The sequence below is a fragment of the Anomaloglossus baeobatrachus genome, chromosome 5, assembly GCF_048569485.1.
Source record: "Anomaloglossus baeobatrachus isolate aAnoBae1 chromosome 5, aAnoBae1.hap1, whole genome shotgun sequence".
NCBI lineage: Eukaryota > Metazoa > Chordata > Amphibia > Anura > Aromobatidae > Anomaloglossus > Anomaloglossus baeobatrachus.
Genome location: NC_134357.1, coordinates 556,423,064 through 556,544,959, shown reverse-complemented (window position 1 = coordinate 556,544,959; position 121,896 = coordinate 556,423,064). Strand labels below are relative to the sequence as shown.

The window sequence follows — 121,896 nt, the reverse complement described above, 5'->3', positions numbered from 1 at the left end:
GAAACACGGTGAAACAGGACTGGGGCCTAATAAATGGGGGGCGTGAGAGAGGATCAGGGGTCTGCTAAAGACAGAAAATAAATTGTCAGCGAGATCTGATCAGTTTACTGTGGGTCTACATGTGAGGACAGATGTTTTGGAAACTACCTACAACACTGTGACCGCAGCCCGACCGGCAGTGACTGCTCACTAATGTCACACCGAGCTTTATCATTATAGAAATGAACATTCAGCCCAAACTTCTAGAACAGTTTTATTAAAATAAGTATATCAATTTAAAAAACAAAAAAAAAAAGGAGAAATATATTTATACAGTTTTATTTTTATAGAGAACATTTATTCCATGCTGTACATGGGAACGGGTAACACACAAAATACAGATATAAATTACAGTGAATAAACCAATCCTCACAGACGGGTACAGAGGGGAGCGGACCCTGCCCTCAGGGGCTCACAGTCTACAGGGTAATGAGGAGGAGACAGAAGGTCGGGGATACAAATATATAACACTGATAGACTGGTACAGAGGGGAGCGGACCCTGCCCTCAGGGGCTCACAGTCTACCAGGTAATGGGGAGGAGACAGAAGGTCGGGGATACAAATATATAACACTGATAGACTGGTACAGAGGGGAGCGGACCCTGCTCTCGGGGGGGTTACAGTCTACAGGGTAATTAGAGAGGGGGAGACAGTAGGTCGGGGGATACAAATATACACTGTAACAATCAACTTTACAAATCAATACGTAGAATAAAGCCATATTGGACATTGGCAACAATGAAAGAAAAAAAATCTTTTGTATCGGAGTCCCGTGCGTTTTAGGTGTAAAATTGTATTTCTCCATTTACCATAAAAATGCTCTTGTTGAATACATTGGAGGACATAGGAGGTGTGATGTGCATTAGACCACACTGTTCTCTCAGTCTTTAAGGTGGGACGACGGGGGGCAATTACACCCAGATGCCAGTAGTCACAAACTGTGTTAGAAAAACAAAGGGAGAAGATTAATAGCACACCTCCCACAAAGTGCAACACGGCCCCCTGCCCAGCACGAGCCCCCCCACGTGCAGCCTCCCTCCCCCTGCAAGCTCGGCCCCCACGTGCAGCCTCTTTCCCCCTGCAAGCTCCCCCCCCCCAACGTGCAGCCTCTTTCCCCCTGCAAGCTCCCCCCAACGTGCAGCCTCTTTCCCCCTGAGAGCTCCCCCCAACGTGCAGCCTCTTCCCCCCTGAGAGCTCCCCCCCCCCCCAACGTGCAGCCTCTTCCCCCCTGAGAGCTCCCCCCCCCCCCAACGTGCAGCCTCTTTCCCCCTGCAAGCTCCCCCCCCCCAACGTGCAGCCTCTTTCCCCCTGCAAGCTCCCCCCCCCCCAACGTGCAGCCTCTTTCCCCCTGCAAGCTCCCCCCCCCAACGTGCAGCCTCTTCCCCCCTCCCCAACGTGCAGCCTCTTTCCCCCCTGCATCCTCCCCCCCCCCCCCAACGTGCAGCCTCTCTCCCCCTGCAAGCTCCCCCCCACCCAACGTGCAGCCTCTCTCCCTGCGAGCCCCACCCAACACACACACACACACACACACACACACACACGGCCCCCACACACACACACACACACACACACACACACACACACACGGCCCCCACACACACACACACACACACGGCCCCCCCACACACGGCCCCCCCACACCCACACACGGCCCCCACACACACACACGGCCCCCACACACACACACGGCCCCCACACACACACACGGCCCCCACACACACACACACGGCCCCCACACACACGGCCCCCACACACACGGCCCCCACACACACACACACACACGGCCCCCACACACACACACACACACGGCCCCCACACACACACACACACACGGCCCCCACACACACACACACACACACGGCCCCCACACACACACACACACACGGCCCCCACACACACACACACACACGGCCCCCACACACACACACACACACACGGCCCCACACACACACACACACACACACACGGCCCCCACACACACACACACACACACACACGGCCCCCACACACACACACACACACGGCCCCCACACACACACACACACGGCCCCCACACACACACACACACACGGCCCCCACACACACGGCCCCCACACACACACGGCCCCCACACACACACACGGCCCCCACACACACACACGGCCCCCACACACACACACACACACACGGCCCCCACACACACACACACGGCCCCACACACACACACACGGCCCACACACACACACACACGGCCCCACACACACACACACGGCCCCACACACACACACACGGCCCCCACACACACACACACACGGCCCCCACACACACACACACGGCCCACACACACACACACACGGCCCCACACACACACACACGGCCCCCACACACACACACACGGCCCCCACACACACACACACACACGGCCCCACACACACACACACACGGCCCCCACACACACACACACACGGCCCCCACACACACACGGCCCCCACACACACACACGGCCCCACACACACACGGCCCCACACACACACGGCCCCCACACACACACACACACGGCCCCCACACACACACACACACACGGCCCCCACACACACACGGCCCCCACACACACACACACGGCCCCCACACACACACACACACACACGGCCCCCCACACACACACACACACACACACGGCCCCCCCACACACACACACACACACGGCCCCCACACACACACACACACACACACGGCCCCACACACACACACACACACACACACACGGCCCCCACACACACACACACACACACGGCCCCCACACACACACACACACACGGCCCCCACACACACACACACACACACGGCCCCCACACACACACACACACACACACGGCCCCCACACACACACACACACACGGCCCCCACACACACACACACACACGGCCCCACACACACACACACGGCCCCCACACACACACGGCCCACACACACACACGGCCCCCACACACACACACACACGGCCCCACACACACACACACACACGGCCCCCACACACACACGGCCCACACACACACGGCCCCCACACACACACACACACGGCCCCCACACACACACACACACACGGCCCCCACACACACACGGCCCCCACACACACACGGCCCCCACACACACGGCCCCCACACACACACGGCCCCCACACACACACACACACACACGGCCCCCACACACACACACACGGCCCCCACACACACACACACACGGCCCCCACACACACACACGGCCCCACACACACACACACGGCCCCCACACACACACACACACACACACGGCCCCCACACACACACACACACACACACACACGGCCCCCACACACACACACACACACGGCCCCCACACACACACACACACACACGGCCCCCACACACACACACACACACGGCCCCCACACACACACACACACACACACACGGCCCCACACACACACACACACACACGGCCCCCACACACACACACACACACACGGCCCCCACACACACACACACACACGGCCCCCACACACACACACACACACACACGGCCCCCCCACACACACACACACACACACACACGGCCCACACACACACACACACACGGCCCCCACACACACACACACACACACACACACACGGCCCCCACACACACACACACACACGGCCCCACACACACACACACACACGGCCCCACACACACACACACACACACGGCCCCCACACACACACACACACACGGCCCCCACACACACACACACACGGCCCCCACACACACACACACACACGGCCCCCACACACACACACACACACACACACGGCCCCCACACACACACACACACACACACACACGGCCCCACACACACACACACACACGGCCCCCACACACACACACACACGGCCCCACACACACACACACACACGGCCCCCACACACACACGGCCCCCACACACACACACACACACGGCCCCCACACACACACGCCCCCACACACACACGGCCCCACACACACACACGGCCCCCACACACACACGGCCCCACACACACACGGCCCCCACACACACACACACACACACGGCCCCCACACACACACACACACACACGGCCCCCACACACACACACACACACACACGGCCCCCACACACACACACACACGGCCCCCCCACACACACACACACACGGCCCCCACACACACACACGGCCCCCACACACACACACGGCCCCACACACACACACACGGCCCCCACACACACACACACACACACACGGCCCCCACACACACACACACACACACACGGCCCCCACACACACACACACACACACACGGCCCCACACACACACACACACACACGGCCCCCACACACACACACACACGGCCCCCACACACACACACACACACGGCCCCCACACACACACACACACACGGCCCCACACACACACACACACACGGCCCCCACACACACACACACACACGGCCCCCACACACACACACACACACGGCCCCCACACACACACACACACGGCCCACACACACACACACACACACACACGGCCCACACACACACACACACACACACGGCCCACACACACACACACACGGCCCCCACACACACACACACACACACGGCCCCCACACACACACACACACACACGGCCCCCACACACACACACACACACACGGCCCCCACACACACACACACGGCCCCCACACACACACACACACGGCCCCCACACACACACACACGGCCCCCACACACACACACACGGCCCCCCCACACACACACACACGGCCCCCACACACACACACACACGGCCCCCCACACACACACACACGGCCCCCACACACACACACACGGCCCCCACACACACACACACGGCCCCCACACACACACACACGGCCCCCACACACACACACACGGCCCCCACACACACACACACGGCCCCACACACACACGGCCCCCACACACACACGGCCCCCACACACACACACACACGGCCCCCACACACACACACACACGGCCCCCCACACACACACACACACGGCCCCCACACACACACACACACACACGGCCCCCACACACACACACACACACACACGGCCCCCACACACACACACACACACACGGCCCCCACACACACACACGGCCCCACACACACACACGGCCCCCACACACACACACACACACACGGCCCCCACACACACACACGGCCCCCACACACACACACGGCCCCCACACACACACACGGCCCCCACACACACACACACACACACACACGGCCCCCACACACACACACACACACACACGGCCCCCACACACACACACACACACGGCCCCCACACACACACACACACACACGGCCCCCACACACACACACACACACACACGGCCCCCACACACACACGGCCCCCACACACACACACACGGCCCCCACACACACACACACACACACACACACGGCCCCCACACACACACACACGGCCCCCACACACACACACGGCCCCACACACACACACACACACGGCCCCCACACACACACACACACACGGCCCCCACACACACGGGCCCACACACACACACACACACGGCCCCCACACACACACACACGGCCCCCACACACACACACACGGCCCCCACACACACACACACGGCCCCACACACACACACACGGCCCCCACACACACACACGGCCCCCACACACACACACACGGCCCCCACACACACACACACGCCCCCACACACACACACACGGCCCCCACACACACACACACGGCCCCCACACACACACACACGGCCCCACACACACACACACGGCCCCCACACACACACACACGGCCCCCACACACACACACACGGCCCCCACACACACACACACACGGCCCCCACACACACGGCCCCCACACACACACGGCCCCCACACACACACAGGGCCCCCACACACACACAGGGCCCCCACACACACACAGGGCCCCCACACACACACACAGGGCCCCCCTTCGCCCCCTGCCCAGTGCGAGCCCCCACCAAACGTGCAGCGTCACCCCCTGCCCAGTGCCGGCCCCCCATCACAACGTGCAGCGTCACCCCCTGCCCAGTGCCGGCCCCCCATCACAACGTGCAGCGTCACCCCCTGCCCAGTGCCGGCCCCCCATCACAACGTGCAGCGTCACCCCCTGCCCAGTGCCGGCCCCCATCACAACGTGCAGCGTCACCCCCTGCCCAGTGCCAGCCCCACCCCAACGCGCCGCGCCCCGCTGCCCAGCGAGCCCCCGCAGCGTCGAGTCGGGGCTCGCAAGAGAGAGAGGCTGCACGTCGGGGGGGCTCGCAGGGAGAGAGAGGCTGCACGTCGGGGGGGCTCGCAGGAGAGAGAGGCTGCACGTCGGGGGGGCTCGCAGGGAGAGAGAGGCTGCACGTCGGGGGGGCTCGCAGGGAGAGAGAGGCTGCACGTCGGGGGGGCTCGCAGGGAGAGAGAGGCTGCACGTCGGGGGGGCTCGCAGGGAGAGAGAGGCTGCACGTCGGGGGGGCTCGCAGGGAGAGAGAGGCTGCACGTCGGGGGGGCTCGCAGGGAGAGAGAGGCTGCACGTCGGGGGGGCTCGCAGGGAGAGAGAGGCTGCACGTCGGGGGGGCTCGCAGGGAGAGAGAGGCTGCACGTCGGGGGGGCTCGCAGGGAGAGAGAGGCTGCACGTCGGGGGGGCTCGCAGGGAGAGAGAGGCTGCACGTCGGGGGGGCTCGCAGGGAGAGAGAGGCTGCACGTCGGGGGGGGCTCGCAGGGAGAGAGAGGCTGCACGTCGGGGGGGTCGCAGGGAGAGAGAGGCTGCACGTCGGGGGGGCTCGCAGGGAGAGGAGAGGCTGCACGTCGGGGGGGCTCGCAGGGAGAGAGAGGCTGCACGTCGGGGGGGCTCGCAGGGAGAGAGAGGCTGCACGTCGGGGGGGCTCGCAGGGAGAGAGAGGCTGCACGTCGGGGGGGCTCGCAGGGAGAGAGAGGCTGCACGTCGGGGGGGCTCGCAGGGAGAGCGAGGGCTGCACGTCGGGGGGGCTCGCAGGGAGAGACGAGGCTGCACGTCGGGGGGCTCGCAGGGAGAGAGAGGCTGCACGTCGGGGGGGCTCGCAGGAGAGAGAGCTGCACGTCGGGGGGGCTCGCAGGGAGAGAGAGGCTGCACGTCGGGGGGCTCGCAGGGAGAGAGAGGCTGCACGTCGGGGGGGCTCGCAGGAGAGAGAGGCTGCACGTCGGGGGGGCTCGCAGGGAGAGAGAGGCTGCACGTCGGGGGGGCTCGCAGGGAGAGAGAGGCTGCACGTCGGGGGGGCTCGCAGGAGACGAGAGGCTGCACGTCGGGGGGGCTCGCAGGGAGAGAGAGGCTGCACGTCGGGGGGGGCTCGCAGGGAGAGAGAGGCTGCACGTCGGGGGGGCTCGCAGGAGAGAGAGGCTGCACGTCGGGGGGCTCGCAGGGAGAGAGAGGCTGCACGTCGGGGGGGCTCGCAGGGAGAGAGAGGCCTGCACGTCGGGGGGGCTCGCAGGGAGAGAGAGGCTGCACGTCGGGGGGGCTCGCAGGGAGAGAGAGGCTGCACGTCGGGGGGGCTCGCAGGGAGAGAGAGGCTGCACGTCGGGGGGGGCTCGCAGGGAGAGAGAGGCTGCACGTCGGGGGGCTCGCAGGGAGAGAGAGGCTGCACGTCGGGGGGGGCTCGCAGGAGAGAGAGGCTGCACGTCGGGGGGGCTCGCAGGGAGAGAGAGGCTGCACGTCGGGGGGGCTCGCAGGGAGAGAGAGGCTGCACGTCGGGGGGGCTCGCAGGGAGAGAGAGGCTGCACGTCGGGGGGCTCGCAGGGAGAGAGAGGCTGCACGTCGGGGGGGCTCGCAGGGAGAGAGAGGCTGCACGTCGGGGGGGCTCGCAGGGAGAGAGAGGCTGCACGTCGGGGGGGCTCGCAGGGAGAGAGAGGCTGCACGTCGGGGGGGCTCGCAGGGAGAGAGAGGCTGCACGTCGGGGGGGGCTCGCAGGGAGAGAGAGGCTGCACGTCGGGGGGGCTCGCAGGGAGAGAGAGGCTGCACGTCGGGGGGGGCTCGCAGGGAGAGAGAGGCTGCACGTCGGGGGGGCTCGCAGGGAGAGAGAGGCTGCACGTCGGGGGGGCTCGCAGGGAGAGAGAGGCTGCACGTCGGGGGGGCTCGCAGGGAGAGAGAGGCTGCACGTCGGGGGGGCTCGCAGGGAGAGAGAGGCTGCACGTCGGGGGGGCTCGCAGGGAGAGAGAGGCTGCACGTCGGGGGGGGCTCGCAGGGAGAGAGAGGCTGCACGTCGGGGGGGCTCGCAGGGAGAGAGAGGCTGCACGTCGGGGGGGCTCGCAGGGAGAGAGAGGCTGCACGTCGGGGGGGCTCGCAGGGAGAGAGAGGCTGCACGTCGGGGGGGGCTCGCAGGGAGAGAGAGGCTGCACGTCGGGGGGGCTCGCAGGGAGAGAGAGGCTGCACGTCGGGGGGGCTCGCAGGGAGAGAGAGGCTGCACGTCGGGAGGGGGCTCGCAGGGAGAGAGAGGCTGCACGTCGGGGGGGCTCGCAGGGAGAGAGAGGCTGCACGTCGGGGGGCTCGCAGGGAGAGAGAGGCTGCACGTCGGGGGGCTCGCAGGGAGAGAGAGGCTGCACGTCGGGGGGGCTCGCAGGGAGAGAGAGGCTGCACGTCGGGGGGGCTCGCAGGGAGAGAGAGGCTGCACGTCGGGGGGGCTCGCAGGGAGAGAGAGGCTGCACGTCGGGGGGGGCTCGCAGGGAGAGAGAGGCTGCACGTCGGGGGGGCTCGCAGGGAGAGAGAGGCTGCACGTCGGGGGGGGCTCGCAGGGAGAGAGAGGCTGCACGTCGGGGGGGCTCGCAGGGAGAGAGAGAGGCTGCACGTCGGGGGGCTCGCAGGGAGAGAGAGGCTGCACGTCGGGGGGGCTCGCAGGGAGAGAGAGGCTGCACGTCGGGGGGGCTCGCAGGGAGAGAGAGGCTGCACGTCGGGGGGGGCTCGCAGGGAGAGAGAGGCTGCACGTCGGGGGGGGCTCGCAGGGAGAGAGAGGCTGCACGTCGGGGGGGCTCGCAGGGAGAGAGAGGCTGCACGTCGGGGGGGGGCTCGCAGGGAGAGAGAGGCTGCACGTCGGGGGGGCTCGCAGGGAGAGAGAGGCTGCACGTCGGGGGGGCTCGCAGGGAGAGAGAGGCTGCACGTCGGGGGGGCTCGCAGGGAGAGAGAGGCTGCACGTCGGGGGGGCTCGCAGGGAGAGAGAGGCTGCACGTCGGGGGGCTCGCAGGGAGAGAGAGGCTGCACGTCGGGGGGGGCTCGCAGGGGAGAGAGAGGCTGCACGTCGGGGGGGGCTCGCACCACTGCCCCGCGAGAGCCCCCACAACACGCACCACTGCCCCGCGAGCCCCCACAACAAGCACCACTGCCCCGCGAGAGCCCACAACAAGCACCACTGCCCCGCGAGAGCCACAACAAGCACCACTGCCCAGCGAGAGCCCCCACAACACGCACCCACTGCCCAGCGAGAACCCCCAAACGTGCAGCGTCGCCCCCCGCAAGCCCCCCCCAAAACGTGCAGCGTCGCCCCCTGCAAGCCCCCCCAAAACGTGCAGCGTCGCCCCCTGCAAGCCCCCCCCAAAACGTGCAGCGTCGCCCCCTGCAAGCCCCCCCAAAACGTGCAGCGTCGCCCACTGCCCAGTGCCAGCCCCCCCAAACGTGCAGCGTCGCCCACTGCCAGCCCCCCCCAAACGTGCAGCGTCGCCCACTGCCCAGTGCAGCCCCCCAAACGGCAGCGTCGCCCACTGCCCAGTGCCAGCCCCCCCAAACGTGCAGCGTCGCCCAGTGCCAGCCCCCCCAAACGTGCAGCGTCGCCCACTGCCAGTGCCAGCCCCCCAACGTGCAGCGTCGCCACTGCCCGTGCCCAGTCCCCCCCAAACGTGCAGCGTCCGCCCCCCACTGCCCAGTGCCAGCCCCCAAACGTGCAGCGTCGCCCACTGCCCAGTGCCAGCCCCCCCCAAACGTGCAGCGTCGCCCACTGCCAGTGCCAGCCCCCCCAAACGTGCAGCGTCGCCACTGCCCAGTGCCAGCCCCCCCAAACGTGCAGCGTCGCCCACTGCCAGTGCCAGCCCCCCCAAACGTGCAGCGTCGCCCACTGCCCAGTGCCAGCCCCCCCAAACGTGCAGCGTCGCCCACTGCCCAGTGCCAGCCCCCCCAAACGTGCAGCGTCGCCCACTGCCAGTGGCCAGCCCCACACCACAAACGTGCAAGCGTCGCCCCCTGCCCAGTGCCAGCCCCAACGTGCAGCGTCGCCCACTGCCCAGTGCCAGCCCCCCCCAAACGTGCAGCGTCGCCCACTGCCCAGTGCCAGCCCCCCCCAAACGTGCAGCGTCGCCCACTGCCCAGTGCCAGCCCCCCCCAAACGTGCAGCGTCGCCCACTGCCCAGTGCCAGCCCCCCCCAAACGTGCAGCGTCGCCCACTGCCCAGTGCCAGCCCCCCCCAAACGTGCAGCGTCGCCCACTGCCCAGTGCCAGCCCCCCCCAAACGTGCAGCGTCGCCCACTGCCCAGTGCCAGCCCCCCCCAAACGTGCAGCGTCGCCCACTGCCCAGTGCCAGCCCCCCCCAAACGTGCAGCGTCGCCCACTGCCAGCCCCCCCAAAGTGCAGCGTCGCCCACTGCCAGCCCCCCCAAACGTGCAGCGTCGCCCACTGCCAGCCCCCCCAAACGTGCAGCGTCGCCCACTGCCAGCCCCCCCAAACGTGCAGCGTCGCCCACTGCCAGCCCCCCCAAACGTGCAGCGTCGCCCACTGCCAGCCCCCCCAAACGTGCAGCGTCGCCCACTGCCAGCCCCCCCAAACGTGCAGCGTCGCCCACTGCCAGCCCCCCCAAACGTGCAGCGTCGCCCACTGCCAGCCCCCCCAAACGTGCAGCGTCGCCCACTGCCAGCCCCCCCAAACGTGCAGCGTCGCCCACTGCCAGCCCCCCCAAACGTGCAGCGTCGCCCACTGCCAGCCCCCCCAAACGTGCAGCGTCGCCCACTGCCAGCCCCCCCAAACGTGCAGCGTCGCCCACTGCCAGCCCCCCCAAACGTGCAGCGTCGCCCACTGCCAGCCCCCCCAAACGTGCAGCGTCGCCCACTGCCAGCCCCCCCAAACGTGCAGCGTCGCCCACTGCCAGCCCCCCCAAACGTGCAGCGTCGCTCACTGCCCAGTGCCAGCCCCCCCAAACGTGCAGCGTCGCTCACTGCCCAGTGCCAGCCCCCCCAAACGTGCAGCGTCGCTCACTGCCCAGTGCCAGCACCCCCAAACGTGCAGCGTCGCTCACTGCCCAGTGCCAGCCCCCCCAAACGTGCAGCGTCGCTCACTTCCCAGTGCCAGCCCCCCCAAACGTGGAGCGTCGCTCACTGCCCAGTGCCAGCCCCCCCAAACGTGCAGCGTCGCTCACTGCCCAGTGCCAGCACCCCCAAACGTGCAGCGTCGCTCACTGCCCAGTGCCAGCCCCCCCAAACGTGCAGCTTCACCCCCTGTCCAGTGCGAGTCCACCCCAAACATGCAGTCGCTCCGTGGCAAGTGCGAGCCGCCCTAAACGTTCCACATTGCCTCCTGCAAGCCCCCCAAACATGCAGCGTCGCCTCCTGCCTAGAATAACCCCCACATTCCTTATGAAACCTCCACAGCATCGCCCCCTGCTCCGTGTAACCCCCCCTTCATAAGCCACTTACCTTATGGAAGCCTCCACAGAACGGTGCTGCAGCTTCAGTACATGCCCTGAGATATACACGAGCTGCAGCCCCCAGTGGTGACAGGAGACACTGCTCTGTGCCCCCAACATCCAGCCTGAGACCCCAGAGCTATAACTAATGAGGGAAAGCTGAATATTCCCCCACCTCAGGGTCAGGATCCGTCCGCTCTGCACTGAGGAGCCCAAGCACTGCCGCTTCCCGCCCACAGATCTGCACGGCACTGAGGAGGCCCCGCCCCTTCCGGTGACATCATGATTTCATGAAATCACTCCTCCCCCTCAAAAAATCAACTCCGATCTAGCCTCTACCGTGTGGAGATTCCCCATTACTGGGCTCAGGCTCCATACACATTAGATGCTGGGGGAGAACAGTCGCTCTATAGAAGAGAATTCTCCTGATTGCCCCGTGAAGGATGGATATGGACAGGGACAAGATGGCGGAGAGGATATTACACCTCACCCTAGAGATCCTCTTCCGGCTTACTGGAGAGGTGAGAGATTCTGATGACGTCACATTACACCATTCTTATCTATGGGAATAACAGATGGACAGAACTGGAGAGGTGAGGACTCTGGAAATGTCTGGAGTGAGATTTCTTACTGTGTCTCTCCATAACCAGGATTACACAGTAGTGAAGAAGACCTCTAGTGAGCGCTGTCAGGCCCCTGTGTCTGAGGGATGGGGAAGACCCCTGAGCCCAATCACGGGGCCTCCACCTCACCCCCCGATACATGAGGACATCAATGACCAGAAGATCCTAGAACTCACCTACAAGATGATTGAGCTGCTGACTGGAGAGGTGACACTGCTGGGAATGCTGGGACATTATACAGTAACGCTATGAAGGGATCGGGGGTGACGGTATCATTGTATGTGTCAGGTTCCTATAAGGTGTCAGGACGTCACCGTCTATTTCTCCATGGAGGAGTGGGAGTATTTAGAAGGACACAGAGATCTGTACAAGGTCGTCATGATGGAGGTTCCCCAGCCCCTCACATCACCAGGTAATAGACAGGACTAAATACACACGGCCTATAATTATCTGTATGTGAGGAATGAATTCAGTCCCTGTATGTGTCTCCTCCAGGTCTATCCAGTAAGAGGACAACACCAGAGAGATGTCCCCGTCCTCTTCTCCCACAGGACTGTAAACAAGAAGACCCCGATGTTCCTCAGGATCATCAGGTAGATGGAGAGAAGGTGCCATGAAATCCCCCTATGATGTGTAGACGGCTGTGAAGGTCTTGTGCTCAGTCTTGTTTTATCCTCCAGTATTATATGTGTTATACTTGTGTAATGAGAGCGGTGGAGATGGCAGGATTAGAGCTGATCATAGATGGGACTTCTCCATCTGTCTGTGACTTTTACAATATTTGTTTCAGGGTGAAGATCTGCCCCATATTAATACTACAGAGACATATGTGAGGGGTGATGAGCGGAGTAAAGAGGAGATTCCTACAGATAACCGCCCAGGTGAGTAGTGACCACTAAAGGCCTCGTTACACGCAAACGACGGATCTAACGATATATTGCCAGGGTCACGGATTCCGTGACGCACATCCGGCATCGTTAGTGACGTCGTTACGTGTGACAGCAAGGAACGACCATTAACGATGGAAAATACTCACCTTATCGTCCATCGTTGACACGTCGTTCATTTTTTAAAAATCGTTGATTGTTGAGCACGCAGGTTGTTTGTGTGTTGTCCGACCCTTTCAAATAGTCACCATTCTGCTGCTAGACCACCACATGCTCCTCCACCCAAAACTGCCCCCATTATTGTTGGCATTGGACGCCCTTCTGTTGGAGTGATATTTATATCAGCCAAATTTTACAGGTAGGATCCACTCTATCCCTTTAAATTAGAAGATGTTAACCCTTAGTTGCCCAGATCTCTAATCTGCAAAGCCAAATGACAGTGTACGTAGAATGTGCAAACAACTTAGAAAATCATGGAAAGAAAAATCTAATCTGTATGGTGGACCCCTAAGAGAAAGCGGAGGGTAATGATGCTGGTGATGTCCTAGATTCTTAGTTTGGTGCCGTGTTCGCCAGTTGGATAAAGATTGATTGCTCTCAGTGGGAGAAACAAATAATAATCTTGTAGTTGATGAAGAGACCTCAGTAGTCTGGAAAGCTTGCTTTGTAACATCAATTATTTTATTTTTATTCTCCATTAATAAGTATCATAACTACAAGATTCTTATTGTTTTTCCCACTGACAGCAATGACTCCATCTTCCTAGAATCTCGCCATCTTACTGATGGATCTTCTTTCTCTCCCTTCTGCTGAATGTGCTGATAGGGGCATTTTTATCCAAAGTTCCAAAGGCCGGGCAGCCCACCCACATGATTTCCAAAATTTAATTACAAAAAAAAGGAAAGTAATTAACACATAAACTTCTAATATTTTTACCAAGAATAGTCATATTACTATAAGAAGGGGAACAGTATGGGCACATTACTAAAAGATGAGGACCAGGATGGGAACAGTACTACAAGATGTTGGCCAAAATCACTTTATGGTGCTAATTGTAAAACTGTACTACTTACAAAAAGGGGATAAAATGTAAAGAAAAGAAATCAAAAGAAAGAATGAAAACATTTTTTACCATCAAAAATGTTTTTTTTATAATTAAAAAAGTGCACACTTATAATAAAAAACAATGTTAAAAAACAGTGGTCCAAAGGTGTATAGAACAAAAAATGGTACCAATTAAAATGGCACTATGTCCTAAAAAGCATGTGGGCCCCCAAATTTATTTTTTTCTATGTGCGATCCCTATACCCAGCCGAGTTTGAGACTCCTGTTGTACAGTGAAAATTGACGATATGTCATTTTACTGTTCAACAAATGGTGTCCAGCTTGTGCTCTGAAAGACATACAAAATGTAAATGTTTGTGTGGGTTTTTCCCCGTGCCAATGCCAAACGTGGATAGTAACCGTGATTGGGCCACTGTAAGGCTGAGAAGTATCGAAGACATTTGGCTTTGTGATTTTGCTGTATTGGATAATGAAGCCATATCCAAAGTCTTTCGTCTACAACCATTATGGAAACTCTCCATTTCTCCTCTGACAAAGTATCCCTTTTGTATTATTTTGTCCTACAAAAGACTATTTGATGGCTTATTATTCCAATAAACCTGAGATAAAATGAACAAAGAGGGTTAAACATCATGTTCTACTGGTAGATGCAGTAGGTTCAGCAGGTATAGATAGATGCAGGAGGTATTGCTGGCACAGTGGATATTAGCTTACAGAAACATGTTAATACACACAGCATAAGACTCAGCTAGTAGAATGGGATCTGACAACTAGCCATATGTCTCAAAGGATAGATCACATTGCCCTTCCCATAGGGGAAGGATGCCTTAAATATCTAGTGCCTCTCAGTCATAGACTGAAATGCTTTTCCAGGTTACGGCACTCTGGTCCTTTAAGAATACATGCTTGCGCACTCCCAGGAGACCTGCGTGGTGTACACAGGCCCTGTGAGATGGCGACAGGCACCCAGGACATAGAAGCCACTGATGGGCGGCCAGGACAGTAAGTGTGTCGGTGTCCCTACCTGGGAAAGGGGGCAGGACAGTAAGGGGATGCTGGTTTATAGAGTTACAAGCTATTTTATAAATTATGTCCCTAAATTTGTATATATTATTAAAAATAATTTTTATTTTTGGCAGATGAATGTACCAGGAAATTAGAGGCACAACTGACATCTTCAAGTTTTAAATCAGATGACCTTGATATCCCACAAGATATAACTGAAGTTATTGTCATTACTCCAGATGTACCATCATCCCTTGACAGCATAGATCTATCATCTGATTTTATTAAACGAGTTCTACCTTCTGATTCCTCACAGACTATTAAGAAAAATATATGTCACAAAAGATGCATTAAAAATCAGAGTGCTCATATAGCAAAGAAGGTATTTTCAGCTTCAGAATATCGAAAAATCCATAAAAAAATTTGCACAATAGAGGAAAAATTTTCTTCAGAATCTGTTAGTTACCAGAGACCTCACACAGTGGAGAAGCCATATTCATTTTCAAAATGTGGGAAATGTTTTACAAAAAAAACAAGTCTCTTTACGTTCCAAAGAACTCACACTGGAGAGAAGCCTTTTTCATGTTCAGAATGTGAGAGATGTTTTAATAAAAAATCACATCTTGTTAGACACCAGAGAACTCACACAGGGGAGAAGCCTTTTTTATGTACAGAATGTGGGAAATGTTTTATCCAAAAATCAGATCTTGTTACACACCAGAGGATTCACACAGGTGAGAAGCCATATTCATGTTCAAAATGTGGGGTATGTTTTGCACATAAATCACATTTTATTGCACATCAGAGAATTCACACGGGGGAGAAGCCTTTCTCATGTTCAGAATGTAGGAAATGTTTTAACAAAAAATCTCATCTTGTTACACACCAGAGAACACACACAGGGGAGAAACCTTTTTCATGCAAAGAATGTAGGAAATGTTTTAACAAAAAATCGTATCTTGTTACACACCAGAGGATTCACACAGGTGAGAAGCCATATTCATGTTCAGAATGTGGGAAATGTTTTAACGAAAAATCAAATCTTGTTAGACATCAGAGAACTCACACAGGGGAGAAGCCTTTTTCATGTTCAGAATGTGGTAAATGTTATGGAGATAAATCAAATCTTGCTAAACACCAAAGAATTCACACAGGGAAAAAACCCTTGCCATATTCAGAATGAGGGAAATATTTTACATACAAATGACTTCTTTTTAAATATCACAAAACTCACAAGGATAGAAGCAAATATCATATCGACAAGGTGAGAAATGTTTTACTGGAAAGTTATAATTTGTTGACCACTATGAAAAATTCACATGGGGAGAAATCCTCCCCCCACCACCTTTTCCCAATCTGGAATGCTGGGGTAAGATTATCTATGCAGTGATGTCATTTACATAAATATTAGGGCTACAGCAATATCACAATTTGTACAGAAGAATAGTTCTTTATACAATGATTTATAGATTAGACAAGCTCCTCATATTTAGGCAGTTTCTATTTTACTCAGATGCTTTTTATATGAATAAGGTCAGTGAGTCTCATTATACCGAGTAGAGAAGCTCCAGGGACAAAGACCCCGTCTCGTACTGACACGCTGGAAGCCCGAAGCCTCCAGCCCCGGGGCCCAGAGTCTCTCATTTTTGGCTCTAGCGTTTCTTTAGAATAAATCCCCTTCTCATACAGTCCTGTGGTAATGACTTTGTTAATCCCGTTTTGTCGTGATTGTCTGAATCATCTAAATGTTATCAATTTATGTGTAAGAAACAATAATCGTCCTACCACAGTTTTCCCACGTGTGTCCAGTGTCAGTTCTTCTATATTCTCTTATATAAAACTTTGGTGTCTCCAACCAAACCTGGTAATTATGATTTTACAATTGTAATTACTTTACTCGAAACAGTATTTATTATCCGCAGCCTGCGTATAAGATCAGCAGCTTCCGCTAAGCATTTCTGACTTTTGGCATCTGTACATATGCCAACCTTGTGGAGAAACACAGGGTCATATATCTCCCATGTATGATTTATACAGTGGCATGCAGAGTAGGGGAAAGTGGAAATGGGACTTAGACCCTATGACGGACAACCAATGGGCTGATGTCTTGTCCCTGACCCCTAGGCTGGCTTTCTCCAAGAATCAGTGGCTGTAGTAGCTCTGCTCCATGGAGTGTACAGGACGCCGAGTTTACTACATAAGGCTCTTTTCCACCTGCGATTTTCATGTGCGAGTGCAATACGATAAAAAATCGTATTGCACTTGCACCAGTGTTAATCAATGACCGAGTTTCCTCTGTCCTGTTTTTTTCTCCACACGAATCATGCTCTCGTGGCAATCGCCGCATGCTGCGTTTTGCACCGAGTCTCGGCTCACACGTGTGTAAAATCGCACTGCACTCGCATGTTATGCGACTGCAGTGCGGTGCACACAGAGAAAGACAGTAGAGGAGATGGGAGAAATTGCTCCCTCCATTTTCTGCGCTCCTGTGATAAGATCGCATCACAGTCGCATTACCCTCGGCTGACACCTGCAGCAGAAGGTCATTAGCATATCGCTTCCGATGCTCTCGCATCGGAAGCGGTATGCAAGTGGAAAAAAGCCCTAAGATGAGGATCTGGTCAGATGATCTCTGCCCTAGATGTGGTCGGGAAAATGCTAATCTGATGCACATGATGTGGTCATGCGAGAACATCAAGGACTACTGGAGGGCGGTACTAGCATTAATTGAACAGGTGTTTAGTATATGGCTGCAGCCCAGTCCATATACCTGTGTCTTGGGCCTTCAGGATGAGGGGTTTGATTTGGAATCACTGGTGGTTTGGGGTATTTCGCTCCTATGAAGCTAGGAAGCTGTTGGCCTATCACTGGTTGGATCCAGGTCTCCCAGTCATTGAGGAACTTAGGGATAGATTTAATGCTATACCTCGACTGGAAAGGGGAGTATACCTTACACAAAACGTCAAATAACATTTCACATGATCTGGGTGGCGAGGCTGGACACCCTTCGCTTTCCCTCACCTGTGTTACTTCAGGACAGCGTTGGGGAACAGGTGTTTCTCCTTATTACTGAGTAAGAAACTATTGGGGTGGGGTGGGAATAGGTATTATTATGGGTTAACATGGGACGATTAGGCAACTGCTGTATTAGGGTCGATCGCACTGAAATGAATGTTGTAATTGGTTATGAAATCCGTATTTTATAATTGTACTCTATGTATGGACATTAGGTGAACTGTACAAAGCTCAAGTTCAGTTGATATATGTGTATGTTTTCTGTGTGGTGTACATTTTAAAATCTTAACCTTGTTGGTTTAATAAAAATTAACCTGATTTAAAAAAAAAGAAGCAAAGTGGAATATATACAGCAGTAATAGGATGCAAGTTATACAGACATATATGTGTATAAGTATCCACTAAGTATTAGAGTACGTATAGAATATCCAGGAGAAATAGAGTGGAATATACAATATACTAATGTAAAGAGTCCATAGAAATAGATATACTGCACCAAAGAACATGGAAAGATCACTGAACTATATGGGGTCATAGTAGTAATCCCTATAGTAACACTCACATGTAAAGCAGAGTGATAGATGTGCAGCCCCGCACCCTAACGAGCGTTTCACCCGTTCTTTGTTAGGGGATGTGTTAAATAAAGGGAAAGGGTTTAGTATATATAGACCTGCCAGTGGCCGGGATCCGTTTATCAGTGGAGGCGTCATAAGGGTAAGTCACATGACCAGTCACATGCCCAGCAGCTAATTAACAATGAAAGTGTCATAAGTGTAAAATTTCAAAAAATGAGAAAAGTAAATAAACTTCATAAAAACTAAAACATTTCAAAGGATCTCAATGACTATGAAACTCATACGGTCTTCAGATGGCAACAAAAGAACCCACTGTAGACCAGTTATCTAGAAGTTCATCCATAGTGTCACTTTTTCTCTTGAAAGTGGATCATCTAAAATTGTTATACATCAGAATAAGGACAGAAGAACCGAAGTGATTACGACAAGATGAGTTGGGGAAAGTAAAGACCATGATTGAGCGACATGTTTTCAGAAGACTATACGGGAAGACTATCTCCAGGTAGTAAACTTTCAATGTATATATTACCTACACCTCAGATCAGCTTTTTCTCTAAAGGTCTGACATTCTCTCCTTCCAAACCCTTAAGACACATTCACCATAAAAGATGTCCATCCCTTACCTAGAAAATTGATTTTAAAGAGGAGCCATTACAAGTCTGAGAGTAATGAAATCATCAATAAAACTCAAGAAAAAGAACCATTACACATTTTGGAGTCTCTCCTTTTAGAACAATCGGACTCCAATCAGGTAAATATTTTTCCTAATCATTTATGTAAAAAATGTAAACGTTTTGCATCTCTTAAGCTCAATCCAGTTAATATTAATTATAGCACAATTTATTCCATGGTTCTTTACATATGAAAATTGGGTACATAATAAAAACAAGTACAATACTCCAGAACAGTGCAACATAAGAGACTGGTACAGGTGGACAGAGGTCCCTGTCTGTGAGGACTCACGGTCTACAAGGGATGAGTGAGGATTAGAAATTATTGGCTGTTTGGGTTGGAACGGACTTTAAAAAAAAACCCAGTTTGGTTTGGGAACCAAACTTGACCCAAACCTGACTCTGGACACTGAACCCCATACAAGTCAAAAGGAACCTGAACTTTTGTGCTTAAAAAATAGCTGTAAAATGCTCGTAGTAAGTGCTAGGGGGCTGCAAAAGGAAGCAAAATGGGGGTAAGAGCGGGAAATTGCCCTGCAAACAAATGTGGATAGGTAAATGAGTGAAAGGTGTTCTGTGACCATAGCAATTATGGCATAGCAACTACCAAGTAAATTAATAAACTAAAAATGTTAATAGTGACCCCAGAGTCGAATTCCAGAGATTCTCCACAGACCAAAAATTTAAAAAAAGGCCTTTACAGAGCCTGGTTACACAGTTGACCCACACAGCCAAGATTGCCAGAGTTCTCTCACAAAGCAACAAGTTTAGTAAATGGCCCCTACATAGCCTGTTTTTAGAGTTCACCCACACAGCTAAGTTTGGCAGAGTTCTCCCACAAATCATCAAGTTTAAGAAAAGGCCCCTACAGAGCCTGTTTTCAGAGTTTCCCCTACAGAGCCAAAGTTTAAACTCCAGTAAGGTACAGAACAGCTGCTGTGGTTAAAAAGCTTGTAGCTGGATTTGGGATCCAGCTGGAGGTCAACTAGCTTACCTTGCCACCGCCAGTCCCAGACACTTTGCCTTTAGGCGCCACCCCAATGCTGTTGACTGAGTGTTTCGGGGGCTCAAAGTGTTTATTTTGAAAAAATATTGTTCAAAACAGGCAGCCATGGTTGAATAATACAGGAAGGACTAATGGGACAAGACTGCAGTTCTATTTTGTTCATCGGTACTAAGGCCATGATTAAGAGGGGAGCTGATGAAAGCCAAAGCGAAGGAACGGGAGCAAAATGTGGAAGTCCCATCACTCAGTACATTCACTTATCTGTGGAGACATACTCTTCCACCATGTTGTTAAACGCTGCCTCCAGCTAATACGGTGGATATCTGATGGTGGTGCTGGATGTTGTGGCATACTAAGGAACGTCTTGTTCCATGCGTGCACCAGAGGAAGGTGTTTCATTTGGGCACATTGCAGACACTGACACCACGTCTTCTATCTGCAGCAGCTCTACCTGCACCACTAACACACTAACCACAGCCAGGTCCTCTATTTGATACTCTCTACGTTTTTTGCACCCCAAAAAGAACAGAGTATTACATGGCCTGTATACAGAGAGAGAGTGTGTTATGGTTCAGGGTTCCCTTGAGCCTCGAACTGCCCCTGTTCCATCCTCATCCCCTGCATTGGGGTCAGCCGACTCCTCAGCTCGACCTGTCCGCCGCTCTAGGAGCCTGACTGATAGGCATTAGGTGTCCAGGGTCTTGAGTCATCCTGAGGCCCCATTTCGCCCTTCCGAGCATTTGTGCAGGTTCCCGCTGCCTCTACAGGCTCTAAGTGAGGGATTTCCACTACTGCGTATGACGTCACCAATGACGCGGCAGCCCTGATTGTCCGTCGCGGACGTCACCGGTGACGTGGTGGACGTTGATTGGCCGTCAATGACGTCAGCGGTGATGTGGCGGCTGTTGATTCGCCGAAGCCATTGCCATCTGGCGTCTGGCTTAGGCTTTAAAGGCCCATCGGCGCGCAAGCGTCATTTTGTAATGGTGACAGACTGGGCAGTGTAGTCCAGCAGTCACAGCGTCATTAGTCCTGCATTGTTTGTGGAAGGGCTGCTAGAGCCATTAGGAGCGGTATGCAGGGATAGGTGCCTTCACACAAAGATTCGTGGGGAAGAACACACAGGCCCAGTTATCCCGCTCCTGTTCTACCGTTCCATCCCTACCCAGGCAGTCCAGTGACGTAACTGGCCTGCAGCCTCAGTCTGGCTATGCTCCCTATGCACGTGGCTGATCCTTCGTGATTTCCCTGTGCAGATAACAGGGGAGGTCCTATACCCAGTGGTGTGCAGTCAACACCACCGACTGTGTTTGTTTGTCTGTCTCTGTGTTTCTCTGTAGTGGTGCCGTCCGGCCGCCTGTCTCTCTGTGGCTTTGTCATCTGCCCGGAGTATCTCAGGAGACGATTGAGCTATTATTAGTTTTGCTCCAATCGTTCCCCCGCGTAACAGAGTGTCTATCAGATTAATACACTGACTTTTTCAGAGTTCATCCAGAGAATCAAAATTTCAGCTCCAGTACCTCACACTATAGCTGTAGCAGTTAAAAAGCTGGATAAATTTTGGATTGAGCTGGCGGTCCAGTGCAAGGCATGGAAGAGTTCCCCCATAAAGCAATAATTTTCAAAAAGGCAATTACAGAGCCTGTTTTCAGAGTTGACACAGACATACAACATTGACAGAGTTTTACCCACAGAACAACAATTTCAAATATAGAACATCTTTCCACAGTTGACCCCCACAGCCAAAATTTGAAAATTGCCCCCGCAGAGAAACCAAACTAAAAGGCCCCTACAGAGCCTGTTGTCAGAATTCATCCCCACAGCCAAAAATGTAAGATTTCCTTCACAGAGAAAGAAATTTAAAAATGCCCCCATAGAGCTTATTTTTCAGAGTTCTCCCCACAGCCAAAAGTGGAATACTTTCCCTACAGAGCAACAATTTTAAAAAAGTCCCTACGGCGTTTGTCCACAGCTGCGGTGCGGTGGGGAATTTTAACCCCAACAGCTGAGTCTCAGAATAACCTGCTGTTGTTTCCATCTGGCTGTGCTGCGGTTGGTCGTGCAGGTGTTACACTGCCTAGATGAGGAGGAGGTGTAGGACACGGAGTAGTAGGAAGAGTCAACACAGATAGAGAAACGTCCAGCAATCCTCAGTGGTGTTAGGGCATGCACCAAATCGGTTTCCACCTCAGGCTCAGACTACATTATATTAAACCTTACAGAGCCTGATTTCACGTTTGACCCTCAAAGACAGGATTGTACGAGATCCACCACAGCGCACCCAGTTTCTCAGTTTACTCCCACAGTCAAGACTGCCTGAGATCCACAGCCTCTCCAGCATATGCAAGGTGGAGATCCACCTTGTTGGTACGTTGCATATGAGGCTTTGATTGGGATGGCCAAACTGAGTCTGTAGTGCAGATAGGCAAGCAGCATCAGAGTGGAAGGCCATAAGTGCACACATACTGCCCGCACTTTCAGCAGAAGCTCTGGCTTGTGCGTAATTTTTAAGGAAAATGCAAGAGCAAATTCAGCAAATTTCAAAGAGTACCTTACACACACCCTTTTTTCTGAGTATCCACACAGTCTCGTGCAGTGCAGTAACAGAACGTTTTTGGAAATTAAGCCCACAGAAAGTGGTACACAGTGGCCATATAGAGCTTAAGATTTCCTACACAGAGCCTGCTGTGATGCACTATAAGATGTTCAGAGATTAAGCCCACAAAAACTGGTACACAGTCACAATACAGAGCCTTTTGTAACAGTACACCACACTGGAACCTAAAACCATCCCTGACTCCAACAGCGTCCTACTCCTGTGTTATTCATAACAAAATGGCTGTGCAGCCCATGATCCGGCCTTCGTACAGACTGTATCACCTGGTACGTCAGTCAGTCACAGTCATACCAATTCGTGGCATGGCTGCGATGACTTTGGATGTGTCCACAACCTAAAAACTTGATGACTGGTTGCGCTGCAGCCTTTCAACAACTTTTATTCAGATAGTGTCACACTCACCGGCTCCCCTGCCATGCTTCCCGGCCCCCCTGCCATGCTCACCGGCTCCCCTGCCACGCTTCCCCGCTCTCAGGTCACGCTCCGTCACTCCCGTGCCATGTTTCCCGGTCCCCCGCTCCACAGCCTCCATGCCCCATCACCTGCGGTCTCCAGGCAGCCCGGTCCCCGCTCCCGGCGCCCATCGGCAACGCTGAGCCAGCCCGGCACTCCTGCCTCCTGTGCACCGCTCCCTGCTCTGGCTTCTGGCACCCGGGCCTCGCGCATGCGCATTAGGGCGCGCGCGCGGTCATTGACCCTCTCTTAAAGGGCCAGTGTCCTCCAACAGGATATTGAGGAATCAGGTACAGGGTATATAGGGGGATCCTTTCCAAGTGGGCGGGGCCTGTTCTTCGTGTTTTCTAAGCTAGGAGTCAGGTCTCCTTGTGTCTTGTGCCATACTTACCTATCTCTCTTGTAGAGTCGCTCCTGTCTCGCCAACCGGTCCTGACGATTCCCGAACCCCGAACGGTGACTGTCTGCCATCCCGTCAGTCCCTACCATCTCCGATCCCTGGATCCGTGTGGTGACCCACCTCCTCGCTCCGTTGGTTCCGTTCCGGATTCTGCCTGACGTCATCTCGGCCTCCGAACCTGAGCTCCGTCACCCGGACTACCTCCAGAGACTCCGTGGTCCCAGGGACTTCTTCGCTCCACTCCTCTGAATGGACTGTCCTGCTACCCGTAGTGCTCCGGCTACCGGGCACCTTGCCCTCGGTGAGGTGTTCAGCCCAGTGGATCCACCTCCTGGGCCTGCCCGTCCACCTGGTCCTAACAGATAGCAAACCCGAATAGGAAGATGGAAGTAAATTAAAAGTCCATGTTCGGGTCCAAGAATCAGATAAGAGGCACTCCCAGATAAGGTGAAAAAATTAAATATTTTTATTTTAATTTTATATTCAGTATGATGCGTCAGATGTTTTGGCCCAGAACATGGCCTATGTCAATGACAAGCATATACAGTGGTTGTAGATAATCAGTTTCTGAATCACCTCCCATATTGGGATAATTTACAAAGCACGTACTAAGTTAATTAATAGGGATGATTGAATACTAAAATATGCGCTTCAACGAATATCCGACGAATAGGTCGCCGCTATTCGCGAATATTCGCCGCCCAATGTAAGTTTATGGGAAACCCGAATAATTTCACGTTGAACCTAACGACGAGCTGTGGTGACTGAGGAAAAGGCTGAAATGGATGGGAAAAGGCAGAAACAGTATGGGCACAATCACTCTCTCGCCGCCAGAGCATTGTGACAGCTGTGCAGCACCGCGCCAGTGATCGGTGAGTATAAAAGAGAGAGGGAGAGGCCGACTGACCAAAATACCCGCTGGCTTATATAGCTCCTATGACGCTGTGCAGCCAGGCCAATCACAGTAACACCACAACAAAGATGGCTGCGGCATTACTGTGAGGGCAAGCAACATCATGTGTTCATTGGCTGGAAACAGGCGCCAGGAAGTCATAAATTAAACTGAAAGTTTCGGAGCAGATACTGTTTTATTCTTCGGGCAGCTAATAGTACAAATACCCCATTTTCCGTCGGATACCGAATAGTGGCGAATACATTTGCTCATCCTTATTAATTATGTATATGCAGCCTGATTAAATTCCAATGTAAGCGGCATCCACTGCTGTGTTATGAGGAGCGGTAATAGACCGACGCTGTGTGCTAGTGTCCTGTCAGGCAGCCAACAGTATCCACCGCTGTGATTGGACACCTTGCAGATGGTGCCCTTGGTGGGATTTGAACCCAAGACCCCAGTGCTGCAAAGCTGCAGTGCTAACCACTGAGCCACCGTGCTCCCCTGAACACCTGGTGTTCCGTAAGAACCTCGAACTTTACAGTTCGGATTTGCTCATCCCTACTCATGACACTTATGTGTATATACATTATATCACCCTCACTGTCAGCACCTCTATAACAGAAAAAAGCAGAACAGCCACGGCCTCATTTACTTATTGTCTGTCAATTCAATAATTGTCCTGACAATATGGGGGCGCCAGAGGGCTGTTTCCCTGACAACATCTATTACTCTGCTTTACATGTGAGTGTTACTATAGGGAGTACTACTATGACCCCATATAGTTCAGTGATCTTTCCATTTTCTTTGGTACAATGTATGGTTATATCTACTTCTATGGACTCTTTACATTAGTATATTGTACGCTCCACTCTATTTCTTCTGGATACTTTATACATACTCAAATACATAGTGGATACTTAAGGGGGCTTTACACGCAACGATATCGCTAATGAGATGTCGTCGGGGTCACGGAATTTGTGACGCACATCCGGCGTCGTTAGCGACGTCGTTGCGTGTGACACCAATGAGCAAGTGTTAACAATCAAAAATACTCACCTAATCGTTGATCTTTGACACGTCATTCATTTCCCAAAAGTCGTTGCTGGTGCAGGACGCAGGTTGTTCGTTGTTCCTGAGGCAGCACACATCGCTATGTATGACACCGCGGGAACAACGAACAACAACGTACCTGTGTCCTGCCGGTAACAAGGTGGGCATGTCTTTAATGCGGCTGCTCTCCGCTCCTCCGCTTCTATTGGCGGGCCGCTGTGTGACGTCGCTGTGACGGCAAATGAACCTCCCCCTTAAAAAAGAGGTTGTTCGCCGCACACAGCGACGTCGCTAGGAAGGTAAGTATGTGTGACGGGTACTAGCGATTTTGTCCGCCACGGGCAGCAATTTGCCGTGACGCACAAACGACGGGGGCGGGTGCTTTCACGAGCGACACCGCTAGCGATGTCGCTGCGTGTAAAGCAGCCTTTATGCACATATGTCATCATAATTTGCATCCTATTACTGCTGTACACTGGAGATCAAGATTAGACAACAATGTATGATCACTTGCTTGTTTCAGAAATAATGTAATCTACATTGATGAACAGTTGAAGTTTTTTTTGTAAGGGGTGCATCATGCCAGTAGAACAGGGTTTTACAAAAGATCTAAAGTTTAGCAACCTAAAACCTTAATTTTGCCCAAAACGTGATGATCATAATTAGAGAACAGCAATGACTGTAGCACAAGAAAGATTATAACTAAATTTTCTGAAAGTAACAACAGTCACCAATCAGTAAGATGTGTACCGGCCGTCGCTGTGAATGACTTCAGCACATCTGTGGCCACAGCACATCACTAGTCTCTCACACTGCTCTGGTGTGATTTTGATCCACTCTTCTTCAAGTCTCTTCCACAGTTCTTTGACTGTTGCGGGTTTCACAGCCATAACTTTGTCACCAAAGATTTTCCAGAGGTTTTCAATTGGGTTTAGATCAGGACTCTGGGCAGCCATTTCATTGTTTCAATATTTTCTGGTTCAAGGAACTGCTTTACACGTTTTGCTGTGTAATAGGGGGCATTGTCCTGCATGAAAATTGCTGGCTGATGAACACAAGTAAGGAACCACATGTTGTTGAAGAAGGTTCTGATACATACTTGCATTTACTCTGCCATGTAGCTGTATGAGAGGTCCAGGTCCTGCTGCAGAAAAAATTCACCAAACCATGACACTTCCTCCACCACCATTCACGGAATTGTTAACACACTTTGGGTTCAGTCTTTTCCCAGTTTGTCTACAAACATAATGTTTCCCATCAGACCCCAATAAATGAAACTTGTTTTCATCGCTAAAATCAACTGTGGACACTTCTCCTCTGTCCACACAACATGCTCCTCACCAAAAGGGAGTCTACCTTTTGATTCTTTCTGCTAATGAGAGGTTTGGTCACTGCAGAGTGGGCTTTCAGTCTAAATGCTGTTAAATGTTGTGACACTGTATGACGAGACAGATCCTTACCCTGTTCAGTGCTGAACTGGTGAGCAATTCCAGCTGCAGCAGTGTTGGAATGATTACCCATGGAGATTCTCCACATTATCCTGTTCTCTCTTGCATTTGTCTTTCGAGGGTGACCAGCCTTCTTGGGGGACTTGAAAGAGTTTGTGATGTTGTAAAGATGCAATATTCTGGAAATCATAGACTTAGAAGAAGCAACTTCTCTTGCTATGGCTGATAAAGTCACCCCTTTGGCCTTCATCTGGGCAACCTGCTGCCGGAGGGTTTCAGTCACTTTGGAACGGCACACCATTTTTACAAGGTCGTTGCAAACTGGAAAGTTAGGAGCCAGTTACATAGGGTTTGTCAGATAATTAAGGAAATTAGCACCATGTGCCAGATTAACACCAATAACCTGCAGGTATCTGAAAGTGTTCTCTAATATTGATCTGTGTTCTTTTTCATTGATCTCATTTCCATTTTTATTTTGTGCTTTACAATAAATTCAGTTTATGAAATACGCGAAAAATCCTGCGAGTTTCCCCACATTATGATATAATCACAGAGGACGACACAATGACCGCAACATTTAGGAAACTGTGTGTTCTCTAATTTTACTCTCCACTTTATATAATAAGAGGCTCATACACTGCAAGCGACTCCCACTGGGCCGAGCACGGAGCACTGACACCAAGCACTGAGGACCAAGCACAGCGCTGCTCCCTCCAGTGGTCACATACGGACATAAACTTCCCCTCATCCAGCACCATGACACCCAGCACAGCAGAGCCCTGCATACACTGAGGAGCTGATCATGTGACCCCTGACTCCTCCCCTCCATGTGACATTGAAGTGACCAGCCAGGGAGGCCTCTGGCTGTGTAGTCGTGGCAGCACTGCATTCAAGGCACATCCCTGGCTTCATCACTTCTTTAATGTTGAGAGAGTGTGTGTCGGTTTCTTCATCGGCCGATGCACAAAGAGTCTGCAGTCCAAAGTCCAGATGCAATAAAAACGACATTTATTCACAAAAGAAAAAAAACACTCCGGTCAGCAGATTCCGGCGGTATTAGTGGAGCTGGGGACAACCTGCCCAAACGCACCCTCTGGTGGGGATATGCCCTGGATACTCCACTTCTCCGGGCTCCCACCCTACGGCCAAGCACACACTGGACCCACACCAGCGGAATAGGCCCTGAGGTTGCGTCCACCTCCTTTTCTCCGGTGTCCCTTGATGGTACGCTCACACACACACTTGCCGCCGCAGATGCTCACTGTCTGCTGTCCCGGATCCTCTCTCCCACACACAAAACAGACTCAGCCTAGCTATCCGGCCGACTCCTCCTCCCCGGTGGCAACAGCCGTCCCACCCGGCCACTAGGGGGTGCCCTAACACATCACATAAAAATATAAAATTCAACACTTTTAATAATCACAATGCCGGGTAACTATGCTAAACTAGTAGGGGGTAGGCCCACCCACTACATGCCTCCCCTCTTAAAATCCGAGCCTCCCGGCAAGGCTCTAAAACTTTAAACATATTAGCACATAAAAACCTTCTGGGTCAGTCCTCAACAGCGGCACCAGTTCAGCGGCGCTCCCGATCTTTAGGGACGCTTAATGGCGCAGCAGCGCTCCCGGTCTCTGGATAGCGCCCGGAGGCTCAACAGCGCTCCCGGTCTTAGATGTGCGCCCGGAGGCTTCAATAGCGCTCCCGGTCTTTGCTGAAGGTGCCCGGAGGCTTCAAGAGCGCTCCCGGTCTTTGCTGGAGGGCAACAGGCCCGTAAAACTTTTCAACAACAAGGGAACTTTCTGCCGGTCTGGAACAACACCGGCCTTTGAAGGTGTTGAAGTCAACAACTTACTCCGGGGGCCAGGCTCTCTTCCATTCCTCCGCCTGAGCCTGGATATAGGCCCCCAGAGTTTGTCCCGGCTGCCGGCGGATTCGCCTAAAAGACACAGGGGCGAAAGGCGGCTCCGCCGGTGTAGCTGCTGCAGCTCCTCTTGGGGGTGATGGTGTCTCTGCCCGAGGTGGTGGTGGTGTGTCCAGCATGATGACCGGCTTGTTTGTAACATTTTGCGTTACCGCTACCACGGTTGGAACCTTCTCCGGGTCAGGGGCCGATGCAGTCGCTGTTTCCGGGACAGCAGCCACGACACGCCGGGGTTGAGAGGACGCAGTCGGGAGCGGTCTGACATGGCCCCGGCGCCGCTCTTGCTGCTCCTCCCACTCAATCTCCTCCTGCCACTGCTCCGCTTCCCGGGTGGTTGGCATGCGGGAGACACAAACCGCAAACAGTCCACGGCTACCTGCGTCCGGCAAGAACTGGACTTTCTCGCCCGGCCATAAGGTATGGAGTCGCTTGGGCAGTCCTTCCACGTCGAGATGGACCCTGTTATAAAAGTAATCATCCCCGGTCTCGACTTCTCGGATGAATCCATATCCGTCCTGCTGGTTGAACTTAACAACCACCCCGGTCACAAACTGCTGTGCCAGCTCCTCGCCACCAGAACCGGACAGCATTTCCCGGACGATGGTCTCGGCCAGGAGACGTTCCTGGACGGGATCAGGCTTCGGGGTCGGGACACTGGGGCGCGACTCCACAGGCGGGGCGCTGACTGGATCCCAGAAGAAGCCCAGGTGATCTTTCTCCAAGTGCTCAGCGAACTCCTCAGCCGGCTCCGGCACAAATGGGGAAGCGGCGGCGTTAAGCTGCGGGGTCTCCCATGGGAAAACTGCAACCCCCGGACGATTTGGCATGGGTGGGGTGGCATAGGTCGCCTTCACCTCTGTGATGGTGCTCCCGGTTTGAGCATCCCATGAGGTCTTCCAGGAAACTTTGTCTGGCCTGGTGGAACCTCCCGGTCCAATGGGAAGGTCCGCCAACGCGGCCTCACTAGCAGGGGCGAACCGGGGTCGACCTCGACCGAGGCTGATTAGGGCCATGGTCGTTGCCAACTCCGCGGGTTGCCCAAAGGTCTCCATCTCGGTCTCCGACAGAATTGCTGGTAATGGCGGTGATGTCGACGCTGAGACTGGGAAGAGTGGAGGCGGGTCTTCGTTTCCCGCTCTTAAACGGACTCCACCCCCAGCCTCACGCATCATCTTGACTCCTCCGCTGAGGTACTTCTTTTTCTTCTTCTTCCATGCCCTGGAGCTGGCGCCTCCCCTCTTTGGGCGGAGTACTCCGTACTTTCTCTTCGGCACCGGCCAGCCCCAGGCTCTTCTTTTGGCGCCAATTCTTCGCGCCTTTTCTTCCTTACAGATAACGGCCTCCTTGCCGCCATCTTGTACCCGGTCCAACGCTACGGGTACTGTGTTTTCTTCCCACCAGGGGGCTGGAAACCTTGCATCATGGTCCGGGTCCTGTGTTCCAGGCACGACCTGATCTCCAGCTTCTTGGGTTCCTGGCAGGGGAATCGCATCCTGCCGACTACGCCACATGAAGTGACCAGCCAGGGAGGCCTCTGGCTGTGTAGTCGTGGCAGCACTGCATTCAAGGCACATCCCTGGCTTCATCACTTCTTTAATGTTGAGAGAGTGTGTGTCGGTTTCTTCATCGGCCGATGCACAAAGAGTCTGCAGTCCAAAGTCCAGATGCAATAAAAACGACATTTATTCACAAAAGAAAAAAAACACTCCGGTCAGCAGATTCCGGCGGTATTAGTGGAGCTGGGGACAACCTGCCCAAACGCACCCTCTGGTGGGGATATGCCCTGGATACTCCACTTCTCCGGGCTCCCACCCTACGGCCAAGCACACACTGGACCCACACCAGCGGAATAGGCCCTGAGGTTGCGTCCACCTCCTTTTCTCCGGTGTCCCTTGATGGTACGCTCACACACACACTTGCCGCCGCAGATGCTCACTGTCTGCTGTCCCGGATCCTCTCTCCCACACACAAAACAGACTCAGCCTAGCTATCCGGCCGACTCCTCCTCCCCGGTGGCAACAGCCGTCCCACCCGGCCACTAGGGGGTGCCCTAACACATCACATAAAAATATAAAATTCAACACTTTTAATAATCACAATGCCGGGTAACTATGCTAAACTAGTAGGGGGTAGGCCCACCCACTACAACATCATCACAGGTCCTGGAAGCACAGAGCAGCCATATATCTAGTGTGCGGCTCTGCAGGAGGAGGTGTGTGGAGATTCCCCATTACTGGGGCAGGGGCATTAACCCCTTCAGCTCTGAGACTTTCTTGGTGTTTTTCTCTCGCTGATTTCTATGAATTGTGAGGTTTTTGTTCCTTTTCCTCTGATAGATACAAACGCCCCAACTATGAGAGGCCGGAAGTGAGGAAACCCGTCTGCCCTCAGTCCTCGGCCCCTTTCTGCCCTCAGTCCTCGGCCCCTTTCTGCCCTCAGTCCCCGGCCCCTTTCTGCCCTCAGTCCTCGGCCCCTTTCTGCCCTCAGTCCTCAGCCCTTTTCTGCCCTCAGTCCTCGGCCCCTTTCTGCCCTCAGTCCTCGGCCCCTTTCTGCCCTCAGTCCTCGGCCCCTTTCTGCCCTCAGTCCTCGGCCCCTGTCTGCCCTCAGTCCTCAGCCCTTTTCTGCCCTCAGTCCTCGGCCCCTTTCTGCCCTCAGTCCTCGGCCCCTTTCTGCCCTCAGTCCTCGGCCCCTTTCTGCCCTCAGTCCTCGGCCCCTTTCTGCCCTCAGTCCTCGGCCCCTTTCTGCCCTCAGTCCTCGGCCCCTTTCTGCCCTCAGTCCTCGGCCCCTTTCTGCCCTCAGTCCTCGGCCCCTTTCTGCCCTCAGTCCTCGGCCCCTTTCTGCCCTCGCTCCTCGGCCCCTTTCTGCCCTTAGTCCTCGGCCCCTTTCTGCCCTCGGTCCTCGGCCCCTTTCTGCCCTCGGTCCTCGGCCCCTTTCTGCCGCCACAAAGTATAATGTTCCCCCAGAATGTTCTCATTATATGTTTCCCCTTATTCTCTCCAGTAATTGTATTATTACAGCAAATTCTCTATGATGTTACATCGTCATCTTCTCCCCATTCAGGTCCCTACAATATCGGATCCTCTCAGTGGAGATCTTCTATAGAAGAGAATTCTCCTGATTGCCCCGTGAAGGATGGATATGGACAGGGACAAGATGGCGGAGAGGATATTACACCTCACCCTAGAGATCCTCTTCCGGCTTACTGGAGAGGTGAGAGATTCTGATGACGTCACATTACACCATTCTTATCTATGGGAATAACAGATGGACAGAACTGGAGAGGTGAGGACTCTGGAAATGTCTGTAGTGAGATTTCTTACTGTGTCTCTCCATAACCAGGATTACACAGTGGTGAAGAAGACCTCTAGTGAGCGCTGTCAGGCCCCTGTGTCTGAGGGATGGGGAAGACCCCTGAGCCCATTCACGGGGCCTCCACCTCACCCCCCGATACATGAGGACATCAATGATCAGAAGATCCTAGAACTCACCTACAAGATGATTGAGCTGCTGACTGGAGAGGTGACACTGCTGGGAATGCTGGGACATTATACAGTAACGCTATGGAGGGATCGGGGGTGACGGTATCATTGTATGTGTCAGGTTCCTATAAGGTGTCAGGATGTCACCGTCTATTTCTCCATGGAGGAGTGGGAGTATTTAGAAGGACACAAAGATCTGTACAAGGACGTCATGATGGAGGTTCCCCAGCCCCTCACATCACCAGGTAATAGACAGGACTAAATACACACGGCCTATAATTATCTGTATGTAAGGAATGAATTCAGTCCCTGTATGTGTCTCCTCCAGTTCTATCCAGTAAGAGGACAACACCAGAGAGATGTCCCCGTCCTTTTCTCCCACAGAACTGTAAACAAGAAGACCCCGATGTTCCTCAGGATCATCAGGTAGATGGAGAGAAGGTGCCATGAAATCTCCCTATGATGTGTAGACGGCTGTGAAGGTCTTGTGCTCAGTCTTGTTTTATCCTCCAGTATTATATGGTTTATACTTGTGTAATGAGAGCGGTGGAGATGGCAGGATTAGAGCTGATCATAGATGTGACTTCTCCATCTGTCTGTGACTTTTAGAATATTTATTTCAGGGTGAAGATCTGCCCCATATTAATACTACAGAGACATATGTGAGGGGTGATGAGCGGAGTAAAGAGGAGATTCCTACAGATAACCGCCCAGGTGAGTAGTGACCACTAAATGCAGAGAAGTCACAGATTCTTCTCGGTCACCGGCTGTGGCTGCTTTATCAGGGTTGTAGGCCGACCCTTTCAAATGGTCACCATTCTGCTGCTAGACCACCACATGCTCCTCCACCCAAAACTGCCCCCATTATTTTGGGCATTGGACGCCCTTCTGTTGGAGTGAGATCTGTTTCAGACAGATATTACAGGTAGGATCCACCCTATCCCCTGAAATTAGAAGATGTTAACCCTTAGCTGCCCAGATCTCTAATCTGCAAAGTCAAATGACAGCATACGTAGAATGTGCAGACCACTTAGAAAATCATGGGAAGAAGAATCTAATCTGTATGGTGGACCCCTAAGAGAAAGCGGAGGGTAATGATGCTGGTGACGTCCTAGAGTCTTAGTTTGGTGCCGTGTTCGCCAGTTGGATAAAGATTGATTGCTCTCAGTGGGAGAAACAAATAATAATCTTGTAGTTGATGAAGAGACCTCAGTAGTCTGGAAAGCTTGCTTTGTAACATCATTTATTTTATTTTTGTTCACTGTTAAAAGGTATCATAACTACAAGAATCTTATTGTTTCTCCCACTGAGCGCAATGAATCCATCTTCCTAGAATCTCGGCATCTTATTGATGGATCTTCCTTCTCTCCCTTCTGCTGAATGTGCTGATAGGGGCGTTTATATCCAAAGTTCGGAACAGGGTAACTGTAGCCTGTGAGGGAGGTTAGAATTATCCCACAGTGGGTGCATGGGGGCCGGGCAGCCCACCCACATGATATCCAAGATTTATTTAGAATAAAAAAAGGAAAGTAATAACACATAAAGTTCTGTTATTTTTATTTTCAAGAGCCTGAAAGAAATGTTCTCTACAAATGTCCATTATATAAGAACTTGTACTGGAGCTGTCCATTGTTGAGTCCGAGAGGCAGAAAATAAATATCTAATATTTCGTCAGGAAACTCGTCTGACAGAAAATATTGGCCCCCTACAATAGTTTGGATTGCCGAGAGCCACCGAGCCGCATACTCTAATTACTCCCGATGTGTCACCTCTAGTTACTAAATCACTGACGGTGAGGACCGTCAGGATGGAGGGCGATCATTTACTAGATGTGTTATTGTCTATAATCACAGTTTTCTCTATAGTAGTTAGTACCAAAGCCGCTCTTATTTCATGGCTTTCCACTGCAGCCAGTTTTCTGCTCTCAGGCCCAATTTCTCCAATCTGACATCTGTCACTTTACATCAGGGGTGGGGAATCTTTTTTTCTGCTGGGGGCCATTTGGAAATTTCTACCAACCTTCAAGGGCTGAACAAAATGTTCAACTTTAAAATTACCCTAATATATATATAATTTGGTGAAACAATAATTTAGCTCCCCCCTACTGTAGTGGCTGGAGCAGCTTCTCTAGTGCAGCTGTGATGTTCTGTGATATTGATCATGTCGCTTCTCACAACTGCTTTTCCAGGTTTGTCTCGGTCTAGAGCGCAGTCAACTTTGTGAAATTAAGATTGGTAAATCATATACATCACATAGGAGACACTGTACATACACACACAGTCCTCACACACTGGCCATATACCGCACACAGCCATGACACAGTGGCCGTATACCGCACACAGCCATGACACAGTGGCCGTATACCGCACACAGCCATGACACAGTGGCCGTATACCGCACACAGCCATGACACAGTGGCCGTCTACCGCACACAGCCATGACACAGTGGCCGTATACCGCACACAGCCATGACACAGTGGCCGTATACCGCACACAGCCATGACACAGTGGTCGTATACCGCACACAGCCATGACACAGTGGCCGTATACCTCACACAGCCATGACACAGTGGCCGTATATCACACACAGCTCTGACACGCTGACTGTATACAGCACACAGCTCTGACACACTGGCCGTATACCGCACACAGCTCTGACACACTGGCCGTATACCGCACACAGCTCTGACACACTGGCCGTATACCGCACACAGCTCTGACACACTGGTCGTATACAGCACACAGCCCCGACACACTGGCAGTATGCAGCAGACAAAATTGACACACTGGCTGTAAACCGCACATTGTACCCACACACTGACCGTATACCACACACAGCCTTGACATACTGGTTATATTGTATTCCGCACACGACACACACTGGCCATATACAGTACACATGCACTGGACATACTGCATACTGTACACAGCACTCACAGATGCCGTACACAGCACTCACTCCCTGTACACAACACTCACACCCTGTATACAGCACTCACTCACTGGACATATACGGCACACATACACTGAACATTGAAGTCACTAATACATGAGATATATGGTGGTATATATTAGATATAAACACACTTAGCTCAGATATAAGTATCTGCTGTTTAGTTGCCATCTGTATCATCAGCTGTAGCACAAGTTCCTGACTGACACTCCCTCCTCATGTAAAATGGATACAGCAACTCAGATCAAGGGTTACAGTAGAAAACAGCCGGAGACTGAGTGGTTAATGTGTGGCCAATCAGCGCTGGCTTCATCGTTTCCTGTCTCCTTAGCGGTGTTAGAGTTGAACATCTCAGAGGCCTGAGTGCGCAGGACGGGAGGGTGAGAGGCTGAACACATGGCACTATGCAGCCTCCTCGGTGCCGTGCAGGCCCCTCCCCATCACTCTGCTTCTAACTACAATCCGATAGGACAGCGTGCAGGAGCCAGAGGGAAGGAAGGAAGTCCCCCCCCCCCCACTGCTGGCCGAAGCCCTGTGTCACTGCGCAGCGCGCAAATAGCTACCGCCGGCCGCTTGCAACGTATATGGCGATTTAAAGGGCCAGTAGCCGACAAGAGGAGCGTCTGCCTGAGCACTGCGGCCTCCGGGAATCTGCCCACTAGGCACCTTCCTTAAGGGGAGAATGCCTTAAATACCTAGTGCCTCTCAGCTGTAGGCTGAGAGGCACTTCCGGGTTATGGGACGGAATAGGTGTGCCAATGCCGTAAGCATGCTCCCAGGAGACCTGCATGTCATGTGCAGGCCCTGGGAGACGATGGCAGGGACTGAGGAAACTGAAGTCATTGCTGGGCAGCCAGGAGGGTAAGTGTGCCAGCGTCTCCGCTGGGGAAAGGGTCAGGACCGTGTAGGAATGCCAGTAACAGCCTTACAATGTTACATTAATGTTCTCCTTGGGCTCCCATGACCTCTGCTTGGGGCCAAACCCCATACAATCAACCAAAAAGAGAGTTTTACCTTTCACCTTTTTCATGGGAAGGAAGCCTTTTGCCTCAAAGATGTCTTCCACACTTACTGGTGAAAGCAAGGTACCGGGATTTCTGAAGTAGAGGCTCAGGATGACAGGCTTGAGGAAGGACACATGAAAGGAGTTGGGGTTTCGCAAGAAACCAAAAAGCTTCAGCTTATAGGACAAGTGTTGATCTTTTGAAGCACCTCGGAAGGACCAATAAAGCGGGAACCCAACTTGAAGGAAGGCATCTTGTAGCGGACATATCTAGAAGAGAGCTACAACTTGACTCTAGAACAAAATGAAGGAGGATACAGGCATCTTTTTTCTGCATGCCTTTTCATCCCGTTGGAGGAATGCTCCTGAAAGGCCTTGGTCTTCACCTATACTTGGAGAACCCCTTGACAAGAACATCGGAGGCAGGGTTGCCGGAGTTGATAACTACAGGGACAGTATTTTTGGGCTGCTGTCCATATACGATGAGGAATGGAGAGTTAATGGAGGACTCACATGATTATTATAGGAGAGCTGTGCGCATGGTAGAATCTTTACCCAATCACCCAATGGTGTTCATTGACAAAGTCCCACAGGAAATTTATCAGAACTGAGATGTGAATTAGACTCTTCTATCAGACATAATGTGGACAATAAGGCTGTGCAGGCAGAAGATGTGTTGGATGAAGTGCTCAGCGAGCACAGAAGCAAAAGGAAGACCGGACAACGGAGTGAAGTGGGCCCTTTTAGAGAACCTGTCTACTACTACCCAGGTGATGAAGCAACCAAAGGACACTGGCAGGTCATTGATATGTGTTGCAAAGAAGTAGAGGTAGTAGTCGCCCAGCTGGAAGCTTTTTAGGGGTCTTATTACGCGCACACAAGGGACAGGCTGAAACAAATTCTACGACATCTTTTACACAGCATTGTCCACCAGTAGTGCTGCGAGATAAGCAGTTATCTTCTAACTAGAGTGACCGGCCAGCTTAAAGGAGTGACCCCACTGCAAGACACGCTTCCTGTCTGCCTCCGTCACAAACGGTTTTCTGGATTGTACCCGAGACATGCTGACTGGACCTACTGTGAGCATCTTCAAGGGCTCAATAATGTGTTAAGGCTCTTCTTCCTGGTTGGCTGACATAAAAGACATGGATAGTGCATCCACCTTGACATTCTTTTTGACCAGCTGGCAATGTATAGTCAAAATGAGTGAAGAACAGCAAGCATCAGGCTCGACGCGGATTCAGCCTCTGAGCCAACTGTAGGTAGGTCAATTTTTTTGAAGTCAGATGCTGTTGCGTGTGACACCTATGAGCGATTTTGCATCGTCGCAAAAACGTGCAAAATCGCTCATCGATGACATGGGGGTCCATTCTCAAATATCGTTACTGCAGCAGTAAAGAAGTTGTTCCTCGTTCCTGCGGCAGCACACATCACTCTGTGTGACACCGCAGGAACGAGGAAGCTCTCCTTACCTGCCTCCCGGCCGCAATGCGGAGGGAAGGAGGTGGGCGGGATGTTAGGTCCCGCTCATCTCCGCCCCTCCGCTTCTATTTGGCTGCGGTTCAGTGACGCAGCTGTGACGCTGAACGAACCGCCCCCTTAGAAAGGAGGCGGTTCGCCGGTCACAGCAACGTTGCCGGGCAGGTAAGTACGTGTGACGTGTCTGGGCGATGTTGTGCGGCACGGGCAGCGATTTGCCCATGTCGCACAACAGATGGGGGCGGGTACCCACGGTAGCGATATCGGTACTGATATCGCAGCATGTAAAGCGGCCTTTACAGCCAATGAAAACTCAAAAGTGATTAGCTCAGAAAATTAGAATATTGTGTAAAACCAACTGAAAAAATGATTTTAAACTCAGAAATTTTGGCCTAATGAAAAGTATGTACAGTAAATGCACTCAATATTTGGCTGTGTCTTCTTTTGCATGAATTACTGAATCAATGTGATGTGGCATGGAGACGATCAGCCTGTGGCACTGCTAAGGTGTTATGGAAGCCCAAGTTGCTTTGATAGCAGCCTTCACTCGTCTGCATTGTTGGGTCTGGTGTCTCTTATCTTCCTCTTAATAATTCCCCATAGATTTTTTTATGGAGTTGAGGTCAGGCAAATTTGCTGGCCAATCAAACACAGTGATACTGTGTTTAGTAAAACAGGTATTGGTACTCTTGGCAGTGTAGTAGACAGGTGCCAAGTCCTAAAGGAAAATTAAATTTCCATCTCCAAATCTCCAAAAACTCCGACGGACCCTAGGCTTGGAAGTTTCAAGCTTCAAAGGACAGAAACGTATGTGACTGTTGCGATGTTTCACCAGACGAGGCTTTGCCAGGTTAACACGATCTACCTCCATGTACTTAGAGGAAGCAGTAGGAACCGCAGATCACAACATGATGGGTCTCTGGAAGTTAGGCCAGGGCGTCACAGAACCGTGATCGTTGGCCCTGGCTTCTATCAGGTTGTCACAGGGTATTGTGCAATCTGCCCTTCTGTGCAATATCCACCTCCTCCTTGGTTGTGGGTCCCCAACTGAATGGTGTTGCCAACAGCAGTCAATCAAGTCCTAGGTACACTCTGCACCACATCCACCAGACACACCAGTGGACGGCCTGAGTGGAATAGGGCCGCCCACTTGGAGGGTTGGTGAAGAGGAGGTCAGGAGTGTCAGGAGCAGGGCAGTGAGAGTTTGGAGTTTGAGAGAGGAGGACAGGAGCTGGGCTCCTTAGAGAAACTAGGTGACAGACGGTGGTCTGGGCCTAGTAGGAGCTGGACCCCCGGTCGCAGGTGATCGTGGCAAGGAAAACGGACCTGTGGAGGAGGACAGCTGGCGGCCTTGCACCATCACCGGGCTGGGACCAGGGTACGACGGGGTATGTGGACCCTAGGTTAGGGAGTAGCTTCAGGCAACCTGACAATTTACCCGACGAGAACGGAGCCTTCAAGATCCGCTCTCCACCCGCTCCAAAATCGGGGTACTAGCGCAACGGATAGGTGTTGTGAATGTTAGTTATGTTTTGGCTGCTGGGATGCTCCCTCTGGTGGCCAGGAATGGTTTGGACTTGGACCAGATGTGTTGTGCAATGGGCGTTTCCTTTGCAAACTCTCTGCTTATTTAAATCCTGGTCTAATAGCAGGCTGTGCCGGATGTCAGTTGTTCTTTGTATCACCAGCCTGCTTCATTCTGCTCCACACCACTTCTACCCCAGATAAGTGCTTGCTCTTTATTTATTGTTTGGTTCTTTTGCTCTTATCTGGGTTTGTCATTTGCTGTGGTTGTTTTCAGTTTATTTGCATGCAGGGATTTCCCCCCTCAGTTGCTTGGCTGGGGAACTTCCTGCAGTTCTGTTTGGAGTATAGCTCCTTTGGGTCCATGTGTTTGTGGCTTGTTGAATTTATATTTTTTGTTTTCTGTTCATTGGTATGACAAGAGCACCTGGTATAGGACGGAGTTCAGATCGTGCGATCTGAGGGCCTTTTTGTACTATCAGGAATTTGGATTTTTGTAGGGTTTTTCTCTGGCCACCATCAGCCCCTTTCCTGTCCTTTCCTACTTTAGTCAGTGGGGGCCTCACCTTTTGCTAATCCTGTCATCTATCTGTGTATTGTTTTTTTTCCTATATCACCGCAGTCTTTGAATGTGGGGGGCTTGCTATTCTTGTCAATTTTCTGAGGCAGAGAGTTATTCATCTTTCCTTCCTTTAGGATAGCTAGTTCTCCGGCTGGGTTCGTGGTGCACAGGATGTTAGTTCACCCCTTGGCTACTTCTAGTGTTGATGGTTAGTAAGGGGATAGCGGCCAGATTAGTTGCCAATGCTCTTGTCACCTTTTACCAATGATTTGTGGTGGGCTTCCATGGTTCCGGATCATAACAGTACATCCGGCCCCCCTCCCGGGATGTCCGTCGTTTTGTGCAGTCGTGTGGAGTTTGTTCTAGGTCCAAGCCCTGTTGTTCACGTTCTAGTGGGCTATTATTGCCTTTGCTGGTACCTAAGAAACCTTGGACGCACATCTCTATGGATTTTATTTCAGAGCTTCCCGTCTCTCAGAAAATGACTGTGATTTGGGTGATCTGTGACAGATTCTCCAAGATGACAGTATATGGAGAAAAAGAGCTACATATGGCAGGGAGCACACCTACAATAGTGTATATAAAAGGCAAACCTTTATTGTGACAGCAAGAATAAAAACACTAAAAACATGACACACAAGATGACACGGCCTGATACCCCTTGTGACCCCTGTCATATACAAAACATGAGCAATAATAATGTGCAAATGCAAAAGAGTCATACATGAAAAATATATGAACATGCAATGATAAAGGATGGCTAATAACAAATATCACACACAAGTGCACAATGCCAGCTGGCTCACTCTTATCCAAGGAATACCGCCTATGAAAAGTGTGTATCCATGTGGTGGCGCTGAAAAACGACCATGATAAGAAGTCACATCCCAGAAAATATCAGCAATGAACAATCCCAATATGTATCAGGGGAACAACGTCACCACCTAAAGTGCATAAGTCACAAGCAATTGTATAACCATAGGCAAAAAAAAACTCATAGAGGATGGCAGCCAATAGAGGCAAAGTGGCAACAACGTATAGATAGGCTAAGCCAGGGGAGGTACACAGGGGACAGGGAATACCGTGGAGAACTCACGCGTATCGCCGCACAGCGGCTTCCTCAGGGCAAGTGTGTACATCGTAGCCCACAACAAAGGAGGTATATAAGCCGATTGATAATGAATACATAAAAATCACCTGTGTGGAGGCTGGCAGTGGATCCAAACTATGGCCATGTGGGAGCGCGTATTACAGCGGCTGTAATGCAAGGAGATGCGCGCTGCCATCTTGGAAGTTCCGTGCATGCGCGGAAAGTCAAAGATCGATCGCACGTCATCCCAGGGAAACCGCGCATGCGCAGTATCGCTAATGCACGGAGAAGCAGTGGTAAGCACAGGAGATCCTGTACATGGTCACAATGGTCCGCAACACCTTCATTAATTGTGGTAATGGAACAAAAAGAAATTATACAAGAGGAACAACCAAGATTCTCCAAGATGGTCCACTTGGTTCCCCTATCTAAGTTGCCGTCTTCATCAGAGTTGGTGCCTTTGTTTTTCCAACATGTTCGTTTGCATGGTATTCCCGAAAACATTGTTTCTGACAGAGGGGTGCAGTTTGTATCCAGGTTTTGGAGGATTTTTTACTCTAAATTGGGTGTTCAGCTGTCTTTCTCCTCAGCGTTTCATCCTCAGACCAACGGTCAGACTGAAAGGGCTAACCAGACCCTGGAGACCTATTTACCGTGTTTTGTTTCTGCGGATCAGGATGACTGGGTTTCGTTTTTGCCTTTGGCTGAATTTGCCCTTAACAATAGAGCTAGCTCTACCAGATTGGTGTCCCCCTTTTTCTGCAATTTTGGGTATCACCCTAGGTTCCTCTCAGGGCAGCTTGAGGCGTCTGACTGTTCAGGGGTGGATTCGGTGGTCAACAGAATGCAGCAGATTTGGGGGCAGGTAGTGGATAAATTGTTTCAGTCCAAAGAAACTGCCCAAACGTTTGCCAACCGGCGTCGGACTGTTGGTCCCCGGTTTAAAGTAGGGGACATGGTGTGGTTGTCCTCTAAAAATATTCCTATGAGAGTTCCATCTCCTAAATTTAAGCCCAGATTTATCGGACCTTATAAGATTTCGGAGATTATCAACCCTGTATCTTTCCGTTTGATTCTGCCTGCGTCATTTAAGATTCACAATGTCTTCCATAAGTCCTTGTTGAAGAAACATGTGGAGCCAACAGTTCCTGCAGCAGCGCCTCCTGACCCTGTTTTGGTACAAGGGGATCTGGAGTATGAGTTGAAAAGATTCTGGATTCCCGTCGCAGTAGGCGTCAGCTTCAGTACCTTGTGAAATGGAAGGGTTATGGGCAGGAAGATAACTCTTGGGTTGTGGCTTCTGACATTCATGCGGACAGGTTGGTTCACGCCTTCCATCATGCTCATCCCGAGCGACCCGTTGGCGTTGGTGAGGGTTCGGTGACCCCTCCTCAAGGGGGGGGTACTGTTGTGAATGTTAGTTATGTTTTGGCTGCTGGGAGGCTCCCTCTGGTGGCCAGGAATGGTTTGGACTTGGACCAGGTGTGTTGTGCAATGGGCGTTTCCTTTGCTAACTCTCTGTTTATTTAAATCCTGGTCTGATAGCTCCTTTGGGTCCATGTGTTTGTGGCTTGTTGAATTTGTTATGATTCTTGTTTTCTGTTCATTGGTATGACAAGAGCACCTGAGGGCCTTTTTGTACTATCAGGAATTTGGATTTTTGTAGGGTTTTTCTCTGGCCACCATCAGCCCCTTTCCTGTCCTTTCCTACTTTAGTCAGTGGGGGCCTCACCTTTTGCTAATCATGTCATCTATCTGTGTATTGTGTTTTTCCTATATCACCGCAGTCTTTGAATGTGGGGGGCTTGCTATTCTTGTCTATTTTCTGAGGCAGAGAGTTATTCATCTTTCCTTCCTTTAGGATAGCTAGTTCTCCGGCTGGGTTCACGGTGCACAGGATGTTAGTTCACCCCTCGGCTACTTCTAGTGTTGATGGTTAGTAAGGGGATGGCGGCCAGATTAGTTGCCAATGCTCTTGTTACCTTTTACCAATGATTTGTGGCAGCGGCAGCGGTGTCCAGAACTTTGGTTTACCTCGTTGTCAGTGTCAGATTTGTGGACTGAGTGAGTACAAAAGTGGCCCCTGCGCTTCCCACGGCACCCCCCAACACCATCACCGAGTCCCGGGGCATCCCCCCTACCCGTGGAGTGTCCTAACACCTGGCTGCCCCACTCCATCGCCCCCGGATACTCCCAACTGCAGCGGTGGTACTCCGAAAATTACCACAAACCACGGGTGGCGTCACGAACTCTTAACACCCCCCCTGTAAATAACCCCCTTCGTTCGAGGAGCCGCACGACCCCTGGATCTGGAGACCCCTCGAGCCACGACAGATCCGGATCCGAGTAGCCCGGCTGCTGACGCGGGGGTGGCACACCCTCGAATTAACTTGGTGTCATGAACAGGATCCGAGCATGACCCAATTACCTGGGTGATGTGCGCCTTGTAGAACGAAACCGCGAGTCAAAAGCCCCGTTTTCTGCCATCTTCCGACATCTTTTGGTATCAAAATGCCGTCTTCTTCCCTGAAAGCGTGCAAAGCCGAAGCCCCGCCCTTCGTCTTGAGTCAGCCCGGAACCGGTAGTTCCCAGAAGGTCACACCAGAGAGAGAGTGCTAAGTGAAAACCGAGGGGGCGTGACTGCATGTAGCAGCAGTGGAAAAGAAGCAGGGATGCCATGACTCTGCCATAATGTTCCTAGACCCCGCAGAGGAAAGATGGCGGCTGCGCGAGACTGGTCACCGGAATGTGCTGTTCCCGGGACCGCGACCTGAATTGAGCAGGAGACGGAGCAGCTGTGCAGGAGGATGCGGATGCAGTTCCTGTTTATGTTAAACCACTAGAGGGAAGAGATGAGGAGCCTGGCGATGGCGGTGCGAGCCCGTGAGATTGAGATCCCACGTAAAGAGAGGGTAAGCAGTTACCCAGTCCCTACTGATTGCCCCAATCTGGCCATTGCGGCTCAGGAACCTGGACCGTCCCCGCTCCCGGTGAGAATTCCACCGCAACTAACACTGTCCTCGGCGGAGGCCGCGCTGCCTACCCCCACTATGGCAGCGGAACTTTCAGCCCCTGTATATGAAGCCACAACTGCAGAACCCCCGGTTCCGTCCCTCGACCCTGTCGCGACAGCGGTCATCTTGGCACCAGCCAGACCAGACCCGGCCGCATCACCGGGCCCGTCCTTAGAGGTGGAGTGCCCGGACCCTGCAACCCCGGCTGCAGAGCGATCGGTACATCTACCCGGAGGTGGAGCCTAAAGAGCTGCCGGTTCCACCACCGTGCGGCATCCCGACGGCTGTTGGGGCCGCAGAAGTACACCTAAAGCCAGAGCCAGCTAGGGAGCTGAGGCCGGACGCTAACACCCCCTACTGGGAACGACACCACCAGAAGTAACAGATGGAGATAACACGAGACCGGCGACGATGGGGCCTTTCCACCCCCAACCAAGAAGAAAAGGAGCAAGTGAGGAGCGCTGCTTCACGAATTAGAGGGCCACGGTGCCGTGGTCTAGTGGATCGATTTGACTCCGTGCAAGGGCGGGGGTTCATCCGAGAGGCAGGACTCACAGCTGGGGTGTTCGTGTCACAACGGGACGTTGCACAGCACCTTTCCAGGGGACACCCCGAACGAAATCTGCAGCCGGAAGACATGGTCACCTACACCCGGCATTGTGGAGAGCGGGGCTGGTATGCCCTGGAGGTGACCAAGCATGTAATGATGGAGGAAAAATTCATGCCGGCGTTGGTAGTACATAGTTGCAAAGAAGCATGGCTACGGGACCCGGTAGTTTAGAGTGTATTGAAGCATGCTGATGGTACCAGTAAAAATGTGATGTGTAGTACACGTATCTGTGTTATCGGTTATTGTTTTTCGCAGTTTATTATTTTTCACGTAGCATGTAAAAGGTAAAGTCTAATCAACAGGGTTGAATGAAAAGAGAAAGGATACCTGATTGTCGAGAAGATTTTTTATAATGTGTACCCCGGTGCATGGACATCGTTTAATTATGCACCAATATATATATAGTAAACATCGACCACGGTTACGGGACTGGTTGTAACCAACACAAACTTGTGTTCTTGTAAATAGTTGCACCTCCTGTGCCCACCAGAGTCGTCTTTTGCAACACCCGGGACCTTAACCTGGTCACGGACCCCAATAGGTATGCAGTGGGTCAAGTTGTTTGAGTGGCGGGTTAATGAGATCCGAGACAATGGAACTGGACTGTCGCAGGAAGAGGCTGCAACGGAGCAGGTTGAGTCTCCGTTACTACTGAATCCGGTAGCGTTTCATCGTTGACCTGATGAACTCATAAATTAAGTAACGTTTAAGTGTCCAGCCTCCCTAATGAGGGACATATGTTGTAAAAATAAAAATGTTTCTTTTTCTACCTTTCCAGTTTTAAAAAAAAAATAAAAAATAAACCTCTGATGTCCTGTAGCTCAAGGACAAGCTACATTTAACCAAGGGGGAATGTGATGCCCTGACCTATCAGGTTGTCACAGGGTATTGTGCAATCTGCCCTTATGTGCAATATCCTCCTCCTCCGTGGTTGTGGGTCCCCAACTGAATAGTGTTGCCAACAGCAGTCCATCAAGTCCTAGGTACACTCTGCACCAGACACACCAGTGGACGGCTTGAGTGGATAGGGCCGCCCACTTGGGGGATTGGTAAAGGGGAGGTCAGGAGCAGGGCAGTGAGAGTTTGGAGTTTGAGAGAGGAGGACAGGAGCTGGGCTCCTTGGAGAAACTAGGTGACAGACGGTGGTCTGGACCTAGTAGGAGCTGGACCCCAGGTCACAAGGGATCGTGGCAAGGGGCACGGACCTGTCGAGGAGGACAGCCGGCGGCCTTGCACTATCACCGGGCTGGGACCAGGGCACGACTGGGTACATGGACCCTAAGTCAGGGAGTAGCTTCAGGCAACCTGACAATTTACCCGACGAGAACGGAGCCTTCAAGATCCGCTCTTCACCCGCTCCAAAATCGGGGTACAAGTACAACGAGGGGGATAGGACTTTCCACCAAAATGGTCCAGAAAATCCCAAGCGTGAACCCTGAGAGCAAACTCCCACAGTTAGTGATACTGGGCAGCGGTACCCGGCTAGTTCCACACTACCGGGACCAACAGAGAAGTAACATAGTGCCAGGAGGCAGGTCACGGATCACTAGGCAACACCAACGGGGCCAGGACCCAAACTAGCTCCCCTCAGCGACAGCGGTGTCCAGAACTTTGGTTTGCCTGGTTGTCGGTGTCAGATTTGTCGACTGAGTGAGTACAAAAGTAGCTCCTGCCCTCCCCACGGCACCCCCCAACACCATCACCGAGTCCCAGGGCTATCCTCCTACCCATGGAGGGTCCTAACACCTGGCTGCCCCAATCCATCGCCTCTGGGTACTCCCAACTGCAGCGGTGGTACTCCCAAATTACCACGAACCACAGGTGGCGTCACAAACTCCAACACACCTGCCTGTAAATAACCCTCTTCGTTCGAGGAGCCGCACAACCCCTGGGTCCGGAGACCCCTCAAGCCACCCCGGATCAGAGCAGCCCGGTTGCTGATGCGGGGGCGGCACAGTTCACCTCTCTGAAGTATTCTTGGAACCTGAGATCAATGCAGATAGCCAGAGATACCAAGTCGTCCAGGAAAGAGGGTACATTACGGCCGGCCAGTTCGTCCTAGCTTCTGGTTGACAGAACCTCCCAGAATGAAGCCACCAACACCTCATTATTTCAACCTAGTTTGGTAGACAAGGTGTGAAAATGAATGGCATAGTGGCCTATGGTGAGAACTCCATGGCACTCTCTAAGGAGTGAAGATGCTGCTGAGGAAACTCGACCTGGTTCTTCGATTATCTTGCAGAATTCCCACTGGAAGGTTTTCAGATCCATGACGACAGTTTCAATTTTCTATTAAAATGGATTGATTTAAGCAAGGGACTCGTCGTTTATGTTGACACCATAAAGGCCACTTTGGACCAGTCCAAAATGAATACAAGTTCAAAGTACAGAGAGCACTGGTTTCTGAATCTCCCTTCATTGCTTGGGGTCGCCGTCAGACTGCAGAGGAGCAGACAGATGAGGACTGAAGTTTTAAGCTGGATTTGCTGCCGAGGTGGCGACTACAGCTGGGACAGGATCGGTGTGAAAGCTTGCAAGCAGGTGTCCACTGACCGCAAGTAGATCAGGATTAAGTCTTGTTGTTCCCATTGATGGGCAATCTCTTGCTGTGAGATGAGAAATTCTGGAGCCAGTGGGATCTGTGGCCTAGGCAAGCTGTTACACTTGCAGGTGGGAAGGGGCCCACTGTTCCACAGTTTTGTCTCAACCAGGGAGAACATAACTAAGCAGCTACCTTGGCTTCACCTAGAGCCTTTGATGATGAGGATAGGCTTATGCTGAAAGGTAGATGCCAAGCCAAGGGCTACTCCAGGGAGTCCTGGTACTGCAACAGCTCACCCCATGGGTCAGGGATTGGATAATGACAGTCGCTAATGTGGTCGGGTGCGTAAGCAGGTGCAACAGATACAGCTGATATGACAGGTGCAACAGATATGCCTGACATAACTGGTATAGATAGATATGTGCAGCAGGTATGGTAGGGACTGCTGGTATAGGTAGATGCATCAGGTTTCCCGAGCATAGCGGATACTAAGATACAGGCACATGTTCTCACACACAGCATAAGACTCAGCAAATGGAACTGGAACTGAACTAGCAATACTTCTCTAAGGATAGACCATGTTGCCTAGGCACCTCCCATAGGGGGAGGATGCATTAAATACCTAGTGCCATAATTTGAGAGGCACTTTCAGGTTAAGGTACGCTGGCCCTTTAAGATTAGGTGCATGTATGCCTTAAGCACACTCGAAGGAGACCTGCATAGCATGTGCAATTCATGGAAGACGGCAGCATAGACTGGGGACATGGAAGACATCGTTGGACGGCCGGGAAGGTAAGTATGCAGGGATGCCGGTAACAACATTAGAAGTGATCTTATATGTTATATCCTTAAATTTGTATATGTTATTAAAACTAATTGTTATTCTTGGCAGATAACTATACCAGGAGATTAGCGGCACAACTGACATCTTCAATTTTTAAATTAGATGACCTTGATATCACACAAGATATAACTGAAGTGAATGCCTCTATTCCAGAGATACCATCATCCCTTCACAGCAAAGATCTATCATCTGATTCTTTTAAACAAGTCCAATCTTCTGATTTATCACAGACTATTAAGAAAAATAAAAGTCAGAAAAAAGGCATTAAAAATCAAAGTGCTCTTACAGCAAAGAAGCCGATTTCAACATCAGAATATGGAAAGATTCCTAAAAAAATTCACACAGGGGAGAAAAGATTTTCTTCAGAGTCTGATATGTTCCAGAGAACTCACACAGGGGAGAAGCCATTTTCATGTTCAGAATGTGGTAAATGTTTTAACAAAAAATCACATCTTGTTATACATCAGAGAACTCACACAGGAGAGAAGCCGTTTTCATGTTCAGAATGTGCGATATGTTTTGCACATAAATCACATTTTGTTACACATCAGAGAATTCACACAGGGGAGAAGCCATATTCATGTTCTGAATGTGGGAAATGTTTTAAACAAAAATCACATCTTGTTAAACACCGGAGAACTCACACAGGAGAGAAGCCTTTTTCATGTTCAGAATGTGGGAGATGTTTTGTAGGTAAATCAAGTCTTGTTATACATCAGAGAATTCACACAGGGGAGAAGCCTTTTTCATGTTCAGAATGTGGGCAATGTTTTGCAGATCATTCAAGTCTTGCTAAACATGAAAGAATTCACACAGGGGAGAAACCCTTTTCATGTTCCGAATGCGGGAAATCTTCTTCAAGTAAATCATGTCTTGTTAAACATCAGAGAACTCACACAGGGGTGAAGCCATATTCATGTTCAGAATGTGGGAAATGTTTTGCAAATCAATCAGGTTTTGCTAAACACAAAAGAATTCACACAGGGGAGAAAATATTTTCTTCAGAGTCTGTTATGTTCCAGAGAACTCACACAGGGGAGAAGCCTTTTTCGTGTTCAGAATGTGAGAGATGTTTTGTATGTAAATCAAGTCTTGTTATACATCAGAGAATTCACACAGGGGAGAAGCCTTTTACATGTTCAGAATGTGGGCAATGTTTTGTAGATCATTCAAGTTTTGCTAAACACAAAATAATTCACACAGAGGAGAAACCCTTTTCATGTTCAGAATGCGGGAAATCTTTTTCAAAAAAATCACATTTTGTTAGACATCAGAAAACTCACACAGCGGAGAATCCTTTTTCATGTTCAGAATGTGGAAAATGTTTTGCAGCTCAATTAAATCTTGCTAAACACCAAAGAATTCAAACAGGGGAGAAACCCTTGACAAGTTTAGAATGACGGAAATATTTTACACACAAATGGCATATTTTTCAACTCACAAGGGTAGAAGGCATTATCATATCTAGAAGGTGAGAAATGTTTTACTTGAAAATTATAATTTGTTGATCAATAAGAAAAATTCACATCGGGAGAAACCATATATATACAGTCCTGCTCATCGTTATTGGCAGCCATGAAATTTAAGTACATAATGTGGAATATCTCCTGGAAAAAAATGAATCAATTGAAACTTTTTTGTATAGAGCACTTGTGTTAAGTACAAATGAGCAAATGATAAACAACAATTTAAAATAAAAACCAATAGGACTCAAAAATAAAAAAACCTAAAGCTGCTGTGACACTATTATCGGCACCCTTTACATTAAATTGGTATGGAAACACATTTTGACTCACCTGTGATAAATTGTTCGTGCCCATGTGACATGAATTAGCCAATAAATGATGACGTCAGAGTTTTAAAAAGCAACATGTTAGGCCCTGTTCCATTGTTACATTGGTGAAGACAAAGGAGCTGTCTGAGAACATCTGAACTACTATTATTAGCAAACGCGAGATTTCCAAAGGGTATAAGGCCATCTCTAAAGACCTTGGTATCCCAGTTTCAATAGTGCACAATGTTATTAAGAAGTTAGCCAAGCATGGGACCATCAAGAACCTCCTTAAATTTACAAGAGATGTCTTTGAAGGTTGGTACTAATGGTGGAAAAACCACCACATAAAACATTCAAAGACCTGAAGACCAACCTGGAACAATCTAGAGATAATGGTTTCAACAAGTACTATTCGCCACACAGTAAATCAAGCAGAGCTTTAAGGCCAAGGAAATAACCATTGCTTAAGAAATAAACATAAAAAGGAAAGACTGATCTTTGCCAAAGAGTATATTGACAAACTACACTGCTTCTGGGAAAATGTTCTGTGGACAGTTGATACAAAAATATACCTTTTTGGCATTGAAAAGCAACAGTTTTTTACAGATTGTGCAATGAAGGTTTTAAGGAAAATAACACCCTACCAATCGCTAAGCATGGTGGAGGATCCATAATGCTGCGGGGTTGCCTTTTTGCGTCTGGTACTTGAGGCCTTGACCATATCACAAAAATCATGAAATCAGAGAATTATCAAGAGATTTTAAAGCAAAATATCCTAGCCAGTGTAAGAAAACTTGGGCCTTCCAGCAAGAAATTGACCAAAAAGCACACATCCAAATGTACACAGGAATGGTTGAAAAAGAAAAAATAGACTGTTTTAAAATGGCCAGCAATGAGTCCTGACCTCAATCCCATTGAAAATCTTTGGGGTGAGCTGAAATCTGCTATTGGGAAAAAGAACCCGCAAACATTCAAAAGCTTGAACAAACTGCAAAGGAAAAGTGGGACAAAATACCAGTTGAGGCCCGTTTCACATATCCGACACTTTACCAGATCCAGCACATTCCAGCACAGTGCAATACAGTACAACGGCATCGCGGCAACCTCCAGTCACATGCTGTCATGTGACCGGAGCATGTGATTGGAGCTTGCCGCAATGCCATTGTACTGTATTTCACTGTACTGGAGTGTGCCGGATCCGGCAAAATGCCAGATATGTGAAACGGGCCTGAGAAGTACAAGAAGCTTATAGATTGCTACAAGAAACTTTTGGAGGCTCATCATTGCCAAAGGGTGTGCAACCAAGTATTAATTAGGGGTGCAACCAAGTATTAATTAGGGGCCTTTATTGTTGCACATGCTGTTTATTCTGTTTCTTTTTTGAAATTGCAACATGTAAGTGACAATACTGTATTTTATTGTATTACTTTGGACCAGTAATTAAATAAGTCATAGGATATAACTTTGATACATTTCCATTTATTTCTGAAGATACTATACAATCTTTGAAAAAAAAATATAAAAGTGCCAATAATAGTGAGCACCACTGTATATGACAAACTGAACGAGAGAACACAAAAGACAAAGTAAAGGCAAGAAAGTAAAGAAGAAAGTGAAAGCATGTTAGACGTTACATTAGAATTATAAAATATACAGTTACTAATAGACATCTGTGACGCCCTGGCCTAGCAGGTCGTCACAAGGAGGCCGTGCAATCTGCCCTTCTGCATGGTACCCGCTCCTCCTTGGTTATGGGTCCTGTCAATTTGGCGTTGCTACCAACAGGTGTACATAAATCCTGAGGAACACTCTGCACCACACCCACCACTCACCCATTGGGCAGCCTGAGGGAAATAGGGCCACCCAGATGGAGGATGGAAGAGGGAGCGCAGAGATGTTAGTAGTAGAGTTGAGCTGTGAGGCAGTGGTGACAGTGCAGGTCACGCTGTGGAGCTGGGCTCCTTTACCCGTCCCAGGTGCCAGACGTTGGCCTGGCCAGAAGCAGCTGGAACCCCGGTCGCATGGGGTAGTGACGGGGCACGGTTCAGAGAGCAGGCCGGCTGCCTTGTGCTACAACCGGGCAGGGGCCAGGACACGACAGGGTACGTGGACCCTAGGCTGGGAAGTAGCTTCACGCAGCCCAGTAATTCACCGATGGGAACGGAGTCTTCAGACACCGTTCCCCACCCACTCCAGAATTGAGGTACTAGCGCAACGAGGGGGATAGGACTTCCCAAAATTATCCAGAAAATCCCAAGTGTGAACCCTGAGAGCAGGCTCACCTTGCTAGCCACGCAGGTGAGCGGGACCCGAGTAGTCTTAGGCGAAAGGGATCCACCAAGTTACACACAGTGCCAAGGGACAAGGCTTCAGACCAACCAACAACACCAAAGGGGCACGAACCCAGCGTGCTCAACCGAGAGAAGCAGAGTACTCAAGAGTTTGGTTTACCTGGTGTCAGCGTCAGTGACTTTGGATTGTGTGAGTACCCCGACTTCCCTTCACCCCCCGACGGGTTCCTCACTCCATCCCATCACTGGTCCCCGGGACACCAAACTCCCTACCCACGGAGGGGTTAAACATCCTGCTGCTTCAACATCATCACCGGGCTCACAAACAGCAGCAGTGGTCTCTCCCATTACCACACACCGTGGGTGGTGTCACGAACATTATCCCATCCACTGCCCCAAACACAAAAATCCCCCTTTTTATTTCCGAGGTAGGTGCGTGTCCAGAGACCCCTCGAGCCACTGCGGATCTGGGTCCGAGCAGCCCGTCGGCTGTCGCGGGGCGGCACACATCTGTTTTCTAAAAATCAAATAAGCAATATTCCATGTGCATTGAACATTTCACATTGTTATATAGTTATATGTTCACTATATGGACAAGAGTATTGCAACCCTCCCCCTAAAATACCCAACATTCCTCCTCCCTCTTCTTCCTAACTCCCAATCTCAGCGATCTGCCATTCATTACAGTTACTTTCAGCGCACAATCTCCATGTCTGAGCAATGTCTGTAACTTCTCTATACTACAATAATAAACATTCTCATATTGCAAATTACTATGTCCATCTACGATCCATTCCTTCTTTGTGGGAACATCTGCTGTGATCGAGTTTATAAAATCACTTTCCGCTAAGTTTAGTAGTTTTCGCATCATCATTGGGAACTGACTCCCTTCTCTATTCCCAAATACACATATTATAGGTTCTAAGGGGACTTTGTAAATTCTTACTAAATTGTCCCAGTAACCTGACAGCCAAAACAATTTTTTTACAATAACGTCTGAGTATCTAAACTAATGTTCTTCATTTCGTCTTCCTCCATTCCCTTTTTGCTGGAGCAGAGGTCGCCCAACAAGTTCCCTCATTATGGCATTAAATATCTTGGATATAATACTCTTATTACTGCAATTTCTCACTAACAAAGCTTTATCTTTTTTATTTTTCCAGAAGTATATCCATTTTTCCTCTGTAAGGCCTGACATAGCAATTTAAGCCTATAATCTTGGCCTTTTTTTTTTAGACAGTATGACCTCTTCGTCCTTTTCCATCCTTTCCTCGGTTGTTTGCTTCTCCACATGATATTTTAAATACTTTTTAATATCCAAATGTAGATTTGAGTGCACATACAAAATGGTGGGAAAAAGAATCATTATTTTTTTTTTTTAATTAGATAATTATATTTTTTTTAAGAGAAAGGACAATAAAATCCCTCCCTCCTTTCCACTTTCACCTTTTCCCAATCCTGAATGCTGGGGTAAGATTATCTACGTCATGTACAGAAATATTAGGGCTACAGCAACATCACATATGTTATACAGAAGAATAGCGCTATGTCCATAGCTCTTTATACAATGACTTATAGGTCAGACAAGCTCCTCATATTTCGGCAGTTTCTATGTTACTCAGATGCTTTTTATATGAATAAGATCAGTGAGTCTCATTATACCGAGTAGAGAAGCTCCAGGGACAAAGACCTCGTCTCGTACTGACACATTGGAAGCCCGAAGTCTCCAGCCCCGGGGCCCAGATTCTCTCATTTTTGGCTCTACGTTTCTTTTAGAATAAATCCCCTTCTCATACTGTCCTGTCGTAATGGCTTTGGTAACATTTAGATGGATTCATACGACCCTCCGACAAAACGTGATTAACAATTTATGTGTAAGAAACAATAATCGCCCTACCGCAATTTTCCCACGTGTGTCCATTGTCCGTTCTTCTATAATCCCCTATGTAAAACCTTGGTGTCTCCGACCAAACCTGCGGATTATCATTTTATAATAACTTTACTCCAAAAAAGTATTTATAATCCGCAGCCTGTGTATAAGATCAGCAGCTTCCGCTAAGCACTTCCCACCTTTGGCCTCTGTACGTATGTCGACCTTGTGGAGGAACAGAGGGTCATATATCCCCTATGGATGATTTATAGTTCTGACAATCTACAATGTCCACTAGGGATATACACTGAAGATCAAAATTAGAGAACAACACACAATTTCCTAAATGTTACGGTCATTGTGTCGTCCTATGTGATTATATACTAACATGAGGAAACTCGCAGTATTTTAAGCTCATTTCATAATTTGAATTTATTCCAAAGCACAGAATAAAAATGTAAATAAGATACATGAAAAAGAACACTGTTCAAAATTAGAGAACACATTCAGATACCTGCAAGTTATTAAATATCAATTGAATGACATGATCCATATTTCATTAAGAAGCTGACAGAAGTTCCTCAAATTGCATATGAACCTAAAAATGACTTGAGTCTATCCATAATGCTGAATAAAGTCTAAATACACAATTGTATTAAAAAATTGTATACATTTTTATTGTAGACGCTAAAACACACAGAATAGCACACAGAGTGCTATAAAAACACAAAGGAAAAAACAGGGCAATGTGATCACAATGGGGTCAGAGAAACATGATATGGGTGCATCTCAACAAATTAGAATATCATCAAAAAGTTAATTTATTTCAGTAATTCAATACAAAAAGTGAAACGCATATATTATATCGAGTCATTACACACACAGGGATCTATTCCTATATATTATATAGAGTCATTACACACTGAGTGATCTATTTCAAACGTTTATTTCTGTTATTGTTGATGATTATGGCTTACAGCTAGAGCTGATCGAATGCCCAAAAATCCGGTACCGTAGGATCACTGCCAGATTTTAAAAAGAGTCCACTCCACTCCGGAATCTGGTGCCCATAGAAGTCAATGGGGACTGGAATCCGGAGGTTAAAAATGTTTGTGGAGGGGATAGGGGGTAGGAGCGAGCGCGGCATAGTCACCGAGGCGCTGTCATGGCGGCACACTCCTTATGGGTCACGCTATTCCCTTCCGGAGCCGACAATTCAATATTCATTGTTTTGCCCGCCCACTGGTGTGTAATTGGTTGCAGCTAGACGCGCCCCCACCCTGAGTGTCAGCTTGTCAGCTAACTGCAACCAATCACAGGCGCCAGGATGGCCAGTGGGTGGGGAAAGTAGTGCAAGTGTCTGCCGGTAAGCTTGGTGGTAAACAATAAACAATCGTCAGCACAGATATAGCTCGCGCTGCAGTCCCAGCTGTCGGGCTGTATCTTTGCTGTGTATCCAGTCACACGTCCGAGGTTTTGCCGGGTGATGCCATGGCAGACTCGCGCGAGTCCCTCGCATGTGTGATTCCGGTGAAACCACATGCTGCTTTTTTTATTTAAATAAATAATAATAAAAAAGCAACGTGTGGTTCCCCCTAATTTTCATCCCCAGCCAAGATAACGCCGCCCGGTATTGCCACATCTATTACATGTGACAATCCCTGTACGAAAGCGGCTCTTCCCGGTGGCTTGATGTGGTGCCAATCGGGGTAATAGCAGGGGTTAATAGCGGCGCACAGCTGCTACTAAACCCTAGGTTTGTGATGGCACAGGCGTCTATGTGATACCTGCATCACAACCTGTAAATGAATGTAAATAAACAAGACAGAGAAAAATCCTTTGTTTGAAATAAAGTACAAACACCCCCTCCTTCACCACTTTATTAAACCCCCAACACACCCCTCCAGGTCTGATGTAATACACAAGAGGTCCCACGCTGCATCAGCTCTGCTACATCTGAATATCACAGAGAGAGGCACGACCGACTGCTCTCTGTAAGCTCCAGAGAATGAATGAGCTGTGCATTGAGTGGTGACGTCACTCAGGTCATTTGCGGTCATAATTGGAGGTTCCCACGGTTCTTCATCTGTGATCGCAGGTAACCTGACCTCAGGTGGAGGTCACAGAGTTCACAGACCTGCATCTCCTAGCAGAAAAATCGCAGCTTTTTTGGCCAAGAGATGCAGATTTTGGCAAAAAAACGCAGTTTTGACGCATTTTTTTTGGCCCGGTAATTTTTTTTTTTCGATTTTTGCTGCATTTATTTGCTAGGAGGTGCACATTTGCAGCTGGAGTCATCTGCACCAGCTTTCAGCACCGAATTTCCACTTGCTGGCAGATTTTTTTTTATTATTATTATTTTTGGGCCAAGGGATGCAAATTTGGTGCTGAAACCATATTCCTGCATCCAATCTACACCTCCTGGCAAAAAAACGCGGTGTTTTGACACATTTTTTTGCTGCGGTTTTTGCCTTGGTAATTTTTCCGCGTTTTTTTGCCCGGAGGTGCACATTTGGTGCTGAAATCGTCTGCACCAGATTTCAGCACCAAATTTACACCTGCTGGCAGGAAATATTTTTCTTTTTACAGCCTGCCATTCTCTGAACATGAGCGTGCATGTACCTAGAAATACATGCACGCTCCTGTCAGAAGAGTGCTGCTGTGTCGGTGATGTCAGACTCGTGAGGGTCTGCCAAGCATGACATCACCCGACACAGCCTGACGTTCTCTGAGCATGAGCGTGCATGTACCTAGAAACACATGCACGCTCCTGTCAGAAGTGTACAGCTGTGCTGCGATGTCAGACTCATGGGAGTCCGTCGCATGCGGATTTTTTATTTCAATAAATAATTTTAAAAAAAAACGACGTGCGGTGCCCCCCATTTTTCATCCCCAGCCGTGATAATGCCGGCTGGGGGCTGGTATATTTTCAGCTCGCAGCCGCCCGGTATTGCCGCATCTATTAGATGTGACTATCCCAGTGCAATACCGGCTCTTCTTGATTGCCCTGGTGCGGTGGCAATCGGGGTAATATCAGGGGTTAATAGCGGCGCACAGCTGCTACTAAACCCTAGGTTTGTGATGGCGTCTATCGGATACCTACATCACACAAACCTGTAAATAACAGTAAATAAACAAGACACAGAGAAAAATCCTTTATTTGAAATAAAGTATGAAACGCACCCTCCTTCACCACTTTATTAACCCCCAACATAGCCCTCTAGGTCCAGCGGAATCCACAGGAGCTCCCACGACGACACATCCAGCACTGCTACATGTCAGAAGCAGGTTGAGGGTACGGTGCCACTTGCGTTTTGCACGGACGAGTGCAATCCTATAAAACATCTGATTGCTCTCATTCTAGTGAAAAATTTTGGGGCAGTGTCCATCTGCGATTGATTTCTCATGCCATAGCGGCATGCGGAATGAATCTGAGCATGATGCGTTTGGCAGCGAGTCTCGGATCATGCACCCCCCCATACAAGTCTATGGGTATGTGTGAAACATCACACTGCACTCGCATGTAATCCGAGTGTAGTGTGATATATGAAGAGACGGGCCGGGAAGGAGATGGGGAGAAAGTGTTCCTTCCCTCTTCTCCGCACCTGTGATGCGATCGCAAGATCACCTCACAGTCGCATGAGCCTTGGCTGACGCTTGCAGCAGGGGGTCATTAGCATATCGCTTCCGATGCTCTCGCATCAGAGGCTATATGCAAGTGGAACCGTACCGTGACAGTGATAGTCAAAGTTCAATCCCTGACGCCACCGAGAACACAGCCGAAAAAAGCCGAAGACTGCCGAGTGATGAGCAGTGCAGTGAATACCCCCAGAAGTTAATGATCGAACCCGGAAGCAAAAGCGTCAGGGAGATAGCGAGTCTGCAGGACGTGTCACAGGACCGGTAAGTATAATCATAATTTTTTTTAATAATGTGCTTTTTTTACAGCCACTGTACCCGAACTGGATCCGAACTTTAACACGGGTTTTTCAGGAAAACTCATGTACCGGACCTTGTGCACGAACACTATGTGTTTGGTATGGACCCTGAACTTTACAGTTTGGGTTCGCCCATCACTAATCACAATTTTTTTTACACAATTATTTTTCTTTAAACTTTTGTAACAATCGTTGCAGGTTCAAGTCCTCCAAAGGAAAAGGAGGCAGAAGAAATATCTCAGAAGGTATAAATATATGGAATACAAATATAAGATACAAATGTTAGCGTGTAAGACAAGGGCTGTATGAAGAAGAGATGGGGACAGGCAAACATCAGAGTAAATACAGTATGTCTACCATGAGACAAAACTATATAGACGTCATAATATGCACATATATACACCCACAATAAATGGAGTAAAGGTAAAATGACATAATAGAAGCAGAGTGGAATATATACAGCAGTAATAGGATGCAAGTTATGGCGACATATATGTGTATAAGTATCCACTAAGTATTAGAGTATGTATAGAGTATCCAGGAGGAATAGAGTGCAGTGTACAATATACTAATGTAAAGAGCACCTGATCAACAAAACTGGGATTGAAGCCAAAATAAATATTCTTTTTTTTTTCAAAATATATTCTGTATTGAAAGGATTAAAAATAGATTAAATATTTTACAACAAATAGTGGGGACATGCACAGAACATTCCCCCTCGTTGCATCATCCATATAAGCACAAATTGACATCAGACAAAATTTCAATGTGCAAGAAAATTATCAGAAAAGGTTTTTCAGGGTTTAAGGTGCATACAAAAATCAGGGGATACAAAACACTGGAAAAATAAACCAAATGCAGGTTGAAATAAATATGTCTATAACAACAGTGTGAATTGTTCTATATCCAGGAAAATAATTTTCACATATATCACCACTAGGGGTCACTGTTGTAAGAAAAAAAGTCTCAGCTGATGCAGATATAATATAAAAAATATGGTACAGTGGAACCTTGGTTAACGAGAACAATCCGTTCTGGGAGTGTACTTGTTAACCAAGTTACTCGTTCAGCAAAGCAAGATTTCCCATAGGAAATCATTGCAATGCAGACAATTTGTTCCACAACTTGTTAAATGTCCCATCCTGGTCCCCTATTGTGCCATTCCACACACGCACAAACACACACACACACACACACACACACACACACACATACACACATTATGCTCACCTTACCTTCCGTTCCATCGCCGGCCTCCTGGAACTTGCAGTTCGCCCGTACAGGATGTGTATCGGGTAACCATTGCGACCGATGCCGGACCTTCCGCTCCCTGCGCGCTGACATCAAAGGCAGGAGCTGCTTGCCTCTGATTGGCCAGCACGCTGCCTTTGAATAGCGGCTGACAGGGGAAGTTCCTCCCTCGTCGCGATGGTTACCGGATACACATCCTGTATCGGCGAACTACAAGAACCATGAGGCCGGTGATGGAACGGAAGGGAAGGTGAGCATAATATGTGTACCTTCCGTTCCATTGCCGGCCTCATGGTTCTTGTAGTTCGCCGCTACAGGATGTGTATCGGCAAGCATCGCAACAAGGGAGGAACTTCACCTGTCAGCCGCTACTCAAAGGCAGCGCGCTGGCCACTCAGAGGCAAGCGGCTCCTGCCTTTGACATCACCGCGCTGGGAGCGGAAGGTCCGGCATCGGTCGCGATGGTTACCCGATACAAAACCTGTACGGGCAAACTGCAAGTTCCAGGAGGCCGGCGAGGGAACAGAAGGTAAGGTGAGCATAATATGTGTGTGTGTGCATGCGTGCGAGTTTGTTTGTGTGTGTTTGTGCGTGCTTGTGTGTGTTTGTGCGGACTGCAAGAGCGAGTTAGAGCGCGGTGGATGTACGGAACCGGAAGTGTGTTCGGTGAGTATTTTGTTCGTACAGCAAAGCTTGCTCCTAAACCAAGTTACAAATTTACAGCAAGCTTTGCTCGTTAAGCAAAATACTCACTAACTGGGTTACTCGTTAAAGGGAACCTGTCATCAGAAATTTTTCTTTAAACCTAAATGTTTCCCCCTCTGCAGCTCCTGGGCCTAGCAAGGTTCCTGTACTTTTTGTGGCCCCTTTTAAACCAAATGAAATACTTTATAAACTTGTACCTTTTGCTATGTAAATTTTGTAAATCGTCCATGGGGGCGGGCTCTCTGGTGACCGTTGCTGTTCCTCCAGCAGATTTACGCCGTCCCCCCAACGCTGAATTTCATATCTCAGGACGCCACCCCTGGGCGCCCGTGGTCCCACGCATGCGCTGTGCGACTGTAGCGATACTGTGCACTGTGTGCTCGTGTGACCGCTGGTGATGTTTTGCGCAGGCACAAGGTTATGGGCGGCGCTGTGAGTGTCATCAGCAAGTGCCGCCCATAACCTCGTGACCGCACCTTCCCCTCTGCCTCCAGCGTTCTGCGCAAGCGCTTGCTGGCTAGATGACCCGACGTCACCTCTTTCTCATCTTGCCCTGCTGCAGGGTAAGATGGGAAGGAGGTGACGTCGGGTCATTTGGCCGGCGAGCGCTTGCGCAGAACGCTGGAGGCAGTGGGGGAAAGCGCGTCCACGAGATTATGGGCGGGCACTTGCGATGCAATCACAGCGCCGCCCATAATCTCGTGCTTGTGACACACGTCACCAGCGATCCTGGCGTGGGCGGCACCTCGGGCGCAGTGGGCGGCGTCCTGATGGATGAAATGGAGCGTGGGGGGACGGCGTCAATGTGCTGGAGGAACAGCAACGGACGCAAAAGAGCCCGCCCCCATGGACGATTTACAAAATTTACATAGCAAAAGGTACAAGTTTATAAAGTATTTAATTTGGTTTAAAAGGGGCCACAAAAAGTACAGGAACATTGCTAGAATACAGCCGAGGAGCTGCAGAGGGGGAAACTTTTAGGTTTCAAGCTAAATTTCTGATGACAGGTTCCCTTTAAGCGAGGTTCTACTGTATATGAAAAATCACTGATATTTATTGCACATCCCAGAAAACCATATTATTTCAAACCAATGTAAAAGTAGAAAACCAGATAAAGATAAACATATTGCACACACCCTTTATTGCACAAAAAAGCACGAATGAAAAAACTGCCAGTCATCTGGGATAAATAGAGTAGCAAAATATAGTGCACAGTCCACCACCCAAAGAAATCTATATGGTTAAAATATCCAGCTATAACCAGATATAATAAAGGATATAAATAAATTAACATAAAATTACAATTCATCATATATACAATGTGCCAATCCATAAATAACATATAATTCTAATAAATATAAAAAATAAATACGTGAATAGGTGAGTAATAGTTGTGATTGTATCCATATATCGACATATATAGGTGTGAATATATATACATATGTGTACACAATATACACATATGTGAATGTGATTATAAGCAAATATGTGAGTATGCATTGATATAATGGACATAAGTTTTATGTAAAAAAAGGTGAAAAATATATAGAAAGATGGTATTATTATCATATTTACATAGTTACTTAGGTTGAAAAAAGACCTAGGTCCATCTAGTTCAACCTTCCTCCATCAGTTCTACAGTCATTTATAACCAACAATGTTGTGTGTAATATGTTTGAATATATGCAAAAAATACTTTTTGTAATATATGTGATTGTTACAGTATATATTGTATGTAAGCATAAATGTAAAAAAAGTTATACAAAGAGAGAATGGATTATACATATGAAAAAATATAAAAGTGTAGTGAATTAAAATAAAACAAATAATTGAATAATAATAAATAATAATTAATGAGTGTGTGATATCCCAAGTGAAATGATGATATGTGCATGTAGTGTATGTATGAAGAATAGAAAAAATAGAAAAAATAAATGTATTTAAAAAAAACACCTATAAAAAGAAGAATTTTTTTTTTAGAAATATACATAAAATCATAAAATCACTATCTCATATATAAATGTCCGTGTATCCATCTTTTTTTTTTCTCCATCTCATGTTGCATAATCCGTAAGGTTCATAATAATAATAATGTAAAGAGTCCATAGAAGTAGATTTAACCATACATTGCACAAAAGAAAATGGAAAGATCACTGAACTATATGGGGTCATAGTAGTAATCCCTATAGAAACACTCACATGTAAAGCAAAGTGATACATGTGCATCCACGCACCCAATATTTTTCCCTTGCGCATTTGGTGCAGATTTGGTGCAGAAATAAAGAAATCTGCACCAAATACGCAAGGGAAAAATACTCAACGTGGGCACAGCACTTCTGAATTCTCATAGACTTTGCTGGCTTCACAATGGACATGCAGAGTTTGTGCAGATTTCAGAAAATCTGCGTCAAGATCCGCGTCAAAATACGCAGCATGGGCACAGGGCCTTAGGCTAAGTTCACACGGCATCTTTTGCTGCATTTTTGGTGCGTTTTTGAGGTCACAAAGATGCACCAAGATGCATGCATTTCCTTCTCCCAGCAAAGTCTATGAGATTTCTAATTTGCTATCCACACTGGACATCATTTGTTGGCTGCATCTTGACTACGTTTTTGTAGATGCACCCATAATCAAGCATGTCAATGCTTTTTTCATTTTCGCAGCGTTTTTGAGCCCTTCCAGTCAATAAATTTGACTTAAAAACGCATGCGTTTTTGCACGGTGCGTTTTTGGAATGTTTTTTGAGACAAAAAAAGCTACATCTTTGTGGTAAAAAAAAAAAAAAGATGCCACGTGTGAACATACCCTTAAACATTTTGGTGTCTCTCCTTCTAGAACAATTGGACTCCAATCGGATAGTTTTCCTAATTATTATGTAAAAAATCTCTTAACCTCCATCCAGCTATTATTATAGCTCAATTTATACCATGGCGATTTACATGTGAAAAGGGTTGTACATAATAAAAAACAAGTACAATACTCATGAATAGTGATGGGTGGACCTGGACTGTAAAAGTCCGGATCCAAGTGGGTTACCAAATACCCAAGCACCGATCCCAGACCCGGAGTTCTCAAGCAAGTGTGGGTAATTATCCAACCAGCCGGATAATAAAAAAAAAATAAAAAAGAAAGAAGATAAGGATAAAGCAGGTCCGTCATACTTACCAGTCTCCCGCGCAGCGGTGACACTACTTTCGGGGCCGCTCTTTATCCTTCATACATATGCACTACTTGTGCCGCCCAATGGCAGTCCTGTCATCTGTGATTGTTTGCAGTCCGACCCCGTCCCTACCCTGTCTAAAAGCGTGACTACAATCACAAACGCTGTCTGCATGTCTATATTGATCTAAAAATAAATGAATAAAATAAATTGGCATAGGGGACCCCCATATTATCATGAACTTGTGAGGAGACAGAACGTGTAGACGTTTTTCGCTCTTGTCTCGTATGGACTAGAACAGGTTTCCCCAACTCCAGTCCTCGAGGGCCGCCAACAGTGCATGTTTTCAGGATTTCCTTAGCATTGCATGGGTGTTGGAATCATCAACTGTGCATGTGATTAAATTATCACTTGTGCAATACTAAGGAAATCCTGAAAACATGCACTGTTGGTGGCCCTTGAGGTCTGGAATTGGGGACCCATGGACTAGAACATAAATTGAATTGCTGACTAAGACGTCTCCTCCGCTCCCAATCGCTGGTTATTTCGGTCAATGCTTCAGCCACTGATTGACTGCAGAGATCACGTTTGTTATCACTGACAGGAAATCCAGAGACTGGCGGGGACCCAAGCAGCAGGGGCGCAGGAGTAATGGGGGATTGTTGTGTGTTACTATTGTTAGTATTTTACAGTAGTCAGTTTTTTCTTTCTATCTACTAATAAATCCTATATATTTAGGCCACACACACAACAAGCAGTTTCCTCCTCGGAGTCGGCAGCTGATTACGTTTCTCATAGACTCATCTTCCATATCACTAATTCTCCTCTCATTTACAGACACTGGAATCAGCATCAGCAAAACTGTAGGATAAATTCATTACACGTGAGAGGAGAAATAACGACTCCATGATGAGGACGACATCTTCATCCTCTACTGCGTCTCTATAAACATATTTGGCCGGAGTCCATCACTGACTCCATCACCACCACTAAATGGAGAGGAAAATGTTTAAATGGACGGGGGTTTAGTTTTGGCATTTTTGTTTTTTAACCTCAAATGTTGTTTTTTTGTCATTTTTTCCCCTTAGGTTTCTGTATATTACATGGAAAAAGTCATTTCTTGGTTGTGAGGGCAGCTAGGTTGATACTAGAGGACTAATAATGGTTTTTGAGTATGAAATGTACAGAAATCTATAACCTCTGACAACACCCTTCTGACAAGGCCATTTTTTTACAATTCTGACCAGTGTCATTTTATGACGTTATACTGTAAAGGGTGCTTTACACGTTGCAATATCGCTAACAATTTATTGTCATGGTCACGGTGTTTGTGACGCACATCCGGTGTTGTTAGCGACATCGCAGCGTGTGACACGTACGAGCGACCTTCAACGATCACAAAAGTGGTAAAAATCGTTGGTGTTGGAGAGGTGGTCCAAAAACCAAATATCGTTGTTTGGTGAGTAGCGATGTTGTTCCTCGTTCCTGCGGCATCACACATCGGTATGTGTGACACCGCAGGAGCGACGAACATCTCCTTACCGCCGTCCACCGGCAATGCGGAAGGAAGGAGGTAGGCGGCATGTTACATCCCGCTCATCTCCGCCCCTCCGCTTCTATTGGCCGGCCGCTTAGTGACACCGCAGTGACGTCGCTATGACGCCGAACGCACCTCCCCTTTGAAGGAGGGATTGTTCGGCGGTCACGGCGACGTCGCTGCACTCTGTCCGGATTTTCTCCCCCTCCAACCTCCAAAGGCCAGCCACCACCTTTTTTGACCATTTAACCACCTGACTACTACATTTCCTATCAACTGACATCCCCACTATCATCATGGGCGATTTCAACATCCCCATTGAATCCTCCCACTCAGCTGTCTCTAAGCTTTTAACACTGGTCCTCTGCAGCTACTTACAATGATGGCCACATATTGGACCCCATCTTCACCCGCCTCTGTTCCCTATCTAACCTTTCAAACTCACCTCTCCCCCTTTCTGACCACAACCTACTGTATATATATATATATATATATATATATATATATATATATATATATCATAGTATCATAGTATCATAGTTTTTAAGGTTGAAGGGAGACTCTAAGTCCATCTAGTTCAACCCGTCGCCTAACATGTTGATCCAGAGGAAGGCAAAAAAACCCCAATGTGGCAAACAAGTTCCAATGGGGAAAAAATTTCCTTCCTGACTCCACATCCGGCAATCAGACTAGTTCCCTGGATCAATACCCTGTCATAAAATCTAATATACATAACTGGTAATATTAAATTTTTCAAGAAAGGCATCCAGGCTCTGCTTAAATGTTAGTAGTGAATCACTCATTACAACATCATGCGGCAGAGAGTTCCATAGTCTCACTGCTCGTACAGTAAAGAATCCTCGTCTGTGATTATGATTAAACCTTCTTTCCTCAAGACGTAGCGGATGCCCCTGTGTTCCAGTCGCAGGCCTAGGTGTAAAAAGATCTTTGGAAAGGTCTCTGTACTGTCCCCTCATATATTTATACATTGTGATTAGATCCCCCCTAAGCCTTCGTTTTTCCAAACTAAATAACCCCAAGTTTAATAACCTGTCTTGGTATTGCAGCCCACCCATTCCTCTAATAATCTTGGTGGCTCTTCTCTGCACCCTCTCCAGTTCAGCTATGTCCTTCTTATATATCGGTGACCAGAATTGTACACAGTATTCTAAGTGCGGTCGCACTAGTGACTTGTACAGAGGTAGAACTATATTTTTTTCATGAACACTTATACCTCTTTTAATACATCCCATTATTTTATTAGCCCTGGCAGCAGTTGCCTGACACTGTCCACTAAAGTGAAGTTTACCATCCACCCATACACCCAAGTCTTTTTCTGTGTCTGTTTTACCCAGTGTTCTACAATTAAGTACATAATCATAAATGTTATTTCCTCTACCCAAGTGCATGACCTTACATTTATCTACATTAAACTTCAATTGCCTTCAATATATTATAAAACTTCAATATATATATATTATATTATTTTCCCTCTCTTCTCCAAGTACATAACCCCCCTCCACAAACTTTTATTCTCTCGCAGAAATCTCAAACACCTTAATTTACACTCATTTTCTCAATCCCTTTTCCTTCTTGCTGACATAGCTTCCTTACTTGATGCTGATGCTACCAGTTTATATGATACCACAAGCTCTGCAGCTCTCAAATCGGCCGCCCCTCTCGCGCATACCAACACTTGCACGATCAACAAGCAACCTTGGCACATGAGCCAGACGAAAGAACTGAGACAGGCTTCCAGGATTGCTGAGCAGAGATGGAAGAGGTCTCATTACACTGAGCACTTCATTTAATACAAATAGTCCTTTACCAATTTAAAGGCCATACTCACTGCTGCAAAACAACCCTACTTCTCATCTCTCATAGCCCCCCTGTTTCAAAACCCTAAAGAGCTATTCAACACTTTCAATTCTCTCCACCATTCCTCAGCACCACCTCCCACTCCTCTCAGCTGAAGACTTTGACTTTCTTCAAGCAGAAGATTGACAATATCAGAGTAAGCTTTGTCTCACAGTCCCCACAGCCCCTCCTTATAATTACTCAGACCTCTTCATCCAAATCCAGCTTCTTCACCATGGCAGAAGATAATCTTTCCACTCTACTCTCAATTCACATCTCATCACCTGTGCTCTTGACTCGCTCCCATTCCACCTCATTCTCAACCTCACCGCAGTCTTCGTTCCGACGCTAACCCACATCTTCAACCAAAAACTAACAACTGGTGTCTTCCCCTCATGCTATAAACTTGTCTCAATCCCACCAATTCTCAAAAAGCCCTCCATTGACCCATCCTTTGTGTCTAGCTATCGTCCCATATCACTTCTCTCCTACGCCTCAAAACTACTGGAACAGCATGTCATCTTGAAATGTCCTCCCACCTCTCCTCCTGCTCACTCTTTGATCGGTTACAATCTTGCTTCTGACCACATCATTCCACTGAAACTGCCCTAACTAAAGTCACCAATGACCTACTAATCGCCAAAGCCAAGCAACACTAGTCTGTGTTCCTCCTCCTGGACCTGTCCTCTGCCTTCGACACAGTGGACCATTCTTTCCTATTAGATTGTCTCATCTCTGGGCATCACAGACTTGACCCTATCTTGGATCACAATATACCTAACAGACCGGACATTCAGCGTCTCCCACTCTCACACCACTTCCTTATCTCGCTCCCTATCTGTTGGTGTCCCCCAAGTTTCCGTTCTTGGACCCCTCCTCTTTTCCATCTACATCTTCGGCCTGGGACACCTCACAGGGTCCCAAGGCTCTACACTGATTATATGCAGATCACAACTCTGGACTTGATATCACCTTCTTTCTAACCAGAATCTCACCATGTCGATCTGTTATTTCATTTTTTTTCAGCTCCATGAACATTAAGTTAGGAAAAGCAAGTTCCTGGGGTTGGGAGACAGAAACCAGGGCTTTTAAGCCGAGACTCCCATAGGGAACCATAGAAAAGTAAGAATGGTTATAAAATGTAAAGGTTTATTATAATGCATTGATCCTACAGAGACTTTCCTGTATAAACTTTTTGGATCATTAAATTGATATTGATAAGCATGGACCACCAGCTACTGGACTGGTAGTAGCAAAAGCTTTCAGTGTAAATAGTTGCGCCAGTTGTACAAACTACCAGAATTAAGGGGGCTTTACACGCACCGATATCGCTAGCGAGCGTACCCGCCCCCATTGTTTGTGCGTCACGGGCAAATCGCTGCCCGTGGCGCACAATATCGTTAGGAGCCGTCACACGCACTTACCTGCCTAGCAACGTCGCTGTGGCCAGCAAACCGCCTTCTTTCTAAGGGGGCGGTTCATGCGGCGTCACAGCGGCGTCACTAAGTGACCGCCCAATAGAGGCGGGGGGCGGAGATGAGCGGCCGTAACATCCTGCCCACCTGCTTCCTACCTCATTGCTGGCGGCCGCAGGTAAGCAGTAGTTCGTCGTCCCCGGGGTGTCACACATAGCGATGTGTGCTGCCTCAGAAATGACGAACAAGCTGCGTCCTCAACAATTAACGATTTTTTGGAAATGAAGGACGTATCAACGATGGACGATTTGGTGAGTATTTTCCATTGTTAACGGCCGCTCGTTGGTGTCACATGCAACGACGTTGCTAACGATGCCAGATGTGCGTCACGGAATCCGTGACCCTGGTGATATATCGTTAGATACGTCGTTGCATGTAATGGGGCCATAACACTGCAGAAAATCTTTCGAAGAGAACCCGTATTCTGCAACATAGTCTTTTGAAGAGGACTCCGGGTTGTGGGTGGCAGGAGGGGTGCCTCACGTAAATAAATGTTTTATTGAAACCTTCTAGGAAAAAAATACCTCCCTTGCAAGGGAAGAAAGTTCTTAAGTTTTTCTGCATATTGAAAAAATGTGGAGTTCCTGTTCCTGCGCTGAGATGTGAGGAGGGAGAAGGAGCAGCTCCATACAGCCCCTGCAATATACAGCGACCTACAGAAGCAAACAGCACCCTAGACCAACATAGAGAGGCTGCACTGAATTACCAGCTGTCAGTGCAAGGATCGTTATCTCCTCAGAAGTGGAGGAACACCATTCAAGCCCAGAGCAGAACAGAGGGAGGAGGGGGTGAGTGGAGATAACATGGCGCCAACAGTGAGGAGGAAGGAGGGGGAGGAGGGAGAAAAACCACAAGGGCAGCTGCAGCAATGTGCAGGAGGCCAAGATAACAGAAGAATTCAGAGTATGCAGAGTGGTACAGAGACATTGGGCTTGGTGGAAAGATATGAGATTGATTACAAAAGGCTGGCAAAAGAAGTGGCAGACCATCTGACAGCAGACATCAGAGAGGCAACAGCAGCCTCAGTGAAGAAGGCTTTGGCTGCGCTGCAGGAGGATGTGGAGCACCATGATATGAGACTGACAGAGGTAGAGCAAAGAGTTTCTGATGCTGAAGAGAATCTGACAAGATTGGAGGGCACATTTAAGGAGCTAAACCCAAACCTAATGCTCAGCTCATGAAGGATAAAATAGAAGATCTTGAAAACAGATCTAGGAGGAATAACTTAAGGCTGGTGGGTCTGCCTGAGACAGTGACAACAAAATATTTGGACTCAATCTGTGAAAAAGAATTACCCCAGGCTTTAGGCTTACCACATAGCTGCCGTGTAGAAAGAGCGCACAGAGTGGGACCCATAAGGGAACAAAGAGATGGTCACAGTAACAATGATAATACCTCCAGGCAAGGTGAAATGTACAGAGCAAGACAGGTTAATATAAAATACCTGGAATACAAAGATAAAGAAGAAATTCTACAGGCCTTCAGGAATAGGAAACAGGCACTATGCATTCAGGGACACAAGATTCTATTATTTGGCGACTATTCGTCAGAAGTCACACGAAAAAGAAAAGCATTTAGCCAGATCTGCACTGCCCTCTATCACAAAAACATTAAATTCCAGCTTTTATACCCAGCAATACTAAGAGTAAGAGGAGCAGATGGGGTCACAAAGACTTTTCGGGATCCTTCAGAGGCGGAGCGAGAGATACTACAGGAGGGGAGAACACGGCGACAGGAGAGGAATGGAAAAGAAGGAACTTTCACTGATCCGAAACATGCAGATTCTGCAAACATAACATCTGCAGTTAAACCCGACAACGAGCCAGAGTGGAGTCAATCGAGATCCAGACCAGCCAGTCCGAAGGAAAAGCGACAGATGGCGACTTCAGCTGGGAAAAGAGGAAGAAGAGGCAGCAGCTCATGAACAAGCAGGCAAGACAAGGACTTAATTTGGGACTGCTGAATGGAGCCGTATGGTGACAAATGTGACTTAACTCTCTAAAGTCTCGCCTACCCCCTTTTCTCTTTCTTCTCTATCTCTTTCTCTTTCGCTCCCTTTTTCTCTCTCTCTTTTTCATGCTTATTACTTTTTCCCTTTTATCATCTACTAATGCTTTTTTTTCTCTCTCTTTTTCTTCTCTTAATGACGGTTTTAGGAGCTTGATAAATTTATAAAGGCTGTTTAGGGGCAAGGAGTTAATAGCCAGTAGAGGGGGAGAGGTGACTTAGTGGGGTGGCTTCATGGAGAGCTTGACTTGAAGCAGGGGTTTGAAAGGAGTCTCAATCATCTCAGAAAAAAATGGAAGACGTTAATTGTATTTGTAAAGTTGGGGATGGGAGGGGTTATATACAGTTGGGGGAGGGGAGGGGAAGAGAGTTGGGGAACCCATGCGACACGGCCTGAAAAAGGAACTGTTGATTTTGGGGATTATGGTTAAGCTCATTACGTGGAATGTTAAGGGACTCAGATCGCTGCACAAACGAAATATGATACTACGTCATCTCAAGAAGCTTAAGGTTGATATTGCTTTATTACAGGAGACGCACTTGCAAAAGGATGAGTTCTTCCGTATGAACAAGATGTGGGTGGGAAGGGTATATGGGTCGGCCTCAAAAGGTAGGAAAGCAGGGGTTCTTATTTTGATCAATAAAAACTTTGCACACGAGGTGGAAACACAAGATTCAGATGAAGAAGGAAGATACATACATATAAAGATTTCAGGTACTCAAAGCACTTTTAGAATCCACAATATATATGCACCCAATACGGAACAAAGGTTTTTTTTATAAAATATAGCTAATAAGATTTTGCTGGATGGGGATATATGTAAATTGGTGGGGGGAGACTTCAATACAGTGGTTTCTCAGGAAGAAGACAGGAGGAGTCAGAGGAAGCAGGGGGGGAACACGGAGGGGTCGCTGAGAGCATTGTTAAATACAACTACACTACAGGATTTCTGGAGATTATATCACCCGCAAGAGAGAGAATTTAAACACTATTCCCACCCACACGACTCTTGGTCAAGGATTGACCTTTGGCTGACAAGTGAGAATTTATTGCAGAGGATAGAAGAGATAGTTATAGAGACTATGGTAATATCGGATCATAGCCCAGTGGTAGTCAGTATAGCTGATAAAGTTCAGAGAGGACAGGATTATATATGGCGCTTCCCCTCATTCTTGACTTTGGACGAGAACTTCCATAGAATACTGAGAGAATGGTGGGTGGATTATACATTGACGAATTAGGAGCACAGTGGGGAAACACTATTGTATTGGGAGACGGCTAAGGCAGTTTTGAGAGGAAAAGTGATAGGATATACGACAAAGGCGAAACGACAGGCACAAGTAAAGTTTCAGGAGGCTAGCCGGGCAGTCAGGGAAGCCTATACTGACTTCTTAGAAAAACCATCAAGGGTGACAAAAGCAAAATGGGTGGAGGCGAAGGGCAATTTTGAGGACTGGGTAGAAAGGAAAGAAGGTATGTACAGGACACAACAAGAGGCAGAGTTGAATCGCTTCGGGAACAAGGCAGGGAAGTTATTGGCAAATCTGGCAAGGGGACGATGACCGATGACACATATTATGACACTGAGAAACGTTGTGGGGAGTAAAACGACAGATCCCAAAGAGATAAACGACATTCTTGGAGACTTCTATGCAGGTTTATATAAAGAGGAGGGGTTAGATGATAGGAGAGAAGGAAATGAGTGGTTAAAAGGAACAAAAATGCCTACACTCACGGAGGAAAATTTACAGGCTCTGAATAAAGAGGTGACGGAGGAGGAGGTGCTACAGGTTATAGGAGAGTTAAAAACGACAAAGGCCCTGGGACCAGATGGCTTTAGCGGCAGTTTTTTCAAAATTATGAAGGATCAAATCTCACCTATACTGACAGAGTTATTCAATAAGATAATGAACAGTCCCTGTTAGCAAATAGCGCAGGGACTGCATGTTGACACTGAACATGAGGGTTTATGGAGGATTGTTTATGTGTTTTTATAGTCAGGGGTTAATTTTCAAATCTGCCTAGTAACGTGAGTGTCCCCTAGTAACCAATGGGGTCGCTGCGTGCCTAATTTTAAAGTTATTGATTGGAAGTTTGTGGTTGCTGTGCAGGTTTTGTTTTATATAAGGGGCTGCTTCACCAGCTGTGAGTCAGTCACAGCTGATGAAGAGAAAGCTTCTGGTCATGGAGGGTCTTATCCAGCAGATACTTCAGAGAGCCGGAGAAGAAGACGGAGCAGCGTGGCTAAGAAGATGCCTGGAGACTTCGGCTTCGGGAGCGGAGATGCCCGGTCCAGCAGCGGCGACTCGGATGGAAGAACGGTCGGCGGTGTCGGAGCCAGCGGTGACTTCTGGGGAAAAAAGAAGTCGCAAGGAAAGAGCAAGATACTCACCGCCGGCATCAGCGAGGAAATCGTCGCGGGGACGGAAGAAGAGGTCGGCGGCTCGTGGTAGCGGAGGATCCGGTTCGGGTGCCGAGTTACCAGCGCGGATGGAGGCGGTCGCCGCAAGAGGACGGTCGAGGACCTCGCGTGATTCCGGTCTCATCGCGAGAGCTGCCGACGGTACGGGGTCCCCGGAAGTCGCGTCACCCGGAAGTGTGCAGCCCAATGTCCATCCGCCTGGTTCCCCCATGCGACCGCGAGCACGTTCCGGTAGCGGTGCCGTTGGTCAGCGGGGATTTGGTCCTGGGCTGCTATAGCCCGCTGCCGCCACCGCCGCCTCCTTTGCAAAAGAGCTCGCATGAGGCGGCGGTGGTTTCTCAGGCATGGGCGTCCGGATCATCATCTGGGGACAAAGCTGCGGCAGGCGCAGCGGAGACGGCGGCGCTGAGGCAGCGTTCCAGGAGCTGCTATCAAGATCGGGACACAGAGGACGTGTATGCAGGCTCACGGAAGACCGGTGAGAACCCACATGTGCTGTTTAGTGGTGGGCAGGATTTTAATGTAGGTATGTTAAAAAATATGATGTATAGTGTATGTAGGGAAATGTTAGGGAAGGAGGGCAGATCTGCGTCAGCTCAGAATGTCCAGGTTGAGGGGATTCCGGGCAATTTGTTTAAAGAAGCTATTACATGTCAGTCCTCCCCCCTGGGTTTTCACTTGAGCATGGGAGTGAAGGAAAGGATATGGAGAAAAGAGTATGTGGATATCTTTTCTTTGCTCCCATCCGCAAAAGAACAGTCACGTATAGTAGGGTCAGATGCTAAGAGTGAAGGTGACAGTGAAAAAAAGAGGCCGTATAAATCCTTTCATAATTGGCTACAAGCCTTTTTTATTTTTGCAGCTGTATTAGGTGAAAAAGAGTCTGAGCATTGCAGTGGGTTGTTTCAGCACATGGAATCGATTCTTGAAGCCTATAGGAATTTTGGTGGGACGGCTTGGCTCGTTTATGATGAGTCATTCCGCCAAAAAATGTCAGTACACCCCTCTATGCGGTGGGGTGAGAAGGATGTGGGCCTGTGGCTTAACTTAATGGCACCACAGCGGAGTTATGGGAATAGACAGCAGCAAAATGCACAGTCAAAAAGGGGCTTCTGTTTCTCGTTTAATGAAAGTATGTGCAAATGGCAAAATAATTGCAAATTCAGGCATGAATGCTCTTTTTGTGGGGGGGGACATCCATTATTCAAATGTTTTAAGAAGCAGTCGTCGCAGGGCCAGCAGCTTGTCAGCACAAGGGAGCACTTTCTCAAAGGCCCGGACACCAGTGAACCTGGCAAACATGCTCCCCTGGCTAGACAGGTACCCCGACAGACTGAAGGCTAATGTTGTTTTTAATGGTTTTAATTTTGGGTTTTTTGTTCCTAGGTTTAGAGGTCAAGGTTGCGTGTTAGTTAATAATTTAGCTTCCGTTAATCAGCATGAAGAGTTTGTTTTAGAGCATATTAGGAAAGAGTTGTATCAAGGGAGAATAGAAGGACCTTTTTCTAACCCCACTTTTCAGGATTTTCGAATTTCCCCTTTGGGTATAGTACCTAAGAAGGAACCTGGCACTTTCAGAGTGATTCATCACTTGTCCTATCCAAAAGACTTTTCATTGAACGATGAGGTGGACACTGATTTAGCATCGGTTCATTATGCATCGTTCGATATGGCGGTCGAGTTGTTAAGGACGTTTGGTAGCAAGGCGTTGTTGGCAAAAACCGATATTAAGTCCGCATTTCGGATCTTGCCAGTGGACCCGGATGGTTTCAATTCATTGGGTTTTTATTTTAATCAGGAATTTTATTTTGACAAATGTTTACCTATGGGTTTTTCGTTGTCTTGTTTATATTTTGAGTGTTTTTCGTCCTTTTTACAATGGGTTATTCAGGAGATGGTTCCCGGGGGTGGGGTTTTACACTATTTGGACGACTTTTTGTTTATCGGTGATGGGTCTTCGGGTTTGTGTTTGAGTTTGTTGGAAAAATATTTGGCCTTGATGCGGCACTTTGGCGTGCCTATTGCAGAGGAGAAGACGGTTTTACCTTGCAATAGGTTGGAGTTCTTGGGTATCACTTTGGACTCCATTTCTATGGAATGTAGTCTGCCTGTAGATAAAGTACTGGCATTGCAGGCAGCAATTGCTGATATGCTGTTGAGGAGTAAAGTGACGCTGCGTCAGATGCAATCCTTATTAGGGTCTTTGAATTTTTGCTTGCGAATTATCCCTATGGGTCGGGTTTTTTGTAGACGTCTGTATGACGGCATTAAGGGGTTGAAGTCACCAAATGCGCACTTGAGGTTATCAAAGGAAATGAAGGAGGACCTATCGGTCTGGCAGCAGTTTTTGCGGGATTTTAACGGGGTGTCTTGTATACAGCATGATTTTTGTTTTTCGGATGAATTATCGCTTTTTGTTTTTTCGGATCGGAGCTGGGGTTTTCAGGTGATTTTTAACTCTGAATGGTCCGGAGATGCGTGGCAGGATGTATGGCATTCTATGGGCGTTGTAAAGAAGGATGTGGTTTTGGAATTATTTGCCATCTTGGTGGTATTCTCAATTTGGGGTTCTGCACTGGCAAACAGACGTATTAAATTACGGTCTGGGAACAGTGGCGTAGTTTTTTGCATTAATACGTTGTCGTCTAAGTGCTTCTGGGGAAGTAGAATTTTGAAGCGATTGGTGTTGCAGTGTTTGTCATTTAATATATGGTTAAAATGTTCCTTGGTGGTGGAGACATGTGATCAGACAACACTGTCTTTTTTACAGCGGAACCGGACGGATTCTTGTCAGATGGTGCCTTGTCCAGAGGAACTGTGGCAGATAATTTAAATCTCATACCTGGTTTTATTCAAGGTTCTCTGGCTCCTAGTACATGGGCGGCGTATGCCGCAGCATGGAAGGAATGGAAAGTTTTTTGCAAGTCGAATCATATGTCTTATAATAATCCTAATGTGGAATGGGTTTTGCAGTATATTAATATGTATTTATACAATGGTAAGAGTTATGCATCGCTCCACAAAGACTTATCGGGTATATCGTTCTTTTTGAAACTTAAAGGAGGGGTGTCACTGTTTTCTTATTTTCCAGTAAAACAGGTATTAAAAGGGTTCAAAAAAGGGAATTGCCATCCTGATTCTAGGCGCCCTCTTTCTGTAGAACTGTTAGGACGACTATGGGAGGTCTTAGGTTCAGTTTGTTATGACTCAGTGGAGGCTTGTTTGTTTCGCTGTGCTTTTGTGATAGCGTTTTTTGCAGCTCTCAGGATTGGTGAACTGGTTGCTCCTAGCAAGCACAAGGTAGGTGGTTTATTGTTAACTGATGTGAGTTTATCCATGTCTTATTGTGTAATTTTCCTGGGTAGATCAAAAACGGACCAGTATGGAAAAGGGGTTAGTATTAAATTAAGAACAGTGGCTGACTCTCTAGTCTGTCCGGTTGCTAATTTGAGAATGTGGTTGAATATTTGCCCAAGGATACCTGGTAATTTGTTTATTCATGTTAATGGTGAACCTGCTACAAGGTTCCAGTTTTCTAAGCTAATGCAGCGCTCTTTATGCGAGCTGGGTTTGGGGGGCTTGAGGTTCTCAACACATTCCTTCCGAATTGGGGCAGCGACCGCAGCTGCCTGTCTGGGTATGCGGAAGAATAAAATTAAGAAGATTGGGAGATGGCGTTCTAATTGTTATAGGCGTTATGTGAGGCCTGATATGTTTTTTAATTAACTTTCTTTGTTTTAGGACCCTTAACTGTTTGGATTATCGGTCATTCTTTTGTATTTTGGGCACAGAAGAGGGCCTCTTTGCGGAATTATTCCGAAAATTTATCGTTTCCCGTTCAAGTCCTCAATATTTGTTGGTACAGTAGTAGGGGAATGAGGTGGAACCAGCTGCTTTCGGAGTTACAGAAGAACGCTTTGCATGCCCCACCTCCTGATTTAATAATTATTCATTTATCTGGTAATGACATTGGTTCAGTAAAAACGTTGGATTTGTTATATTTCATGCGTCGGGATTTAGTGTTAATTAAGAATTTATTTCCGAGTGTTTCGGTAGTTTTTTCTGAGGTTATTCCGCGGTTGGTTTGGCGTGACAATGGTTTTGAATTTTTGGAAAAAATTAGGAAACGAATCAACAGGCTGATTGAAAAATTTGTGATTTCAATAGGTGATTTTTCCTATCGGCATGTTGAATTGGAGGGTTTTATCCAGGGTTTATATAGACGGGATGGGGTGCACCTCTCAGAAGTAGGGCTGGACATTTTCAACCTTGGCCTACAGAATATTGTGGAAAGATGGCTGGGTTGTAGGGGGGGGGGGGCGCTGATGGTTATCAGCGTCCCCCTGGTGGAAGAATCGCCCAGCCATCTGGGTGGATTACGGAGTTATTACGGTGTTATTCAGTATGGATTGGTTCTAACGGTATTTTTATGGTATTCATGGTTTAATAAAAAGGTTTAATTTATGGAAAATAAACTCCTAATAAACAACACGGCCATTTTATTTCCACAATATTTGTCTCCGGTGTCATTTATTTATAAGAATTAAGAGGGTGAAAAAAAGAGTATGGGTCATGTGTCATCATGAACAGTCCCTGTTAGCAAATAGCGCAGGGACTGCATGTTGACACTGAACATGAGGGTTTATGCAGGATTGTTTATGTGTTTTTATAGTCAGGGGTTAATTTTCAAATCTGCCTAGTAACGTGAGTGTCCCCTAGTAACCAATGGGGTCGCTGCGCGCCTAATTTTACAGTTATTGATTGGAAGTTCGTGGTTGCTGTGCAGGTTTTGTTTTATATAAGGGGCTGCTTCACCAACTGTGAGTCAGTCACAGCTGATGAAGAGAAAGCTTCTCCCGCCCACCCGCCCCCTTTTTTTTTTTTGTTAATCTTTCATTATGTCGATTAATAACTTTATGTTTTTGTTTTTGTCGTGTTGTTTTCTTAGGGAGGAAGAATCGCCCAGCCATCTGGGTGGATTACGGAGTTATTACGGTGTTATTCAGTATGGATTGGTTATAACGGTATTTTTATGGTATTCATGGTTTAATAAAAAGGTTTAATTTATGGAAAATAAACTCCTAATAAACAACACGGCCATTTTATTTCCACAATATTTGTCTCCGGTGTCATTTATTTATAAGAATTAAGAGGGTGAAAAAAAGAGTATGGGTCATGTGTCATCATGGACGGGGAAAGAATATCGGGTACATTTAATACAGCCTATATAAAGCTCATTCCTAAAGGAGGAAAGAATTTAGAAGACCCATCTAGTTATAGGCCCATCTCGCTGATTAATCAAGACCTAAAAATTTTAGCGAAGTTGATGGCAAATAGGTTAGCGGCAGTATTGCCAGAGATTATAGATCTCGCCCAGGCTGGCTTTGTTAAAGGGCGTTCAGTGGTGACAAACATTAGGAAAGTAATGCTAGCAATTGATGTAGTAAAGCAGAGAAAGGAGGGAGGGGCATCCAGCCTTGATCACCTTGGACGCGGAGAAAGACTTTGACAATGTGAGGTGGTCATGGCTGGAATAGGTGTTAGATCACCTGGGCTTACACGGAGCTTTTAGGAATTTTGTGAGGGTCCTTTATGCAAATCCTCAGGCAAGAGTGAGTACCCCAGAATTTCTGTCAAAAACATTTCCTTTGATGAAGGGAACCAGGCAAGGATGCCCGATGTCACCACTATTGTTTAACTTGGCTATTGAACCACTGGATAGACGTTTGAATGAGGGGGGATGGTTTGAAGGGATCAAGGTAGGGAGGAAGTCATTGCACTCAGCCTTATTTGCTGACGATATAATCCTGTTCATGAGCAAACCTAAAACGCAATTGAGTAGAGTCATAGAACAAATTGAGGAGTTTGGGAGGTTAGCAGGGTTTAGACTTAACAAAAACAAATGTGAAATTCTCTTCTTGGACGGAAAGAGAGCGGAGGGGGAGAGGGGTGCATTATGTGACATTCCAATAGCTAGAAATACAATTAAATACTTGGGAGTACAGGTTAGGAGGGATACTAAGACCATATATTCATTAAATTATTCCCCTTTGATTGAGAAAATTGAACGTGAACTGCAAGGTTGGGCAAATTTGCCGTTGACTCTTCTGGGAAGAAATCATCTAATAAAAATGATGAGCTTTTCCAAGCTTCTCTATCCAATGCAGACAATCCCATTGCTTCTTAAACACTCGGATGTGAACAGATTGACAAAAGCGTTCTCACGTTTTTTGTGGAAGGGATATAGGCTGAGGATTAGTGCCAAAAAGCTAATGTTATCAACGGAAAATGGAGGGATCAGACTACCTAACATCAGGGGGTACAATTTGGCCTGTATCTTAAGACATGTAGTCGATTGGATTAGATGAACAAGTAGGTATTCTGACTGGGATATAGAGGCTGAATTTTGTAAACCTTGGGACCTGAGTTCAATCCTACATACCTCCATTCCAAATTTGCCGCCCAATATTGAACACTCACTGATTTGTAGAAACACAGTGATGACTTGGATGGCGGTTAGGAAAAAGTTCGGGTTAGCCTGGAACATCTCCAAATTCCTTAATATATGGGCTTGTCCTGACTTTCCACAGGGAAGGGAAAATTATCTCTTTAAAGAATGGAGGGAAAAAGGGATTGGAACTCTAAAAAACCTGATGCATGATACAGAACGGAGATGGATGACGTGTGAGGAGTTGAGAGCAAAGTATGACTTGTGCCCATTCCAGACTCTCCAGTTTGAACAGGTGAAACAAGGGATAATGAAGAAACTATACAACATAAATAACGAATATGAGGCAAATCAGATGGATGCAATCATATATAGGGACATCCATGCCACAAATATATCAAGTCTTTATGGAAATATGAGAGAAGTGTTAGTCCCTAACATATCAGGAAGAATGTTGGAAGGGTGGGCAAAGCAGTTGGGAGATCAAGAGGCGGAGGAGAAGATTTTGAATGGTTGGATGGTGATGAGAAAGAAGATTGTGAATGAGAACTTAAGAGATACCCAATTCAGGATCATACATAGAGCTATCTATGGATTTAATATACTGAATGCAAGACATCCAGATAAGATGATGAGTTGTCCAAATTGTGGTACGGAATAAACAGATCTATATCATGGGATATGGCAGTGCGAAAGGATTGAAAGATTTTGGAAACAAGTCCAAGGGGTAGTGAGGAAAATCTGGAATAGAAATGTAGAGTTGGATCCAATGGTCTGGTTATTTCACTATCAGCATTGGGAGGAGGGAGAGAAAGGAGGAGACAAGTTACCGAATCTTTTCCATGATATAGCAATGATAAGTAAAAGGGCTATTCTTCAGAAGTGGCTGTTGAAGGAAATACCAACAAAAGAAGAACTTGTTAATCAATTGAAAAAAAACGCTCATGTTGGAGAAGGTGATAGTGGAGAGGTGTAAAGAAAGGATGACAGCAAAATTTTTCAGTAAATGGAGAAAGTTCATAAGCGTTATATGTTCTAGAGAAGAAATAATACAAATAATGTCCACATTTGTGTCTACGGAATGGTACATGAAGGAAGACCTGTCAGGGTCCCTGTGCGAGCTGAAAGCATAGTTGGCCAAATTCTGGGTTGTGTCGCATGGAGAGGGGAGGGGGGATGGGAGGGATAGTGTTTATAAGTAATGTTTGTAACACGTTATCAAGGAATGCTGAAGGGGGGTAGCGGAGACTGAATAATGGAAATATACATTGACGAAGAAGGGGAAGGAGCAAATTTGATGACCGTGACAAATATTTGATCGATAAATTGTAGAGACTATGTTATTTGATATTTTGATTTGATGACCCTTATTTTCTTCATTCTGTACCCTATTTTACCATTACAAGAAAAGAAATAAAAATTTGGTTTAAAAAAAAAAAAATGTGATAATTTGTTGTTTATGTTTGCAGCCCGAGGACTTGCTGGGATTTACCAAGGGGGAATGTGGCGCCTCTGAGTGTCAGGTGCCACAGGGTACTACATCTAACCCTGGATTCCTGGAAGACCAGTGCCGGTAAGAACCACAACACACGCACACACAAATCCACGCCCTGTTCCCTACACTGGGTGACAAGCTAGAGACGGAACTGATGGATGGCCACCTATTGGTCGGGACGCATCCAATCCACTAGCCCCTCCACCTGGGAAGAGGAGGGGCTAGTCAGTGGAGTGAAGGGAGATGGACATCTTGTCAGACAGAAACCAGTTAGACGTTGAGTCAGCAAGACGTTAAGTCAGAAGTCAGTACACAGACGGAGAGTGTAAAGTGACTGATTGAGTAAAAAGAGTACGGTTGCCAGGGAGAGTACAGTGTGAGTACTCACTGGACCCAGTACTGGTGGGGTGCAGAGCCCTAGTTCAGGAGGACGCTACAAGCTCACCTGATAAAAATGGCCCGGTGAGGGGACCATCAAGGACCTCCGTGACGTTAGTGTCCAGGGCACAGCAGCAAAGAGGGAACTTGGGAACGGGGACAGAGGTCTGACCCAAGAGAGGTTCAATCTGCCTGCCATACTGGCCAAGACGGTGACAACAGGAAGGGACCCCAAGAACGCTTCAGGCCATGGGGACCCACCAACTACAGACGGGTGCATGGAAGTAAAGCTCACCAGGTCACTACACCGGCACTCGAACAAAGGGAATACCCGATTGGTAGAGACCAGCACCAGCCGGGTTGCAGCTACTCCAAACCAGTGAGTAAAGCAAAAGTTAAACCGCAGCTCCTGTGTTGTCAGAATTCTTCCTATAAGTTTGCATCACCGTACTACAACCACCATCATCTTCCCCTGGGGTCTAGCTCTACTTGCGGAGAGCCATAATATCCAAGCTGCCCAATACCACCAGCCCCAGCAGAGAAAGACTTTGCAGCGGCGGCTTTATACATATAGCCGTATACCACAAGTGGCGTCAAGAAAAACACTTTATTTTTATTTTTCCCTTTCTATCCCCTTCTAAGCGACCCCCAGGGTTACGGAACTGGGCTACGGCCACCCATGATACGCCCCAGTGAATACAAGGCCCAGGACCGAGTACCACAAAGCCCTGGGGTGCGTCAGATATGCCGGTGTTATCCTCCATCACGGTATATTACATTAGGTGTGAGGATATGCCGGTGTTATCCTCCATCACGGTATATTACATTAGGAGTAAGGATATGTCTGTGTTATCCACCATTATGGTATTTTCATTAGGTGTGAGGATATACATGTGTTATCCTCTATCACGGTATATTACATTAGGTGTAAGGATATGCCGGTGTTATCCTCCATCACGGTATATGATATTAGGTGTGAGGATATGCCGGTGTTATACTCCATTGATGTGGTTAGAAATTTAGGCTGATGCCATCACATGATACACATCTATCTCTTTGACACCTGCACTCCAAATTTGTAATTAAAGGGCTATATTGCATGCAATATATATATCTCTACACAAATCAAAGTCCGCCAGGCATGATCGATGCAGAATTCTGATTTATTGAGGAAGTACAAGGAATAATATAAGAAGCCCTCTCGCTGAGGATCAAAGGGGAAAGGAAAACACAGGGTGACAGAAAGAAATCAGTTCCTGTCCCATAATTGTCCTCTTGCCTATGTTCCACACTGGCATACAGTATCTGGGGAGAAGGAGGTAGTGGTGGCCCTCTCATCAGTTCATATTTATCAGGATTGGTTGCACTCAGAGCCTCATATTCCTCAGGCGGTGGTGAAACATCATCAAAAGCGGCATGCATGGTCATCGTCTCATCCATAGATTTAGATACCATCTTCTTGATGCATGGAGCTACACAGCACATGGTTAAGGCCAATACCATCAGAACACAGATAATAATAATTCCTTAATGAGGTCATTTTGCAACCTTCTCCACCAACCAAACCAAGTGTCCCATTGTTGTGTACCTGAGTTTGTGGCCAATTCGGACAAATCAGTGAGGCCTTTTAGGGCTTTAGTTATACTCCCATCGGTGCCAGTATTATTAGGTATGCAAGTACAGCAGTTAGATCCTATCATTTAACAGACCCCCCCTTTTTCTGCCAGTATCATGTCGAGGGCCATCCTATTTTGAAAGGCCATAACTGAGGTGGGTCCTAGTTGTTCAGCAATTCCTTTTAGGGCATCTCTGGTGTAATTTACGAAGCGTTGTTGGTTGTAGTACAGGTAGTTTATCCAGTCTACATTTTTGTTTACTGTTATTATGGGGATGATTGATTCAAAACCGGCTGCTGAAGAGGAACTGGGTGCGGCCTGACCTGAAATGGCGTCTGGAGAGGCTAGGGAGGGCAGGACATAGGGCATGCCATCTGCATTCAATACATGAAATAATGGGTTGGCCTTACGTGGACATGGAGCCCCACACACTGCACAAGTTTCATTCCAATCGGGATTTTGAGTTAGAGAAACTACACAAGTCCAACCCTCTGGGGACGACTTATAGGGTGGGGGGCGTTGCCTCCTAATCATGAGAGGATGCCTGGTCTGTGAATTAATACGGTTCTCTTCTGCACCAGCAACTATGCAGATCCACAGAATTACACAAATGTCTAGATTCTACCTCAGTTCACAACAACACAACACAACAGGTTCATCTACCGCTACTCCAGTGTAAATGTCTAGTCTGAAAACTCTTGCTTCCGGAAGAATCAGAGTACATGTCAAACCAGTATCACGTGGGTGATAAGAAATTACACTCACCATCACTATACGCCAGCTGTTGTTGATATTTAAAGTACTATCAAAATCTATTCACACTACATACACGGTCCATCCAAAACTCAGAAACAAAAAAATGCAGATGTTAAAGGAAAACACGATTAGGTTCAAGAGCTAGGACTTTAGGATGGTCATACAGTGTGTCCAAACTCTGGCAGCCGATACCTCACACTCCCACACAAAAAAAGAAGAAACACAAGAAGATAAGATAATTGATTTTCTTACCTTCTAGGAGTTGCAATTTCCAGGCCTCCTGTTGTTCGTGGTAGAGTGGAAGTGTGTCACGGCTCTCCTCGGTCCGGACATATTTCACCCTTGCCCCGCACTGGGACGCCAGCTGACGTGGTTGGAAATTTAGGTTGATGCCATTAACATGATGCACGTCTATCTCTTTGACACCTGCACTCCAAATTAGTAATTAAAGGGCTATATTGCATGCAATATATATATCTCTACTAGAGCTGATCGAACGGCCAAAAATCTGGTACTGGCGGATCACTGCCAGATTTTAAAGAGTCTGATCTGCTCCGGAATTCGGTGCCCATATAAGTCAATGGGGACCGGAATACGGAGGTTAAAAACATTTGTGGAGGGGATAGGGGGTAGGAGCGAGCGCAGCATATTCACCGAGGCGCTATCATGGTGACACACTCATTCCGAGTCACGCTATTCCCTTCCGGAGCCGACAATTCAATATTCATTGTTTTGCCCGCCCACCGGCGCGTGTAATTGTTTGCAACCAATCACAGGCGCCAGGATAGCTGGAGGGTGGGGAAAGCAGTGCAAGTGTCTGCCGGTCAGTATCGTGGTAAAAAATAAACAATCGGCAGTACAGATATAGCTCGCGGCTGCAGCCCCAGCTGTCATGCTGTATCTGTGCTGTGTATTCAGTCACACGTGCGAGGCTTTGCCGGGTGATGCCATGGCAGACTCGCGCAAGTCCCTCACATGTGTGATTCCGGTAATACCGTATGCGGCTTTTTTTTTAATTTAAATAAATAATTTTAAAAAAAACAACGTGCGATTCCCCCTAATTTTCATACCCAGCTAAGATAACGCCGGCTGGGAGCTGGTATTCCAGCCCGCAGCCACCCGGTTTTGCCGCATCTATTAGATGTGACAATCCCGGTGCGATACCGGTGGTGTGATGCGGTGCCAATCGGGGTAATAGCAGGGGTTAATAACAGCGCACAGCTGCTACTAAACCCTAGGTTTGTGATGGCACAGGCGTCTATCGGATACCTGCATCACAACCTGCAAATGAATGTAAATAAACACAGACACACAGAAAAATCCTTTATTTGAAATAAAATACAAACACCCCCTCCTCCACCACTTTATTAACCCCCCATCACCCTGCAGCTCCGACGTAATCCACACGAGGTCCCACGCCGCTTCAGCTCTTTAACTTCTGAATATCACAGAGAGAGGCACGACCGACCGCTCTCTGTGAGCTCCAGAGAGTGAATGAGCTGCGCAATGAGCGGTAACGTCACTCAGGTCATTTGCGGTCACAGCTGGAGGTTCCCATGGTCCTTCATCTGTGATCGCAGCTAACCTGACCTCAGGTGGAGGTCACTGAGTTCATAGACCTGCATCTCCTAGCAGAAAAATTGCAGTTTTTATGGCCAAGAAATGCAGATTTTGTGCTGAAATTTTTTACACCATATTCCTGCATCCAATCTACACCTCCTGGCAAAAAACGCGGTCTTTTGACGCATTTTTTTGCTGTGGTTTTTGCCGCAGTTATTTTTCTGCGATTTCTGCTGCGTTTTTTTTACCAGGAGATGCATATTTGGTGCTGAATTAATCTGCACCAGCTTTCAGCACCAAATTTCCACTTGCTGGCAGAATTTTTTTTTTTTTTTTTTTGGGCCAAGGGATGCAAATTTGGTGCTGACATTTTTACATCATAATCCTGCATCCAATTTACAACTCCTGGCAAAGACACGTGGTGTTTTGCCGCATTTTTTTGCCGCGGTTTTTGTCGCGGTTATTTTTCCGCAATTTTTGCCGTGTTTTTTTGCTAGGAGTTGCACATTTGGTGCTGGAGTCATCTGCACCAGCTTTCAGCACCAAATTTCCACTTGCAGGCAGAATTTTTTTTAATTTTTTTTTTGGGCCAAGTGATGCAAATTTGGTACTGACATTTACACCATATTCCTGCATCCAATCTACACCTCCTAGCAAAAAAAATGCGGTGTTTTGCAGCATTTTCTTGCCACAGTTATTTTTACGCGATTTTTGCCAGAAGGTGCACATTTGGTGCTGAAATCGTCTGCACCAGATTTCAGCACCAAATTTCCATGAGCTGGCAGGAAATTTTTTTCTTTTTACAGCCTGCCGTTCTCTGAACATGAGCGTGTATGTACCTAGAAACACATACACGCTCCTGTCAGAAGTGTGCGGCTGTGCTGCGATGTCAGACTCGCGGGAGTCCTTCGCATGCAGCCTTTTTTTAATTTAAATAAATAATTAAAAAAAAAATCCGACGTGCGGTCCCCCTTTTTCATCCCCAGCCATGATAACGCCGGCTGGGGGCTGGTATATTCTCAGCCCGCAGCCGCCCGGTATTGCTGCATCTATTAGATGTGACATTCCTGGTGCAATACTGGCTCTTCTCGATTGCCCTGGAGTGGTGGCAATCAGGGTAATAGCAGGGGTTAATAGCAGCACACAGCTGCTACTAAACCCTAGGTTTGTGATGGCAGAGGCGTCTATCAGATACCTGCATCATACAAACCTGTAAGTGAATGTAAAAAAAAAGACACAGAGAAAAATCCTTTATTTGAAATAAAGTACAAAACGCGCCCTTCTTCAGCACTTTATTACCCCCCAACACACCCCTCCAGGTCCGGCGTAATCCACACGACGTCCCACGACGACACATTGAGCGCTGCTACATCTCAGAGCGAGCAGCCATAGGGAAGACTGCCAGCTCTGAGTGTAGCTTATGACTGAGCCGCGATGAGCAATGACTGCAGCAGAGACTGTCACAGGCTGGGGGGCGCGTCAGCCTGCAACCAATCACAGATGAGAGGACGGTCGGTGGGCGGTGAAAACACGGAAAGCTGTGTGATTGCGTGCACAGTACAGGAAGTGAATGCACGACCCGGAAGCAGTGTGCCGCCATGACACCGAGTCTCGGTAAGTATGAAAATGACGCTTATTTGTTGTTTTATTTATTTTTAATTTATTTGCCGAATCCGGATCGTGCACCCGGAATCCCACGCCCGGGCCCGGCACCCAGATATCATTGAAACCGTGCGGATCCGGACTTTTACAGTCCGGATCCGCTCAGCTCTAATCTCTACACAAATCAAAGTCCGCCAGGCATGGTCGATGCAAAATTCTGATTTATTGAAAAAGTACAAGGAATAATATAAGAAGCCCTCTGGCTGAGGGCCAGGGGTGCCTCCTAAAATCCTATTGGTTAAGCAGCAGAAAGAGCTTACATTGAGTAATATATACAGTATATATGCATTTCATCATGTTATTAAGCTAACTCAGCATGTATTAATAAAAGTCTCATGATCAAGAAAACTCCCCTTGTCTGAGACGAACCAGACAATGGGTGTGTTATACAAATGCAAGCGCCATTTTAAATTAGTCCTGCATTTTTGGTTATATTCAATATGTATTAAATGCATCATCACCGTATATTACATTTCACACCTCGGAAGATTTTAATTACACAAAGTAAAAGTTACAGGTTAATTAAAGCTGGAAAAGTGACGGAGTCGGTGTAAGGCGAAAGTCACAGGAGCGGATGACCCGTACATGGATCGCACCGCACTGTCCGGACCGGCCGGTGACTCTCCTGACCCGAGAGTGTCAGCTGTGTAGAAATACACACACGGCTCCACTCTGCACACGTAATACACACACGGCTCTGCTCCGTACATGCACAACTCTGTTCTGCACACCTCGTACACACACGGCTCCGCTCCGTACACCTCGTACACACACGGCTCCGCTCCGTACACCTCGTACACACACGTCTCCGCTCCGTACACCTCTTGCACACACGGCTCTGCTCCGTACACCTCGTGCACACACGGCTCTGCTACATACACCTCGTACGCACACGGCTCTGCTACATACACGTGGTGCACACACAGCTCTGCTCCATACACCTCGTGCACACACGGCTCCGCTCCGTACACCTCGTACACACACGGCTCTGCTCCGTACACCTCGTACACACACGGCTCTGCTCCGTACACCTCGTGCACACACGGCTCTGCTACATAAACCTCGTACACACACGTCTCTGCTCCATACTCCTTGTACACACACGGCTCCGCTCCGTACACCGCGCACACGTCTCCGCTCCGTACACCTCGTACACACACTGCTCCGCTCCGTACACCTCGTACACACACGGCTCCGCTCTGTACACCTCGTACGCACACGGCTCCGCTCCGTACACCTCGTACGCACACTGCTCCGCTCCGTACACCTCGTACACACACGTCTCCGCTCCGTACACCGCGCACATGTCTCCGCTCCGTACACCTCGTGCGCACGCGGCTCCGCTCCGTACACCTCGTGCGCACGCGGCTCCGCTCCGTACACAACTTGTACGCACACGGCTCCGCTCCGTACACCTCGTAAGCACACGGCTCCGCTCCATACTCCTCGTACACACACGTCTCCACTCCGTACACCTTGTACACACACGACTCCGCTCCGTACACCTCGTACACACACGGCTCCGCTCCATACACCTCGTACACACACGGCTCCGCTCCGTACACCTCGTACACACACGGCTCCGCTCCGTACACCTCGTGCGCACACGGCTCCGCTCCGTACACCTTGTACGCACACGGCTCTGCTCCGTACACCTCGTACACACACGGCTCTGCTACATCCACTCTGTAAACCCCTCCTGACCCCACACATAAACTTCCCCTCATCCAGCACCATGACACCCAGCACAGCAGAGCCCTGCATACACTGAGGAGCTGATCATGTGACCCCTGACTCCTCCCCTCCATGTGACATCATCACAGGTCCTGGAAGCACAGAGCAGCCATATATCTAGTGTGCGGCTCTGCAGGAGGAGGTGTGTGGAGATTCCCCATTACTGGGCTCAGGCTCCATACACATTAGATGCTGGGGGAGAACAATCGCTCTATAGAAGAGAATTCTCCTGATTGCCCCGTGAAGGATGGATATGGACAGGGACAAGATGGCGGAGAGGATATTACACCTCACCCTAGAGATCCTCTTCCGGCTTACTGGAGAGGTGAGAGATTCTGATGACGTCACATTACACCATTCTTATCTATGGGAATAACAGATGGACAGAACTGGAGAGGTGAGGACTCTGGAAATGTCTGGAGTGAGATTTCTTACTGTGTCTCTCCATAACCAGGATTACACAGTAGTGAAGAAGACCTCTAGTGAGCGCTGTCAGGACCCTGTGTCTGAAGGATGGGGAAGACCCCTGAGCCCAATCACGGGGCCTCCACCTCACCCCCCGATACATGAGGACATCAATGACCAGAAGATCCTAGAACTCACCTACAAGATGATTGAGCTGCTGACTGGAGAGGTGACACTGCTGGGAATGCTGGGACATTATACAGTAACGCTATGAAGGGATCGGGGGTGACGGTATCATTGTATGTGTCAGGTTCCTATAAGGTGTCAGGACGTCACCGTCTATTTCTCCATGGAGGAGTGGGAGTATTTAGAAGGACACAAAGATCTGTACAAGGACGTCATGATGGAGGTTCCCCAGCCCCTCACATCACCAGGTAATAGACAGGACTAAATACACACGGCCTATAATTATCTGTATGTAAGGAATGAATTCAGTCCCTGTATGTGTCTCCTCCAGGTCTATCCAGTAAGAGGACAACACCAGAGAGATGTCCCCGTCCTCTTCTCCCACAGGACTGTAAACAAGAAGATCCCGATGTTCCTCAGGATCATCAGGTAGATGGAGAGAAGGTGCCATGAAATCTCCCTATGATGTGTAGACGGCTGTGAAGGGCTTGTGCTCAGTCTTGTTTTATCCTCCAGTATTACTATATTTTTTGTACTATAAGACGCACCCTGGTTTTAGAGGAAGAAAATAAAATTTTAAGCAAAAAAAGTGGTCATGACACTGTTATGGGGCGAGGATCTGCTGCTGACACTGTTATGGGGATAATGTTCCTAAATTCTCTACTAAGGTACCCCATCCTGGTATTGATCCTCCTGCCTTGTATATTATCCCCATCCTTGTATACAGTATATGTCCCCATCACATAAAAACATAACCCTTTAGTCTGTGTTTGCACGCTGCGCTTTCTGCCGTGTTTTTGCACGTTTTTTTTAGGTGCAGTTTTGGTCTCAAAACTGCATGAATTTCCTTCCCCAGCAAAGTCTATGGGATTCCATTTTTTTTTTCTTTTTTTTTTGCTGCGTCTTTCTGGTGACCACTGCAGCATGTCAATTCTTTTTGCATTTTGTCCCTGCGTTTCAGAGAGCTGGTATTTGGCCAGATACTGCTCCCCATATAAAGTTTATGTGGACCAGAATCGGACGCAAAGGAGTAGGAGCAAGCGCTACATACTCACTAATCACCAGTTGGCCGTCGCACTGCTGCCGCAGCAGCTCTTTCATCTTCCAGAGCCGGCCGCTCATTAGGCTCATAACATATTCACTCCTTCCCTGCTCACCGGTATCTGTGATTGGTTGCAGGCAGACCTGCCCCCACGCTGAGTGATAGTTGTCTGACTACAGCCAATCACAGACATCAGTGGCCGGGTCTATATCGTACAGTAAATTAAATAAAAAAAAAAAAGAAAACCCACATGCGGTCCCCCAATTTTGATACCAGCCAAGATAAAGTCTCACAGCTGGGGGCTGGTATTCTCAGGTTGGGGAGACCCATGTTACTAGGAGCCCCCCAAGCCTAAAAATAACAGCTAGCAGCTGCCCAGAATTGCCACATCCATTAGATGCGACAGTCCCGGGACTTTTCCCGGCTCATCCCGATTGCCCTGATGTGGTGGCAATCGGGGTAATAAGGAGTTAATGGCAGCCCATAGCTGCCACTAAGTCCTAGGTTTGTTATGGCAGGTGTCTAGGAGACACCCCCCCCCCCCCCCCTCAGCACTAATCTGTAAGTGAAAGTAAATAAACACAATCATCATTCATTTGAAATAAAACACACAAAAAAAAACCTATCACCACTTTATTAACGCGTAAAACACCCCTGAAGGTCCGGCGTAATCCACACGAGGTCCCACGACACATCCAGCTCTGCTACATCTGACAATCACAGCGAACGGCTATAGAGCACAACCACTCTGTGAGGGTCAGGCTACAAGTGAAGTGAGGCGCACGGGATCAGCGGTGACTTCAGCTGTCACCACACATCACCTTACTGAAGTCACCGCTGATCTTGCGCTCACTTCAGTCTCGCCTCACAAGTGGAGGACTTCCGCTGTATACTCACCTATCCTCACACCGCGCAGCATCGCTCTTCTTCCTGTCTGTGCCAGCAGCAGCACCGCTGACCTGTGTGGAGCCGTGCACATAGCGATGACGTCATCGCTGTGTGGAGCCGTGCACATAGCGATGACGTCATCGCTGTGTGCACCGCTCTACACACAGATCAGCAGGCTGGCAGACAGGAGGACATTGCGATGCTGCAGGGAACAAGTGACCGGTGAGTATACCGTACTTATTCACTGCCCATTGCGTTGATGATGATATGCGGGGGGCAGTGAATCAGTGAATATAGCCACACATGTTCACTCGAGGCTGTTAGAGCCAGGGATGATCACGCGGGCCGGCTGTTTAGTATGCACGCATGCCCCGCCCATCACCCCGCCCACCTCTCAGCGCCGCCTTCAGGGCTGAGAGATGATGGGTGTCGGGATGCAGTGCATATGAAATGAAGCTAATGAGTGGGCCCACGTGGTCACGGTAGGTGCTGCTACAGCCTGCTCCTGCCTCTGATGACCCGCTCCACCACCACCGAACCCCCCCCCCCTTCCCCGCAGCCATCGGACTATAAGACGCACCCCCCACTTTGCCCCAAGATTTTGAGGAAAAAAAGTGCGTCTTATAGTCAGAAAAATACGGTATATGTTTTAATATGTTTTATATTGTGTAATGAGAGCGGTGGAGATGGCAGGATTAGAGCTGATCATAGATGGGACTTCTCCATCTGTCTGTGACTTTTACAATATTTGTTTCAGGTTGAAGATCTGCCCCATATTAATACTACAGAGACATATGTGAGGGATGATGAGTGGTTTAAAGTGGAAATTCCTACATATGACTATCCAGGTGAGTAGTGACCACTAAATGCAGAGAAGTCAGAGATTCTTCTCAGTCACCGGCTGTGGCTGCTTTATCAGGGTTGTAGTCCGGCCATATCAAATGGTCACCATTCTGCTGCTAGACCACTGCTGATATCTGTTTCAGCCAGATCTTACAGGTAGGATCCACCCTATCCCCTGAAATTAGAAGAGGTTGACTCTCAGCTGCCCAGTTCTCTTATCTGTAGGGGGAGGATGCTTTAAAGAGAAGGTGTCGCGTGTTTTTTATTTTTGTATTAATAATAGTTATTATGAAATCAAGTATTTTTAATACAAAATTAAATTCACTGTTTATTTAGTTTTTATTTAATTCTAGTTTTACTGAAGCACCGGGGGCTGCCATCTTGGATTTGCTGTGTGTAAAGACAGTTAATCACCTCCTTTATGGCAGCCCCATGTGTATTCACTCTGATGGTTGGACTGAGACCCTACACTTAAGGGCTCATTCACATGACCATTCCGTCTGTCCTGGTCAGTTCCTGTTTTTTTGCGGACCCACAGACAGGACCATCTTTTCAATGTATTTTGTGTAGGATCGGATGGCACATAGTAGCACTTCCGTGTGCATCCAATCTTACAAAACAACACATTGGATGCCGTATGTCCGTTCCATTATTATGGAACATGTTCTATTCTGTTCCGTGATATCGGACCGTGACTCAATACAAGTCAATGGGCCCGCAAAATCCCCGGAAGCCACACGGAAGCACTTCTGTGAGACTTCCGTTAGCCGGTGCCCGTGCAGTCTGTGTCCCGCCCCCCGCCAGCCCCGCAGTTGTCTGCACTGCAGTGTGTCAGCATATGCCAGCACTGCAGTGCAGGCTTATACTGACACTGCAGTGCGAGCAGCTGCGGGGATGATGAGCGTCGCCATCAGGAAGTTAGGTGAGATCATTACCTGTGCTGATGAAGTCCTGCTCTCCTGACGTAAGCACTCGTCACATCACATCTTGTGCACGGCCCGAAACTGTGTATACCGATGACGTCATGGGCCGCTCGCGAGAGGTGATCTGAGAACGCTGCGGGCATAGAAGATGGTGACCAGCAGGGTCAGACTGGGGTGTCTGGGGCCTACCAGGGGAAATAACTCTAGGGGCCCACCACCCTACAGCTACATGCAAATATCTATTAGCTGCTATGCCCGTTATAGTGGAGCGCTGACTGTAAAGCACAGGCGGCTCCTGCACATCTCCTGTGCACACACAATAACTCTGTACAATTACAGTAGTTTGCAGTACTGCGATCTTTGGTGACAAGTTATCACCGATCCACAGGTTTGGTAGATGATAACTTATTGATCGGTGGAACCAGACCAGTGGAAACCGCACCGATCAAAGAATGAAATGCCCATTATACAATGCAGCGGCAGGTGGGATGTGTGACCGCAGCTCCATTCATCCTCTGTGGGGTGGGATGTGTGACCGCAGCTTTATCCATCCTCTGTGGAGCAGTCAGATAATAACAAGCGCAGCGCTCATAGCCACTTAGGGAATGAATGGATCAGGGGTCGAGTCGGACATGAGCTCCAGTGTAATGGGGTATAGAAGCTGCACATTTTGCAGATCAGTGCAGGTCCCAGCAATCAGACCCCAACAGATGAATAAGTTATCACATACTTAGGCCGCGTTCACACTTTCAGCATTTGGTCAGTATCTTACATCAGTATTTGTAGCCAAAATCAGTAGTGGGTGAAAAATGCAGAAGCGGTGCCCGTCTTTCTATTATACTTTTCCTCTCATTTTACTGATTTTACAATTCCTCGTTTTGGCTTCAAATACTGAGGTAAAAAACTCACCAAATACTGTGTGCACGTGGCCTTAGTAAAGGAGATTACTTGTTTTCGCTGGAGAACCTCTGTAAATACATATTTGTTGCAGTGTAATAATCCTAAGACAGCGAGGGGTTAAACATTCAAATATTTAAACTATTGGAAATAAAGACTCTTCCCCATATTGATAGAGAGAAAAAGTGACCTCCAGACACAACACAATCCACTATACCAAGACCAATAATACCACATACAAAGGGGAAATACCGCCACACCGTGACCAGACCACATATTACCACCAGATAGTGACCGAATACAATCACATACAAGAGAGTAATACCGCCACACCATAACCAGATAACATATTACCAAGACATAGTGATCAAACACAACCACAAGAGACTAATACCGCCACACCATAATTAGACCACATAGTAACCAAATATTACCACATACAAGGGAGAAATACCACGACACTATGACCAGGCTACCAAATAATACTACATACAAGAGACAAATACCACCAAACGATGAAAAGACCACATATTACTACTACACAATGACGAATATTACATTAAATGATCATGAATAAAAACCACAATACTAATAACATTAATATTACCATCAGTGCCATTATACACAGGAGCTCTGTATATAGTGTCAGTGTACAGGTAATACAGTGATCACAGATGACTTTATAAACAGGAGATCTGTATATAGGTAACGGGCCCCCCCCCCCATCCCTGTGCCGTATAGAAATGGTCACTCCCATCCATGTGCAGTGTAGAAATGGTCACCCCCATCCTTGTGCAGTGTATGAATGGCCCCCCCATCCTTGTGCAGGGTATGAATGGGCCCCCCATCCTTTAGTAAAATCCTCATTCCTATCCCCTTCCTGACCCCTATTATGCCGTTGTTCACACATACACGTTAGGCTAAGTTCACACACTGCGTTTTTTTGACGCTGTGTTTTTGTGCGGTTTTTTTTTTGCGGCAAAAAAACGCAAAAAAAGCTGCAAAGAACGCATGCGTTTTTGCTCATTGCATTTTTTTTATCAGTGAACAATGCCATTAAAGATTGTTGGGGAAAAAAAAAAGAAAAAAGGTCTGATGTAATTTCCTTCTTCAGTATGTTCTTCATTCTCCACTAGTGTATGCAGGAGAACAGACAGCTGCAGAACTACAAGGCTCAGCATGCTCCATCCAGGACTGTATGCTGGAGGGAGAGTCAGGGGGAGCAGAACTACAAGGCTCAGCATGCTGCATCCAGGACTGTATGCAGGAGTTTTTTGCCCCCCAAAAAAATGACGTGGGTTCGCCATATTTTTGTATGCTAGCCAGGTACAGCAGGCAGCTACGGGCTGCCCCCAACCTCCAGCTGCCTATTTGGACCCAGCTGGGAACCAAAAATTTAGGGAAGCCCTTTTTTTTTTTTTTTAAATGAATTTCATGAAATAATTAAAAAAAAAAAGACGTGGGCTTCGCCCAATTTTTGAGTCCAGCCAGGTACAACAAAGCAGCTGGGGATTGGAATCCGCAGTACAGAGCGCCCAAGCTTTCTGGGCACCCCCGCTGCGAATTGCAGTCCGCAGCCGCCCCAGAAAATGGCGCTTTCATAGAAGCGCCATCTTCTGGCGCTGTATCCAACTCTTCCAGCTGCCCTGGTGACGGGTGGCTTGCTCGGTAATAATGGGGTTAGGGCTAGCTGTATATTATCAGCTGGCCCTAAGCCCGAAATTCATGGTGTCACGCCAATATTAGACATGGCCACCATGAATTTCTAGTAAGGATAAAAAAAAAACAAAAAACCACAACACACAGAAAAATATTTTTATTAGAAATAAAACACAACACAATTAGTGACTCCATCTTTATTGAAATAAAGAACTCCCCTCCGCAGTAATCCTGGGTCAAGGGTCCCGCGCCGTCCAATCCAGATCCAATATCATCTGATCGGTTTGCTGGAAAACAAAGCGATCAGATGCTGTCAGGTTCAAGGGGCTGAAGCACATCACACAGCAACTGATTGTATAACCGGGTTTTATACAATCAGTTAATGCATCAGTGCAAAAAAAAAAGAAAAAAACCTACACACGTCCGATCGCTGCAGGAGCTGCCGGTAATCATCTGAAGTCTCCTGACGGCATCAGCGTCGGGAGACTTCATCAGCTGATTACCGGCAGCTCCTGCAGGCATTGGACTTGCCCGGGAGCACACAGCCGGAGCTGTGTCCTGCGGTCTGGGAAGCAGCTGGAGGCAGCGCGGGAATACATTTTTTTTTTTTTTTTCTTCGGCTCCTGAGCGCTTACCTGCGGCCCTGCGCGTCCTCTCCTCTGCTGTTCCGGCGGCAGTGTGATGGCGGCCGCTGTGTTGGTGCGGGGCTGAGCAGCTCCTCCGCCTCAGTCCTGTCACCAGCCACACTGTTCACATGTACGCGCGTCTGAAAGATGCGTGTACATTTGAATAGCAACGCGGTCTCCAGGACAGGTCTGGGACTTCCGCAGTGCAGGACGTACGGTGATATCACATGACTGTGATGTCACCGCAGGTCCTTCTGCAGTCGTACAGACTGCAGTGATAACACGGAACTTGTGCTATCGCTGCAATTTGTGATGGAAAGGCTGGGGGCCCTCAGAGCGGGGGCCCATCAGAGCGTGGGGGCCCTGCCCACTCTGTCTGCACATAACGCCGGCCCCGATAAACCGGCGGCACCACGGCGCTATACACTGCCCCGCACTATGTAAAGCACAGGGGCTCACTGAGGGCCCGGAGCCTACCGGGGAATTCCCCGGTACCCCGGCGGGCCAGACCGAGCCTGGTGACCAGCGCTGATGTCAGGAGTGCAGCAGCTTCAATCACCGCAGGTAATGTACCTCGCTAACCTCCTGAAGTCGGCGCTAGTCATGCCCTGTAATGACCTGGGCTGACATGATGTTAGCTTAGGTCACTGCACTGCTCTCCCAGCCAATGGGGAACATTCTGTTCTTTATTGACTGGGACAGTGAGTATTGATTGCCTTGGGACCCCCTTATTGGATTACGCCAGACCCGGATTTGTTTTTTCTTTTCAATAAATTGGTGAACGAGGGAATGTATTGGGGAGTGTTTTTTCAAATAAAAATTTGTTTGTAGTCTTTTTATATTTTATTACTGACTGGGTTTTGATATTGGATATCTTATAGACACCGTGACATTACTAACCCCAGGGCTTGACGCCAGGTGACATTACACATCTGGTATCAACCCCATATATTACTCCGTTTGCCACTGCACTAGGGCATCGGAATGAGCTGGGGAAAATCACCAGGATTGGCGCATCTGATGGATGCGCCACTTCTGGGGCGGCTGCAGCCTGCTATTCTTAGGCTGGGGAGGGTCCAAGAACCGCGGACCTACCTAGTCTGAGAATACCAGACCACAGCTGTCCACTTTACCTTGGCTGGTGATACAATTTGGGGGGGGGGGGGCCCCACGTTTTTTTTGTTTTAAATTATTTATTTAATTTAAAATAACAGCGTGGGGGTGCCCTCTGTTTTGGATTACCAGCCAAGGTGAAGCTGACAGCTGCAGGCTGCAGCCGTCTGCTTTAACCGAGCTGGCTACAAAAAATAGTGGGGACCCAAAGTCGTTTATTTTTAATTATTTATTTTTTGGCTAAATACAAGGCTAAGCACCCTTTAGTGCCACATGAAAGGCACTAAAGGGTGCAAGATTACAAAATGCTGGGGAGTGGGACATTATATATGTCTTTCTCGTCTATTATCTATCTATCCCTCCATTCATTCATTCTTTCATCCATCCCTCTATTTATCCCTCTATCTAGCTACTTCCATGTTTTGCGGTCTGCAAAAAAACGGAAGGCATACGGATGACACACGGCCCGTATACGTAACGATTGGATGTCACACGGATGCCAGACGGATGCATCCGTGAAAAAACAGGTCCGTTTTTTGCGTACTGCAAAAACTGGACGGTCGTGTGAATGTAGCCTAAGGCTGCTTTCACACATCAGTTTTTTTGCATCAGATACGATCCGGCGAAAAAACTGATGCAACAGATCTGGCGAAAAAAACGGATCAGTTGCATCAGTTTTTTCCATTGGTTCCCTCTGTCTTTTGACAGATCCGGTGTGCTACTGAGCATGCTCAATTAAAAAAGAACGGATCCGGCGGCCGTATCCGTTTTTTTGCCGCATTACCGGATCCGGATCCATAGGCTTTCATTATAAAACATGCTGTACGGCGTCGGATCTGATGCTATCCGTTTTTTTTGCCGGACACAAAAACGTTCACTTCAACGTTTTATCCGGCTGCCGGACAAGTAAATTTTGCCGGATCCGGCAAAAACCGGATGAAACGCAAGGCCATCCGGCGCTAATGAAAGTCTATGGGGGAAAAAAACGGATCCGGCGGCAACAGACACCGGATCCGTTTCATGTTTTTGCCGGATTGTGTCTGATGGCAAAAAACTGATGTGTGAAAGAGCCTAATACAGGACAGCTCCCTGCTTTGACCTGCACGCGCCCCATGTGCTGCACTTTCCCCGGGCGCCCTCGGCCTGTGTGAGTACCGGTGCCCCTCCACCCTGCTACAGTCTCCAATGACACCCGCCGCTCTCCGCAATCGTGCCGCTGCTACCGTCTTAATGACACCCCCTCCCGCTACCCCCCCCCCCCCCCCGTGCTTTCCTTGCCACAGCGGGCGTGCATGCATGTGCGTGCATGCAGAGCATTGCGTGCGTGCCTGCAGAGCATTGCGTGCGGGCATGCAAGCGTGCCTGCAGAGCATTGCGTGCGGGCATGCGTGCGTGCATGCAGGGCATGCAAAGCATTGCGGGTGTGCATGCAGAGCATTGCGGGCGTCTGCGTGTGGCAGAGCATTGCGGGCGGGCATGCGTGCGTGCCTGCAGAGAATTGCGTGTGGACATGTGTGCGTGCATGCAGGGCATGCAAAGCATTGCGAGTGTGCATGCAGAGCATTGCGGACGTCTGCGTGTGGCAGAGCATTGTGTGTGTGCGTGCGTGTGGCAGAACATTGTGGGTGGGCGGGGCGTGCAGAGCGCTATGTGGGTTGCACTATGCAGCTGTCCTTGGTGACACTTTAAACATTTGTGGTCACCAACAAAATGGCTCTGCACTGTCATCCTAAACGTCATCTTCCCTTTTCCTTTTGGAAACACCCAGATTGGGAGGGGGAGCCTTTTCCAGGCCTGAAAGGAATCTCTTCAGGAGAAGAGGGGCAATAATATTCTCCTTGGGCTCCGATGAACTCTACTCAGGACCAAGCTTCTTCTAATCAACCAAAAAGAGGGTTTTACCTTTCACTCTTTTTCATGGCAAGGATGCTTTTTGCCTCAAAGATGTCTTCTTCTTCACTGAGTGGTGAAGGAAGGATACCAGGATTTCTGAAGTAGCGGCTCAGGACAACAGGCTTGAGGAGAGACACATGGAAGGAGTTGGGAATCTGCAAGGAGGATGGAAGATTCGGCTTATAGGACACCGCATTGATCTTTTGAAGCACCTCGAAGGGACCAATAAGGTGTGGATCTAACTTGTAGGAAGGCATCTTGAAGTGGACATATCTAGAAGAGAGCCAAACCTTGTCTCTGGGATGGAAAGAAGGAAGATCCAGGTGTCTTAACTACATGCCTTTTCACCCTAATGGAGGACTTCTTCTGGAGTTCAGAGAATCCCTTGACGACATCTGCCGAAGGTAATAGCCACAGGGATTTTGGGCTGCTGTCCATATACTATGAAGAATGGAGAATAATCTGAGGACTCGCTGACGTTGTTATTGCAGGAGAACTCTGCCCTTGCTAGAAGCTTCACCCAACCGATGTGGTGTTCGTTGACAACGTGCCACCAGAATTTTGTCAGGATCTATTTCACCCGGTCCACTTGGCTGTTAGACTGTGGGTTTTAGGCTAATGAGCAAGGTGACATCCATGAAAGATTCCCCTTACAGAAATTCCAGAAAAATGCGCACCTCCAAATTGAATAGCAGTGATTAGGGTAGAGAGGAGAAGGGATTAAGTGTGTGGATAAAATGTAACGTAAATTAGTTACATTATTTTTTTTTTTTTTTTTTTTTTTTTAAAAAATAAATTATTTATAAATTAGTCCGAATGTTTGTATCCTAATAGATCGGAGTGGACTTATATTCCATTTTTAGTGCTTATGTAAAGTATTGCTAAACAATAGTTGTATGATGCTTATATGCATATTTTTTTTTTTTTTAAATTGTATTGTCACTAATCATGCTCTTATTAGTAGAGATGAGGAAACTTGGTCGCGTTCGCCAATTTCAAATTCAGTACGAGTATTTCCCTATCCGGTGAAAGCTCGGGTACCCAAGCATTTTTGTGAAAAATTGTAAAGAAAGGCTATGTTCAGTTTTTGTGCTTTGCAAAATGCTTTTCTAATAACATTTTATGCTTTTTGATAGGATTGTGGTGCTGTATGATGAATGGGGGGATGTGACTGGAGGGGGTGAGGAGAGGACAGTAGGAGCTGCTCACTTTTTTTCGTAACTTTATTTGTGGATGATCCTGCAGCCAATAACAGTGCAGAAAACATCCACAGGGTTCAGACACAAGGGCTTGTAGCAATGGCTGCGTAAGTCACATGTCCTTCTGTATATAAATTGTAGACATGCGACGTTGGCACCATTTTGTGATTGCTAAATCCCAGGGAAGGTGCTGCCACCGTTGCTACTAGACAGTTAGCTTAGCTAGGGTTTTAAGCAAAGGTAGTTGAGATAGATAGGAGAGTAATAGTGTAGAATAGGGACGTGCAGTGTAGGAAAAGGAGTGTACCACAAATTGGAATTTCATTATATACAGTAAATAGGGATTGCTACTTGTGAGTGCCTGCCAAAAAATTACCAGTGAACCATCTATCTATAAATTGATACTTCCAATATTTCCAACTCGGCCAAGAAATACAGAATTTTACTTTTGTTTCAGGTGTTTGACAGGCATTGGCCTAGAGTTGCAAATCATCTGTTTCAAAGGGGAAGGGTACATCAAACATGAGTAGTAAATCACAAGGTCGTGATGGAAGGGGGAATAGGTGGGGTGTTCGAGGTGTACGTGGAAGATGTTCTAATGTTAGTCAAAGCTCAACTGAGCAAACACGGGATCGTCCTATCCCAAGAGAACTGAGAACAACTTCCATTACTGGATGGGCTACTTCACTCCATTTTTTCGGCAGCCGCACATCGCTTCAACTTTGTAAATGAAAGCCGGAAATAGCATGTGCTAGAGTGGATGGCAAGCACTGCATCAAGTGGCCTCTCTTCCTCTTCCTGCACCTCAACGTCACACACTGTTCATTCCTGGGAGGTGCCACCCCAGTTACTTGTTTTCCCCCATCACAACTCTCCAACCGACAAACACTGTGGCAAACCACCACACATGGTCGAGTCTGCAGAGCTGTTCACACATTCTATCCCATGGTTATCACAGGTCTGCTGCATAGAGTCGGCTCAAAAGGAAAAAAGCATCTGCACTGATGCCCATAATCTTTGTCAGTTGGGTCCGGGCTCGGACGAATCTGGGTCCGAGCAGGATCCAGGCCCTTGTCAATAGACATTAAACCCTAGGGGGATGATCATAATGATGGTGATGAGACTCAGATACCTGAGTCGCATGTGTACTGTATTGTGCTGTCAGGTCAGAAAGAGGAGGGGGATGACTCTCAGTGCGAAGATTGGCACAACAGACAGGATGACGACAAAGTAGTAGGTTCCACTTGGTGTGAACCCAGAGGCACGCAGCTGTGTAGCTCAGCAGAGGAGATGGAGGAGGAAGACTAGGTGTTTCCCGCACAGACACGAAGTGATGCAACCAGGACAATCACTGCATCCACAGCCACAACTCTGGCTGTGTCGAGCAGTAGTGACAGGTCTACAATTCGCATGGGCAGGAAGGGTTGCTTAGCCTGCACCTTCTTTTTTTTTTTTTTAATTTTTTTTTTATTTATTTTTTTTGCTGCGACCGGAATTGATGACCCAACTCACGTTCTCTGCAAAATTTGTAAAAACCAAAAAAAAACAACTAGTCAGTAGAGGCAGAAATTCAAATATTTTGTTTACTACATACAAGAACTGTCACATGACCAACCAACATGCATTAGTCTTTGAATCTTACTGCGCTGAAGTGCGGCCTAGTGGGCATTGCAAACTACTCGACGCCCCATCAACCTCATCTGATGCTTTTTCCTCCTTTTGTCACCCTCAAAATTGTTCTCACCCAGGTTTTTGGCATCAGAACCTACATTTGTTTACCTGTTACAGTAGAGGTGAGTGAAAGCCCATCAGTTATTACAAAAGTGGACATGCCTGTTGTTTTTGACCAATCTCACAGACCGAGCACACCACATGTTTCACAACCCACCATAACATCTCTGCCTGCACCTCCCTTGGGAGTCCACCATTTTGTTGTCTACAACCTGTTCCACCCCCTTTCAGCACAGAAAAGATTATTTTTTCCTACATATGCCAAAGCTAAGAGATTGAACTTCACCATATCCATCTGTTGGCCATAGAAATGCTGCGTTTCCGCGTGGTGGATACAGAGGGCTTCTGAAAGCTGATGGCTGTGGCAGCCCCCCAGTACCAGTTGTCCAGTCGCTATTACTTCTCTAAAAAGCTGTTCGTTTGCTACACCATCATGTCACAGACAACAATACCTTTTCCTTGAAAAACTCGGTCTCCCACGGTGCATTTCACCACTTACACCTGGACAAGCAAGCATGGCCAGGGGCGTTGCATCTCGCTGACTGGGAACTAAGTTACTATGGTGGCTGCTTCCCAAGTCTTGAATTTCTCAAGCCGAGAAATCACCTAGGCTTGCAGGACAAACCTCTAGATCTACTGCTTCCTCCACTGATTCTGCTTCCTCCACCTGCACCCACAGCTTGTCTCTTAATGTAACACGCATTCCTCCCACCTTTGCACTTTGCAGCCTTGGCTCAACGCTGTCGGGCGGTGCTGAAATTAATATCCATTGGAGAACACATTCACACAGCTGCAGAGTTGTGGAACGCTATCAGGCCAAGTTTGATCAATGGCTGTCTCCATTGAACCTGGAGCCAGGGAGGGCTGTGTGCGATAACAGTGCGAACCTGGTGGCGGCCGTACGCCTTGGCGACATCGCGCATGTGCCTTGCATTGCTCACGTCCTAAACCTGGTTGTACAGCAATTTCTAGCTCCCTATCCTGGCCTGGATGTGCTGCGGCACAAGGCACGATCGCTGTGTGCTCACTGCCACCGTTCACACCCTGCGGCTAATCGACTTGCTTAGCTACAAAAGTATTTCGGTCTAAAGGTTAAGCAGTTGATATGCGTTGTGCTGACACAGTGGAATTCCACTGTGCACATGTTGCAGCGACTGTGGTAGCAGCAATGAGCTGTGGTGCACTATGTCATAATGCAAAGCCTAGGACACCACACTCCGGATGTGGTGCAAGTCACAATTGCAGAGTGGGCACAGATGAAGGACTTCAGCACCCTCCTGCACAGTTTTGAAATGGCTACAAATATGGTTGGTGCTGACAATGCCATCATCAGCATCACTATTCTCGTCATCTACAAGTTGCAATATAGTTTGAATAGTGTGCTGGAGAAGGTGGTGGTCCAAGAAGAAGAGGTGGAATCAGAGTAGGATGCAGACGGAATACCATTTTCTGTAAGGTCCGGACAGTCGTCACACAGGCGGGTATCATGGAAGGGTATAGTCCATCTATCGAGGCGGGTTCATAGTAACAAACAAACTGGTAGTGAAGATGCAGGAGCAGAGGAACAAATGAAAGAAGAAAAGGTGATGGGTGCAGAAAACTCATGACATGAAGAAGATATTTATCCTGTCCCTGTTGTCTGTGGTTGGTGGGACGGGATGGGGGAAACTAGCTTCAGCGTCACCCCGCCACCATCAAAACATGGACTTGGACCTCATGGGAGCATCTGCCTTGTTGCTGCACTATCTACAATATGATGTCCATATTGTTAGGAATAGAAATAGTGCTGACTACTGGGTTGCCACTCTGTTGGATGGTACTCTGTACCATGGATCTAAGATTGTTCCCCCTCCCCCCTCCTCTCCCCCGAAAAGGGACTCGCAGTTGCTGGAGTATCGACACAAGCTTGTAGAACAGCTTAACAGTAGTTTTTCACGTGACACCATTGAGGCACACAGTTTGAATCGCAGCTCTAGAATTACAACCAAGAGAACGTCTCATCATTGCAGAAATATTAGCTGTAACAACAGCAGTTCAAGTGGCAGAAGCAATTTCTGTGAGGTTTGGCACACATTTCTTTAGACCTTCGCATTCTCCAGCAGAAAAGAGTACAAGTGTGACGACTGGAGAGGATGATGCAGGAGTATCTAGAGCTCGATATGGATGCCATATGATTTGTTTGAACCCCTCTGCATTTTGCTATTCAACAATGGAAGAGTGGCCAGTCATGCCTTTTGAAGTTTTGGCATGCCCGACAGCCAGCGTTCTCTCAGAACATGTCTTCAGCGCTGATGGTGGTGTAGTGATGGATAAGCGTAAGTTGCTGTCCCCTGAAAGTGTAGACCACCTAACTTTCATCAAGATGAACAAGTCATGGATGTCCAGTGACTTTGCCTCCCCAGTGCAGACTAGGCGATGGTGTAGTGACAGAGGTTTGGAAGCACCAGCTCTACACCTGTCTGTTATCTTCCTGTCTCTGGTGAAGGTAGAAAATGCTGGTTCAGGCCTTGTTACAGGGTCCCACTACAATTTGTAGTCTGTACCCATTGTTGCCACTTTTCCTTTTGTCTGACCTTTTAATTTTTGGAGTCGTGGAGACTCCAAGATGGGTCTACAAGTTGTATCTTGCCTATACTGGCCAGGGTGTGGGAGGAACAGGTCTAATCCTCTCACTCATCCACCTTTTTGATTTTTAAAAAATGGAAATGCCGAGCCACATCCTGTGTGTTGCATGAACCATACCCGACTGCTGTGCAAAGACGCTATGAGGGGGGAGTTGATGTCACTGTCTTGCTGTCTGCCTGAAATGTTTTTAAATGTCAAGACTCCAAGATGGCGCTCTCGGGTTGTATTCTTTGTACTGGCAGGGGTGAGGAAGCACCAGCCCTATGCCTGTCTCTCATTCACCTCTATATTTCTTATGTCAATAGTCTAAGAAGCTAAATGTCTGTGCCACAACAGTGGGGCTCCACTGTACAACACATTCTTGCGGTTTTGAAAGCCCCAAGGTGTTTTCTTTGACTTGGGTTTGGCCTCCCATTGTATCCAATGGAGTTTGAAAACATTCGGTGAACATCGGGAAGTCCGTCCAAGATCGGCAAACCGAACTTTGAAATGTTAATCATTTCTACTTATTCTAATGTTTTAGTAGAATTTAAATTTTCATTATCAGTCCCTCTTTTTACATTGCAACTAGGAGTCTTGATTCTGATCTCCATATGGTAGTTATTAACCCCTTTGCCCCCGGCCACTAAAACACCCTAATGACCGGGCCATTTTTTGCAATTCTGATCAGTGTCACTTTGACAGGTTATAACTCTGGAACGATTCAACGGATCCTCTCGATTCTGACATTGTTTTTTCGTGACATATTGTACTTCATGTCAGTGGTAAATGTAGGCCAATATTTTTTGCGTTCATTTGTGAAAATTTCGGAAATTTCACGAAAATTTTTAAAGTTTCGCAATTTTCAAACTTTGAAAATTTATGCTCACAAATCTGAGAGATATGTCACACAGAAAAGTTACTAAATAACATTTCCCACATGTCTACTTTACATCAGCGCAATTTTTGAAACAAATTTTTTTTTTTCGTTAGGGTGTTAGAAGGGGTCGAAATTCAAAAGCAATTTCTCATTTTTCCAAAAAATTTACAAAATAAGTTTTTTAGGGACCACATCACATTTTAAGTAACTTTGAGAGGCCGAGGTGAGAGGTGACAGAAAATACCCAAAAGTGACCCCATTCTAAAAACTGCACCCCTCACACTGCTAAAAACCACATCCAAGAAGTTTATTAACGCTTTAGGTGCGTACCAGGAACCAAAGCAATGTGAAAGGAAAAAATGAAAATTTTACTTTTTAACACAAAGATGTTACTTTAGCCATAACATTTTCATTTTCACAAGGGAGAAAAGAGAAAATGCACCATACAGTTTATTGTGCATTTTCTCCTGAGTACGCTGATACCCCATATGTGGTAAAAATCAATTGTGTGGGCGCACGGCAGAGCTTGGAAGGGAAGGAGCGCCATTTGAATTTTTGAACGCAAAAGTAGCTGCACTCATTAGCGGACGCCATGTCTGAAGGTTTGAAGACTCCCTGAGGTGCCTAAACAATGGATCTCCCCCACAAGTGACCCCATTTTTGAAACTAGAGCCCTCAAATATTTTTTCTAGATGTTTGGTGAGCACTTTGAACCCCTGAGGGCTTCACAGAAGTTTATAACGTTGAGCCGTGAAAAGAAAAAATTTTTTTTTTTTTTCACAAAAGTGTTGCTTCAACTAGGTAGCTTTTTTTTTTTTCACAAGGGTATCAGGAAAAAATGTAGCATAAAATTTATCGTGCATTTTTTTTCCTGAGTACGACGATACCTCATATGTGGTGGAAAGTAATTGTTTGGGTGCATGGCGGGGCTCAGAAAAGAAGGAGCGCCATTTGACAGCAAAATTGGTTGGAATCATTAGCTGACGTAATGTTGCATTTGGAGACCCCCTGAGGTGCCTAAACAGTGGAGCTCCCCCACAAGTGACCCCATTTTGGAAACTAAACCCCTCAAGGAATTTATCTAGATGTTTAGCGAGCCCCAAGGGGCTCCACAGAAGTTGATAATGTTGAGCCATGAATACAATTTATTTTTTTTTACCACAAAACTGTTAATTGAACCAGGTAGCTTTTTTTTCACAAGGGTATCAGAAAAAAATGCACCATAAAACGTATTGTGCAATTTCTCCTGAGTACGCAGATACCTCATATGTGGTGGAAAGTAATTGTTTGGGCGCATGGCGGGGCTCAGTAGAGAAGTAGCACCATTTGACAGGAAAATTACTTGGAATCATTAGCGGACGCAATGTCACGTTTGGAGGCACCCCCCCCCCCCCACCCCTATGGTGCCTAAATAGTGGAGCTTCACCACAAATTACCCCATTTTGGAACTAGACCCCTCAAGGAATTTATCTAGATGTTTGGTGAGCCCCTTGACCCCCAGGAGTTCCACAGAACACAGAAGTTGATAACGTTGAACCGTGAAAATTTATTTTTTTTTTTTTCTACCACAACATTTTTGCTTCAACCAGGTAGCTTTTTTTTTTTTTTTTTTTTTTTTTTTACAACGGTATCAGGAAAAAATTCATCATAAATGTATTGTGCAATTTCTCCTGAGTATGCAGATACCTGATATGTGGTAGAAAGTAATTGTTTGCGGTGCACTGATCGGCTGCTGCAGGACGCACGGTCGGATGCGATACAAAAAGCGTCGGGGATACAGAAAAAAAAAGACACGCCAAAAATTGAGCAAGGATGCCGATCGATCAGCGTTTGGCCGCTGCAGGAAGCACACACGGATGAGATGCAAAAAACAACGCACCGGACGTTGAAGAGGTAGAGCATATGGGGAGGGGGTGGGGGAGACCAGAGCAGCAGCTTCAGAAGCAAGGAAGCAGAATAGAGATCACGAAGAAGGCAGGCAGATCGTGGGGGGGAGCAAATCGGGATGTCGGGGGGGGGGGGGAAGATCGGGGCATGGGCTGGGGCCATCACGGGGAGCAATACTCACAAGCCAGGGGAGGGCGGTCACCTCCAGATCAGACCTCCCCACTGCATACTGATTGGAGCGATTGCGCGTCATAGCACGATCGCTCCAATCAGTGCTGCAGGGGCTGGGGGGCGACATGTTAGAGCTCCAGCTATGATGTGCTGCAGCTGCTGCGGCACCTCATAGCAGGATCTCACAGAATCTCACTGATTTAGGCATTGTTTTAGCCAAAATCAGTGCGAACGATGTGATTGGCGGTTCAGATTTGAACAGCCAATCACAACGATCGTCGATGGGGGGGTGGCGATGCCACCGCTAGCGATAGCACCCGCCCACGTCGCTGTTTTGTCATGGGGGTGATCGCTGCCGTAGCGAACAATATCGCTACGGCAGCGTCACACGCAAATACCCGCTTAGTGACGTCGCTGGAGACACCGAACAATCTCTCCTTTTAAGGGGGAGATTCGTTCGGCGTCACTAAGCGGCCGCCCAATAGCAGAGGAGGGGCGGAGATGAGCAGCTGGAACAAGCCGCCCACCTCCTTCCTTCCTCATTGCCAGTGGACGGCTTGTGGTAAGGAGATGTTCGTCGTTCCTGCGGTGTCACATAGAGATGTGTGCTGCCGCAGGAACGACGAACAACCAGTGGCATGCACCACCAACGATATGATAAGGAACGACGTGTCAACGATCAACGGTTTTTGACGTTTTTGCAATCGTTGATCGTCACTCTTTTTTAGTGTAGGCGGGTGCAGCGGATACGGCAAGCACAACTGGTATATACTGATGCAACAGGTACGGTAGTCATAGCTGGTAAAGATAGATGCAGCAGGTTAAGTGGGCACAGCGGATAATAGGATACAGACACATGTTAGCAAGTAAACAATACCAAAAGACACGGACAGAGCCGTGTCACATTTACAATATTGAGAGAGCCATATACAGAGATTAAATGAGAAAAGAAAAAAAATACATGCTTATAAATGATAGCCCTCCAATCAAATCCATGTCGATCTGAACCAATCAAAAAGTCTCAATACAAACTGCCCCTCAAAAATGGCATGCGACGCTCACTGTCATTGGTCAAATCATGTGATGTAAGGACCAATCCTCCCCGTTAAACCACATGGTACCAGAAGTCCAATAACATCGGCATCGCATCACCATCATGAAAGCAGGGGGAGGGCGTGACTATTAGACCTGCGCAGATTTGATTGGAGGGCTATCATTTATAAGCATGTATTTTTTTACTTGAAACCACCCCCGGAAGAAGGATTAAACACCGAAACCTGTAGGTCGGGGCCTGGAACCCTCATTTCACATTCAGGTACGTTGGGCTGCACACTGCCGTGACTCTGCATTGATTTATGTTTTGTTTGTATGGGTCATTGTATTTACTGTGTTGGTCACGGCAGGGCACTGATTGCCTGTCTAACACATTCCAGTGTTTGAAGCACTTGTGTTTTTGCACGGGTGCCTCTTCGCTGGATCTCCACAATTTTTGGCTTTTTTCAGTGTGGTCCTACGTGCCACTGTGATGTTAGGGCGCCATCTGCTGGTGTTTACTGTCTGACGCTATGTTTTTTACATCTTATGTAATTTTTTTCCTGCTTGCTATGATGTTTTCATAATATTTAATAAAACTATCTATACACCTTTTGCAACTAAGTCGTTGTACAGAATTTTTTTCTTTTCTCAGACACATGTTAGCACAGCATCCTTCACACATCAGTGCAAAACGCTGTTGAAGGTGCATATAGCCATCCATGTGTATTGATTTCGGCACATGTGTGTTCTCAGTGCGCTATCTTTGATAACACACAGGGAGCAGGAACTTTTTGCTTACCTGTCCCCGGCGTTGCTTTCCCTTGGTGCTGCTGTCTCCAGCGCTGCTGCTTCCGGGTCCACGGTGCAATCAATATCCATGAACATAAATGAGCAGGCCTGGAAACAAGCGGAAGCAGCGTCGAAGACAGCAGCGGTGGAGACAGGTGAGTATGAAAAAATAATTTTATTTCAAAGACTTGTGCAGGCCATGTAACATTAGTGCTACTGGAGAAAAATGGACATGTCACTCTGTGGAGCTTATGTACACGCATGAGCTCCACACGGACACACTTCCATGTGAAAACAGAGGTGTGTGCAGGCCGATTGATTTTAATGGATCTACGTGACCACTGGGCAGCGCGTTTGTAAGGATAGCCCACATTGCCTAGGCACCTCCCATAGCGGAGGATGGCATAATATCTAGTGCCTCTCAACCATGGGCTGAGAGGCACTTCTAGGTTAGGGCATGCTGGGCCTTTAAGAGTAGGTACTTGCGCGTGCCCTAAGCGCACTCCTAGGAGTCTTGCATGGCATGTGCAGGCCCTAGGAGAAGGCAGCAGGACACTGCAGCCACCATTGAGCAACTGGGATGGTAAGTGTGCCTGGATCCCCTCCAGAGAAAGGGAGCAGGACACTATGGGGAAGCAGTTACAAGCTATTTTATAATTAAAGAGAACTTCCCATCTATTTTCTGCTGCAGGGCAGGATGGGAAGGAGGTGATGTCGGGTCATCTTCCAGCGCTTGCGCAGAACGCTGGAGGCAGAGGGGAGATCGCGGTCACGAGATTATGGGCGGGCACTTGCGATGCAATCACAGCGCTGCTCATCATCTTGTGCCTGAGACCACGTCACCAGCGGTCCGCGTGCACGGGAACTCGGGCGCAGTGGGCGGCGTCCTGAGATATGAAATGGAGCAATGGGGGACGGCGTCAATCTGCAGGAGGGACAGCAACGGACGCAAGAGAGCCCGTCCCCATGGATAATTTACAAGAATTGCAGGGAAAAAGGTACAACTTTATAAAGTGTTTGTTTAATTTGGTTTCAAAGGGGGCACAAAAAGTACAGGAACCTTGCTAGAATGCAGCCCAGGAGCTGCAGAGGGGGAAACTTTTAGGTTTAAAGCTACATTTCTGATGACAGTTTCCCTTTAATATATCAGATTTAAGGATATATAATTAAAAAATATTTATATTCTTTGCAGATGACTGTATTACGAGATTAGAAGCACAACTGACAACTTCAATGTTTAAATCAGGAGACCTTGGTATCACACAAGATATTACTGAAGTGAATGCCACTATTCCAGATATATCATCATCCCTTCACAGCAAAGATCTATCATCTGATTCTATTAAACAACTCTTACCTTCCGATTCATCACAGACTATTAAAAAAAATAAATGTCACACAAGAGACATTAAAAATCAGAGTGCTCTTACAGTAAAGAAGCCATATTCAACTTCAGAATTTGGAAAAATCCATCAAACAATTCACACAGGGGAGAAAAGATTTTCTTCAGACTCTGTTTATTACCAGAAAAGTCACACAGGGGAGAAGCCATTTTCATGTTCAATATGTGGAAAATATTTTAAGAAAAAATCAAATGTTGTTCTACACCAGAGAACTCACACAGGGGAGAAGCCTTTTTCATGTTCAGAATGTGGGAGATGTTTTGCATATAAATCACATTGTGTTAGACATCAGAGAACTCACACAGGGGAGAAGCCTTTTTCATGTTCAGAATGTGGCAAATGTTTTGCAGCTGACTCAAGTCTTGTTAGACACCAAAGAATTCACACAGGAGAGAAGCCTTTTTCATGTTCAGAATGTGGGAAGTGTTTTGCACGTAAATCACAGTTTGTTACACACCAGAGAGCTCACACAGGAGAGAAGCCTTTTTCATGTTCAGAATGTGGGAAGTGTTTTGCACGTAAATCACAGTTTGTTACACACCAGAGAGCTTACACAGGGAAGAACCCATATTCATGTTCAGAATGTGGAAAATATTTTACAGAAAAATCAAGTCTTTCTAAACACAAAAGAATTCACACAGGGGAGAAGCCTTTTTCATGTTCAGAATGCGAGAAATGTTTTGCAGCTAAATCAACTCTTGTTATACATCAGAGAATTCACACAGGGGAGAAGCCATATTCATGTTCTAAATGTGGGAAATGTTTTGCAGATAACTCAAGTCGTGTTAGACACCAAAGAATTCACACAGGGGAGAAGCCTTTTTCATGTTCAGAATGTGGGAAATATTTTGCAGATCATTCAAGTCTTGCCAAACACAAAAGAATTCACACAGGAGAGAAACCCTTGCCATATTCAGAATGAGGGAAATATTTTACACACAAATGGCATCTTTAAACATCATAACTCACACGTGTAGAATGCATTATAGTACATAGAAGGTGACAAATGTTTTACTTGAAAATTATAGTTTGTTGACCACTTTGAAAAATTCACATGGGAAGAAACCATATATTTGATAAACTTAACAATGCACCTAGGACGGAGTAATCCTATTGTTGAGATGAGACTTCAATGGGTCTCTTAAAGCCTGACTGCCGTGTCCAAATTATGTAGAATGTTGTGTGTGCACGTGAGATAGATAGATAATAATTAAATAGACCAATTATGACACTCTCTCTCTCTCTCATGACTGGCAAGAATCTCCAACTGTTCTTTATTTTCAAACCAAAGCTTTTTATAGTATGGGTGTAAACAAAACCATAGTCCAATCAAGTATCGCAGGCTGGACTCAGGATGTACAGGAATTTCCATAGTCTCTGCTTGATTGGTCAGTCCAAACTTTAGAAATTCCTTTGTTCCTTAACTTCTTTGGGAGTTGTCTAGGATATAGCAGCCATCTTTAAGTTACATGTGCTGGTATACTGTATTAAGGATAATCACTAAATATGCAAAATATATATATTTATGTGTGTTAGTAAAAAACAAAAGCATTCATAAATATGTGTGTTAGATTACATTAACTAAGCTACATACCTAGTCTATGAAATGGCTGAATTAAGTATTTTTGGTTACTCAATTCTTATCCTCAACAGTCCCCCCTAAAGACTTTTATTTCTGCCATTTCTGAATTCTAAGGGTACTGTGTTCCCTTAGGCCTCTTTCACACGTACGTGCCTCTGGTGCGTGTTTGGCAGTTTTCTCACGTACCGGAGACAAGTACACATGTAGACCTATGTATTTATATGGTTTTAGACACACGTAAGTATTTTCGCCCGGAACGTGTGTCCGTTTCGTACTTGCGTGTGTTTCTCACAGCAACATGTCCGTTTTCTCTTCGGCATCACGGGTGTCACACGTAATGCAAACGGACCACACGGATGTGTTCCGTGTGACACGCATCGGAGAAAAGACATGTGTCTATGAGAAAAAAAAACAAAACTTCTTCGGCGCTCCATTGGGAGACCCAGACGATTGGGTGTATAGCTACTGCCTCCGGAGGCCACACAAAGCATTACACTAAAAAGTGTAAGGCCCCTCCCCTTCTGGCTATACACCCCCCGTGGGATCACGGGCTGCTCAGTTTTCAAGCTTTGTGCGAAGGAGGTCAGACATCCACGCATAGCTCCACTGTTTAGTCAGCAGTAGCTGCTGACTATATCGGATGGAAGAAAAGAGGGCCCATGCTAAAGGGCCCCCAGCATGCTCCCTTCTCACCCCACTTTTGTTGGCGGTGTTTGTTAAGGTTGAGGTACCCATTGCGGGTACGGAGGCTGGAGCCCACATGCTGTTTTCCTTCCCCGTCCCCCTGAGGGCTCTGGTGAAGTGGGATCTTACCGGCCTCCAGGCTCTGAGGCCGGGCTCCATCCACAGACCCGGAGATCCTGCTGGATACGGAGCTGGGTACCGTCAGGGACAAGGCCCTGCAACATTCAGGTACTCTGTGTCCCCGTACAGACAGGCACAGACACACTCCAGCGTTGCTGGGTGTTCTAGTGCGCCGGGGACAGTAGCGCTGCGCGCTTGGGTTATACTCACTGCAGCTTAGCTGAGTGAGTTTATGTGTGGGGAACTACCGCGCCGGCCGCCCCCGGAGACTGCGGCACGGCTGAGACTTGTGGTGCGCCGGGGACTTCGCGCCGACCGTGCTTTTACGACGGCAGCGCTTATAAATCTAGTCCCCGGCTTCTGCGGCCTAGTTACGTTTCGTTCCCGCCCCCAGCCCTGTCAGTCAGGGAAGGGGAGAGACGCTGTACAATAGTCAGCGCCGAGGGCTGGAGTCTTATTTACATACTCCAGCCCTCTCACTGGGCACAGTGGGACGCCAGTTTCCCGCTCTTTGTCTGCAGCACGCCCACGGCCCGCCCCTCTTCACAGGACGCCGGCAGCCATTCCTGCACGCAGTCTGAGCTGGAGAACGGACATAGCCCTGGGAGACCCAGACAGGGGATTCTGGCGACCACACACCCGCTGTTAAGCGGGCGGTAAGCAGCACCTAGGTGCTGACCCCACTAGTGCCACAGTGTTGTTTTGTGTACTTTTGTCTGTACCTATATATTGCACTGTACGGTCGCTTCTTGGCTTATACCCCTATATTGCTCTGAGGAGACAACAGCATGTCATCCGCAAAAAGCAAGGGTGCCAAGGCACAGGCTTTATATGCTGCCTGTACCGCATGTGGGGCTGATCTACCGGCAGGTTCCACTGACCCCCATTGTGTGCAATGTTCGGTCCCTGTGCCACTTCGTCAGCCGGAGTCTATGCTAGTAGTGGCCCAGGCAGAGACGCCTGTGAACCCTGCCCCGGTGACGGGGACAGAGTTTGAAGTTTTTGCTGATAAGATGTCTGTGACTATGACAAAAATTCTAGAAACTTTGCAGTCCAGGCCGGTCACTCAGACCATGGGCACTGTTGGTTCAATGTTCCCCGGTCCCCCTCAGTTGGAACTAATCCGTGCTCCAAGGGGGTCCCAGGCATCACAGGCTGAAGGCTCTGACTCGGACGACAGTCCCAGGCAGCCTAAGCGAGCTCGCTGGGAGAGACCCTCGGCGTCATCACGCTGGTCAGGGTCTCAGCGAGAGGATTCTCTGTATGATGAGACAGAGCTAGGTGATCAGGAGTCTAATCCTGAGACCGCTCTCAACCTGGATACCCCTGATGGTGACGCCATGGTGAATGATCTTATAGCGGCCATCAATAGACTGCTGGATATTTCTCCTCCAGCGGAGGAGGCAGCAGCACAGCAGGAGAAGTTCCATTTCAGGTATCCCAAGCGTAAATTGAGTACTTTTCTGGACCACTCTGACTTCAGAGAAGCAGTCCAGAAACACCATGCTTCTCCAGATAAGCGTTTCTCCAAACGTCTTAAGGATACACGTTATCCCTTTCCCCCTGACGTGGTCAAACGCTGGACCCAGTGTCCAAAGGTGGACCCCCCAATCTCCAGGCTTGCGGCTAGATCCATAGTTGCAGTGGAAGATGGGGCTTCACTTAAAGATGCCAATGACAGACAGATGGACCTTTGGTTGAAATCTGTCTATGAAGCTATCGGCGCGTCGTTTGCTCCAGCATTCGCAGCCGTGTGGGCACTCCAAGCTATTTCAGCTGGTCTGGCGCAGGTGGACTCTGTCATACGTCCATCAGTGCCGCAAGTGGCGTCCTTGACCTCGCAAATGTCTGCGTTTGCGACTTACGCTATCAATGCGGTCTTGGACTCTACCAGCCGTACGTCAATGGCGTCCGCCAACTCTGTGGTTTTACGCAGAGCCTTATGGTTAAAGGAATGGAAAGCAGATTCTGCTTCCAAAAAATGCTTAACCAGTTTGCCATTATCTCAAGACAGACTGTTTGGTGAGCAATTGGCTGAAATCATTAAACAGTCCAAGGGTAAGGACTCTTCCTTACCCCAGCCCAGATCAAGCAAACCTCAACAGTGGAGGGGACAGTCGAGGTTTCGGTCCTTTCGAGGCTCGGGCAGGGCCCAATTCTCCTCGTCCAAAAGGACTCAGAAGGAGCAGAGGAGCTCAGATTCCTGGCGGGCTCACTCACGCCCAAAGAAAGCAGCCGGAGGAACCGCTTCCAAGCCGGCTGCCTCATGACTTTCGGCCTCCTCTCTCCGCATCCTCGGTCGGTGGCAGGCTCTCCCGCTTTTGCGACATTTGGCTGCCACAGGTCAAAGACCGGTGGGTAACAGACATTTTGTCTCACGGGTACCGGATAGAGTTCAGTTCTCGTCCTCCGCCTCGGTTCTTCAGAACTTCCCCACATCCCGACCGAGCCGATGCTCTTCTACAGGCGGTGTGCTCTCTAAGGGCAGAAGGAGTGGTGATCCCTGTTCCTCTTCAGGAACGAGGTCAAGGTTTTTACTCCAATCTGTTTGTGGTGCCAAAAAAGGACGGCTCTTTCCGTCCTGTTCTGGACCTAAAACTGCTCAACAAGCACGTGAAAACCAGGCGGTTCCGGATGGAATCTGTCCGCTCCGTCATTGCCTCGATGTCTCAAGGAGATTTCCTAGCATCAATAGACATCAAAGATGCTTATCTCCACGTGCCGATTGCTCCAGAGCACCAGCGTTTTTTACGCTTCATTATAGGAGACGAACACCTTCAGTTCGTAGCCCTGCCATTTGGTCTGGCGACAGCCCCACGGGTTTTCACCAAGGTCATGGCAGCAGTGGTAGCAGTCTTGCACTCTCAGGGACACTCGGTGATCCCTTACTTGGACGATCTACTTGTCAAGGCACCCTCTCAAGAGGCATGCCAACACAGCCTGAACGTTGCGCTGGAGACTCTCCAGACTTTCGGGTGGATCATCAACTTTTCAAAGTCAAATCTGTCACCGACCCAATCACTAACATATCTTGGCATGGAGTTTCATACTCTCTCAGCGATAGTGAAGCTTCCGATGGACAAGCAGCGTTCACTACAGACAGGGGTGCACTCTCTCCTTCAAGGCCAGTCGCACCCCTTAAGACGCCTCATGCACTTCCTGGGGAAGATGGTGGCAGCAATGGAGGCAGTCCCGTTTGCGCAGTTTCATCTGCGCCCACTTCAATGGGACATTCTCCGCCAATTGGACGGGAAGTCGACGTCCTTAGACAGGAAAGTCTCCCTTTCCCAGACGGCCAAGGACTCTCTTCAATGGTGGCTTCTTCCCACCTCATTATCACAAGGAAGGTCCTTCCTACCCCCATCCTGGGCGGTGGTCACGACAGACGCGAGTCTGTCAGGGTGGGGAGCAGTTTTTCTCCACCAGAGGGCTCAGGGTACGTGGACTCAGCAGGAGTCCACCCTTCAGATCAATGTTCTGGAAATCAGGGCAGTGTATCTTGCCCTACAAGCCTTCCAGCAGTGGCTGGAAGGAAAGCAGATCCGAATTCAGTCGGACAACTCCACAGCGGTGGCATACATCAACCACCAAGGCGGGACACGCAGTCGGCAAGCCTTCCAGGAAGTCCGGCGGATTCTGATGTGGGTGGAAGCCACGGCCTCCACCATATCCGCAGTTCACATCCCCGGCGTAGAAAACTGGGAAGCAGACTTCCTCAGTCGCCAGGGTATGGACGCAGGGGAATGGTCCCTTCACCCGGACGTGTTTCAGGAAATCTGTCGCCGCTGGGGAAGGCCGGACGTCGACCTAATGGCGTCCCGGCACAACAACAAGGTCCCAACTTTCATGGCACGGTCTCGCGATCACAGAGCTCTGGCGGCAGACGCCTTAGTGCAAGATTGGTCGCAGTTCCAGCTGCCCTATGTGTTTCCCCCTCTGGCACTCTTGCCCAGAGTGCTACGCAAGATCAGGTCCGATTGCCGCCGCGTCTTGCTCGTCGCCCCAGACTGGCCGAGGAGGTCGTGGTATCCGGATCTGTGGCATCTCACGGTCGACCAACCGTGGGCGCTACCAGACCGGCCAGACTTACTGTCACAAGGGCCGTTTTTCCATCTGAATTCTACGGCCCTGAACCTGACTGTGTGGCCATTGAGTCCTGGATATTAGCATCTTCAGGATTCTCTCAAGGGGTCGTGGCCACCATGAGACAGGCTAGGAAGCCCACGTCTGCTAAGATCTACCACAGAACGTGGAAGATTTTCTTATCCTGGTGCTCGGCACAGGGAGTGTCCCCCTGGCCATTTGCATTGCCTACTTTTCTTTCCTTCCTGCAATCTGGTTTGGAAAAAGGCTTATCGCTCGGCTCCCTTAAAGGGCAAGTCTCAGCGCTATCGGTATTTTTTCAAAAGCGTCTAGCACGACTTCCTCAGGTACGCACGTTCCTGCAGGGGGTTTGTCACATCGTCCCTCCGTACAAACGGCCGTTAGATCCATGGGATCTGAACAGGGTACTAGTTGCTCTCCAGAAGCCGCCCTTCGAGCCTCTGAGTGATGTTTCACTTTCTCGACTCTCACAGAAAGTGGCCTTTCTGGTAGCGGTCACGTCTCTTCGGAGGGTATCCGAGCTGGCAGCGCTGTCATCCAAAGCTCCCTTCCTGGTTTTTCACCAGGACAAGGTAGTGCTGCGCCCGATTCAGGAGTTTCTCCCTAAGGTGGTATCCTCTTTTCATCTCAATCAGGATATCTCCTTACCTTCCTTTTGTCCTCATCCAGTTCATCGGTATGAAAAGGATTTGCATTTGTTGGATCTGGTGAGAGCACTCGGAATCTACATTTCCCGCACGGCGCCCCTGCGCCGCTCGGATGCACTCTTTGTCCTTGTCGCTGGTAAGCGCAAAGGATCGCAGGCTTCCAAATCCACCCTGGCTCGATGGATCAAGGAACCAATTCTTGAAGCCTACCGTTCTGCTGGGCTTCCGGTTCCATCAGGGCTGAAGGCCCATTCTACCAGAGCCGTGGGTGCGTCCTGGGCATTACGACACCAGGCTACGGCTCAACAGGTGTGCCAGGCAGCTACCTGGTCGAGTCTGCACACTTTCACCAAACATTATCAGGTGCATACCTACGCTTCGGCGGACGCCAGCCTAGGTAGAAGAGTCCTGCAGGCGGCGGTTGCCTCCTCGTAGGGGAGGGCTGTTTTGCAGCTCTAGCTTGAGGTATTAATTACCCACCCAGGGACTGCTTTTGGACGTCCCAATCGTCTGGGTCTCCCAATGGAGCGCCGAAGAAGAAGGGAATTTTGTTACTTACCGTAAATTCCTTTTCTTCTAGCTCCAATTGGGAGACCCAGCACCCGCCCTGTTTCCTTCGGGATTTTTGGTTTTTTCGGGTACACATGTTGTTCATGTTGAACGGTTTCAGTTCTCCGATGTTACTTCGGATTGAATTTGTTTAAACCAGTTATTGGCTTTCCTCCTTCTTGCTTTAGCACTAAAACTGAGCAGCCCATGATCCCACGGGGGGTGTATAGCCAGAAGGGGAGGGGCCTTACACTTTTTAGTGTAATGCTTTGTGTGGCCTCCGGAGGCAGTAGCTATACACCCAATCGTCTGGGTCTCCCAATTGGAGCTAGAAGAAAAGGAATTTACGGTAAGTAACAAAATTCCCTTCTTTACTCACCTTCTCCAGCCCTGCAGTCTCTGCCGCTGCTGTCACTTGCAACTGACCGCCGCTCATTATGCTCATTGAATATTCACTTCACTGCGGCCGGAAGCAGCAGCAGCGGGGAGTCGGCGGGACCGGAGACTGTAGATCAGGACCACGGACAGCGACGCCAGGGAAAGTTCCCGTTCTCCGTGTGTTATCACAGATAACACACTGAGAACACACGTAGCCCATAAACCTGGCTCACGGAGTGCAAAACGCACCTTTGACACGTCCGTGAAAAACGTGCCTGGTTTTTCACGAATGTGTGAAAGAGGCCTTAGGAAGAGAGGTAGAGATATCTGTGCGGAAGACCTGCCTAACTGAACATTGAGGCATGGGCGGAAAGGGGTTTTCTTCACCGTTTTGAGACCAAGGACTCCTAGGCGAGTCCTCACCCTTTGTAGTTGGACTTTCCCATGTCTCAAGGTTCTCTAAGTCCTCTCTTCTACCTATATTGGCAATGATGGTCTGAGACTGTACAGGTCTTTTGAAAAGGATAAATATGAGCAGGATGCTCAGTGCAGCTCTGGTAGGTCGACTCTACTGCAAAGCGAGGCGTTAATCCATTGAAGCATTGATCCTCCTGAATTGTAAAGCGCTGCGGAATATGTTGGCGCTATAGAAATAAAGATTATTATTATTATTATGAAGTTTCTGCGGTTGGATTAGCTCATCTAGTGTTGACTCATGGCTCTTCCTCACTTGTCCTTTAGGATCAATCAGTCCCCTGACTGGAAACCATATACTACTAGCTCTGATTTAAGATCTGGAATTGGAGAATATACCTGTTTATCACACTATTTAGTCAATCATAAAAATTGTACATGCCTGTGCTAAACAAAAAAATATCTTACATAAAGACCTGTTTATTACGAAAAGAAAGCAAAACATACATTTTGTGCACGATTTGCCAGTTTCCACTTTTCTATAAAATATACACACTTTTGTTACTTCTGTAAACCCTTTTTTTTTTTTTTTTTTTTTTATACATACTACCTTCATCATGTACTTCTCAGCAATAACGTCGTTTTCTGCACTGGAATGCCTCTGACCAAACCTGAAAAGAAATCTACACAACATGCACAAATTTGCATAAAACCTGCTCATGGTATACATCTATAATCAGTCTGCAGTCTCTGAAATGGGTAGAACAGGTGCAGAGTGTGTTTCTGCGGACTCTTTACCGTTTCTTTCTCACATTGTTTTAGGCACATGTCTTTCAAGACTGGGTGAGTCTACCCACCTGGGTACTGAACCCTGGTGTCACCAAAGCACACACTGATAACTGTCTTTCACAAATGTTACCTGGGCCATCAATGAGAAGAGAGCTCTTGGCAGAGAAAGCTTACCACCCTTTATCCACAGACCTTCCTCAGTCAGCTGGCTCCCTGCGTCTCACACTCCGATCCTTGTTCAACCATTTGTTCCTGTAGGGATTTAAGAACACAAGGAGTGGCAGGTGTCACCAACGACGTGACAGGTGCCACCGAGGTATGGTCCGTATTGGTGAAACACTCTCAACTCTAGGCCCGTTCATTACTTATTTGTCGGCTACAGCTGTGTGAGCATCTCCTCTGGCTCCATCACCGTCAGCTTAGGTATACTAAAGACTTTATCTTTAGTATACCTAGCTCATTTGACAACAGGAAAAAATTACAACCTACATCCACATTTAACCATTTCACCCACTCCTGTTCTACCCATCTAGAGAGGGCATTAATGCATCACTGCCTGCTGTACCAATAGGAGGGGAGGGAGTGGTTCAAATTTTGATTACCTCATGTTGTGTAAACCGTAGCATATCCAGTGTAGAATCGACCAACATCTTGTTCCATCTATGAAAACAAAAAACTAAAAATATGCATTAGATCATTCTTATAACATTAAATCTTACCATGATACAGTTAGTGGTCATCTATACTTTAGCTAGTTGAAAATAATAAATAAATAAACATATAGGACAAGAGTTTCCTATTTCAGTTAACAGATATGCTTCAGAGTTTCTACTGCTGGAGAAATATAATAGATGACTTCTCCCCCCTTTTTTCTTTTTTGTTTTTGTGTACCAATCTGGCAAAGTTCATAATTTTTATGCTGCTATTCTCTAAAAGGAAAATAAGACAGCAAGCAATAAATTAGCTACATATTAGAAACTAAAGCAAGACAAACACTGGAAATAACTTATATCTCTACAACAATATACATTGCTGAGGAATTTTGAAACCTTACGATAGACAACAGGGTTCGTATATACTGTATCTATAAAAGAAAGGAAAACCTTTTCATAGTAGGAATAACTGAGACATGGTTAGATGACAGCTATGACTGGGCGGCTAACCTGCAAGGATATGAATTGTTTAGGAGGGATCATAAAAACCGGAAAGGGGGTGGAGTCTGTCTACAGTATATATAAAGTCCAGGGGGTGGAGTCTGTCTGTATATAAAGTCCAGTTTAAGGCCCTGACTAAGAGAAGATATACAAGAGGGAAATGAAGAGGTGGAGTCTCTATGGGTGGAGATACAAGAAGGAAAACTAATAAAATCCTCATGGGGGTTTGTTATAAGCCACCAAATATTAACAAACTACTGAAAATGTATTATTGAAACAAATAGACAAAGCAGCAAATCACAATGAGGTGATTATTATGGGGGACTTCAACTACCCTTATATAGACTGGGAAACTGAAATCTGCATATCTCAGAAAGGAAACCGGTTTCTGTCAGTAACCAATCATAATTATCTTTATAAGTAAAATGAGAAAGCCTGGGTTTGAAGAAAATGTGTGTAGATGGGTACGTAGCTTGGTTAGTGATAGAAAACAAAGAGTGGTTATTAATGGCACACTCAGATTGGGCCACGGTTACTAGTGGGGTGCCACAAGGATCTGTATTGGGCCCCCTACTTTTTAATATATTTATTAATGATCTGGTAAATGGCTTACAGAGTAAAATATCAGTATTTGCAGACGATACAAAACTATGTAAGGTAGTTAACACAAAGGAGGACAGTTTGCAACTACAGATGGATTTGAGTAAATTGGAGAATTAGGCTGAAAAATGGCAGCTGGGGTGTAACACAGATAAGTGTAAGGTTCTGCACATGGGAAGGAGAAACAGATGCTATAATTACCTACTAAATGAGAAACTGCTGGGGAAATCAGACATAGAAAAAGACTTAGGCATCTTAGTCAATAAGAAGCTAAATTGGAGTGCCCAGTGTCAGGCAGCTGCCACCAAAGCAAATAAGGTGATGGATGC

At 48.2% G+C, this 121,896-nt stretch overlaps 2 protein-coding genes and 1 long non-coding RNA gene across 3 annotated transcripts; 2 read left to right on the top strand and 1 right to left on the bottom strand.

The window, feature by feature from the left end:
- Positions 1-302: 302 nt before the first annotated feature.
- LOC142312312 (uncharacterized) lies at positions 303-12,149 on the bottom strand. The gene is made up of 2 exons (XR_012754355.1): positions 11,715-12,149; positions 303-977 (listed from the first exon to the last, which is right to left on the bottom strand). It is a non-coding gene; the product is annotated as an uncharacterized LOC142312312 (long non-coding RNA).
- Positions 12,005-18,567, top strand: LOC142312299 (uncharacterized). The gene is made up of 4 exons (XM_075351231.1): positions 12,005-12,739; positions 12,823-12,920; positions 13,118-13,208; positions 15,419-18,567. Exons 1-4 carry the CDS (start codon positions 12,607-12,609, stop codon positions 16,465-16,467), a joined length of 1,371 nt encoding a protein of 456 aa, XP_075207346.1. The 5' UTR covers positions 12,005-12,606; the 3' UTR covers positions 16,468-18,567.
- A 772-nt stretch (positions 18,568-19,339) lies between these two features.
- Positions 19,340-112,551, top strand: LOC142312998 (uncharacterized). The gene is made up of 18 exons (XM_075351985.1): positions 19,340-19,376; positions 19,465-19,625; positions 32,675-32,854; positions 32,936-33,059; positions 33,143-33,240; positions 33,438-33,528; positions 45,680-45,682; positions 48,484-49,833; positions 58,319-58,402; positions 58,507-58,553; positions 72,413-72,750; positions 74,110-74,489; positions 76,465-76,582; positions 77,672-77,747; positions 89,076-89,211; positions 89,295-89,392; positions 91,651-91,741; positions 110,336-112,551. Exons 1-18 carry the CDS (start codon positions 19,340-19,342, stop codon positions 111,466-111,468), a joined length of 4,545 nt encoding a protein of 1,514 aa, XP_075208100.1. The 3' UTR covers positions 111,469-112,551.
- The last annotated feature ends 9,345 nt before the right edge of the window (positions 112,552-121,896 follow it).

Bases quoted from the DNA above. Each gene is read 5' to 3' on its own strand.
- LOC142312299 (XM_075351231.1), top strand. From the start codon at position 12,607: ATGTGTCAGGTTCCTATAAGGTGTCAGGACGTCACCGTCTATTTCTCC. The intron at 12,921-13,117 runs GTAGATGGAGAG...TATTTGTTTCAG, and splicing joins ATGTTCCTCAGGATCATCAG to GGTGAAGATCTGCCCCATAT. The intron at 13,209-15,418 runs GTGAGTAGTGAC...TATTTTTGGCAG, and splicing joins TCCTACAGATAACCGCCCAG to ATGAATGTACCAGGAAATTA.
- LOC142312998 (XM_075351985.1), top strand. From the start codon at position 19,340: ATGTTTTCAGAAGACTATACGGGAAGACTATCTCCAG. The intron at 19,626-32,674 runs GTAAATATTTTT...CTCCATAACCAG, and splicing joins AACAATCGGACTCCAATCAG to GATTACACAGTGGTGAAGAA. The intron at 33,241-33,437 runs GTAGATGGAGAG...TATTTATTTCAG, and splicing joins ATGTTCCTCAGGATCATCAG to GGTGAAGATCTGCCCCATAT.